This window comes from Neomonachus schauinslandi, chromosome 2 (genome assembly GCF_002201575.2).
Source record: "Neomonachus schauinslandi chromosome 2, ASM220157v2, whole genome shotgun sequence".
NCBI lineage: Eukaryota > Metazoa > Chordata > Mammalia > Carnivora > Phocidae > Neomonachus > Neomonachus schauinslandi.
The window spans coordinates 165,576,757-165,720,935 of NC_058404.1; the positions used below are offsets into that span (position 1 = coordinate 165,576,757).

Sequence of the window (144,179 nt, forward strand, 5' to 3'; positions counted from 1 at the left end):
ACACTATTTTTTGCTTTCTTTTAGATGGAAAGAACAATGCATTACAATGAAGGATCTCCACATTTCCTTTTGTCACGGCTCATCTTCAATAAAAATATTAAAATATGATAGTGTCAGCAGCAAGATTTGTATTTATACCAATAACGTGCTAAAATTCCAAAGTATATGTGGTTTTAAATATTTCCACCTGCCCTAAAAACATGGAAATAATCCAATCCATCAAGAATACTGATCATTATAGCTGTGTGAATAGTACCTGGGAAAAGTTCATTGAAGTTTCCATACTTACAAATGGTAGATCAGCACTTAATAGTGTGTATTAAATGCCAGATGGTGTGGAGAACACTGTCAATGCCTCAGTCCACCAAGTTTTTGCTCTTGTGACACAATATTTGTATTTGGATCTTATTCTCTCAAATTCTCATTCTCTATCTTCTTTCTTCCTCTTTCCCTTTCTCTCTCTCTCTTTCATCTTTATAAACAAACCCTGGATGGGAAAACTTTTTTATTTTTTAATACAGAGTATATTTTCAGCTGTGTGTGTGTATATATTATATATAGGATATGTTTGTTGCTATTTTGTTTCATTTAATGTACTATGTATGTATTTATTTTTTATAATGTAAACACATTAGCATTTTTATGTGTTTTCAAAATTTTTGTTATTTCTCAATGTAGACATCCATAATTTCTGTTAACTTTCATAGGTCAGTCCCAGGAGCTAACCACTTTAGTGGTTCTTAACCTCTAGATTGCCATTATCATGTTATCTCTCTTTGTGCTTAGTATTTGCTCATCCTTAGTGTTGGATCCTCCCCTCTGGTTTTAGGTCAATTTTTACTTCTGTTATGCTATGGGTTTGCCATATTGACCAGATCTGTGAAAGGAAGGCTATTTTTCCCTGTGTTCCATATTACCACTTTTTACTTAAACTATATTAACTATACATAATACTTCCTTGGAAATGTGCAAGAGATTTTCTATTTAGGAAAAAAAAGTGAATTCTGTTCGCTATACCTTTTTTTCTCTTTTATGCCCAGTTTTTAGTTTTTTCTAGCATATCTAGACTATCTAGCCCTTCCTCCACCCCAATGCCACTTCTACCCCACTATCTCTCTGGTCCACAAATGTTGTCTGCCATTGTTTCTCTCTTTCTTAAAATATTTTCTAAAAAAAATGTGCTGCTTAACCTTGATGCATGACATCTTGAAATAATTACCTGTAGGTTCCATGCTGGAACTTACTGGAACTGGAACTGCAAAGACTATTAACAAAGTTTCAAAAATTGTTGCCCATCTAAGTTGTGAAACATGATGCCCACTATTGTTTTAGTTTACATTGCCTACCTTTATTATTATCTTTCAATTTGAGAGTATTTCTATGTACTTACAAGCTAATTTTAGTAGTATTCACATCTTTATATTATAAAGATTTCCTATTCCAGAATATGAAGTATTCTAGTTTATTCCAGTTGTCTTATATGTCCTTCATTAGTGTCAGCAATGCCTTTATACGGACTCTACACATTTGTACGTTTTATTCCTAGGTTTTTCGTAAGTTTGTTGTTGTTTTTTTTTTTTCGTTTAATTTTTTCTATGTTGCATAGAAAAGTTATGAATGTTTATACATCATTATTTTACCTGGTCACTTTAACACTTATGTATTATGTACTGCTATATACAATGACATTTCTAGTTTCTGAGGACAAAATAGTCCTTGTTCTTATAGAGTTTACATATCAGCTTATATGATGAGCTTAATAACAGTTACAAATCTTCCTTTTCAAGAGATATAATGTGTGTATCTTATCAAAGTGCTTCCAAGTTCCCCTCAATTTTTCTGTGAATCTTAAACTGCTCTAAAAAATATAAAGTCAATTTAAAAAATACTTCTAAAATAGTACTGAATAAGAACATCATTCTTATCTAATCCTTGGCCATAATTGAAAATGTATCTAATTTTACAGCATTAAGTTTGAAGTTTTTGATAGATTTCAGATAGATATTAACTAAACAATTTACTCTTAAATCTAAAGTTGTTGCTATTTCTTTGTAATCACAAATGCATGTTAAATTTTCTCGAGTACTTTTTCAATATCTATCAAGATTAAATGGGATTTCTCAACTATATTCAGGAAGGATAATTAAATTAACCATCTTTTCTTTCCTGCAATTAACCATATTGTCATAATATATGATACTTTAATCAGTTTGAGATTTTATGTCATAATCATCAACCATTTTAAAATATGGACTGTGATTCATAGCTTAATTTCTTTCATTATGCTTAAGAAGTAATTTAGATTTTAAACACTGGTTTAACCATTTTACATTGTAGCTAATGTTTATTGTATTCTATATCTATCTCTTTATTTAAATTGCTTTGTAAAAATTTCTGCCTTACATTCTCATGGAATTCTTTTAAAACTCTTTAAATGACAAGCTGATGAACTAACAATTAATATTTGAAGAGTACTTTTTGACTGAAAATATGTTTCATCTTCCCAAGTTAAATTATTACTGGGAATACAGCTTTGAGTTGAAAATAAATTTCATCCAGAAATTTAAAGACATTATTCTATTTCTAGTATCTAGTGTTTAAAAAGAGAAATTTGATGCAAATTTTATTCTTATTCCTTTACAGTTAATATTTTCATTCCCTCTTAAGGCTTTTAAACTCTTCTTTCATCTTAAGATTTCCATAATTTTGCCAGTTTGTTAATAGGTCAGAGTTAAAGGAAAGAATGAAATAATTGTTTCTCAGCATTTGATAGATTCTTTCAATCTGAGGACTAGTTCTAGGGAAATTAACCCCTTAAAAAGTAAAACTAGGGCAACAGCAAACAAAAGCAACTATAAAAGCTACATACATTTCTCCTCTTCCATTTTCTTTATTCTCTTCTTAAGGAAAACACATTAGAGAGGCCTCTAAATATCTCCTTTGGACTGATGCTCTAGGTTCTGAAAAATTTCTGATTTTTCCTTTCAGGTAACAAATTTTATTTTTATCTAAATCCATCTTTACTTAACTATATTTTTAAATTATAAGTGTGTTATATTGGTTAATATTATCTCCTTTATCCCAGCAGCCTTTTTTCTCCTGGATTAATTTTTCCCAAAAACTGCTCGGAGGGGCACCTGGGTGGCTCAGTCAGTTAAGCTTCCGACTCTTGATGTTGGCTCAGGTCATGATCTCAGGGTGGTGAAATCACGCCCTGCTTGAGATTCTCTCTCTACCTCTTCCTCTGCCCCTCTCCCAAGCTCATCTGTGCATGTGTGTTCTCTAAATAGTAAATAAATAAATAAAATCTTTTTAAAAAACTTCTTTGAGAATTTCTAGTACTCAGGATCTTCTTTGACTTATTTTCTTTCTTCTGGGCTCAGTTATTTTGGTCATTCACTTTTGTCCTTCTCTTTAGGTCTATTAATTTCCTCAAAATTTTAGAAAATTTATTACATTAAGGAAGGAAAATGGAGACTTATATAGGTATTTAACGTAGGTTTCCATTCAAGTGATATAGGTTGATTTCCCGAACAAGTCTCATCCCAGAATTGGGGCAGGGAGAGGGAGGCTGTCTTCATATTCTGTATAAGTAGGTAAAGTGTTACCTGGCGGGTTTCACTTGAGACTATATGAGTGAAGCATAGAAAGCCTAGTTATGTGCCTTCCTAATTGCCAAAATAAAGAGAATTTTATCCTTGGGATATTGACTTTTTGAGGAGTCCCAAATTTCTAGGCTCTCTTATACTTTTTCTTTTAGTCACTCCCTACCTCTGACCCTTGTCAACACACTAATAAAACTCTTTAGGGGCACCTGGGTGGCTCAGTCGTTAAGTGTCTGCCTTCAGCTCAGATCAGGATCCCAGGGTCCTGGGCTGGAGCCTCACATCTGAGCCTGCTTCTCCCTCTGCCTGCTGCTTCCCCTGCTTGTGTTCTCTCTCTCTGACAAATAAATAAATAAAATCTTAAAAAAAAAAACAAAACAAAACTCTTTAGAGAGCTATGTTGCTGTAACAAATTTAACTTCAAGGAAAGTTATATTATTAATTAAATACTCTGAGAATTGACTAAGGAGTCCCTCTCCATCCCTTGTTTCTTTATGTTAATTTTGGAATATCATGGAATTACAATAACCTTTGCAGTAGCTTGCTTTGTATTTTACATTGTGGTGGGTTTGCTTTAGGATCATTATGATCCTAAAGATTATCTATCTCCTAAAAGTTTAAAAAATACATGGCCTATTTATGGTGTACTTTTGTTTTCCAGGGCTATTAAGGGTTTTCCTTTAACAAAAATAGCATTTATGCCAATTCATGATATATAGGCTTGGAGGAGATACATAGGTCTTCTTGATCCTCTGCCTTGATCCAATTTTTGAACCAAACAATCACAATTTGTAAAATAATGCACCATCTTAGCACACAAAGTAGTATTTGGGGTAGACTGGCCCACTTGAAACACTATTCCAACTTCCTTTAAGTGTGATGAAACTATCTTTCCCGGTTTCCTAGGAGTTAGGACCTTGGATCTGATTTAAATTTTGCTAACCAGATGAATTAGTGTGAGATTTGAATTTGGAAATGAGCTAAGCTAAGTGGGGTAAGAGGTGTCCAAAGCATTTTTTTTTTTCTGCTAGGAGATTTAGTGAAATGGCTCTGAATCCAACATTCTAGAGGGCCATTCTTAATTCCTGATTATAACTGCAAGTCAGTTGCTCTTGGAGCTGATAATTGCAGTTGCGGCTTTCTGATCTTAAAATTTCCTGGTCATGACAGAGGTTTAGGGAGTTCTTCCCAAGAGGTTTAGCCTTGAGTTTGCTACTAAATTCCTTTCGTTTAGTATCTTTAAAGGTATTAGAAAAGTGCCAGGCACAAGTTAAGCACACTCAAAAAAACTTTAGGTATTATTATTAATTGAATTTTTGTTTTCTGCTTACTATAGAGCTTCCATAAAAGCAAGGGCTGTGTTTACCTGAATCTTTTACACTAATGTACTCTTTTTTTTTTTTTTTTAAAGATTTTATTTATTTATTTGAGAGAGAGAATGAGATAGAGCATGAGAGGGGGAGGGTCAGAGGGAGAAGCAGGCTCCCTGCTGAGCAGGGAGCCCGATGCGGGACTCGATCCCGGGACTCCAGGATCATGACCTGAGCCGAAGGCAGTCGCTTAACCAACTGAGCCACCCAGGCGCCCTACACTAATGTACTCTTGCTGAATATATAAGTACAAAAGGAATATATGAAACTTATTCAAAATAATTTTTTTAATTCACAAATGTAAACTGTAAGACCTATGTTAGGTTTAAATTTTACATCTGAAACATACAACAGAGATTTTATTCTTTTTCCTTAGCAGTGAATAACTTCAGAAGAATGTTTATCCTCCATTTTCATAAAAGTCAAACAGTATTTTTAAGTGTATTCATCAGGATATACTATTAATATAAAGAATAATAATAGAAACTAAATATGTGTGATCATATTCAAGCCAAGATTACAAAGTAATTATCAAGTAAAACAAAACCTACACCATTTTTAAATAATGAAAAACCTGTAATAGCAATTTAAAAATTATTTTTCATTAATGTTTTAAAGATTTTTTGGAGAAAAGATTTACTATAGAACTGTACACTCATTAAATTCATGAGTATGGCAATGATTTAATTAAATTAAGAAAATTGTCTTACAAAGTAGTTGGAGAGTAAACTGTGGAATTCAAAATGAACCACACTTGAGAAAGAATCTTTAATATTGAATTAACTTTCTTGTTTTGTATACTTTAGCAGCTACAACTCGGTTAGACATTAAATAGAAGGCATATTAAAAGGGGTCACACAAAATTATAAGATTGAGAACAAATTTGTTTAAAAGTAAGTAGAGAGGGATGCCTGGGTGGCTCAGTCATTAAATGTCTGCCTTCAGCTCAGGTCATGATCCCAAGGTCCTGGGATAGAGCCCGGCATTGGGCTCCCTGCTCAGCGGGAAGCCTGCTTCTCCCTCTCCTTCTCCCTCTGCTTGTGTTCCCTCTCTTGCTGTATCTCTCTCTGTCAAATAAATAAATAAAATCGTTAAAAAAAAATAAAAGCAAGTAGAGAAATATTTCATTCCTAACACCTTACTGATTGTTTTAATGGTTTATATAGGAAATCCTGATAATTGCTCAATCATAGCAAGACAGGCATGCCAAGAACAGGGTAGGGAGATGGTATGTTATTTTAAGTATAAAAGCTATATTATTATATTTTATATATTTTATTTAGCTTTTATATTTATATTTTATTTATTTACATTTAATATGTTTTATGATTTATATACATCACATATTTTATTATTTACACACACATTTTATAAATACAGTATTTTTTATCTACCCATTGCTTAAAGATCATGTAGTAGAATGATGGTTTTCAACTAGACTCTTTGCAATTCTCATTTAAGAGATTAAGGATTATTGTTGAATGGTATGTGATAAGAACAAACAGCAATGGAAGAAGCAGGCAGGGCTCTGTTACCTGTGCCCTTGATTTATCCATTTCATCTCTGTCTTTACCTTTTTTGTGTATTGGGATTTGTGGTCAGTTTTCCTCTGAGAACAGGACTCTATAACTAAAAATAAACAAAAAATAAAAAATAAACCAAATGTTTAAAAACAACTGATCTAGTTCAAGCTCTACAATGTCAGATGAAGGAACTTAAAACTTGCTTACATTAATGCCAAAATCACAATCTAAGACCAATTCCTAATTCATGCTCCAATCCTATTTATGCAATGACATATTGCTTCTCTTTATGTTAGTCTTTATTCATTCTACTTAATTGCTTATTTCAATGAACCTATTATGCTACTCCTATATTCCATGCATATATTAAGCTCTAGAGATGTGAAGATGGAAAATACACGATTTCCACCCCTCCACAATCTCAGTTTATTTAAAAGACAAGCAGTGAATATAAATTTTTCAGAATACACAAGTAAATGCTATTGTGAGGGGCATCATACTCAAATAGAATTAAAGTTTTGTTATGGCAGAAATAATTGAAAAAGGGATTTTTTCCTGATTTTCTTCATTTTGGGAACAAAAATCTTAATTCTAACATTCAGAAAACATCCACATGGTTCATATATCTATATGAAACAGTATTGGGGTGTTTTCATGTTTGTTTTTACTCAGAAATATTTGAAGTTGACAAAAGGATTTACTAGGCATAACTAAGTCTACACTCATTTATGAAAACTATATGGGATTTACTATACCGTTATTATACAGTGAACTCTAAAGGAGAATGACTTTTTAAATTTATTTCCGGTTTCTCTGCATTAAGTAACAAATAACATTTACCCCCCCCTTTTTTTAATAAAAAAGAAGCTGTCGTCCAGTCTGTTTTTTTTTTTTTTTCTGGCATTCATCATGTTCTTTTCCACATCTTCCAGTCAATCCTGAAATGTTTATATTTCACTTCAAGACTCCTGTTACTGAAGTCTTTTCTCCTTGTCACTGTAATGACTGATCTCTATCTCTGATCTGAATAATTGTGTCTCTTGAGCCTCCATTGAATCCATGAGTTCCCAAAGGTATCAATGTTTTTCTGACTGGTAGTTAGAGATGGGTTATACTTTAAATCCCTTTGGCTACAAGAGTTCCTCTGTTCAACATAAAACAAGGCTCCCATTTGCACAGATGACATTCCCAGGGAATCATCGTCAACAATAGCTCAGGACCTGACTTTTTAATCGTGTACTAGTCAATATCACATGTAATGCATAAGGTGAAGCTCAGTGTAAGCTTAATTTATCAGAATTTTCTGCAGCCTTCATTAGAAAATGTCCTACAAGGAAATATCATAACCTGACAGAACTCTTCTCCTCTTTGAGTTATATATACAATACTAGCTTCCAATATCTTTGAGCTATTACCAAGCATCTATTTTATTACCAGACAGTGACTTAAAGATTCAGAGACCATGGCTCATATTGCTTATATGAATGATTTTTATTTTCTAGTATTTCTCTGTAGTCACCTTTACTGTTTGTACTTCTATACCTGATAAATTATGTTCACCTCTGTAACATTGTGATTATTTAATCTTGTCTTTGAGTAAACCTATGATCTCTTTAATGAGATGCTATGATAAAGACGCTTGAGCTGATGTTGTGAGACTGATTTTCTTCATTAGCAGATTCTGATATCCTGAGTTTAATTTGCAATCATAAAGTACTGTCAACGAACCCATGCATCTAATAAATTAGAGCTAGTGAACAAAGAAAAGATTGAGAAGATATCTTTAAATTTAGGTGGGAAACATTATGTTAGTTATTTTGGGTATTCGCGTGCCAAGTTTCTCTTATGATTAAAGAAACCAATGCTTTTTTACCATTGGTATCTAATTTGCAATTTCCTTCTTTGATGTTTTGCTGGCATCATGTTACTTAAATGAAGCAAATATGCTCTTAGCTTTAAGCAGCTACTTAAATCCTTTTGAAGTATGGTAGAAAACAGCAGGGCTCTGGAGTTAGGAAGATCTGAGATTTAAATACCAGCCTGCTATTAAGTAGCTGTGTAACTCTGGGCAAGTTATTTAACTTCTCTGAGTTTCCTTTATTTTGTCTATAAAATAAATATAATAATATTAAAGTGGAAGATTTCTTCTAGGGATTAAATTAAATGAAAAATCTATGCAAAGAGATACATACAAATCCTACTACAAAGTAATTGTTCCTTTAATGGCACATATTATTATTTTATATACTGACACAATTTTTAATTTTAATAGTTTACTTTGAGTATACAAATATTTTAGAATAATATCTCATTTCAGCTAATTTTTTCTTTCAAATATTCTAGAAGCTTTCAATTAGTTTTTCTGACATAGTTTTTTATTTCCCCCTGTGTCTCAATCTTTTTTCTCAATTGTGAAATCTACTCTTCATCTCCAGATGAAAGATATTTCAGTAGGAAGTCAAATCACTGAATGCTAAACCAGTGTCCGAAAACTACCACATGTTTGTCAAGGAAATATGCAGTGAAGACACTATAGCAAAGTCATTTTTTATTACAATAAAGTGTTTTGTAAAACATTCTATGGACTCTTTAAGCTGTGAGCTAATCTAAGAAAACAAACAAAACAAAACAACAAAATGAAGATGGAGATCTCATAGTTAATACTAAATATTAATAACCCTTCTTGGAAATTCATAAAATACATAAGCCTTTGAGAATCCCTACAAGATAGGAACCTCAAGTCTCTTGAATCCAGGATTTTCATTTTCATTTATTTGAATCAAATGCAGTTGACCCTGGAACAACATGTATTTGAACTGCATGGGTCCACTTATACATGAATGTTTTTCAATAAATGCAGTACAGTATTGTAAATGTATTTTCTTTTCTTTATGATTCTCTTAACATTTTCTTTTCTTGAACTTATTTTGTTGTAAGAATACAGTATATAATACATATAACATACAAAATATGTGTTAATTGACTACTTATGTTATCAGTAACATCAGCTTCTGGTTAACAATTGGTTATTAGTAATTAATTTTTTGTGGAGTCGAAAGGTCACATGGATTTTGACTTCACAGGGGTTGGTGGCTCTACCTCCCACATCTTTCAAGAGTCAACTATAACTATTTTTTGGAATAAATTTTTGGAAATAAATAAAACCCTTTAGAATTAGTGTTGTGTGAAAGCACTTTGGTAAATCCTGACACATGGCTTTGACACCACACCTTTACAGAGAACACTGAGCTCTGATCAGCAGGGTTGGACAATACATATTTGTATCGATAAGACTCTCTGTATTCCTTTTCTATGGTCTTCATTAAGTATACTGAGTTATATCCTTGGCTCTTTTCTTAGGGACTCACAAATTTCTATCTTAATTCTTAATATTTTAATGGCAAGAAGAATAAACTAATGACAAACTCAAAGAAAAGGAGACAAGCAGCACAAAGTATATTTCTGATCTGAGTATTAAATACCAGATTTATAGTTTTGGAGATGGAACATTTAGGTGCAGAAATAGTGATGAGTCTCTAAATTTGAGCAGAGGAAGAGATCAAGAATCTAAGAGACTAGATGATAGAATTGTTAAAATGCAAACACTTTATAAATTTATTGTAAATGGGATAATTTATGTAAAGTACATAAGAGTATGCCTAGCATATAGTAGGCATATACTAAATGATATATTCATTCATTGTTGGTATCCTCAATTTTTGGTAATGATGATAATCAACAATTTCAAAGCATGTCTTAAATTGAAAAATGCTTTTGCAAACCAATGTGTAAATTTGATATTTTTGTCTCCATTTTATAAATCTGCATATTGAACTCTGAGAGGTTAAGTAATTTGTTTACACTTACATATTTAGAAAAGTACAAGAACTGAGAATAAATAAATAAATAAAACACTTATCTCAAACTACATTTCTCTTTTTACTAATTTCTAGTAAAAGAATATTCACTTTTCTACTTATAAGTACCAGTTTTATTCTTCACAGGGAGCTACATCAAGATAGCTATCATATTTTGCCACTTAATTTGATTTCTCATTTGTCTCCTAAACAACCTGTTTCATACACTAATTCTTTAGTCTCCTAGATTGTTCTCAAATGTCATAACTTTTCATTTGTTAATGTTCCTCTTTATGTAGGACAACCAGAATTAAAACATACAAATGTAGTTTCATTACTTCAGCATTCAGTTTAAACTTTGTTTTCCTTGCTCTTTAAATAGACTTGTATTAATTTAAGTTTTGATATGTATGTACATAAAAGATGTGGTACTTTGACTTCTTTTTCACATGGATTATAGTCATTCCAATCCTTACTTTTTCTGTCATTGTATAATTATTTTTGTATAGCTAAGTGTAAACTTTCATTTCTGCTTAGGATGTAGGAAGCTGCAATAAATGTTCGTGCTACCCTAAAAACAAAAAAAAGATTAATAATCTACAAAGTCAATACTTTCTTTGATCCCATCAGATTGCTAAGGGGTAAAGGCAACTATGTAAACAAATTCCCAAAGAGGACAGAGGTGACACAGAACTGTTTCACTTTTGGCAAAGCTTAGAAGAAAGAGGAGATCACCATACAACTGAGTAAGAAGAAATTTAAAAAAAATAAGAATAATTAAAGGTAAATCAGGCTAACATACCAGTCTGGAATCACTGGGGGCCCCGGATAAAATGGGAGTCCATGTTAACTAGGAAGCTCTTCTTAACAGGACTTCCTCTTATTTTCACAAGAAAGGTTGAGGACAAGATAAAAACAAAACAAAACAAAACAAAACTGGAGAAAGTTGTACTTTGTGGTGCCGGTATACATGACGATAGGAAACCAGAGGGTGACATGGTGGTGACAGTCTCAAAGCCCTGCCTGCCTTCCTGGACCCTTCTTTCCAGCAAACTAAGAGACTTCACACCACTAGGAAAGAGGCAACAAACAGTTGCACATCAGGATGCAGAAAAAGACTTATTGCTTCTGGGGGAGGAGTGAAAGCAAAAATTTCTACCCCTTAAGAGAGGACTAGGAGACTGGGGCTCAAAATTCTATGTATAATGAAGCATACATTTGGTACCACTGGGAAAAAACAGGGGACGCTCCCCCAAGACTAACCATATATAGAAGGAAGAGTTTGGCTGTCACGAGGAGGAAGAGAATAAATGCCCAGAAAGCCCTACTCCAAAGTCTAGTAATACAGGGTTAGTCAAGACTGAGACTGCACCGGGGAAATAGCAAACCACCATCTGTGCACAGCACACAGTTCAAGTACCAAACGAGCATCAACGGTCTGGCACTTGAGAAAGGGCAAAAATGTGTAGAAAGATCCTACTTGGAGTGCAGGTGTGCAAAACTGGTTAAAGTTGAAAAGGGAGCAGAAACACTAAAAAAATGTCTAGCACTCTACTCCTTGCTTTATATACAAGGTAACAACAGCCCAGTTCTAGAGGAATTTGAAGACTGTGTGTCTATATTAGTCAGGGTTCTTCAGAGAAACCGAATTAATAAGATATATGTGTGTGTGTATATATATATATATGTGTGTGTGTGTGTGTGTGTGTGTGTGTGTGTGTAGGAAAAGATTTACTATGAGAAACTGTCTCATGCTATTATGGAGATTAAGAATTCCAATGATCTGCCATCTCCAAACTGGAGGCCCAAGCCGGTGGCGCAGTTTCAGTTCAAACCCAAAAGCCTGAAAACCAGGAGACCCAATGGCGTACATCCTAATCTGAGTCCAACGGCCCGAAGTCTCACATTCAGCCCAAAAGTTCAAGAATTAGAAGCATTGATGTCCTAGGACAGGAGAAGAGGGATGTCCCAGCTCAAGCAGAGAAAGCAGATGAATCTTGCCTTGCCTTATTCTGCCTTTTTGTTTTATTCAGGTCCTCAACAGATTAGATGATGCCTACCTGCATTGGTGATGGTCATCTTCTTTACTCAGTCTACCAGTTCAAACCCTAATCTCTTCTGGACCAGCCCTCACAGATGCACACCTGGGAAAAGTGTTTTACCAACTCTCTCTTAGCCCCGTCAAATTGACATATAACATTAACCATCATAGTATCCCTAAAGATAACCGTAACAAAACCCAAATTGTGTTCAGCTATGAACTAAATAAGCACATCCCCTACACTAAGAGCATGCCTATTTCCAATAATAAATATTATTTTTAGTCTTTATCATTGTATATACAATGCCTGATATTTACTTAAAAATTGAGACACACAAAGATGTAAGACAAAAAATTAAAATTATTGTCAAGAGATAAAGTAATCAATGAAACCAGACTCAGAAATGGCCTGATATTTGACTATGAGATAGGGACTTTTAAATAACTAAAATTAATATTACAGGAGATACTAGAAAAGGTAGATAATATATATGTATGAGGAAATTTAACAAAATGTAGGATAATTTAAGAAAGTAAAATAAAAATGCTAGAGTTTTTAAAAATACTATCAGAGATGAAGAATTCTTTTAATGGGTTTGTTATTAGATTGGACACAAAAGAAGAGAGAAAAGAAAAAAAAAGAGAGAATCCCAGAGCAGAGAAACAATAGGAAACAGGCAAGCATACATGTAATTGGGGGACCAGAAGGAGGAGAGAAAATTGGGGTACAGAGAAAATATTTGAAGATATAATGGCCAAGAAGAGCATAGAACCCCCATCAGCATATATACTAAGAAAACAAACCAAAACCCACCCACCTAGGCACATCTTATTCAAAATATGGGGAGAAAAGGAGAAAAAGAAAACCTTAAATGCAATCAAGAGAAAAAAAGGACACTTTATGTACCAAGAAAAATACAGAAATTGTCTTAAACTTATTGACTAGAAATGATGCAAGCCAAAAGGCAATTGATTTCCATCATCACACCACTGGAGGAAAAAAAATAAAAAAACGGAAAGCAGAATTGTACATAAAAATGTATCTTCCAGTATTGTTAAAATATCAATGAGCCCAAATTGATTTGTGGATTCAACACAATTTCAAACAAAATCCCAGCAGTGCTTCTTTTGAGGGGCGGGGGGATTGTTTGGTTTTGTTATAGATTGAAAAGTGTATTCTAAAATATTTATAGGCATGTAAAAAACCTAAAAGAGTCAAAGAATTTTTGAAAACAAAGAATAAAGTAAAAGAACTCCCAATACTTGATTTCAAGATTTAAATCTACAGTAATCCAGGTAATTTGATATTGGCATAAGGATAGACATGTAGATCACTGGACCAGAATAGAGAGTTCAGAAATAGGACTTCATATCTATTAGAAATTAATTTCCACCAGAAGATGGCGAAGTAATTCAATGGGAAAAGGATAGTCTTTCCAACAAATGGTGATGCTTTATTGGGTATCTACAGACAAAAAAGAAGATTTGATGCATAATTAGCAAAATAAAGAAAATTTAACACAAATTGAATCATAAAATTAAACACAAAACCTACAACTACATCTAGAGAAGTCATACGAGAAAATCTTTTTGACTTTGGAATAGGCAAAGTGTTTTTAGACAGGACACACACAGCAGAAACCATAAAAGAAAACTGAATTGACAACTCTTCTTCATCAACCTTAAAAATTTTTAGTCTTCAAAGAACTAAAGAAAATAAAAAGACAAATTACATACTTGGAGAAAATATTTACAAACCCTATACAGGCATACCTCAGAGATACTGCAAGTTGGTTCCAGACCACTGCACTAAAGTGAGTTAAATGAGTTTTTTGGTTTCCCACTGCATATAACAGTTATGTTTATACTATACTGTAGTCTATTAAGTGTGCAATATCATTATGTTTCAAAACACAAGGTACATACCTTAATTAAGAAATGCTATGTTCCTAAAAACCACTAACCATTATCTGAGCTTTCAGTGAGTTGTAACCTTTTTGCTGGTGGAGGGTCTTGTCTCGATGTTGACGGCTGCTGACATCAAGGTGGCGATTGCTGATGGTTGGGTGGCTGTGGCAATTTCTTAAAATAAGACAGCAATGAAAAAAAAAAGACAACAATGAAGGTTGCTATATCTATTGATTCTTTTGTGAACAATCTCTCTGTAGCATGCAATGCTGTTTGATAACACTTTACCCACAGTAGAACTTCTTTCAAAATTGGAGTCCTCTCAAATCCTGTCACTCTTATGTAATATTCTAAATGCTTTGTTGTCATTTTAACAGTCTTTGCAGATTTTCACCAGGAGGGAGAGAATCTCAAGCAGACTCCGTGCTGAACACAGACCCGGATGCAGGTCAGTCTCAGGACCCTGAGATCATGACCTGAGCCGAAATCAAGAGTTGGGCGCTTAACCAACTGAGCCACCCAGGCGCCCCAGAAGTAGATTCCATCTTAAGAAACCACTTTCTTTGCTTATCCCTAAGAAGGAACTCCTCACCCATTAAAGTTTTCTCATGAGATTGCAGCAGCTCAGTCCCATCTTCAAGCCCCACTTCTCATTCTAGTTCTCTTGTTACATCTACCACATCTGCAGCTACTTCCTCCACTGAGTCTTGAACCCCTCAAAGTCCTCCATGAGGATTGGAATCCACTTCTTCCAAACTCCTGGTCATGTTGATATTTTGACCTCTTCCCATGAATCACAAATATTCTTAATGGCATCTAGAATGGTGAATCCTTCCAGAAGATTTTCAGCTTACTCACCATCAGAGGAATCACTACCTAATGGCAACTATAGCCTTATAAAATGTATATTTCTTAAACAATAAGACTTTAAAGTTGAAATTATTCTTTGCTCCAAAATGGATGTTGTTTTAGCAGGCATGAAAACATTAATCTTGTTACACATCTTCATCAGAGCTCTGGGGTAACTAGGTTTACTGTCAACAAGCAGTAATATTGTTTTTTATTTTTTTTAAGATATCATTTTTTAAGTAATCTCCACACACAATGTGGGGCTTGTACTCACAACCCTGAGTCACATGTCCTATCAACTGAGCCATCCAGGCAGCCCTGAGCAGTAATATTTTGACATAAATCTTTTTTTCTGAGCAGCAGATCTCAACAGTGGGCTTAAAATATTCAGTAAACCATGTTGTAAACAGATGTGCTGTCATCCAGGCTTTGTTGTGTCATTTACAGAGCACAGGCAGAGCAGACTTAGCATAATTCTTAAGGGCCCTAGAATTTTCGGCGTGTTAATGAGTCTTGGTGTCAACTTGAAGTTACCAGCTGCATTAGGCCCCTAACAGGAGAGTCAGCCTATCTTTTGAAACTTTGAAGCCACCATTGACTTTTCCTCTCTAGCTCTAAAGGTCCGAGATGGCATCTTCTTCCAATACAAGGCTGTTTCATCTCTATTGAAAATCTGTTGTTTAGCGTAGCTACCTTCATTAACTATTTTAGCTAGATTTTCTGAATAACTTGCTGCAGCTTCTATATCAGCACTTGCACCTTTATGGCCTGGAGATGGCTTCTTTTCTTAAACCTCATGACTCAACCTCTGCTAGCTTCAACCTTTTCTTCGGCAGCTTCCTCACCTCCCTCAGCCTTTATAGAGTTGAGAAGAGTTAGGGCCATGCTCTGGATTAGCCTTTGGCTTAAGGGAATATTGTGATTCGTGGTCTATTCAAACCATTCCAACTTTCTCCACATCAGCAGTAAGGCTGTTTCTCTTTCTTACCATTCATGTGTTCACTGGAATAGAACTTCTCATTTCCTTCGAGAACTTTTCCTTTGCATTCACAGCTTGGCACAAGAAGCTTAGCTTTCCATCGATCTTGGCTTTCAACATGCCTTCCTCACTAAGTTTAATCATTTGTAGCTTTTGATTTAAAGTGAGAGACATGCAGCTCTTTCTTTCACATAAACACTTAGAGACCATTGTAAGGTCTAATTTTAATATTGCTGTATCTCAGGGAATAGGGAGTCATGAAGAGAGGAGAAAGGAGAGGGAATGGCCAGTTGGTGGAGCAGTCAGAACACACACAACATTTATCGATTAAATTTGCCGTCTTATATGGGCACGGTTTATGGAGTCCCAAAACAATTACAGTAGTAACATCACCATAACAAATATAATGATAATCAAAAAATTTGAAATATCACAAACATTACCAAAATGTGACACAGAGACATAAGGTGAACAAATGTTGTTGGAAAAATGGCACAAATGGACTGGCTGGATGCAGAGTTGTCACAAAACTTCAATTTGTAAAAAACACAGTATCTATGAAGCACAATATGCCTATATCCATTAAAAAGCTTGTATGAACTCTCACAATTCAATAATAATAATAACACTAATACATCCACTAAAAGTAGAAAAGAATTGAACAGACTCTTCCTTATAAAAGAGATATGGATGGCAAACAAACACATTCAAGAAGTTCAGTATCATTATTTATTGGGGAAATGCAAATGAAAACCCAAATGAGATTCATTACACACATATTAGCATGGCTAAAAAAATGGCAATGCCAAGTGATGACAAGGATGCAGAACCACTCTTATACATCACATTCAGGAAAGCACTCTGGAGAGCAATTTAGCACTTCATATATAATATATAAGATGCACGTATTATGTATGTAACATAATATAGATGTAATATGAAAATAATATAATATCGATAATATAATATAAATAATATAGTATAATAATATAATATGCAACCAGCAATCTCCCTCCCAGTGATCTAGCTAAGAGAATGAAGACATATATCCAGAAAAAGACATATATACAAATGTTTATAGTAGTAACTCTATGCATTAAGAAACATGCATGAAGGGCGCCTGGGTGGCTCAGTTGGTTAAGCAACTGCCTTCGGCTCAGGTCATGATCCTGGAGTCCCGGGATCGAGTCCCGCATCGGGCTCCCTGCTCAGCGAGGAGCCTGCTTCTCCCTCTGACCCTCCCCCCCTCTCATGTACTCTCTCTCATTCTCGTTCTCTCAAATAAATAAATAAAATCTTAAAAAAAAAAAAACATGCATCAACTGGTGAATAATAAATAAATCTTGATACAGTCACACAATTAAATATTGTTTAGCAATAAAGGAACATAATATCAATAACACCTAATAAAGTAGAATCTTAAATTTATTATGCAAAATGAAAGACACAGACACACAAGATTGCATACTTTATGGTTCTATTTATATTACATTCTGAAAAGGCAAAGTATAGAGGTAGAAATCAAGTCAATAATTTCCAGGGCTGGTTGTGACATGGACTAACTACAAAGGTGCATGGGGAAACTTTGTAGTAATGGGAATATTCTATATCTTCATAGCAACAGTGGTTACACAACTGTATCCATTTTTAAAAACCCATGTAATTTTTCACCTAAATAGAAAATTTTACCATTTGTAGATTATACTTCAATTACCATGATTTAAAATAACTTAAATGATGTTCTTTATATTCATTTCTGCATCAAGGTTTTTCAAAACTTAATTCTGTCATTTAGCATATTAGTAAACTTTCTCTCCTAGTTCGTGTATTTCACTGTCTTGCAAAAAAGTCTTTTAACCTCCCTTCAAGGTGACATTGATCAATTCAATCTATACTGTCCTTGTTTGGTTGACTAAACAACTTTAAACCCACAAAGACTGAAGCTACTAGACAGATTGAAGTAACATGGACTACAAGGACATCAAAGCTATGACCTTCCACCCTGTCAACAGAAAGTTCTTGCAATGCAGGTAACTAAACTCTAGAAGAGGGTTGAAGTTAATGAAATGATCTCAAAGTACCAATCTCTATCTTGAATTCCTTTATGGAAAAAAGACAAAAACAAAAACCCAAAACTTCTGTGGCTATTCCATGTGTAAATTAATGTGGATAAGTCTTATTGTCTGACTTTCTTTCTCGATCACACGTATCCTTTTTATTCTAAGGGTATATGAGTTCATGGTAATTGCACTATGCTTAAAATTTAAATGATGTTGGTGGTAGGCCTAGAGGAAAGATCAGCATACATGCAAATCAACAGCTGTATGAGTACTTTAGGCCAATAGCCCTTAACCTTTGAGGGAAGGAAATAAGGATCCCTGTAGGTAGTCACATATTTGCTGAATCAATGAGAATGAGATGGAACTTCTTCTGGGGCTGTGGGGGGTGGGGAAGCATGTATTTTATTTGTGTGAAAAGGAGTTCAAAGACTGTGAATCCCAACCGTCCTTTCATTATGAGGTCACCAAACCCTAAGAGAAGGATCACTATTATAATGGCTTATAAATACTTGCTAAGTTCTTGGAACTATTTTAACATTCTTAGGAAGGTGATAAATTTAGCAAAGCAGTAGTTTACTTGTATATTCACTGAACAAATATGTACCAAATGCACTTTGACATTGTATTTGGTGATTTTTATGCAGGTTCTCATATCCCTTACTTATGTATCTACTGAGAGATTTCTTACAAATTTCAGGATTTTACCTACTGAAACTCTGAATCAGATTGTACAGAATTTCTATTTTTAAGTGCTCCACTAGGTTCTCCTGTTAAATAGGCAGGTTTAGAAATATGGTTCAAAACTTAGTAAGTCCTGTGTTACTTTTCAATGTTTATAAAGGCATGAGATTATCTAAATGTTCTTTATGTTAAACTTCTTTTCAATGCAAAAAATTGCCAATGGTAAATTTATTTCTAAAGACCATGGCAGAAAATTCCATGCCTTCATAACCACTTTAAACATTCGTTCTGGGCAGAATAATTTATAGATGCCTTTAGCAATAAGGAAGAAACCATTACCAAGTGAAATACTGACTTTGGAGAACTAATAATATAATAATAAAATAAAATATAATTTTCAGAGAATAACACACAGATGTTCATAATTTTTTGATGGGAAAAGTATCACTGAAATTAATACTATAAAGACCTTTAAGAATCAGCACTAATCAAATATTCAGTATTAGAGAAATCCTTAAAATATTATGCATATATGTTTTGTAAATTTTTTCCTTCCCATCTACTCTACTTATAAAATATTTTAATATAAATTTGGTTCTATATTTATTGCCTCATAATTTGCTTCAGCAATTAATTGTCCATACTCCTGGTCTATACCACTACCCTGTATATCCAGACAAATATATTCCTCTTTTTTACCCATGGAATCTGACACAATTTCCCTGATAAACTTTCAAGTCTTGTTTTGATGAACAAAAATGCAGTATACACAATTCTGAAGGGCTCAACTTGCACCAAATCCTTGTACCATCTCTATTTCTGATGAGAAAACTCTCCTCATATTAACCTTTATATATCCCATCCTATGCACCCAAGTTTGTAACAAGTCTCCAATTCTTAATTATGTTTTTATGACTTAAATGTTGTTCTCATTTCTGTAGATATACATATTGACAGATAATTCAAAAATTCACTCTTTTTCATTCAACGGTTACAGTGTGCCCACTATAGCCAGATATTAGGAACATGAAGACAAAAACGAGAGTCTTTGCCATAGAGAGTTTACCATTTAGTGACAAACACCATAATATAAAATACAAACTGCTATAAATGGAATACAAATACAGCGTAGAATTACAGAAAAACAGATGTAGATATCAGATGATGATTGCTGTGTCATGTGAGATCTGTCCATAAAGACTTTAATGTAAAAATACTTCAATACTGTGACTCAACACATTAGACCTTGTTTATTTTCAAATACTCTTGGAGACTTTGTAATTTGGACCTTTTACTTTTGCAAAAAATGAGTCAGCCTTCTGTAGAATTTTGTGGGTAGGACCAAATAGCAATTGTGGAAGAAGTGAAAAGATAGAAAATGAAGAAAAATTGGAAACTGGGGTGTTTTTCACAACCCCCCATCCTGACAACTCAGCTAACTTGCAGAAGAAAATGGCATCCTTGGAAGGGTCCCATTTAATCAACTTATTCCCAGGCAGCTAGTTGATGTCCCTGGGGAATGGTACCATATTGGGAGCTAAGTATTAGTATCTGTTATTAAAAAGCTGGGAAATTGTTTGGGTGCCTGGTGGCCTGGGATCAATGGAGCCCTGCATCAGGCTCCCTACTCAGCAGGGAGTCTGCTTCTCCCTCTGCCCCTCCCTGAGCTGGTGTTCTCTCTCTCTTTCAAATAAATAAGTAAAATATTTTTAAAAAAACCTGGGAAATTGTAAGTCAGACTATATTTGTTGAATCTATGTTGTTGGTACTATGCATAACATTCATCCCTGCTGCCATGTCCACTTTATGTAAGAGACAGTCTGTAAGGACAAGGGTGGCTGGAGAAGGAGGCTGATAGTCATACAAGACATCATCTTGTTCATGTGATTATAAACATCTTATTCTGCTGAAACTACTCCTTGGTGAGCATTCACAGATGGATCAAAAAATATCTTGATATTCTGTGCTCATTCAGAGATATCTATCCAGATATCTCTTCCCATTTCTTCCTGTCACGATTCTTCCTATGTGTTCCTTCCAATCTCTGATCTTTAGTTACAACTTAGGAATCAGTGTGGATCCTGCCTCTGACCATCTCTCACTTCAGGAAAAAAAACCTTAACAAAATAGTTATACTACTCACAAGTTCTGCCTACTGGGAGGACTTTTCTTCCCCACTTTATTTGGAGGCATCATGGAGTGGAACTGTGGAGCTGCTGTTGTCTGCTTTGGGGTGGTTCTAGTCAATCCTACAGAGCTACTTGTAAATAAGGCCTGATTTTTCCTTCCTCAGTTACTAGTCATAGGAAACTCCTAATGGGATTCTAAGGATAATGATTGAGAGAGAGGGGTAATGGAGCTGGATTATGGGCCATAGGCATCTGAGCCATTTGCTCATGTGACTTAATCTATGCCTTCATGCTTCACTCAAGCCTGATCTCATGTGTGTTGCTTTCATTTGTTAATAGACTTCTGTCCATGCCCAATACCAACTGGTGAAGGGTAGCTCAGGTTGTATGGTAACTTGGTGGCTCATAGAAAGCATTCATTTTCTGCTATAGACCAGTAGCAAGCCAGAATCTATTTCTTAAAAGAAGAAAATAATCTGAAGATAATGGCATTGCTTTGCTCTAAAATCTTAAAAGTCTACTTTGTGGTTCACCAATAGGAATTTGTCCATCAGTGCCATAGAGTGTCCCTATCTGCTACCATCATTTCAAACATAATTGGATTTGCAGTATCCCGTAGCCCAAATGGTAGAGCAGCTTATGCAATAATCTAAACTTACCGAATTTTCTCTTTTCTGAGTCCTGATAAAAACAATAAAAGCACTAATAAAGAACAGACTTTAAGGTTACCTGGCAAATGGGTTGGAGTAATAAACCGGAATAAGGAATCTGTTGCCTCCAAAATCCAGAGACATTCTGTTCCTTCCTTAGTAATAGGAAGGATCTGATACAGCAAATTTCCTTTCACCTTCACAGAGATATCTGAACATGTGCAGGCCATTGAACCCCTAGAAATTTCATCAAGGTTGTAAGGCCCTGAATTTTTGTGGAATTCTTTACCACCTTCAGTTAGCATGTGTCTTATCAAGGTGTTTCGCATAGTTCCTTCTTCTTTTTTACCAGGTCCAAGCATTATGGTGTCATCAATGTGACAGAACAGTATGATGTCTTATACAATAGAAAGGCAACTGAAGTGCCTTTAGACTAGATGATGTCCTCAGGATGGATGTTAGATTTAGCCCTGAGGTAACTCAGCAACAGTGTATTGCTGACCCTTTCAGCTAAAAGTCAACTTCTAATGGTTTTCACCAATAAAATATCTGCTAAATACTATTTGTCAGGGGATTGTGGAAATTCCAGCAATGAAAACACATGATAACAACTCTAATTGGAATCATTACCTACTTAGATATTTTATAATCCACTGTTATTCTTTCATATCCATTTGCCTTCGGCATAAGCCCACTAGACAGGCTGAATATGTATGTCATAAGAAGCACTACTCCTTCACCTTTTAAGTCCTTGATGTGGCAGAAGTATGGTACTACATTTTGCCTATTTATTTTGGTAGATAAATGTAGTTCTGTGGCTTTTACCTGGGTTTTTCTCCACAAGTCAAGGAACAAATCTGGTTTTCTGTCAGTTGCTGAGTCTGTTTCTCACAACCATGCATTTTATGGCTGGGATAAAATCACATGATGAGTTTAGGTGCACACAGGCTTACTGTGGTAACCAAACCATATATCCAGTTATCTCTATAGACATCTACCATGGCTACTGGACTACAGTTGCATTTTGGATCTCCAGGTATTGCTTGTTAGTCAGAACCAGGGCCTTAGAGCCTCACAGTCTAGATATTCAACTTCTACAGTACACAGTCATTCTGATAAATGTTGGCAGGGTTTCTTAGAGGAAGGCCATCAAACTGGATTCCCAAAATCCAATGGGGATAATGGGATCCCAGGGATTCCCTATATTCAGTGGGTGTGATAAAACCCCAGGACCGCAGGAGCTGAGTGGCAGCACTTAATCACTAGAATTAAATTATCACCATTGGATTTGGGGAATCCAGTTTGATGGCACCATTTGCCACTGTCATCCTTGGCCTACAGGTAATAGCCACCCCAGAATTCTTCAAGGCTGCTGGAGCATCCCTGAGGAATACATTAAGGTTAAGGAAGTGTCCTTGGACAAATTTAGGTGCATAGATTAGAGTTGGTGAGTGGGACAAATCTCTGCTAATAACCATTTCTTCCTAAAACTTTGGATACCTACTTTTCGGTATCACAAATGTTTTAACTTCATTATTTCTTACCTTGGGGTAAAAGCTTTAATCAACCATTAAAGGAAACTGCTACAAATACTCTTAGCCCCTTGATTAAACATATTGAATCCAAAATCTTTGCTTAGTACATGTGCTCATTTAACACATTTTGAAAATCCAGCATTATAATCCTTCCACCATGATCCAACAAACTTAGAATTTATACTTATAAGGGCTCCCCAGATTTCTGTCAATAAAAATAATTCTTTTGGTGTTCATGGTACCTCGTCACACAGCTAAGAGGAGAGTTGAAGACCATACATGGCTTCCCAGTATTTACCTGTAGTTGCTGTGTTTTTTGCCTGACCAAGGGCTACATGGAGACAATAGAGGGGGGAAATAAACAAGTTGAAGGACCTCTGGATCTTAATGGCTATAGGAAACTATATTATTTTTTAGCTGCTAGCCAAAACCACACAAATAAACATATTGCGGGCTATAAACTAGATGTTAAGGGAGTTAGGTATTGGATAGGGCCCGTTCAAAGATGCTCTGGGGCTACTATTTCAATGCCAGTCCTGCCAGCCAGGCATTTTTTAAATAAAATATATTAGACTATATGAGTAATTGATATAATAAAGCTCCATCAAGACCTTTAGGTTTTTCATTAAATGTCAGGCTTTGATGAATCTCCAAGTGCTGGATCTCTCTCCTGTAAGTGTCTCATATCCTAAACAGGACTATATTCCTTTGAAACATGGCTGCTTAAGGGTCATTTTTTAAAACTCTTTCCCACCTTTGACATTTTTATGGGCTGGCCCTTTAAAATAAAATATGAAAGATTTTCACAATAATGATGCCCTAGTACATAGTCACTGAAATAACAGTGTTGGTTAACCTGAGAGGGGAAAGATGTCTTGGCAGACATATGGATGATTTCCTTTAAAGCTGAGATGACGACTTATTGGTCATCTAAAAGACAATATCATGTAGCAGGTCAGAAAATGGGCTCTGAAACCTGAATCCCTAGATTCAAATCCCAGCTCTACCACCTACTTGCTATGTGATGTGGGGAAGTAAATCTCTGCTGCTTAGTTTTGCCATCTGTAAAATAAAGGAATTATAATAGTAAATGTCTCCCGGGATTGTTACAGACTTTCAATAAATTAAGATATCTAAACAAATTAAGATATCCAATGTTTAGAAAACTGTAAGACTATGTCATTGTTAGTTCTTGATATTTTGTATTTCTTTGTCATGCCTTCTTTAATTACCATGATTTTGTATTGATCATCAAAAAATAATAATAATATCAACAATGAATATTTCTATATCATTTAATGATTTACAAAGAGTAATACTAAAGTTTTTTTTTAATCTTCATCTCTGTTTTGGTAGGAGTAATTTTCATCTCTATTTTCTAATTGAGAAACCTTAGGTTACTGAGATCATTGAGAGATATCATGGCTTGCTAAAAATCACAAAAATAATTAATGTAGACGGATTTAAATTTATGTGACCTAATTCTACATTTCATCTTTTTCCAAATATAACTTAATTATATGATTCATGGTGCTTACAAGGGTTTACTTATGTAATTCCAACTTTCTTGTACTTTCATTCCTTCAATCATTTATTCATTCAGGAAATGGCTCTGATGGGGCAGGATACCAGACACTGGGGACAGTGTGCAAAAAGAAGAAGAGATAAAGTCTTTTGTTATCAAGGAATAACAGCCTAAATAAGAGACAAAAATTAAACAAATGTTTATGGAAAATATGTTTAAGATTGAAGATATATGTAATTTATATCATAGAGAGCTCAATAAAATGCTAGCTCCATGAGAGTATGAAACTGTTTTGTTTATTATGGTATCTTTAGTATATAGAAGAATGCTTGAAACCCTAGTGCTTAGTGACTGTTTCTTAAATCAAATAAATCAGTGAATTATAAAATATAGCAAGTGGAAGGAAGGAAGAAAAAGTACTGAAGAAGGAAAGGAAAAGTACAGAGGGAGGAAAGGAAAGGAAGGAAAAGTACTGAGTGCTATTGGATGGCATAATGGAGGACTTAATTTAAATTGGGGAATTAGAGCTTGCTTGGAAATGTGCCTGTTAATCTGAGACTGAAAAGAGGACAATAGCCAGATGAAGGGGGAAGGGTGAATGGAGTGATCCAGGCATGGGGAAATCACTTGCAAACCCCAAAGGTATCAATGAGTCACAACAATGAAAAAACCAAAAGAGGCTCATTCTGGCTGGAATACTTTGAAAGAAGGAAAGAGGTGCTAAGATGGAGTAGGGGAGAAAGGGAAGGACCAGAAGCTAGAGGGTCTCAAAGGCCATAATAATAATATTACAGTTTTATCCTACAATAGGAAATCATTGAATGATTTGCACAGAACATAGTCAATTTTCTACCATCTGCTAGTTATATGAAAAATAAATCAGAGGTAAGTATGACTGGAAATGGAAGGTGTTGTAGTAGTCCAAGTAAAAGAGGATGGCTGCTTGGATTAATTGGCAGTAGAAATAGAAAGAAGTTGGAGAATGATAATAACAATAGCAATAATTAAGATTAACTGAGCGCTTACTATGTGCCAGACACTGTTCTAAGAGCTTTATATTCATTGACTAATTTCATTTTTACAGCAATAATATGGGAATTAAGGTATTAAAAATAAGTAAGCTTCTTATTCTTACACAATTAGTAGTAGACAATCTTAAGTTTGAACAAGGGCTGTCTTATTTATGAGACCATGGTCACTGCAATCTACACTGGATACATGGGAGATAAGATCTGGGAATATTGAAGAGTTCATGATAGATTAGATGATGTGTATATTGAGGAAAACTGTGAGGTTTCAGTTTGACTAGGCTGGTATTAGTTGGACATATGTGTCTGAAGTCCAGTAGAAATTCCAGACTTGCAATGTGATTTGAAAGGAATCATTTCCTTTTTAATTTTTTAAAAATATATTTATTTATTTATTTATTTATTTATTTTAGGTGGGGAGGGGCAGACAGAGAGGGAAAGAAAGAATCTCAAGCAGACTCCTTGTTGAACGCAGAGCCCGAAGTGGGGCTTGATCTCACAACCCCGAGATCATGACCTGAGCTGAAATCAAAAGTCAGATGTTTAACATAACTGAGCGATCCAAGTGCCTCTTTCCTTTTTTAAAAGTTACATATAGATATAGATATAGATGATATAGATAGAGAGCCTGGGAAATAGATGAGGTTGCTTAATATGAGAGTGTGATGCAAAAAGAAGTTGAACTGATATTTGAGCAGTTCCACAATGTTGGGGCCAGATAGAACAAACATGTAAAGAAGCTTAAAAAGAGTTAGCTAAAGATGCATGAGAAAAACCAGGAAAGCATGGTATCATGACATGTATGAGTGTTTTGAGAAAGGAAATTGTCAACTGGATCAAGTGCTGATGAAAGATCATAGAAAGTGACTAAGTGGAACATCTACAGGATTTAGCAACATAGAGGCATGGGTGTCATGCGGGCAGAAGGCAGACCATAGAGTTTGGTGAGTAATGAATGGGGAAGAAGTAGGGAAGGATGGCTATTAATGGGAGTAAGTGATAAGCATGGAAGACAGAGTGGGAAATGAGGTTAATATGTGTATATGCATATTTTAATGTTATACATGAGCATATTAGCATATTGGTGGGGAAATCAGATAGAATGGAAAATAGGGAATAAACAAGAAAAAGTAGAGAAAACCAGCAGCAGAAAGCTATATTAAGGAATTACAATACAGAACCAAAAAAAAAAAAAATGGGATGGACTTAGGGTTAAAAGCTATAGATCCATTGCTGTCTGCCACCAAGGATCAGTTCTGAACTCCCTCTCTTGGCTGCATTCTAGAGACCACATACAGGATTCAGGAGGTTGGACAGATTGACAAAGAGTATGCCTTCAGTCTTGAAATCTCTTTGTGTTGGCCCTCTCTTCGGTTTAAGTAATAACTTGATTATATAAATTAAGATGACGTGGTTTGTTAATTTTGATCATATTGACCTATATATAGGAAAAGTAATTAATTCCCATGGTCCCATGGAAGGAGTAAGTTAAGCAACACAATCTAGATTTTGTCTACTTGGCGATGGGCACTGAGACTTACGCTGTTGAAGAGAGATCCCTTAAGGGCTCCAGAAATATATAAAAGGATTAAAGCCATCAATGTGTTTATTCATTTGATTATACATTGAATACTTAATTATTCTGCAGATATGTATTGAGCATCTATTACTTGTTAGCCACTGCTTTGGACAAAGGGGGTGATGAAAATAAATGAAATCTCTGCCTTCATTGAGCTACACTCTAGGGAGAGAAAGGTAAAGATACACATATTATCGTAATATTAAATATACACATATTATAATATGAGGTCTGATAAGCACTATGACTCTTCAGTATAAAATTTAAAAACACAAAACTGACGGTTTGGGTAGCAATCCAGATTGTTTCCAAAAATGGTGATATATCCTATGATACAAATATGAAGTGGTTACTTTAAGTGAACAGAGGACTATATGCACCTGTAATTTAGAACTGATAAGTATAATGCCTGATGACACATAGTAAACATTCAGTAGGTTTTAACTATTATTATAGGACAGACTATACAACAGACTAGCATGGAGTGAATAAGCAATAAGGGCTTGGGGGGAAAATAAGCCCTAAACTTAACTAGGAAGGATGAAGAGAGCAGGCAAATGAAGAGGAGGAAAAGCTTCCTAAGCTGAGGGAGGAGCATCTGACAAGGCAAAACAAGTATGATACTGAGGGATGCATTTAGGAACCTGTTATTGTTTTGACTGAAGTACAGTTTGTGGCCATCTGAAGAAAAGTGCATTGGAAGAACCAGAACAGGACTCCAGTGTCTTCTAGCTCTGGAGAAGCCAGGAATCATGGTAATGTTGAGGGCGGGGTGAGAACAGCAGTGTCCCCTAATCCTCTCCACTCTCCCTATTAGACTGTAGCTACTAGAAATAACTACCTGGTGCTAGGTATTATACTTAGGGCTGGAGGAAATAAATTACATTTGAAACCTACTTTCAATGAGTTAACAACAACAACATTTTTTTGAGTAATTTCTACATACATGTACTGTTTAAAGTGATCCCCATATATTAATCCATTTAATCCTTAAAACAACTCTATCAGCTAAATAGAATTCTTATCTCCTTTTTATAAGTGAAGAAACTGAGGCACAAAGTTGCAAGTCTTGTTCACCATTGTATTCTTAAGGCCAGGCATACTGTCTGACATCAGAATTTTTCAATACATATTTTTAATGAATAAATTAATAATGACCAGATGAATCATGTCAAAAACTGGGTTTGTTGGGGCCAGGGTTGCATGTACATAATCAGGTCACTGTCTCCCTGGTTATATTGTGAGATGATTATAGGACAATGGTTCTCAAACTTTCTGATGCATGATTTCCAGAGGCTCTTGCTAAAAATCTTATTAGGTCTAGGTAGAAGCCCATGAATCTGCATTTTTAATAGGGATCTCAAACATTTTATTCTAAGATGATACCTGAACAAATTCTGGAAAACAGAAATTTGCTGTGCACCATGAGTTGATAGTCATTGGAGCTAGATACAAGATGAGTGATGGTGGTTGTGGCTCAGCCTATCAAAGAAAGGAGAAGGGGAATGGTGACTTCTAAGAAGTATAAGGAAATCATCAAGTGCAGTGGAATCTGGTTACCTATCTCCTTCATCCATATTGCAGGGGTTCTCAACTTCAGTTTATTGACAATTTGAACTTTTATAATTCTTTGTTGTAGGACAGCTTTCTTTTCAGTTATAGAATGTGTAGCAGCAACTCTGGACTCTAACCCTAGATGCCAGTAGCTTATGCCTCCCCCCCCCCGACCCCAGTTGTGACAACTGAAAATATCTTCAGATATTGATAAAGGTCTCATGGGGTCAAATGACTCGAGTTGGAAATGACTGCCACAATGGAAGACAGCGAGCTTTCTCCAGTCCCTTAGCGGTAGCAATTTCTGGCCTTCTAACCTAGAATCATGCATGACACCTTATCTGTTTTCTCTTGAGTATTACTCTGTGAGACACTATGCTTTTTTTTGACAAGTATAGTATACTTACTTGGCTTTTTCCAGGACTCACAATATGTGTCACCCCCCCCCCATCTGGTTTATTAAATCAAATGAGACAGACTCTCAGGGTCAAGACATGGCTGATATCCAAAATAATTATTCCTTCTTCGGGTTCTGGAGGGCTCAGATCCCTTTTACTCAGTTTACAGGGAATTATAATTAACTATGACAGCAAAATAGGATCAGTTTCCCAGAAGATATATGTTATAAAAAGGAAAAAAAAAAACAAAGAGATAGAAATAGTCAGATAAAATTGCTTGAAAGAAAGGAGTGAGATAAATTTGAAAATATTTCAGCATAAAATTGTCAAAAATCTAGAGTTTGGAAAATACAGGAAATTTCCCAGTCTGGAAATTACTCCAGTCCTTTATCTTCCATAAAAGTAAACTGGCAACATGTAATCACCCAAGGGTATATCCTTCACCTTTCCTCTCCATTAATTTCTCTTAACTGTTCTCGGCATCTTTCAGTTATATATGGGAACAGTAAGAGTGAAACCTTGTTAAGAATTTTTGATGGAATAACTATCAACTACTATTGTATAACACTATGCAGTATCATATCCCCAGTAATATATGCAAAAATCTTACCTAATCTTAGCATAACGCAAAGAGTAACCAGGCAAGTATTTGCTATTCACTACATACTTCTAGTGAATTAATTCCTAGTTCACTGGCTAATCAGATCAGTGAATTAGTGTGGGCATCCAATGAAACAGTTAAATAGTTATCCGAAGCACATTCTTAATTAAAGCAGAAAAAAAAAATCTACTCAGATTTATATTGACTTCAACTTTTAACTAAATTTATTCACCTCGGAATCTATTATAACAAACTTTATTGTTAAATAAGTTATTTGGTATGAGCTACCTTGACTAACATGCTTTGTTGAAGAGAATATTGCTGCCTAATTAACGTTTACTAGGAGAAGAAAAACAAGGAGGTCAATACTATTTTCAGAGGAGACCACAAAGATGGAGAATCAGTCAGAGAGAAGAGAAAAGCCCAGCACTGCACCATCTGTTATTCTGGGCCAGGAAATATCTGTAACCTTGTTACCCCCATCCAGTTCCTTTAAGTGATTTCAGAAGATAAGGTAGCAACAGTTACCTTATGCTCATGCACAAACACTGTTACTTCTGCCTTGAATTGTTTGCCCGGAGACAAATACTCTCAAGTAACTCCGTGGTTTTTACTTGCCGTTCACCCCTGAATCTGGTCAATTCCAGGTGGTTGTGGGGTGATCAGCGAGACAGCCAAAGACTCCAACTCCAGGTGGCTTCAGTGGGAAGCAGGGATTGAGGAAAGCATAAGGCAGAAGACGGCTGGGCAGAGAGTCTGCTTCTACCACCACCACCACCACCGTCTTCGCCTGTACAGTTGTTCAAGCTGCCAGAGGCTTCTGGTTGCCATGGCAACTGTTGGGCTCTGCTGCAAACTCAAAGCAGAGCCTCTGAAGTTAGGTACCAAACACGGAGCTCAACATACCGGAAGGCAACTGGGGAGGGAGCAGAGAGCAAGGATTGCCCATGTAATAGGTCTCCAACTCCTATGGCTAAAAGGACCGTTTTAAAATAGAATTTTTGTTTATGTTTCTGTAAAATGCGATAGTTCTTGCTGGGCATTATTCATGAGCATCCTTAGGTGCCCTGAGAGAGGAGACTGCCAATCCTTTCACTCGTAAAGGCAGCGAAAGGGGGGTTGGAAACGTGATTACCAGGAATGCACCGAGCCCGCTCATTCATTCATTCAATTAGATATTCAGCCTCTCCTGAGAGCTCATTTGTGCCGGGCGCTGTGCCAGGTGCTGGGACTGCAAAGCGAAATGAGACACCGCCCAACACTCAAAATTAACGATAATTAAACATTAGCAGAACCTTCGTGAGCCTGGGGAAAACCGATTAGGTATGTAAGCTTGCCACGGGTCTCTCTGGGAAGGCGGATTCAGAATTCAAACGCGGGAGAGAAAGAGGCAGTGGCCCCCGAAATAGTGTCAGGCAGGAGGGTAGGCCAGGGGGAAGAGGGAGGCTTCTTCCCCTAGGGAGGGATTCTGTCGAGGCCACTCAAACGTTTCTCCGAGGCTGAGAGAGAGAGAGAGAGAGAGAGAGAGAGAGAGAGAGAGAGAGAGAGGTTTGTTTTTCTTTTGGAAAGACGGAGCCCTTTCCCCCACTGGGCTCGATTTCTAGTAGGAGAAGCCCCGCCTCTTTGGGCCTTAGATTGGCCCAACTCTTTTTCAGATAATTTATGCCAGCATCCTCTGGGTCTGATTGGCTCCCCGGCTCAATTCCGCTGGGAGTCTCATCCTACCTGGTTGGGAGGTGTACTGCCTTGCCACTGTCCCCCGCCGTACTCTCCTGGCTGCTGCCGAGGTGCGAGAAAAAGTCCTAGCTTGGAGAACTGAGCGGAAAAAGCGATCCTGATGGGTTCTTGGAAAGCTTTTCTCTTCTCCCCTTTTCTTCTGTGGAGTCAAAGTAGAGTGGTGAGGCTGATGTTCTTGTTACTGACCCTGCATCTGGGAAACTGGTGAGTAAATTCAAGGACTTAAAACTATTCCTTGGGATCAACCCCCTTCCCCCTCATTTCTTTTCTTTTCTTTTCTTTTTTTTTGAAAACCATTCTAAGTTAAGTAAGTGGCATTTCTCTGGACACAAGCGCGGTATTTTACCATCATTTTATTTTCTGGTCAGATACACTTATTTTCAGATAGGATGAGACGAGCCTATGTATGAAAGCATGGAAGGCAGTTCAGTTTTGGATTTGTTTTGTTTTGTTTTGTTTTGGCTTGTTTGACTTGGCATAGTAGAAACTAGTAAAGGTTCAGTTCCTGGGAGATGGAGTAAAAATGATTTTGCTACTAAATTTAGCGAATGAATGTCACTGATGAACTTTCTGGATAATTCTGCATTTTAAAGAGAAAGTTATTTTAGAAACTTGTTACACAACATGGTATGTATGATGATTTTCTATAAACAAATATTGCTTTTTCTCTTACCTTTTTTTTTTTTTTTGCTATTTAGGAAAAACCCAAAGTTACATATGGAGAGAGATTATAAATATGGCTTAAAAATCAGGGTTGAGAGTGTGTTATATTTAAGTTAGAGATAACCATGTATATTTTATTGAGCTATCTGAATAATTTTTGTTTTAATTGGTTATCTACAAGGAGGTAAAAAATTGTATGGCTATGAATATGTGTGTGTGTGTGTGTGTGTGTGTGTGTGTGTGTGTAACAAAGAGAGAGAAAGAGAGAGACATCAGCAACCCCAAGCCTCCAATTTAACAGGAACAGGATTTGGGCTCCTTGGACTGTAATATCTTCCAATAAAACTTTGAAATCGTTCTGACAGAAAAATAAAATGCTCAGGTATTGTACTTGGATATAAGAGTAGTGGCTGAATGGAGTTAAAATATATTAAGACATAGACACTATTAAGGTCTTGGACATACTATTCATATCATGTAACTGTATTTTATATAAATGTATATTTAACATTATATTATTGTATTATGTGATCTTGTTTAGAACTCAAGTAAAATGCAATCACTATGCAGATGGAAACATGTCTTTATAACTACTTGCATCATTACTAAAAAAAAATGATGATGATGATTAATTTTACTATACAGCTAGAGTGAATATTTATGTCATTACCAGCAGATAGAACAACTATATTTTCTCTCCAAAAACAGAGAATAGATTAAGCTATGCTAAGCAATATTTGACTGGCCAGAAAATGTTTGACATATGATTTTTTTAAAAAGTATTATGGTTTTAGTTTATTTACCCTTTCCCCTTAGAAACTTAAATTTGTTCTGCATGGGCATGAACATACTACTGACTAATTATTTCCTGTATATAAGTTGTATCATAATCACTTATTTCTTTGAATATATTGTAAAATTATAGAAGATATTTTGGTCGATCATGTATCAGTGTTTTCATGCATCTTCATAATATTACAAATGAATCTGTATTCTCATAAGTAAAAACAGATTTACCCAGTGGTTTTCTGAAGTAACAACCTGTATGCTCCTTTGCCATTGTAAGTGCAAGTTTCCCTTGGAACCTAATAGACAAGCTGATTGATGAAATATCTAAAACAAAACATCTAAAGAGATAGTAAAGAAATCATATCTTTTGTTTTTGAGGCTATTTATATTACAATTATCATAATTGGTTCCAGAACTCTCTTCAAGTTGCTCAGAGTAAAAGAGTTATGTAGTACAGTGGACAGAGATGGGTTCTGGAAGTCTAGAGACATGATCTGTGTCAAGAGTCCTTACCCTCTTTGAACAGTTAATTCATCTAGGAAATGAAGGGCAGTAGGAGATCACTTATGCTTTCTACAAGTTTTCATATTCAGTATGTTTTAGATTTGAACTGAAACATAAAACAACTCAATCGTTGCTCTATTGGCTTTTGCAGTTTTCAAGAGTGAAATTCTAATTGGAATTCCATGTACTTTTTTTTTTTTTTTACCATATGTAAGAGTGAGTGAGAGAGAAGTGTTATGCAGTTAAAATAGATAAATAATTCATTTTATCATAATAGTATAGATGATTTGGATTATTCTGGCCAAACAATAAAAGAATATTAAAAAAATAAAGCTATATGTTGCTGTTATAATTAGCTGTCAGGGCCTCCATGATGAGAGTTTATGTCTTTAAAGTACCTACAGTTGTGGTGAAGTTTTCACCCTTTTAATATTTAGCTGGAGATAATGGGTGTCAACATGTATAAAACAGTTACATTCATATTTCCTTCTCCCTTTCTCCTTCTTTTGAGGGATGTTTCTTTTAAAACTAATCACAAATGGTTCTGTTTATAAGAATTCTGTTGTCATTGCTGGTTTCTAAAATAAATCTTCGAAGTCACCTATTTGGGGATTTGCCAAACTGGAAGTTGTTATTTCTTATATTTAATCAGAGACAATAGCTTGTTTCCTCATTAGTTTCCATCAAATGCATAAAGGAGAGACACTATTGATTTTTATATTGCTGAACTATGAAAGCCTATCCTACTGTTGTAACTAAAAGCTGTAGTCAAGGTTCCTGTGTTTCGTTCTCTGTGAAGCTCTATGGCATCTTGACAAGTTGGTTAAAATCTCCTAAGCTTGATTTGACTTATTTATAATGTTGAGAAAATCTAACTATAATCAGATTTTCAAGAAGCGTTGAAAAAAGTGCTTGGAGGTTTTAGTTATTCTAAAAAGTATTTATGATAAGCTTTGATTAAGAAGTTATATTTTGAGAGAGCCCAGGGAAAATAACATGTTTTTTTCCCCCAATTTCATGAGTCAATAATCATACAACTTAGCAGTCAGTTGCCAAAACGAAAATATTCAAATACACTTCCTTTATAAAATATATTATTTTCAAGTAATTTCAGTATTTTGTGGAGGTGGTAGTGATTGATTTTTCTTTAGGCATCTAATTTTTGACTTAATTTTCTAATAAAATACTGATGCAAACTTGAGGACAAAATTACCAAGTAATGATGTTCCATGATAACAGAATATTCAAAGAAGGACCGAGAGACAAAATGTTTTTGGAAACTAAAATGCAAATACTGTAATAGAGCAATCCCCTGTGTATAGAGTCTTATAGGTATATCCTTCTATTTTGTTCCATTATATACTATGGGACATACTTTTGCCTAAGCAACAAAAGGAAATGTTTGACTTTTCATTCAATCATTAAATAGGCTAATCTAATATTTTATAGTTATATAAAGGTGATTAAAATTTGTCTAAGAAAGTATTAATGAAGGCAGGGTCCCAAAGGAGAGGGGACAAGGCAGGGTGGAAAAGTGGGGGGAAAAAAGCTCTTGAGATATTATCAAAATATGATAAATGACTGCCATGAGGGAAAGAGGAAAGGTGTGCATAAATTAAATGTATGGGCCTCAGGGGAATAGTTCACATATACACAAGGTTCCAACTGAGAATCCTGGACTTGGCCATGAGAATGTAAATTCTAGTTTTAGCTCCACCATCTCCCACTAGGGTAATTTCAGGAAAATCTTTGAGGCAGAGAGTCCTCATTTGTGAAAATGGAAATGAAATTCTCCTTCCCAGCTTGTTTCAAGACCAAGAGAGAAAATTATTGCAAAATACATAACACTTAAAATTTTAACTGAAAAGATATAACAACAGATATTCTGAGAATTACAGTGATTCTAGTATTATTTATGCAGGTTAAAGTTGTCTCAAGTGCAGTAAAGTCCTTGAACCCTTATGCATTATTAGATATGTTTTGGATTCTGGAGAGATCATTCATTCTTTTATTCAACAAATATTTCTTGAAAGCCTGTTATGGGCCATACACAGTACAACATGCTGGGTTTACAGTGGCGGGCAGACTAGACCTGAGTGTTACCTGTATGCAGTTTATACTCACTGCTAAGGCCTAGATTTATGGTATTAATCAAAGCAAAACATCTTGTAGTCACAATAAAGAAACATACATTCAGAACTCCCAGGATGAACAGAACAGTCTGCTATTAGAACAGATCTCAATCAAGGAAAGAAAATTAGAGAGCCGTGAGATTTCTCATCACAGTACCAGAAGACTATGGGGGAAATGGCTCCAAGATTATAAAAACAAATGTTCAGCCTAGAACGTTACACTTAGCCAAGCAACCAATCAAGTATGAAGGGATAATACTGCTTAGATACTGTTCTTCTCCCCATTTTGCAGATGGGAAAACTGGGGCACAGCAATTTTTAGGAACTCGCTAAACATCTTCTTGCTGATAAATGCTGAATCCAAGACTCAAATCCATGTGTTCTATGCCCAGAGCCTGCATTCTTAACCACCACACTTCTCAGATTACAAATGCAATATAAGTCAAAGCAAATAACATGACTATGGATGAGTGGGGGAAAAAAGGATAAGAGGGATGGAAGGAATGAAGAAAGGAAAGAACAGACAATGCAATTGATAGAAACAGAGGAGGTATAAAAATCTACTGTGTACCTATCACATAATCTGGAATATTATGTGCAGTGCTAGATTAATTATTTTCGGAAAAACTTGAACAAAGTGAAGCCCTTGATCTAGAAAAAATATCATAGGATAAAGAGTTAAAAGCAAGAATTTGGAATTCAGATAAGTTTTTTTGAGGGCTCAAATAGGAACTTATTTCTAAGGATGCTATATAAAATCATGGTTGAATTTATTACACATAGGTATAGCGGGACAAATCATAACCAAGTAGTGAAAGCTACGTGAAGGCAGATTTTCTTTCAAAAGGCCTCTAACAGGGGCGCCTGGGTGGCTCAGTCATTAAGCGTCTGCCTGCAGCCCAGGTCATAATCCCAGGGTCCTGGGATCGAGCCCCGCATCGGGCTCCCTGCTCAGCTGGAAGCCTGCTTCTCCCTCTCCCACTCCCCCTGCTTGTGTTCTCTCTCTCGCTGTGTCTTTCTCTGTCAAATAAATAAATAAAATCTTTAAAAAAAACCCCAAAAACAAAAGGCCTCTAACAAAATAATGGATGCCTTATCACTAGACTTCTTCAAGTAGAAGCTTGTTAGAGTTCTTGTACTCTGTGGGAGGCAGATGAAATTTATGTCTCTTTCTATTTTTAAGTATCTCAGAATCTAATTCTATTTGTAGTAAAATAGTTTAACCAACTGAAGCCTCATGTTTCAGGAAATAGTCTTAGCTATTAATTCACTCAGTAAACGTTTATTGAGCATTAGCATTCATTCAACAAATATTTATTCAGTGCCTACTATGTGTTAAGCTGAGTTCTAGCAACTGGAGATGCAGTGGTAAGTCAGACAGAATCCTTGCCCTCATAGTGTTTGTATCCTGTATATAGGGCATGTATGTAACAGAAAAATGCTAGATGTGCAGGACAAAGAAGGCAGAGTCCCTGTCCCCAGTGACCCTGTACTCTAGTAGTTTACATTGATGATAAAATGCTGTATTTGCTATTCAGAATTTTAGATGAGCTATAATGGGGACACCAAGGAAACTGGTGTCAGTTGCAACTCTGGGGAAACACTGAATGTTCTCACTGTCATGGAACAGTATTAGTGAAGGAAAGAGAGAGAGAGAGATAACATTACTAGTCTGTGGCCAGTGGTATGGTTTAGTAGGCCTTTTGAAATTGAAAACTGTATTCCTATATCTTCTGGGAGATCCTTTACTCTGGTCATCTAACCTGTGGCATTAAAATAGCAACATCCTGTTATAACCTGTATCATTTAGTTTAATAGTGAACTTCTGAACTGTGGGAATCCTTTTCTCCCAGATACAATGTATTTGGAGATTTAAAATTTCTCCTTATTTTTAGACAAATACATTGAGTAACAGATACATTGAGTAACCCAGTAGTAGAGATCACGCTAAGCATTAAGGACAGAGAAGTAAAGTTGACAAAGACCCTCCACTCTAACCTGCAGCTACATGGGCATATCAGAAAGTCTATGATGAGAATATAGTTAGCCTAATATAAATAGTTTAATATTGGTGTGATTTGGTTCTCCAGGTAGCTTTAAGACTGCTAGAATCAAGGATTCTGTATAAGTTAATATTTGAGTAGAGTTAATATTTGAGTAGATTTCTAGGACTGTTACTTGTACAATTTGTGAATTGCTTAAATGCAGGGACATTACCTAACCTTTTATGCATCAGATATGTATAACTGGCAGAATAATCTTCCAACACTTGAAGAAGAGTGTTTTGAGTAAAGATTGCCTTTTCCACAAAATAGCCATATTGACTAGAACAAAGTAACCATATTGGCTAGATTAAATTTAAGTGTTACTCAGACATGTATGTTCTATAAACTAATCTGTGGTTCCATGCAGGTGGCTTATGAGTGTATGTTTGTGTTGTCATTTCCTTAGTAAGGGTTCTTTTTGAAAAACCTTCAAACTGTCACACCTGACAGTTTGAATGACTAGAAAGATAGTTTTGCTGCTTTTGTTCTATGCATCTGTATTCTCTCCTTTTTAAGTGAATGGGTCTGAAGGTATCCTTATGTCAATAAAAATATTTTAATCTCTCATTTTGTGATCCCAGGACTTAGGAAAAAAAGGTATATTTTTCTGCATTCAGAGGAACTAATTGCCATTTCTTTCTTTGGTTTAATTTTAAGATCTTTTAATATGTTTTCTAATTTAATAAACCTCCTCTTTGCAAAATTTTTAGCAGACTTCTAGAATTTATCTGATGCATAAGAGCACTGAAGACTTAGAGAATGTGAATGTCATAAAGAATTATATTGTTTCTAAGGCTAATTTATGTTCTGTCAGGATCTATGTATATAAGTTGGAACAATAGAGAATTTGGTTTTTATTTTAATATGCTTTCAAACCAATGGTCATTTTTAATAGACTTAATGAAAATTATGGTTTATTTTACCTCCTCTAAAAAATATGTTTTCTTTTTATTCTGGCAGGGCAAATTTCATCTAACAATTCTCTTGTTTAATGATTTCTTATAAACTCCCATATTGATTCTTCTAATTAGTTATGATGATTTTAACCTCTTACATCTGAATTATGGGATTCTGATTAAAACTTCATTAAATCTATAAGGTAATTTAGGGATAATATATTAACAATGTTGTTTTATAACCAAAATGTTTACTGTGCCTTTATTTTTTTTTTCTTTTTATATTCTTCATTTTTTTTTGTTTTTTCACATAAGACATATCTTCCTTATTACATTTCCTCTTAATAATTTTGTAAGTCATACTGTTATTATGAAAGAATTATTTTTGTTTTTATTTATGAGGGGTTAGTGCTAGTATCAGAAAGATACTTTGTTTTTTTAAATTAATTTTATATTACATTAGCTACAATAATAAATTCTCCTACTAAGGCAAATAGTTATAGTTTTTAGTTGTTTATTTTCTTGATTCACTGTAATTTTACCTGCAAATAGCAAGATGAGATCTAATATTCTTTCCATTTATTCAGTGAGTATTTTTATTGGACACCTACCATGTGTTAGGCATTGGGCTATGTGCCAATGATACCACATTGAAAACCTCAACCCTTACCTTCAATGAGCTTAGAGAAGGTCATAAATAAATAAGGTAGTTAATTAAGATGCAATGTGATCAATTTTATAGGAGAGTTAAGCCCTGGACATTTTGGAAACAAAGTGGAACACACTTACTTAATATTCTAGGTGAGGCTCCTTTCTCCTCCCTCAAATTTCCTAAGTATTCTTCTCTATGTGTGTTAAGTGATGGATCCTGTATTCCATTGTGCTAAAAAAAAAAAAAATGATCATCGAATTGAATGGACTATCATTTCACCTCTCTAAAACTCTGAAAGTTCAGATCTGTAACTGTAATGCTTTTACTTCTTTTGCTTCCCTACTAACTTTTACAAATAATAAAAATGATTCAGAGCTACAATTGTAGAAAGGAGCTTTGTACAAAAGAATTTAGCAGCTAGAATATAAAGGAAAAAAGAAAACAAGAAAATTCACATTTTTATTTTTTACTTTACTTTTCTTGTCTTAATTTCAGATCTAAAATCAATGGCTATATCTACTCTTTAAAAGCTAGCTCCCGTAGGCTTTGGCGTTAGGATATCTTCTACTCAGAAACATTAGAACAGGTATGTTTCTTTCCTGGAACTTGTCACTTAACTTATGCTTATAGAAACATATCTGATGTTTATAAACAAACACTAATCTGTAATGAGCAACAGCTCAGATGAGGCCTGGCTTTGGAGTTTCATCTCCATCGTCTAAACAGATTAACGGAAGAATTGTCCCCAGGTGTCAGAACCAGGACATTACAGTCACCTTTATATGAACTATATAAAGGGTGACTATATAATTTATCATCCAAATTAGGCCATTTTGTGAGTGAAAGAGGGTGCTATTATTATTCTAGGACAACAGGTGTAAACCAAAGCCATCCTGCGCAAACTCTGATGAATGTTTAGCCTTTTTATGAAAGACAGTTTCTATTAATTGATTGACTTGCTATAGGCTTATATTATTTTTCTCTAGCTATAAAGATGAATTCTCTTTATAATTGTATGGTATAACATATGTTGTTTTACTTAGCCTGTCTTAGTTATCACTAGTTCAAAACTTTTGCTTGTTTTATTAAGAACAGTAATACACTCATTAAAGCACTTTTTCACATGCAATAACTTATATAAACAGATTGATTTGTATCATGTCTTAAAATAGCTTAGACAAAAAAAGACAAACCGACACTGATGTACGTGACTCAAAATTTTTCGTTAGTAAATAATTAGCGCTGTCAATTAAAAAATGTGAGAAGCAGAAGCCTTGGAGATGCAGATGCCAAGATGAGATCAGACATGGAAGAGATTTTTGAGAGAAATGCCTGTGTGAGATAAAAGGAGAAGTGGAAGCAAGCTGAGGGGCCTCTGACATAATGGAGGTCTGACACCTCCATGGTGGTCGGTGGGGCAGGCCGGGGGGGGGGGGGGGGGGGGAAGACATTTGTGTCAAAAGAGTCTCAGACTGTCGAGCACTTCTAGTAAAGTTTCGACCAGGCCAGTGAGAGTTGTCTAACATGAGTTGCCCTTTAGAGGAGCCCCTCGTCCTGCAGGAATGGGTGTGTACTAGGACTGCCTCTATGTCCAGTTATTGCTGGAAGCAGCCCAGGGAAGTTTGGGTCTGGTGCAGATGTAGGTCTGGTCCGGAGGGCTGGCAGCTGGGGTGTCAGTCAACTCTGTTCCCGTGGAAGAGCCCGGCAGCAAATTTTCAGGGCTGCCATTGTTTTCTTGGCAGAGCATAAAGCTCTGCTTCTCTCTATAAAAGGCTCTGTTTAATTATTTGATTGTATGATTAGAAATTTATTTAAAAATTCTATCTGATTTATAGGAAAAGGCAGCTCATTTTTAGGTAGGCATTAATGACAAATGTATTTATATTACAAAATTCTACAGAAAGACTGTAGCATACTATTAATATACAAACAAAATTCAATTTTCTACAGCTCCGCTAGTGTAGAATACTTAGTGTACTCATTATGCCACTTTCCCATTAAACCTTCAGCCATTTTATACATAGGTTTTGGTAAAACAAATTGTTGTATGTTATTTTTCATATAACATTAGAATATGAAAGTAATTTTCTATTTTCGTAGGCTATTCACAAAATCAGTCAAATGGATACATCCATTACACCATAGGGTTACATAATTATTTACTTAAACATACTCAGTATTTAAAATTTGTGCTATCATAGATAATACTGTGATAAACATCTTTTCATATGATAGTCTTCTATATCATTTGTTTGAATAGTTTTCTCCTTTATTAGAAAATAAGATAATTTAGATCAGGAATACAACTTTGTCTTTGCATTTTCAGAAGTTAGCACACTTGCACTACATGATATTTCCTCTATAAATGAATTAAAGCATTGTATTGGAAGTTAAGCACACATGTTAGAAAGTCTTTTCATCGGAGCATGTGTGTGTGATTCCCTGAAATTATTATTCTAACCTTTTGGAATTCAAGGATGGAGATTAGCATCCTATCCATGCACAATCCAAATGTACTAATTATCTACCATAAGTGTTGCTGCATTCTTATGAATTAGAAAACTCACAGTCCAATCACACTGGATTTTTTAATAAAGATAAAATGAGATGATACTATGGAACCTTCCAAAAAAAAAAAAAAAGTGAGAGAAAATAGCCTTCAAATTAAGTTAATCTTCCTGGTTTTATTATTTAATAGGGTATGTCCTGGAAACTCTATAAATCTATTTTTTCTCATCTGTAAAGTAGAAATATTAATATTTATTTCATGAAATTACTCTGGATTAAATGACATAAGATGTGGAAAGAACGTAGCACACAATTCCTGAAACATGGTAAGAACTTAATGGTGCCTTCTAGGCACTCAGTTGTTGTTAGTAACAATAAAAACATCAATCTTTAAAATAACAGTTACTAAAGTTTTATACTCAGGGGTCTAAATGTATTTCCATTAATTATAAAATTATACTTATCCAAATTATTTAAAAGAAGTGCTTGAGCACGAGTCAAGAAAATCTCAGTGTTACCTAAGAAAATCATACTTCTTTCCCCCAAATGAATGGTCACTCAATGTATATAAACATTACAAAAATCCCCCAGCCTGTGAAAGATATTGAGACATCAGATAAACTATGTGAACTATTTTTTTAAATTATGACAAGTACTTTTTAATCACCCAAATAATATCAATAAGATCTTAATGTAATTAAAGAATATTCTGAAAGTAATTTAGAAAGCTTGGAGGGAAGATGTAGAAAAATCAACTATAATGAAATTTCCTTTCTGTTATTGCCAAAAATGAGGACAATTAGCTTTGTGATAGCACTGAGATTCTCATATTACCTCTGAGATAGCTGGGAAAATGGGAATATAAACCACTATGAACATGTGCTTTTGGATTATCAGGATGTTGCTACCGTTAAAAAATAGAAAAAGCTTTTTATTTATTTTTTTTTCCTGGAGACTTCCATTTAACTACAATCATGTTTCAAAGAAAGATCAACTGCTTATATGTGCAGTGGCCTGCCTCTAACCCCCAGATGTTTCATTCTATAAAACTGGGATTTAAAGTTAAATGGATGCTCTAAAATTTGGGTTGTTGCCAGTATCTTAGCAATTCTAATTAGATAAGATAACTTTCCTGGAGGACACACCAGCAGGGATTCTTAATACTTCAGGATTCTCAGTGCTTTAGTTTATGAATGAATGTGTGTGTGGGTCTGTATATATTTTATTGAAGGAAATAAGAAATTACATTAAATAAATCATGTAACTATATTTCCATAGTATATACTTTTTGAAGTTAAAGACAGCAGTACAATTAATATAAATAAGCTCTTCATTAAAAACCTGTTAACTAAATGTACCATAGGGGTTCACATATGAATTTAAGTTGTGTACTGTGGTGGTAAGCTACCCCCAAATCTCAGTGGCTTATGACACTAAATGTTGATTTCTCACTCAGGCTACATGGCCATTGTAGGTCAGCTGTGGCTTTGTCCATGTTGTCTTCACTCTGGGAATGAAGTAATGGTGTAGCCTCCAAGTATGGCTCATCTTTTGGTAGAAGGACAAGAGAGATATGGTGAACTGTGCACTGACATTAAATCTTCTGCTTGGTAGTGATGCATGTCACTTATATTCCATTAGCCAAAGCAAATCACAAGGCCACACCCGAGTTCAATAGATCAGGGAAGTATAATCCTCCTGTAAGGAAGGAACGTTTCAGGTCACACGACCAAGTTAGAAGTCAGTGGAGTGAAAAGTATAGTTCTCTGACAGGAAGGAGAGAAGAAATATTGAGAATAATAGCCCACCTTATTATCTGCTGATAATAACTATCAATAGAATTACTATGGAGAAGAAATGAGGTAGCAGATACTATAAAGGTGAAGTTTTAATTTATAATGTTAATTTGTACTCATTAAGGATAAAAAGGGTGGATGTTAATTAAACTTATGGTAATAATTTTGCTATAATATATCAAATCATTCTGTTACACATTTTAAATCTGTAGTATAATATATGTCAATTATATCTCAATAAAACTGGAAATCTTTTTAAAAGATTTATTTATTTTAGAGAGAGAGAGAGTGCATGTGAGTAGGAGGAGGGGCAGAAGGAGAGGGAGAAAATCCTTAAGCAGACTCCCCTCTAAGCTGGGAGCCTGAAGTAAGGCTCGATTTCAGGACCCTGAGATCATGACCTGAGCCAAAATCAAGAGTGGGCTGCTTAACTGACTGAGCTACCCAGGTGCCCCTGGAAAAAAATTTTTAAGAAGGATAAAGACGGTGAGGGCTGCATTAGCTAAGATGTTTTAAGTCCAAAGCAAAAGAAATCTAAAAGGATACCGTAGAAAAATCAACTCAAGATACTGAATTAAATTTGCATGTTTACTGCTAGAAGGAAGACTATCTCTGAAACATATGGAAATAACTCATGTATTTTGGATTTATCTGACACCAATGTCAGTGTTTAGTCTTTGGACCCTTTCTCACTGGAGGACTGAGATTTACTAGAGTAGGTGTTAAGTCTAAGAAGATCATACTCATTTGAAGGTGGCATTCTTTATGAGTAATAGAGAAGAGTAGTTTGTTACTTTTGATGAATTGTAGATGAATATCTATATTGCTGCATTTTCTACCATGGTGCAGAATTAAGCTGAATCCATGGGCTTGTTAAACACAGGGGTATAGTGAGAAGCATTAACTGGAGAGTTAGGACTTGATTCTCAGCTTTGCTAATAAGTGAGTTTGTGCATTGGCTAGTTCCCTACTGTCTTCAGTTTTCTCATTTATAAAATAAAGGCAGTGGTGTTATTTGATTTCTAAAGTCTGACTTCTAGTCATAAAACTTGATAGTCATGCCCCCCTCCAATATGTGGCAGGTGAGTCACCCATTCATGATTTGATGACAAGATATTCTCTGACAGGGCGCCTGGGTGGCTCAGTTGGTTAAGCGACTGCCTTCGGCTCAGGTCATGATCCTGGAGTCCCTGGATCGAGTCCCGCATCAGGCTCCCTGCTCGGCAGGGTGCCTGCTTCTCCCTCTGACCCTCCCCCCTCTCATGTGCTCTCTCTCTCTCATTCTCTCTGTCTCAAATAAATAAATAAAATCTTTAAAAAAAAAAAAAAAGATATTCTCTGACAAAGTTCTTGGAATATGATGTCTGTGTTCTTCTGAATTGAAAGGAAGAAACATAGATGTGTTCAATACTTTTCCCTTTAGTCTTCTTTTCTACACATGCATTTTTAAATATCTCACCAGTTATTACAAATTTTCCTGTATTTATTTACCTTTTATTTTGTATTTTTGGGTATGGTGGTTTAGAGTCACCACGTACAGTTGTGCAGAGTGTGTAGTGCACAAATCTACGACCACAGTTCACATTTTCAGTGCCTAATCTCTACAGCCTTTAATGACAGCTGTGGTGGCCAAGGTTTAATTTATTATTTCAATATTATGTGTTATGTTTCTTGTACTGAATTCTTAATTTTTGAGTATTATTATATCAGGATGGTTCATATGAGGAAAGCATTAGCCTTACTGAATGTAAAATATTATTAATGCTTTTTCCCCTCTTACTATTTCCTAACAAAATTATAAGAATTATGATTATCTTAAACTCTGTTTTTCAATACAGAATTTGGTTGAACTTTCTATCATTCAATTTTTTTTTTGAATTATTTAGTGTTGATAAAGTGGATGACGAAGATGATGAGGATTTAACAGTGAACAAAACCTGGGTCTTGGCACCAAAGATTCATGAAGGAGATATAACACAAATTCTCAACTCATTGCTTCAAGGTTATGACAATAAACTTCGCCCAGATATAGGAGGTAAGTTTGAGTTATCTGTTTGGGATTTTGGTGACTTTGGAAACCTTATTTATTGATGTTATTTTAATCATATAGCTCATATTCCTTGGGTATCTGCTGTATGTCAGAGACTGCTAGGTTTGATAATTATTAGTTAAATTGGCACTGTTGAGAAATTCACAGTCTGATGTGGGAAGAAAGGCATATAAATATTTTTGATGTAATTATTTTACAACTGCTACAATAAAGGGTACAATAGCAAAGTTTTGATAAATCTGCCTGAAAAGCTAAGAGGTATTTCATAAAAGAGAATATTTGAAAGGTAAGTAGGGTTCTAATTTTGTGCCAGTGCAGCACTGTCTTAATTAATTATAAGCCTGTAATAGTGTTGGTAATCCTACTTTGTTTTTCTTAGTCATTTGCATTTATGTATAAGTTTTATAATAATTAACTTCTAAGTCCCCCCCCAATGACTTATTAAAAACAAACAAAAATTATAAACCAGCCAACATTGTCATTGGGATTGCATTAAATCTATGGTCAGTATGGGGAAACTGAAATCATTACCATATTGAATTTTTACTATACTAAATTCATGAGCATCATGTATTTCTTTCTTCATATATATATATTTTTATTGTTGCCTATGAAGAAGTGTTGAATATATCTTACTAGATTTAATTCTATGTATTTGGAATTTTTGTTGCAAGTGTAAATAGATTTTTAAAAATTTATTTTCTAATTTTATATTAGCAGTATATAGAAAAAAAGTTATTTTGCATATTTATTTTGTCCACAGGAGCCTTGTGAAATTTTAATTACTTACTGTTATATTCTTCTAGATTTTCTACAAAGATAATGACTTACAAATAATGACTACATTGCAAATAGTATCTATTTGCAAATAATGAATATTTTACTTTATTTCCAAAATTATACTGTTTTCATGCCATGTTGCATTGGCTAAGACTAGAGTAAATTTTGGATAGTTTTGGGCTGTTCCTAATATCAGGGAGAGCAATTCATGTTTCACTATTAGGTATGATTGCTGTAGGCTTCTTTTTTTAAGACATTCTTTGTAAATCCTTTCTCTCCTTATTTTGCCAGAGTTCTTTTTTCCTCAATGTTTCAAATAATTTCTGTACATCTATTGAAATAATCATATGATTGTATATTGCCCTTTATTCTACTTACCATTTGTTCTATAAGTAACTGTCTGATTTTTAAACCTTAAACCAAATTTTCATTTCTGGAATAAATAGCACTTAGTTGTGATATGGTAACTTTAAAAAATATCACTAGATTCAGTTTTATATTTTGTTGTGGAATTTTACATCTATGTTCATAAAGGAATAGACATTTATTTTACTTCCTGTAATGTCTCTTTCAGTTTTGGAACCAAGATCATGCCAAGGTCTACAAATGAGTTCTGCTGTCCCTCACTTTTCGAGTTTATCTAAAATGGATGCTATTTCTTCCTTAAATATTTGGGAGAATTATTTGGTGAAGTCATGCTGGCCTAGAGTTTAATTTGGGAAAGAATTTTTTAACAATTCAATTACTTTAATAGTTTTAGTAAGTTGAACCTCTTAAGGAATATAAATTTTCAAATTTACTAGTGTTAAATTGTTTCATAATAACTTTTGTGATATTTTTAATGTTTCTAGGATCTGAGTTTTTTTCCCCTTTATCATTTCTGATATTAGTAATCTGTTCTTTTATTTATGAATCAATCTTGAAGGACTTTTTCAATTCTATTAGTATTGTCATAAAATCAAAATTTGGCTTTGTCAATTTCCTCTGTTGAAAAATTTACCTTTTTTTTAAGATTTATTTATTTGAGAGAGAAAGAGGGAAAGAGAAAGAAAGTGCGAACGTATGCGCAGGGGGAGGGATGGAGGGAGGGAGAGAGAGAGAATCCACAAGCTGACTAGGAGTGTGGGACCCTGGCAGGGAGGCTCAATCCCAAGACCCTAGGATCATGACCTGAGCGGAAACCAAGAATTGGTCACTTAACCGACTGAGCTGCCTGGGGGGTCTGAAAATTTTTCTTAAATTTCATTGTTTTACAACATTCGGCTTATTATGTTAATCTAATTTCCTCATATGCAATTTGATGTTTTCTCAGATTGCTTTAATTATTTAATTTTAAGGTAAAACTTAGACTTAATAAAATAGCATCCATACGTGGAATTTCCACAAACCCTTTAACCCTAATGTTAACATTTTATATAACCATAGAAATCCTAACCTAAGTCAAGAAAATAATATCAAGAATACCATTAACTACTCTACAAACCTTATTTAGATTATGGCATGTGCCTCACTAATGTCTTTTTATTTGTTTCGGAACTCCAACAAGGATCCCACAATGCATTTTGTTCTCATGTCTCTTTATTTTCCTCCAATCTGATATAATTTTTATTTTTCTGTATGTTTCATAAACTTGACAACCTTAAAGAGTACTGGCCAGTTGAATGTCTGTCAGTTTGTCTGATATTTTCATTATTCCACTGAGTTGATACATTTTTTGCTAAGGATAACACAGAAGTGATGTTGTGCCCTTTCAGTGTGTTCTATCAGGAGGTACATGATGTTAGTATATCTTATTGCTGGTGATATTAATTTTAACACTTGGTTTAGTATGGTTTCTTCTAGGTTTCTCCACTGTAAATTTATTATTTTTCCCCTTCTAGATTAATACATATGTTGTGAGGAGATACTGTCAGGAGGACAGCCAACTATGTAAAAATGTCTCAGCACATATTTGTCCATTAAGCTAGTATCCATCAATGATTCTTATCTGTAACAGTATTTATTACTGTGCTGTTTGCCAAATGGTGACTCATTATTATCATCACTCCTTCTATGCATATTATTTGTAATTCTACTATAAGGAAGAGCTGTGGCTTATCCTCCATTTATTTATCTACTCATTTATACTCAGTGTAGACTTATACATATGTTTTATTTTATAGCTTATAACCCATTATTATCATTATTTTGTTGCTAAAAATAAACTTGGCACTGGGACTTCCTATAGTTTGGCTTCTGTGTCCTTTCATATGTCCCCATCATTTTCTGATCACATCCTTACTTTTTAGTACATAAGATATTCCTGGCTTATCTTGATCCAAGCAATAAAATTCACCATTTCTCCAAGGTATTTAGAAATCAAGATCAGGGGCGCCTGGGTGGCTCAGTTGGTTAAGTGACTGCCTTCAGCTCAGGTCATGATCCTGGAGTCCCGGGATTGAGTCCCGCATCGGACTCCCTGCTCGGTGGGGAGTCTGCTTCTCCCTCTGATCCTCTTCCCTCTCGTGCTCTCTGTCTCTCATTCTCTCTCTCTCAAATAAAATCTTAAAAAAAAAAAAGAAATCAAAATCAGGGCAGTAGGTATATTCATTAATATTGGGTGTTATTGCTTCTTAACCATTTCAGTGAGCAGAAGTAGAAAATATATGTTCTACAAACACATTCATGGGCATCTATATTTCTATATCTGTCCTTTCTTACATGTATTATAAACCATGAGTTCATACTGATAGTTCTGCTTCCAAACTAAACACCATGGGGTTCATTCTAGTGTTTCCTCTTTCCTCATTTGTAATTCCTTTTTCCAACAGTGAGACATCTGGCTCTGATTTATCCATAGTATATTTTCTTATTTTTTCAATTCCAGTAAATACAAAATGTAGTTCTAAAATTTTAACATGTCATTTGTCTATGAAAACAAATTAACTAGAATAAAATACTCAAGTACAATTATTTTCATCTTTAGCTTTACAGAATGTAATTAAAATATTGTTCAACAAAGTTAACTTAGGTTCTTATCTTTCCTATTCCCTTCAATGGTTATTTTATTCATTTCTAATACAGTTTGGCTCAAGTATTACTGGCTATATTCCACTTTGAGTGGAATTCATCCATGTCTACTTTTAGTACTTGCATGGTTTTATTTGTTTATATTTAATTCCCTAGTCCATTAGGAGTTACTGTATGGTACAAAGTATGAATCTAATTTTTCTCTTTACTGAATGGCTTTTCTGTTGGCTAAACATCATTTATGAAAGAAATCAATCTTTGCTTCTGTTATTTGAGACACCCACTTTCTCATATTTTACATTTTCTTATGAACTTTGGTTATTTCTGATCTTCCATTCCCTCATTTGTTTTTCTATGTGTCACTACACTATAGTAATAGTAGAGACTCAACAGTATATTGAGGCTAAAACATTTTGTATTAATGTCTTATAAGGCTAATTCCATGTCATATTTTCATTTGTTTTGTTTTTCCTTTCAGTTTATCTGGCTTCTTTTTTTTTGAGAGGGAGAGGGGGGCTGGGAGGGGTGGAGAAAGGGAGAGAGAGAATCTTAAGCAGGCTCTACACCCAGGGCCGAGCCCCATTAGGGGCTCCATCTCATGACCCTGAGATCATCACCTGAGCCAGAGTCAAGAGTTGGTTGCTTAATTGACTGGGCCACCCAGGTGCCTTATTTTTGCATTTTTTTAATAATAATAAATTTAGCTCTATTAGAAAAAAAAAACCTCACAATACTTGTTTGTATGTTTATTGGGATCACGTTAAATTTGTAAATTAACTTTGGGAGAACTAACATCTTCATAACACTGAGTCAACTAATATGGGAACATGGGCTGTCTTTGAATTCTTCATATTTATTTTGCATCTTTCAGGAATATTTTAAAGATTTACTCATACAGATTTTTCACATTTTAAAAATTGAGTCCTAAGTATTTAATTTTTTCCCTGACGTAAAGGGTAGTTTCTCAACTATAATGTCCTCTACTGGTTATTAATTTTGTGTATCAATGTTATTGATTTATGAATGCTTATTTTATATCCTACTTCCCTCCTGCTGCTTTACTGACTTTTTTATGGTTTAAGCATTATCTGACTTTTCAAAATATGCTATCGTATCATATATAAAGATAATTTTATTTTTTCTTTACCAGTTCATATGCAACTAATTGATGATGTCTCTTATCTAATAGCATTTACTAATATCTCTAGTATAATATTGAGTAATAGTGGAGATTGTGAGTAACTTGACCCTTTTCTAGATCTTAGTGGAAATGACTAATGTTTTGTCGTACAAAGATTTACATTAAGAAATTATCCCTCAACTTTCTTGGTTTTGTTTTTATATTTTTTATTTTTATTTATTTATTTATTTATTTGAATGAAATCTTTTTTTTTTTTAAGATTTTATTTATTTATTTGACAGAGAGAGACACAGCGAGAGAGGGAACACAAGCAGGGGGAGGGGGAGAGGGAGAAGCGGGCTTCCCGCGGAGCAGGGAGCCCGATGAGGGGCTCGATCCCAGGACCCTGGGATCATGACCTGAGCCAAAGGCAGACGCTTAACGACTGAGCCACCCAGCCGCCCCTGAAATCTTTTTTTTTAAGATTTTATTTATTTATTTGTGTGTGTGGGAGAGAGAGAGCACAAGCAGGGGGAGCAGCAGGTGCAGAAAGAGAAGCAGACTCCCCACTGAGCAGGGAGCCTGATGCCGGGCTTGATCCCAGGACCCTGAGATCATGATCAAACCTAAGGCAGCCAATTAACCAACTTAGCCACCCAGGTGCCCCTTGATTTTGTTTTTAAATCAGGAAATTGGTATTAAAATTTGTCAAAGGCATTTTCTGTATTTCTGGAAATAATTATGAATATTTTCCTCCTTAGATCTATTAATATGATAAATAATATTAATTGAAACAATTTGCATCCTGGAGTAAAGCCTCCTTGGCCATGAGGTGTTGGATGAGGTGTTGGATTCCATTTGCCAATGTACTATTTAGTATTTTGCATTGGTATTCATGAATGATATTCATGTTTCATTTTATATTTGAGTACTGTCTTCATCTTTCTTAGATATCCTTTTTATATTTGTTTCATGATAGGGAGTTTTCATTTATTCTCAAAAGTCTAGCAATTTATTGAGCTTTAGTGACAACTGGTCTTTGGAGATTTTATAGAATCCATTGTAAAATCATCCAGGTCTCATGTTTTTTGGAAATAATCACCTTGTTTTCCTATGGAAATTGATCTTTTTATACTTTATACTCTGTCAGGATGAATTTTGGTAATCTGTATTTCCTTAAGAAAAATGTCCCTTTTATCTATGTTTTCAAGTTTATTTGCAATGAAGTCTTCAAAGTAGTGTCTTAGGATTTTAAAAAGTTTCTTCTGTTTCAAACTTTACTTTTGCTTTTGTAATTTCTTACTTTATATGTTGTATTATTACCCCCTTTTTCTGGCCAAGAAAATTAAAATACTATTTTCCTCTACTTTGTCAATGTCCTCCAAAGCTCAGGATCCCATTTATTAATGAGTTCTACCATTTTTGTCTTAACTTCCTCATAATTTCTACCTTGTCTTTATTACAACCTTCACTGTATTTTATTTTGTTTTACTTTTTTCTTGTTTTTTTAGTTTTTGACCTGGGAATTTAATGATTTCTTTTCACTCTAAGTTTTTGGCATGTTACTATCTGTCTTTCCTTGCTTCTTTTGTAGATTTTGCCTCATAAAAGTAGCTGCTTTGTTATTTGGTTTATAAATATCCTGTGTATTATCTTCACAATGACTTGTGGCTTTAAACATTAAAAAGGAGACCTTAATTGTCGTTTCTAAAGCTTTTTGACTTAATTTATGCTTAAATTATGCTTCTTTTTCTTCTGTTTCTTCAGTTCAGTCAATTCTCTGGTCATTTCTTCCTATTTGTTTTTTTTCATGTGTGGGACGGGGAGAGGACATTTCTTTACTTATTTTCTGAATTTCTGATTCAAGGGTTTTTTTTTTTTCTTACCCTCAAATAGTTGTTTGAATCCTTTTGACCGTTTAGAGTATTGTCTTACAACTTTTTTATTTTTTGGGTTAGTATTTTTTGAAGAGATTTTCCACAGTTGATTTGTCCTGGGTCTTGATTTCTTATTTCTGCAACAATTTTGTATGGATCTCTTCCCTTTTTCCCCTACTGTGTTTCTAATTTGCAAGTATTTTTTAAGATTCCTAATTCATCGACGTTCTTTTATGTCATTATAGCAAATCCAGATACTTTAAATGAATTTGTTTGTAGGTGGTGCATATTTGTTTCATGCTAGGGGAGGGATGGTATGATTTCCAATTCACTGGTTCTCTTTTCTTGTAGGAGCATGAAATCCCCCCCTTTGCTTCATTTCCTGCACCCAATTTTTAAAGCCCGCTTCTTTTTTCCCTTTTGACATTTTTTTTTCCACCCCAAAACTACTTATTTTGGAGACTGCTCTTTTACATCACATATATTGGTAGATCGCTTTCCTGTTAGTTCTTGTTCTGGCCATAGGACACATTTTAAACACTTTCAGATTTATGGCACGCTCATTCTCTCTACTTGTCCTCTTACATCTACTTTTGGTAAGTAACTCTCTTCTTTCTTCCTCTGTTTAGCTTAGTCTGCTTTGCTTACTACAAATTCTTGCATTAGAACAGATTTGAGAAAGAGCTTGAGAGATTTTTTGCCAGGATTTGGTGGTTTTTGTTTTTTTATTTTTCTTTTACAGTTGTTTTAGAATTTGGGCATTCTCTGTCTTCAAGTTATGCTGAGGCCATAGTTTTTGGGTACTTGTATTTTTCCCTTTTTTGTTGTTCTATATATTTTTGGAGGAAATGTTAAGAGATGAAGACATAAGAAATTTGTACAAATTTCCTCTAAACCTTTCTATAGCCTTTCACAGTTTATTCCTTTATAATTACTTCTTGGACACATTGGCTAGTTTAAGTGAATAATGCTTAATTTAAAAAACTAGGTTGTGTTGTGGGTATATTTTTGTTATTGATACCTAACAATTTGATTTTCTTCCAAGAACATACTCAAGTTCAGTTTATTATTCTTGTTGCTCAAATAATCTAGATAGCAACTTTTTTGTGTTATTTTTTATATTTTTGTATTAAAAATATCTAACTGAAACCATTAATTTTTCTATTTTTCTTAAGTCCATTCAGTTTTTGCTTAATATATAATGAAACTCTTTAGGTACATACAAATTTAGGATTCTTATGACTTTTTATTGAATAGAAGTTTTATATTTGGATTTTGTTTACTTTATTATTAAGTATTACAATCTTTTTCTTTTAAATAAAGTGGTTAGCGCAGATAAATTTAAGGTAAATATTGTATATATATATTTTAAATCTACTGCTATTATATTTGTTTTGTTTTTCTAATCTGCTTAATCTGCTCTACAAAGTTTTTTTTTCTCTATTCTTTCCCTCACTTGGATTCATCACATAGTTATAGTTTTATTTTCTCTTTATAGTATCTTATTAAATATAGAATTATTTATCATTTTTAGTGATTAAAATGTTTATTCTTACTTTATTAGATTTAATCATAAGCAAATAACTTTATTACAATTCAAGGACATTTCAAGCCATTTACCACAGAAACTCTAGTCCTTTTTTGATATTATATCTATGTATTTTTATGCTGTATTTTGAAATAACAAAATTATTTTAAAGTGTTTAAAAGCAATTAATGTTTACCAAGAAATTACTCCCTTTGGTATTCTTTCCTTTCTTCATACTGTGTTTCCATTTAGAAAAATATTCCTCTCAGTATTTCTTCTGGTGTAAATCTCATGGCAAAAAATTATTTCAGTTTTTATTGAAAATATTTTTATGTCACCTTCATTTGAATGATATTTTCTTTTTTTTTTTTAAGATTTTATTTATTTATTTATTTGAGAGAGAGAATGAGATAGAGAGAGAGCATGAGAGGGGGGAGGGTCAGAGGGAGAAGCAGACTCCCTGCTGAGCAGGGAGCCCGATGTGGGACTCGATCCTGGGACTCCAGGATCATGACCTGAGCTGAAGGCAGTCGCTTAACCAACTGAGCCACCCAGGCGCCCCTGAATGATATTTTCAATGAATATTTAAACTCAGGGTAGCTGCTGTTTCCAAACTTTATAAACCTCACTCCATTTTCTTCTCAATTCTATTATTTCCATTGAAAAAAATCACTTTTCAACAACAATGTTACTGTTTTAGAAATAAACTATTTTTTAAATCTCTGTTTGTAGGTTTTCTTTGTCTTTGTTTTCTGCAGTTTTATATAAGGTTCCCAGACTTTTTTGTTGTGTTTTTGGTATTTGGGAGAATTTGCAGGATTTCTTGAATCTATTTGTTGGAATTTCTGATTGCTTTTGGAAAATTCTTCGCCAATATTTCTTCAAATATTTTTTCTATCTCAATTTCTCTGTGGCTCCAATTGCTGATGTTTGACTCTTTCCCTATGTCCAGCATGTCTCATACACTTTTATATAATTTTCATTGTTTCTCTCCGTGTTTCATTCTTTTTTTATTATTGACCCCTTTTCTAGTTTCATAATTCTTACTTGCAGTATTTGCATATGATTTTTAAAGTATTTCAAGTATTTTATCAAATTTGCCATCTTTTCATCATTTTCTTATATATATTAACTGTAATTATTTTAAAGTCTGATAATCACAATATCTTGATCACTTGTGTGACTTTTTAAAAAATTTCTTTTTTGGGGCACCTGGGTGGCTCAGTCGGTTAAGTGTCTGCCTTTGGCTCAGGTCATGATCTCAGGGTTCTGGGATCGAGCCCTGCATCAGGCTCCCTGCTCAGCAGAGAGCCTGCTTCTCTCTCTCTCTCTCCCTCTGCTGCTCCCTCTGCTTGTGCTCTCTCTCTATCTGTCTCTCTTTGTGTCAGATAAATAAATAAATAAATCTTTTTCTTTTTCATTTTATCTCTTGGTTTAAGGTGATTGACCTCTGTTTCATTTATGGTATGTTAATTTTTTATTGAATGCCAGTAGAGTATATTAAAAATAATGGAGATTTAGATGATGTTATTTCTTTCCAGAGAGGATTTTAATTTTGGTAGTAGAGTCAAGAAAGGAAATTGCCTTCATTTGGCTCAAACCAGTATATTTCCTTTTGTAAAACTTTCCTTTTCCCCAGGGCATAACCATTTGAAGTCTCTCAACTGATAGCCTGAGGTTTGTACTAAGAAACCTTTTCCTTGGGGCGCCTGGGTGGCTCAGTTGGTTAAGCGACTGCCTTCGGCTCAGGTCATGATCCTGGAGTCCCGGGATCGAGTCCCGCATCAGGCTCCCTGCTCAGCAGGGAGTCTGCTTCTCCCACTGACCCTTCCCCTCTCATGCTCTCTGTCTCCCATTCTCTCTCTCAGATAAATAAATAAAACCTTTAAAAAAAAAAAAAGAAACCTTTTCCTTGATGGCCCCAGAGATGCCGGAAATAGCTGAAACCTCTCCATATTATTTTAGACGCCTAGCAGCTGATTTATATTTGGTTTCTTAACATCACACTGTGCATATGCACAATTTAGGAATTAGTAAAAACCTTGAGGGGGAATTTCATGTAGAATGCCTGATTGAATCCTCTCTTGTTCATTTAGTTGCAGGGAAGTCTTGGCTGTCTTGACAGCCCTGAACTCCAATTTTGTCTCTCTAGCCCAGTGAGACAGATACAAGTTCTAAGTCACTCTCCTTTTTTAATCACCATTTTTGTGCAGTAAAACAGCAAATGCACCGAAGGGGAAAAGTGGCCAGTATAATGCAGAGCTTACATCACTGCATTTACATTCTTTCCAGGAAATTGTTGCATCAAATCCTGATTTTGTTAGCTGCTGTGTGATTCTTTCAATAATTTTTTTTTAATTTTAAATAAATCATATAGTCATGTTCATTGAGATGGTTAATTTGATACCAATTATTTATCATAAGAAGCAGAAATCTGTACTTCCATTTTACTCCTCATACTTCACTATTATTAGTTGATACTCCCTTTTCTTCCTGTAAATAAGATCCCTGAAATAGATCATCACCATATCCCTGGTCGCTAAAACAATACCTGAAGCATAAATTTAAGGTTTCACTTACTGTTTGCTGAATGAGTATTTGCTGAATAGAAGCCAGTGTATATAATCTTTTTTATTCCATGTGTAGGTATTTTGACAGTTCTACCTCATCAATTTAGCATTTTAAGTACATTATTTCAGATCAAGATATGGACTTTCAAATTCCATGTACATCTGTGACATCGTCACTTAGTTTAATAGTGTAGCTTAAACATGTCCTAAGAACCGTGATAATCATACTGTGCATAGCAGCATTTTCTCTGTGCACCTCAGAGTATACATAATGAATGTCTTACTTGTTGAGGTGCTCTTTGCAGGCATTCCTTTCTGTCCAAAATTTCATTAGCATCTTTATTCTTCACTGATGTTATGAAAACTTATATAGTGAACTTACTGAAGACTTTTAAACTTAATGGCAAATTGACATTAAGGTTTTATAATTCTAGTAAAGGTTGTATAATTCTAGTAAATTTTCAACTACTGTATGTTGAATCCTTTTCATTTCTTAACAAGTTTTTGGGTAGAGTCTATGGCTTTCCAAGAAGTTTCAGTGATTCATATAGTTTGATCTAATCCAGGAATTAATATCTGAACAGAATTAATGCTATCACTCTCCCAGGACACAGGGTAGACGAGTGCCACCAGAGAGGGACTTGGTGGGGTGAGGAAGGGAGCAGATGTCATCTGCTCTTTTATTCAATCTGCTTTACTCTTCTAGGTTCTTAGTGATGGGAACATGCAGGAGATATGAAGCGGAATGGTCTTTGTGTTCATTTAATTGGGTGCAGTTGAAACCTTTGTCTTGTGAGTTTTCACTTCATTTCTGGCACACACCAACTGGCCCTTGATGTACTTTGAGAAGCAGTTGTATAAATAACAAGTTTTATGGGTAGGAGGGTAGGATTAATTTCTGTTGTTTGTTCATAGGCATTTTAACTGTTTATTTCCTTGACGTGGGAAATTGAGATGGTTCTCTCTTCCACCCGCCTTAGCTCCTTTCATCAACAAGATCATGCTCCTGGTGTACAACTTTCTTGTGTCAAAAAACTGGTGAGATCCCTCTAGCCTAGTCAGTTTCTTTCGATGTGAGTTATACTCACAAGAAATTACAATATCCTAGACACACTAAAGAGTAGGTATGCAGACACTCCACTTTAGATCCCATCAGTCCTTTCTAACTTTCTTCCCACCGCCCTATCCCCCCTGGATCAGATATAGGAGCAGGAGCAGGTTGCTAAGTCTGCTGTCTAAAGAAATGTTTAGCTATAGAAGGAGAAGCCCATCTTCTATTTTCCTAAGATGACATTTCCAATAATTAAATATATATATACTTGATTAAATATATGTATGAATTATATTACATTAAAATAGATTATTAAATATATATTAAAATTGTCATATGTATGTGTATTGAGTACTTGATACTGGTTATTGGCTACGGACTACTTGGAATATGGTTAATATGGCTAAGAGAATACATTTTTACTTTAATTTAATTAATTTCTATTTAAATTTAAGTAGGCATATGTACCTTGCATAGTAGCATTTTTAAAAAATTTTCTTATTGTTATGTTAATCCCCATACATTACATCGCATAGTAGCATTTTATCTGTTCATCTCAGAGCATACATAATAAATGACTTAACTATTGAAGAGCTCTTTGTAGGCATTTTTTTCTATCCAAAATTTGGGTTAGTATCGTTTCTGGCTTATTGTGTTGGTATCTATTGGCTAAAGTATTAGACTGCACTTAAGAACTTACTTATCCATATGTACCTTTTCATCCATACGTATCCATATGTAACCTGCAGAAGGAGATGGTGAGTGTTAGTTGACATTTCCTTGTTAGCAAGGCCTGGGAGGAAGTATCTGGACCCCTGGGATATCTTTGGATTGAGAAACCCCACTGTCTATTCTAGGGCAAGAAAAACATATTAGTTATGGTTTTTTCAAAGTCTGTGTATTTTAACGGTAACATATAAATCATTGGAGCTATTTCTTTTTTTTAATGCCTATTCTGTCACAACAGAAAAGACTGTTAAACTTATGTTCCAGGATTAGAGATTTTAATTGACCCGAGTTAATTTTTAATTAACCTTAATTAATTAATTAATCTGAATTAATATACAAAAGTGACCCAGAAGCTACACAATCTGCTAAAGATATCTTAGAGCCATTTGAATATATCATCTAAGAAAGCATGGTTAAAAACAATTATTAAGTATTTTTAAAATTTGTTTTATTTTATATCTTCTGATTAAAAACTGATTACCCATTTCTACAGTTGGCTGTTTTCCGTTTTGCCTTAGCTAAATGGAAGCTGAGTGTGGAAACTTCATTGATCCAACTGCTTTCTTCTTTTTAAATTCTTTTTTGCTTCTTCTTACTGTTCTCTGCATTTTCTTTAAGTTGCTCGGAATGTCCATTCTTTCTTATATTCATTCCCACTGAGAGTTTATCTTATATTCTGCTGAGATACTTAAAGCAAAGTACTTAGAATCACAACGCAGAAAGAGGCCTTGCAAAAATAATCCAGTGTCCTCTCTACCTGCCTTTCATCTATCAAAAATGTAATTTGCTAGGGTATTACGTTTCTTTCCGTCATTATTATGCTGTCACAAAAAAAGCGATCTTTCATCTCCATGTGCATTGAAGAATTAAACATAGTCTGTGCCCTCTTCCTAAAGATCGTTTAATGAGCCTAGAATGACAATTTCCTTTTAGTCTCCTTTTTTATTTTTGAATGGATATCTGATGTTTTCTTTTTTAAGTATCACTAAAATCCTCCAATTGAACAAACTTTTTACTGAGAAAATCATAGAGCTAAGAAAATGTACTTACTCTCCCAAGAAGCCTATATTTTAAGTGATTTCACCCACAAGTATTGTTCATAGTATGAATCGATAAAAGTGGTGATGAGTCATTATTAAGGAACAATGACAGTTTTCTGTTGTTTTCCTCTTTATATTTTGAAGCATATCATCTCTAGCTGGGGTTTTAAAATTAATCTGAAATATTTTAATTCCCTTTCAGACTTATTCTTTCTCATGTTTTGGGACTGACGTTTAAAGAACTAGATGAGGGGCGCCTGGGTGGCTTAGTCAGTTAAGAGTCTGCCTTCGACTCAGGTCATGATCCCTGGGTCCTGGGATCCAGCTCCGAGTCAGGCTTCTTGCTCAGTGGGGAGCCTACTTGTCCCTCTCCCTCTGCCTGCCGCTCTGCCTACTTGTGCTCTTTCTCTCTGCCAAATAAAAAAATTAAAAAAAAACAAAACATATAAAGAACTAGATGAAATACCAGCAGCCCCAAGTCATAAAATAGGGTACATAATAACTAAGGAAATACTCATAGTTTGCAAATATACATTTATTAAGTTACCTATTGAATATCTTCATCAATAGCAATGATCTACATTGGACTCACTAATGTGATTCTTCTTTTGTCTTATCTCAGATGAACGTGATTTCTGTTGCTCATGAAATATTTCAGTGTGGCTCATGCCCTAATGCAAAAGTTAATACTTTTCTAGTGTTATATATTTGTCTCATGATTGGTTAAGGAAATATTGATATCAGGAAACAAGGATAGAACACTCATATCTAAAACTTTCTATACTATATATGTGAAAAGTATGTCGTATAAATAAAAATGCCCCCAAGAATCATTTATTTCTCAGCATAGGCAATGTTCAGCCCTTATTATCATGTAATAAAGAGATGTTCAGTGTTCGTTGATTTATCAGATGAACTGAAAAAAATCTAATTAAATAAGTCTGGTACGTTGCACTTAATTGCTTATAACTGGCAATAAATATACTTACAAATGGAACTAATAAACGTATGTTTTTTTAAATTAATTGGCTTTCATAAAATCCATTCTGTAAATCTAGCTAAAACTAGCTTAATTGTATGATATTTATTGGCTTCAATTCATAGTCAAAAATAAATGGCAAACAATTAAAGCAAATCATCTCAGAAGTCATCAGCCTAAGTTAAATTATAAAGCCTTCTATAAATCATATGACCTACTTTTATTTAAGAAATCTAATTGTTGGCTAGCAGATTGAATTACATTACCATGTATTGTATAGGTCTAGAGACTTATACTTTTGCATACTAAAACTATTTTTAACAAATATGGTATATACCATGTAATAAAATCTTTACCTGAGGAAAACCAAACTATGTAAACATTATTATGTTTTTCTAAGTGTAGTGTGTTTTTTAATTACAAAGGATAAAATTAAATATTGTTTTAAAATTATATAATCACTGTTTTTCAAAATACCTCAAGTTTTCCATTGAATTCTTGCTAGCATGGCAAATCTGCCAAATTGGAAGTTTCCAAGACAGGGGGCTTGGGGCTGGATAGAGACTCCAGGCAGGCTTAGCTATGTGTTAGAAGGGGAGATGTGTCCTGCCAGGTCGAACATAGCATTTGATTGTAAGAATGATAAATATTAGGCCAAAAATGGGAAGTCAGATAAACTTTAGAAAGGAGAACTGAGTAAGTGTTACTAAACATGCCACTTTATTATAGAAACTTTCAATCTACAAGGAGGTTTTTCTGCTTTATTTTGTTTGCATCATCTCTATAAAAATCTCTGTGAGATATGATAGGTTTTCTTCTTGAAATGGTTTTCTTCTTCTTGTCTACATTGTGAACCCTTTACATTCACTCTTCAACAAGTATTTGCAAATTAGTAAATGAATTCTTTATATTTTATTTGGTGGGACAGGGGAAATAAAGTAAACCATGTGAAAATACTTTTCATAGCAAACTAAAAACCATAATCCAATATTATTGCAGGTATTCATTAATCATGTCATTTGATAAACACTTAAAAGGCTGGATCTGCACTACACATTTTGATAGACTATAAAAATACTGATATACAATACATAGCACTTAAGACTAACTGGGAAAACACAAATGGTTATGTACAAAACATAATAGATGAAATCCACAGTGACATCTCTACAATACACTCTGTGAAATTTAGACAAAAATACACTTAATTCTGGAGCCAGCATAAACAACCTAAAGGAATGTTGTTAACAGGGAAGAAAGAAGCAAGAACAAATATTTATGAAGCTCCTCATAAGAATCAGACCTGAAGGTGGATGCTTTACAGACATTATCTCCTTCAATCCTCATACCCATGCTTCAAGTCCCATTGTGTGCTAGAACATCCTTTTGCTGGCTCACAATAGCTATTTATTAGATACTGTCCCAACTCTGCATTCAGTGACTTCACGTTTGTATCCTTAAATCAACCATTGTGGGAATATTTACCCATGGGTATCGGCAAAATCTACAAATCAGGGCTTCCCCACTATGGGAACAAGGCTGTTAAACAGTTACCAACACACCACTGATAGGCATTAAGTAGGATTGCGTAATATTTAGGTTCTAATATCCATTCGAATTCTAAAACCCTATCATGTAGCAAAGAGTAAATTATCTAGTAAATTTTATTGAATTTACTTCCTTAATTTTAATGAAGGATTTAGATATTTATAACTTTTTTAGGTTGTACATTAAAGTGCTTTTAGGGGTGCCTGGGTGACTCAGTTGGTTAAGCTCCAACTCTTGATTTCAGCTCAGGTCATGATCTTAGGGTCTGGGATCAAGCCCTGAGTCAGGCTCCACATTCAGCATGGATTCTGCTTGGAATTCTCCCTCTCCCTCTCCTTCTGCCCCTCCCCTTGCTCATGCTCTCTCTCTCTCTCTCCCTCTAAAATAAAATAAAAAAATACTTAATGTTTTTAGTTAAAAATGTTAACTTTTACGTACATAATTGATTTTTTAACTGAAAAGATATTTGTGTTTTTGTAATGGGCAATGTTTCTTAATTTCCCAATGAGGAATATTTTATTATTTAAATGGTAAATGTTATTTATGAAGATTTATTTAAAGCTAAGATTTATTTAACACAACCTCTAATCTTATCTTTGACCATTCTTCGTGTTGGTATTTTGCAGTGAGGCCCACAGTAATTGAAACTGACGTTTATGTAAACAGCATTGGACCAGTTGATCCCATAAATATGGTGAGTGATGAATATTAAAAATAATTGTCTGCCATAGAGTTCTTGAGTATATACCCCAATAAAAGAATGGATATGTGATGAATTCTGATAGCTTATCCTGGAAGAGTTCAGAGCAACTGTGAAATGACTGTGCGCCATGTTCAGGGACTAGCGCTAAAATATCCCATATCTAAGAATGTGTAACCTCTTACTCCAATGTGCTGTGTTGGTAGGAACTATGCTAGGGCATGAAAAATTATCACCTCATCCATCACGAGTAGATCCCTGAAGAAATCTGGAGAGAGATAACCAGAAGGACTGAGGGGAAAATAGAGAAGGAAAAGGACTTACTGGCAGAGTGGGAGCATGCACAAGATGATGGAGGAATGCAACAACCTGATAAGATCAGGGGAACTTCCAGGGGTTTGATAACACTGGAACATAAAGTGCAAGTAGGGAAGTGAGGCTGACAGAATGTCTATGGTCCTTATTAAGGAGAGTCTTCTCAGCCATAATAGGAAGTGTGTGTTATATGAATTGTATTCCCTTAGATCAGAGAAATGATGGAAACTTTTCATCAGGAGGGTATCATAGGTGATAAATCACTTTCCAACAGTGTGGAAGATGGACAAGACCATTAAGAGGGTTAGAGACACCAGTTAAGAGGTTGCTGTAGTCTGGTCAATAGATCTTCTATTCTGAGGTAATCCCAAATTCATATTCTGAGATACTGGAGTTTAGGGCTTCGATATATGAATTTTAGGGGGACACTAGTCAGCCCATAATACCATCCAAAGATAATTCTTAAAACTTTGCTGATTTTCTCTCTTACCTCATTTATTCATTAGTACAATAGTCAAATCATCCCTTTCTTATAGACCTTAACCCCTTTTTTATCTTAATGGCCATCATGCCTAACAGTTGCCTGTGTCTGATGATTACTGTCAGCCCCGTTTTTTCTCTTACTTAATATAACATTCACATGATTGTCATTAACTTTCACAGCTGCCTGCATTGACTACTGTACTGACAACATTTGGGCCACACCATAGCTGAAATCTTTGTCTCCCTATTGCAAAGGAATAGGAATTGGCTGTGGAAATAAGTTGAATTTGAGAATCTGAAATGAGGAGCTCTCAGGAGAAAGTTAGAGCTGGAGCAAATATTTGTCAGAAATTAGCTAAACCTCTTAGAGATGGGAACAACAGTCTTAAAGTAAAGAGAAGAAAAAAGGAATAAATATCAGACCTTAAGGAACACATACATTTAAGGACCTGAGAGATGAAGCTGAGATGGTAAAAGAATCAGCAAGGTTGGCAAGAAAATGGAGGCAAAACAGTGGCAAAGAAACTAAGGCGAAGGAAAGTTCCAATACGTTTTCGAGTATTGGCTCTGTCCCAATTGACTTCCTAAACAAACCCCTGTTTTTTGTAAAGCTAAAGCATTCTCTATGCCTGTGTGTATTAATTTAACACTATGCAAATATGAAATTTTATAAAGTAATAGATTATTAAAATGCTAATTTTCTTCTTAGGAGAATCTTACAATGTTTAGTTTCCAATTAACCAATGCTTAAAGAAGACAGGCCCATTAGAGCTTATGGGCGTCTACATTTTCTGAATTGTATATGTTTAGTCTTGGGTTCTTGTTTTTAATTTGAATGAATTGATTTTAAAAAAATGTGGTCATTAAAATAAAGAGAAATAGGATTCAAGGCTGTATTCATATTCCAGAGATACTTTGACAAGAATGAATACTGAGGGGTGCCTGGGTGGCTCAGATGGTTAAGCGTCTGCCTTCGGCTCAGGTCGTGATCCCAGGGTCCTGGGATCGAGTCCCGTGCCGGGCTCCCTGCTCCTTGGCAGCCTGCTTCTCCCTCTGTCTCTCTCTCTCTCTCTCTGTCTCTCATGAATAAATAAATAAAATCTTAAAAAAAAAAAATGGCTACTGAGAAACTTCTATGATGATCTTCCTATATAAAAGTTTCATGGTATTAAAGATTTAGTTTTCCCAGGAGGGCGAACTACATACTTATAACCTTGGCCAGTGATAGTTTTTTAAAAAGCTAATTAAATGAAATTGCTATTAAAACTGGTGATACTAAAGCACATACAAGAAAAGAAGACATAGAATACTTGCTAGTGTTTATTAAAAGAGAAACATTGTCATACTGGGGATTAATAAGGAGCAGTTTACATAGAAGACTGTTTTAACTAAACAATGCAGGAAAATTAGAATTCAGTTTTCATAAAATGAACAACATTGTTTTGCATATGAGTGTAATCAAGCAAGCAGATTTGAGTGTAATTAAGCAACCAAGAGGATAGGTTTCCCCTTCCCCCCTTAACAACTCATACAATTTAAGTTACTGGTAAGGAACAAAATTAATGTATTAGCTTAATGGTTTTATTTTTTTTTAATTAGCCAATATTTGGCTTCATGAAAAATGGTTATTTATTTTTAAGACTGGCTATAATAAATAATATCTCTTTAGATTACTGGTAAGACCTAAAACATTATTCTATAATAAGATATGCTTTTCCTTACCTTTTTTCAGGGTTAGATTAATGACTTCAATCGTGGTATCACTATCAAAAAAGTAGGATATTCAATAATTGAACATTGAACAAATGTATAATTTAGTCAATAAATAGATTAATTCTATAGCTTACATTTTGAGAATTTAAATTCAAAATGAGTAACAGATGCACTAATGAGGACTGAACAAGAATAAAATAATTTGGATAGAGGCTGTTCAACTATGTGTGCTGTAATTAAAACTCTGAGTTATGTATGAGCACTGAGAACTGTATAGAATTGCTGAATCACTATATTATACACCTGAAACTAATATAACACTGTATCTTAACTATACTGGAATTAAAATTTTTAAAAAGTTAATAATAAAAACCAATCTTAAATATAAACAGAACAAAAATATACAATCAGAACTGAAGGCAAAAAAAATGTTAATAGAGGTTATTAGCCTTGATTTAAATGTTTTTTAACTTCTTAATTTTGGGGGCTTTGGAGAAATTATGTGATTTTATTCTTTCGGGTAAGTGTCTTAGGATAATAAAACAATAGCAGCTTTTCCTCTGACTAGCTAATACAGCGTTCAAAGGGCATAGCAATTCTCTGAATCAAGTCAAAATCAATAAGACATCTAGGGAATCCAAGATGAAATTATGGGTAACTAAGGAGGCTAAACACAAGGGGAATAAGGGGGCACCTGGGTGGCTCAGTCGGTTAAGTCTGATTTCAGCTCAGGTCATGATCTTGGGATCCTGGGATCGAGCCCTAAGGCAGGCTTCCTGATAGGCGGGGAATCTGCTTGTCCCTCTCTCTCTGCCCTACCCCCCAGCAATGTGCTCACTCTCTCTGTCCCTCTGTCTCTCCCAAATAAATAAATAAAAATCTTTATATATAAAAAACACAAGGAGAATAAGTACAGAAACAGTGATAGATGAAAATTCCTGGTATAGCTTGGAGGGAAAGGCCAAGCAGGCTCTGCATGAGGTGATAGAAATACCACCAGGCCATTGGGTAGGCATACACCATGACCTCCCTGGAAGACACACTGACCATTGTCACTGTGGACCACTCCCATGTCTTCATCTTTGGCAGGTACACCCCCCTGGCAACTCTATCTTTGGCCCCCATGGTAAGCAATACAGACAAGAAGTCCTTCACTGCCATCCTGTATGGCAATGGGCCTGGCTACAAGTGGTAGGCCATGAGTGAGAGAATGTCTCCATGGTGGACTATGCTCACAGCAATTACCAGGTGCAGTCTCCCATGCCTGTGTACCCTGAGACCTATGACAGGGAGGACGTAGCCATCTTTGCCAAGGGTTCCATGGCACACCTGCTGCACGGCATCCAGAGCAGAACTACATTCCCCCATGTGATGGCTTACATGGCCTATATCAGTGCCAACCATGACCACTGTGCCTTGGCCAGCTTAGCAGGCGGCGCGTCCCCAGGCCCCCTGCTTGTTCAGCTAGCCCTGCTCCCCTTGGGCATCCTATTCTGAGGGTCCAGGGCCTGGGCACCCACCAACCTATGACAGATGGCCAGCCTTCCTCTTTTAGCACTGCCCACAGCCTGGGAGCCCACATCTCAATGGCCAGGTGGGTGGGGGTTTTCATAGTCTCTACAGCTGCCAGGAGGAGGACCCAGGAAACCAAAGATGGCTGCCTGCCTCACTCTTCTCTGGAATCTTCCACTGAGGCCAGACCAGTGCCTGGCCTCCAACCTCTGCTCCCTCCCTGCTGTTCTTTTGGCCAAGACAGTAGGTTTCTCATGGGTAGGTGGAGAACACAGACTGCAGAAATTCCCAAAGCATCTTATTTTTCTAGCAAACATATTTTCCAGACCTGGAGGCCCTGGAGCTTCCATGGAACATTCCATATCTAACCTTTCCACTCCCTTCTCCTCTGGAACCACCAGGCCCCACATGCTCATGTCCCTACCTGCAGAAGAGACCAAGTCCTTCTCTGCAGGATGGGAGTTTGCTCCCTCACTCATTCCAAGGCCTTCCAGGGCTCCCATAAAGTGAACTCCTTGGACTGGCCATCCAACCCCAGGGTGGCAGGGCTGGGAAGAGCAGCCTGGAGAGACAGACACTTCCCAGCTCTCAATATGCATGCCCACTCCTCTCTGAAGTGAGACTCCTGTTTGGAAGGGCAAATTTCTTTTTCTCTTTTTGTTGTTGGTTAAAAGGGAACACAAAACATTTAAATAGAACTTCCCCCGCCAAAAAAAACCCCTTTCTGAATATTTCTGGCAATAAAAAATAAGAAAATTACAGGTATGATTTGGACATGGGTTTACTTATAGAAACTGGTACACCCTTATTTAGTCCAATAATAAGAGATTACTGATATGAGCACTTGGAAAGCATGGGCCCAGAGAGAGAAGCAAACTCAATGACATAGATGCATCTAGAGGGTGTTATGCTAAGCAAAATAAGTCAGTCAGAGAAAGATAAATACCATGTGATTTCACTCATATGTGGAATTGAAGAAACAAAACCAATGAGCAAAGGGGGAAAAAAAGGAGAGGAAGAGCGTGAGAGGCAAACCAAGACACAGACTCTTAGCTGTAGAGAACAAACTGATGGTTATCAGAGAGGAGGGGGAGGGAGGATGGGTGAAATAGGTGACCGGCACCAGGTGTTGTATGGAAATGATGAATCACTCTGCTGTACACTTGAAACAAATATTACACTGTATGTTAACTAGCTGGAATTTAAATCAAAACTTAAAAAAAGAATGAGGTCCCAGTTGATGTCTGAAGAACTCACTTTATATCATTCTAGCTGCCGGAGTGATACATCACACAGTCCTAGAGTATGGAGCTGAAGCTGACTAGATCCTTCCTGCATTAAACTGCGATTGGTCTTGGTAATGGAGGCAGAGCAGAGGAACCAGGGCACGAGTTATGGGGGGCACAACTTAGAAAGTAGCTGGGGCACCAGCTGGGCTGGACTCCAAAATCACCACTGGCTGGAGATATGTACAAGACGGTCAGCAGGACACAAACCCTTAAATAAACTTAGCAAAAACCAGGATGCTTTCTTCATGGCTAGTGTAGGCATATTTAAAAATAATCCCCCTTTTCAGACTCCTTTTACCAGAAGAGGAAAATCCAAATCTTCCCTATAAAAGAAAAACAAAACACTCTTTAAAAAAAAAAAAAAATTTATTTGAGAGAGAGAGAGCGCATGCGTGCAGATGCGCGCGCACAAGCCGGGGGAGGGGCAGACAGAAGGAGAAGCAGGCTCCCCGCTGAGCAAGGAGCCCCATGTGGGGCTGATCCCAGGGTCCTGGGACCATATTTTGAGCTGAAGTCAGATGCTTAATGACTGAGCCACCGAAACGTCCCAAAACAAAACAGTCTTTTTTTTTTTTTAATCCCCAAAACAAAACACTCTTAAACAAAAGTGTATGTAGCATTACAAAAGTCATAAACATGATTCATTATGGAGTGGAAATAAAGGATTTTCCCAGCAAATTTTGTTCCATTCATTTAAGTGGATCAGCCAAGTATCAAATGTGTGTGTGTGGGGAGGGTGATGGTGAGGGGGGTATAGTTAATAATGTGCATGCAAATGGTGAGGGCTGACTTTTCTTTTTTTTACTTTATCTTATCACTCATTTTTGATAATAAACTCTCCAGACATATAACTTGTGTTTAAACATTCTAGGTATATTGAGAAAGCTGGTGCCCACACAGAGATTTTTCTTCAAGAATTTCTTACACTGCAAGGAAGTTTCAGTGTTTCATGCAATTGGTGCTAATGGTCAACTGGTTTCTCTACCTCCCTCTCTCTGTCGTTCTCTCTCTTTTTTGCCCCTGCTGCTTCTAGATTCAAGGAGGTAATGCATTAGGCATAGCTTCTACATATCAAAAAAACCCTGTTTATTCCTTTTACTATATTAACAGGAATTAGTTGCTCCTTGCCAAGTACATTAAGTTGAGGAATTATGAAACAGCAAAAATATAGAATATATATATGTGTATGTATATATATATATATATATATATATATATACACACTTTTGTATCTGGATAATTGACCTGAATATGCTAATGGAGGGAAGACAAAGGGTTTTTGTTTTCTTGGCTGTGATAAATTAAAGTACTTGAAGAAATGCATTTATATTTAACGATTTTAAGTTTATTTGCTTGGTTTGTACAATATTTTAAGGCTTGTTTCCATGGATTTAATTTTTTTTATTTCTGCATTATGTTAATTTTTTTGGCATTAGATACTCTAAAATCTATTTCTTTTCACAAGCTTCATCTTAAAACAACATAAAATTTATGTACTTTTTGATTCAACACTAGCAGAGATAAAATTAAAATTTATAAACGAATGAGTGTTATTTTCATCTCTATGCTTCTTTGATCCAGTATGCTCATTTGCCCCATAAATAGGAAGTTAAAGTTCTAAAATTAAGGAAATTAAATTAACCTCTGAATCTCCAAAACTTATTAAAATAATTTTATTATTTCTTGATGTACACAAATTCATTTTAATTTTTATTTTGTGGTTTTGTTTGTCTTATATTTATTCACTACCTGTATTGTGACAGTTGGTGTATTGGCTGCTAAGTTATAAAAGCTATGACCTCCTTCCTTCAGAGAGGCATAAAACCTAATGGGGAAGATGGCTAAAAAATGCAGATCATATCAAAACAGAAGGGGAAGTGCCAGGAAGAATGCAGTGTATGAGCCCATACTTATTTTAAGTTACAAATGGTGACCCTATGATTTTTTTCTTAAAAAAAAAAAAAAACAACAATAAAAATTGTTTTTTTTTTTCTTCTTATAAAAGAAATACATGTCCAATATGGGAAAATTAGAAATTCCACTTAGGCCAAAGGAAAAAAATTTAGATTATAACTATCCAGTGTAACTATTGTTACTATCATTTTAATATCTTTATGTACATAGTTTTACCAAATGCTGTAATATTACACATATTGTTTTATAACTTTGTAACTTTCCACTTATTATATCATGACTGTTATTCCACTTAATTACTTTTTAAAAAATGTCATTAAATATCACATAATATTAGGGGATGTATTTGTACCATAATATATTAATAATCCATTATTTAACAATTGGAATGTTTCCAATTTGTTGTGATTAAAAGTAATGTTATCAAAATCCATTGGCCACCCATAATTATTTCCTTAGAATATGCGTATAAACACCTCTGAGATCTCTGATACAGCTTGGTCAGATTTTGGAGGTATCTATTTTGAATTCTTTTCTAATGATATGCCTCAAGGTAGAGAGTCCCGGGTTAGTTCCAATTTGAGTCCTTTATGAATTAGTAAATATAGAATATTGTAGAATGAGCCCATACTACTTGGTAGATCTGGCCTCAGGCTAGGCATAAAAGGGAAAGTTCTGGCAGAATGAGGGTCTAGATAGCTGTTTCACCTTGTGACTTTCATACATGTGATTAATAGCTGGTTTTAGCCTTGTTTTCTTCCCAGCTGCTCCAAGTCACTATTTCATTTATTATAGTTGACTCAGACATACCTCTTGATTCCCCTTCTTTTACCCCTTTGTTTGAAATTGAATTATTTGGGTTATATGGTACCTACCAAGGACTTTCAATACTGAACCCAAAGTTAATAGGCAACAACTTAAATTGTTTTGTATCTCAATATAAAATTTATTTATAGAAGCAGAGTGACAAGTGCTAATGCTTTGCTAGTAATATAAAAACATAACAAAACAATAAATGTCTAAGAAAAGGCAGTTTTGCACATGTGGTGGTACTTCGACATGGCCTAAGGTAACTTCAAAGGGTTAATATTTCATGCTTTTAGAAGGCTACATTCTAAAATTGTGTAGAGGTACATATTTGAGTTGAATGTTAAAAAACAAACTTCTCTTAGTTACACACACACACACACACACAAGTTCTCATATGCTGATTAATAAAGGGAGCTTATATTTAGAGAGATGGCAGCCTACATGGTTCATTTTGAGGAAATGCTACATAAATTTTCCCATCTGTAGATACTGACTGCAAAAGGTGTTTGAATGCCCTAAGGCTCACAGTTAGAGATCTATTATTCTGTACAGCAAGGATCTCTCTCTCTCTCTTTTACTTTCTTCTTTTTTTCTTTTTTCTTTTTCTTTTTGTTTTTTTGCTGTGCCGAAAACTAGTGGATATAGTATATAAATGGATTGAGGAAAGGATAGACTCTTGTCAAAAACTTCCCAGCCTTTATAACCCAAACTATATATAAGAAAATAATATTTTTTTTCTTTTTTCTTTTTTTTTTTAAAGATTTTATTTATTTATTTGACAGAGAGAGACACAGCGAGAGAGGGAACACAAGCAGGGGGAGGGGGAGAGGGAGAAGCAGGTTCCCCGCAGAGCAGGGAGCCCGATGTGGGACTCGATCCCGGGACTCCAGGATCATGACCTGAGCTGAAGGCAGTCGCTTAACCGACTGAGCCACCCAGGCGCCCCAATATTTTTTTTCTTAATAAGAAAAATCCAAATTCTCAGTCATCACTCCAGGAGATTCTGATTCAGTAATTCATGACAGGGATCTGGAATCATAATGTTGAGATGCTCTTCAAAGATTTCTAGTCAACCAAGTTTGGCGGCCATTGCCTGAAGCCATTTTCAACAATCAATTTAGCGGAAATTAAGTGGGATTAAATGAAAGTAACAAAAACACATATATCTCAAAGTAATTTTATGGGGAAGGGTCATTGAAAAACATCATGTTCATTTTAGCCTTTATCCTTGTTTATGTTTAAAACATTTGTTTTTAAGATTTTTTTATTTATTTGACAGAGAGAGACACAACGAGAGAGGGAACACAAGCAGGGGGAGTGGGAGAGGGAGAAGCAGGCTTTCCGCGGAGCAGGAAGCCCAATGAGGGGCTTGATCCCAGGACCCTGGGATCATGACCTGAGCTGAAGGCAGACACTTAATGACTGAGCCACCCGGGCGCCCCATGTTTAAAACATTTTTAAAATTAATTTCTAACATTTTATAACATTCTCATGATCAATAATGTTTTCATGATCACCAGGCTTTAGAGCTCAAGATGATCATAATAACGATCTTGCCTCTTGCCCTCATTTTTCCAGAGAGACAGAGTAAGTGACTTAGTCAGCATTATATTCTAGAAAGTCACAGATTTGGAACTATGGTATGATTTCCTGATTCCAACCAACCAGTGTTCTTTACACTACATCACAACTTCTCACTACAATACCCTCTTTTGAGGTATCCAGACTCATTTTGTTGATTATCTGACATGTACTTAAAATTGTGCATATAATTAAAAGACAATGCCTTATCTCTTATTCAATATGTTATTTTTATATTTTTTAGTGGAAATGATTTTAATAAAATACTAAAGTTTTAGGCCTAGATTGGCAGTGAATCTGAACAAACATCATTTGCTCTGCAATTTAATTAAAATGTGAAGGAGAAAGAACTTGTTTAAATGTCTTGACATTTGATGTTTTGCTATTATGGAAATTATGACAAATTTCTATAATGGAAATTCTGCAAATTGTGTGCTAAACCTTGGATTTTCTCATAAGAACACTCAGCTTTCTGATATGCACATTATATTCAAACTACTGAGGTAAACACTGGCAATCAGTTCTTCTAAAGCAGTACAAACAATGCCATTCTAGCAGCAGACTGACAGTGTCAGAAAATTCATTTTCTGCATTAAGAATATGGACAATGGAAAGAATCTATAAAGTGGTAATTAATATAAATAATTTAAAACCTGAGACATGCAGATTCTCTCTAAATATATCATTTCCAAATATAATGTTCCATCTTGCTTAGATAGGAAGACTAATTTTAACAGCAAGAAAATCTTTTTCAGCTTTATTGATGTACCATTGACAAATAAAAATTGTATATATTTAAGGTGTACCACTTGATGTTTTGATATACATACACCTTGTGAAGTGATCACCATAATCGAGCTAATTAACATATCCATCACCTCACATAGTTACCTTTTTTTTCTTTTTCTTTGTGTGTGTGTGTGTGTGTGTGTGTTTGTGGTGAGACCTCTTGAGATTTTTCCTTTTTTTTTTTAAGATTTTATTTATTTATTTGAGAGAGAGAGACTGAGCAGGAGAGAGAAAGAGAGAGAGAATCTGAAGCAGGTTCCACTCTGAGTAAGGAGCCCAATGTGGAGCCCGATCCCACAACTGCAAGAACATGACCTGAGCTGAAACCAAGAGTCAGATGCTTAACTGACTGAGCCACCCAGGCATCCCGAGATCTATCCTCTTAATAAATTTCAATATACAAGTATAGAGGAATATATTTTTAATACAGTGTAACTACAGATGCAGGAATACTTGTCACACTCAGACCACAGAGCAAAGAATCTAGCTATCTAGCATTGAACCAATCAATGGTAAATATTGCCCATGTAGATGGAACACAGATGGTTCATTGGTGATAGGGCTTCTCTAGGAAGCAGAGTCCTTCCTAGAATATCAATCATCTGTTGCAGAGAATTCCTTACCATGTTTTTAATAGTAACCATGAAGATGATTTCTTTCCAGATGTCATGCTGTGTATTTATACGTTCCCCCTTTAGAATGTAACATTCTCTCACATGTTGCAGAGGTAACAGTATTTGTATAACTCCAGTTTAGATCATAGACCTGTAACTATGAATTTAGTTTAGATCATAGACCTATGTAACTATGAACTCAGGCATGAATTTATGAGATTTTGGCCTAATTCTTGAAGATTAAGTCAAATGCATTACAGACAGCAGGCATTAAAATATATGTATCATCCATTTATCCCATAAACAACTATTTATTGTCTTTTATATGCCAGACACTATTTTAAGAGTTGAGGTTACAGGTCTGATTCTGCTTTTCATTTGTTTATTCTTTGTTTTGTTTTTTAGATTCCACAAATAAGTGAAATCATATGGTATTTGTCTTTCTCTGTCTGGCTTATTTCACTTAGCATACCTTCTAGATCCATCCATATTGTCACAAATGGCAAGATTTCATCCTTTTTATGACTGAGTAATATTCCATAGTGTGTATATATACACATATCTCACATCTCCTTTATCCATTCATCTATCAGTGGATACTTGAGCTGCTTCTATATCTTGGCTATCGTAAATAATGCTGCAATAAGCATAGGGGTGTATATATCTTTTCAAATTAGTGTTTTTATTATTTTTGAGTAAATACCCAGTAGTGGAATTATTGGATCATATTGTATTTCTATTTTTAATTTTTGAGGAATCTCCATATTGTTTCTACAGTGGTTGTACCAAGTTACATTCCCACCAAGAGTGCACAAGGCTTGCCAGAGGGGAGGGATGTAGAGGTTGGGCAAAATGGGTAAGGGGGAAGCAATGGGAAATATTGTCTTCCAGTTATGAAATGAATAAGACATCGGAATGAATAAAAAGTACAGCATAGGGAATATAGTCAATGGTATTGTAATAGCATTGCATGGTGACAGAAAGTAGCTACACTTGCAGTGATCTGAGTATGTTAACACATGGAGTTGTTGAATCACTATGTTATATGCTTGAAACTAATGTAACATCATGTGTCAATTATACTCAAATAAAAAAGCAAAAAATAAATAAAAGAATGCTTGATTTAAAAAAGGAGTTCAAATTATAGTATTGAATAATCAAATACCCTTTGCCCTCATGGAGCTTACATTCTAGTTGGGAGGCACTATAAAATAAGTAAATATAAAACATATGAAGTGGTAATGAATGAATAAAGAGAAATGAGGCAAAACACTTGATAGGAAGAAGGGTCAGGATGGTGGTGAAGTTCTAGTGCATGTAGTAGCCAAAGGAAGTGTCACCCACTAGGTGACATTTAAATAGAAATCAACAGTGTTAAAGAAGAAAGTCAAGCAGATACCTGGAGAGTGCTTTGCCAGAGGGAAGAGCAGGAGCAAAGGCTCTGAGATAAGAATGTGCATGGAACAAAAGGAGAACAGTTTGTAGTAAAATTAACAAGGGTTAAAAGAGGTAGGAAAAGTTGGTGTATTAGGTTTCAGATCATCTGGAGTCCTTAATACATTGAAAGGATATTGGATTTTGTTTTTGTTTTTGTTTTTGTTTTTTGTCTGACTGAATATGGGAATGTGATAGAAAGTGTTGATTGATCAGAGGAGTGATATGACTTAATATTTTCCATGAGACCATTATCCTTCTGAGTGAAGAATAAACTATAGGAAGCTAATTGTGGAAGCAGGGAAACTAGTTACCAATAATTGCAATGATCAAGGAAAAAGTTGATGATGGTGAAACAAATGAGAATTTATCAGAATCTGTAAATAACTTGAAAATGGGGACACCAAGGTATTTTGAAAACCAGATGTGGAATTGTAGAGAAAAAGGGGCATGAAGAATGAGTCCAAGATTTTTTCACTGAAAACTTGGAAGAATAAAGTTGTCTTTTAATGAAATGGAGGAGAGACAAGAGGGTTTTTTTTGTTGTTTTTTTGGTTTTTTTTTTATTGTTGTTGTTTTGGTTTTTTTTTTTTTTTGGAAGATATTGAAGATCGAGAGTTCTATTTTGAAATTTTAAGATTGAGGTGTCTATTAGCTATCCAAATAAAAACATTAAGGAGGCAGTTATATGCATGTTGGGATTTCAAGGGAAGTATTTGCACTTGGAATATAGCCTTTGTATTCTTCAGACTATATACGTGATACTTAGTCATGAGATTGGATGAGATTATCTTGGGAGTGAAGAGAAGGGAACTGAGTATTATTAAACTGGAGCACTGCATTGCTTAGGCATATGAAAGATGCAGGGGAACTAGCAAAAGGGACTGAGAAGGAGTGGCCACTGAGGTAGGAGAAAAACAAGACTCAGTTGGTGCCCCAAGTTTTGAGTGGGCCAAATATTTCATGAAACAAAAACTGACTAGGTGATTCAAATTCTGCAGATGAGCTAATAATATGAATATTTATAGCTTTCCAGAAGCTAGAGAATTTTTATGACTTAGAATCTTGGTATTGGAACTGGCTGTCTCTATACATGAAGAAATCTCCTCAAAAATAAAACTATTTCTATAAAATGTTCATGTCTTCCAGAGGAGGCATTACATGGCTGTGTCTTATAATCTTTGTAAATTGGAATGTTTGCAAAGGCCCTGTTGCCCCCTTTTTAAAATGATATGACGTCTTTCCTTCATTATTATGACCGTAATATTATAGAATACTTATTATGTGTGAAATCATTGTTTTAAGTAATTTACATTAAATATTAGCAAGAACCTTATGTATTATAGACAGCAGGGATTCGAGAGAAGGAAGTGAGCCATAACAAGCTGGGAAATTTACTCAAGGTCAACTGAAAATTGTTATATTCAGAATTCAAACCCCAGAAGACTTCCCAATGGTAGCATTCATCCTTAATCACTACACTAAACTGCCCCCCTCTAGATGCAGTCTCACCTCATGAATTCAGAATAGTCCAACTATCCACACTGAAAAGAATTTGGATTTCTCTTGATTATATGTTAGGTTTTTCACTTGGGTGCTTTTTCTCCAGCCGTTTAAGTTTCGGTCTTTGTGACTGATGCAGTGCTATGGTGAATCTAGAAAGCCTTTCTTTTTGCCTTCCAGATTGTCTTTGTTTCTCACTTCAGCTCCCTGTGTTGCAGATGACACACACTTCATGTGCATATCCTTTCCTCTTTTATATCCATCTCAGAAAAGCCGGATGACCGTAAACAACCTTTTGATGCCCATGCATTGGGGAAGTTCCTTGAATTTTTTCAAGAAATTGTCCTTTCGTGTGATATTTGGTATCAGTAGGTCATAACTTTGATGAAACTTCTCAGGGCATGCATAACTGTGGAAGGTTAAATTCACAAATTTATAAATGCTTAGAGGATCTTATTGTTTAAAATTTCAAGATCTGAAGTAATGGATTTCTCATGATAGACTGATAGAGATATTATTGACATGTCCAAGACTTTTCTCATCCTAGCAGTAGATGTCTGGTAAGAGGACAGCCACACCTCTTATTCTCCTATGAATGGTACAGGGAATAGGCAATATTGTATGTTTGATCTCATGCAGCAATCTTAAGGCAGATAACATTTTGGAATTACTTTGCAAAACATATGACATAAATAAATATAAATCGTATGACTTAATTTGGGAATCCTATAGTTGAAAAACAGAATTCCAAATTTTATTACCTTTATGCAATGCCAAAATTGAATCTGAGAACTTCTTAACAAGTGGATATCTGTATGGAAAAAAAGTGGTAATCTATATGTTCTGGAGCATATTTGGTGTTTGAAAGGACCAAAAAATCTATTTTTATCCCTCTGCACAGATTCTAAATCCACTGACAAATAGGCGTATAAGACAGGCAAACAAACCTTTTTTTTTTTTTTTTTTTAAGATTTTATTTATTTATTTGAGACAGAGAGAATGAGAGAGACAGAGAGCACATGAGAGCGGGAAGGGTCAGAGGGAGAAGCAGGCACCCTGCCGAGCAGGGAGCCCGATGCGGGACTCGATCCCGGGACTCCAGGATCATGACCTGAGCCGAAGGCAGTCGCTTAACCAACTGAGCCACCCAGGCGCCCCGCAAACAAACCTTTCTAATTAGTGATTGAAGTGGGGATGTAGAATAGGGTTAGGGATCTGGACTCATGGTTTTGTCAGCACTCCTGTGCACCCACTGACTCTAACTTTCCATTGAGATTTGGAGAGAGTTTTTTCAGATCAAATTTGGAGTTCAAAGAATGAAAAAGAGACAAAAATTTATTAAGAAATGATTTTTTTATATATTACATTTAGCCAATTGAGCAATATGGAACAGACTTCTCTGAGAGGTAGAGTGAGTAAGAGATGGGAAAAAATGAAGAGTGTAGATTTACACAGAAACATGAGCTGGGGAAATATGATTCTTCCTGCCACAAAAATTAGTCATTTTAGGGGCGCCTGGGTGGCTCAGTTGGTTAAGCGACTGCCTTTAGCTCAGGTCATGATCCCAGGGTCCTGGGATCGAGTCCCGCATCGGGCTCCCTGCTCTGCGGGGAGCCTGCTTCTCCCTCTCCCACTCCCCCTGCTTGTGTTCCCTCTCTCGCTGTGTCTCTCTCTGTCAAATAAATAAATAAAATCTTTAAAAAAAAAAAATTAGTCATTTTAATCTGTCTAGCAAATACACACATGCATAATTTTTTAAGGCTTCCTGAATCGATGAATGTCCATTCCTAATGTTATAACTCTGTGATGGTCTATTTTATGTGTCCACTCTGTGATTGTCTATTTTATGTGTCCACTCTGTGATGGTCTATTTTATGTGTCCATTTTATGTGTACCCAGATATTTGTCTAGATGTTGCTGTGAAGACAGTTTTTAGATGTGAGAATCAGTAGACTTTGAGTAAATCAGCTCATCCTTTATAATGTGGATGGGTTTCATTCAATCAGATAAGGCTTTATGAAAAAAGACTGAGGTCCCTCGAGGAGGAAGAGATTCTACCACCAGACTGGTCTCTTGACTTAAGACTGAAACATCGACTCTTCTCTGTTCTTCGGTCTGCTGGCCTGCCCTGCAAGTTTTTGCCTTTGAAGTCCCCACAATTTCTTGAGTCAAAACCTTAAGATAAATCTATCTGTTTTATCTGTCTCTGTCCGTCCATCCATCAACCTATCCATCCATTCCATCCATCTTATGGCTTCTGTTTCTCTGGAGAACCCTGACTGAAACAGGTTCATAAGGATTGTTCCCACCCCAGATTTTACGTGACTTATTATATAAATCTAGAATCTAACTCTATCTTCTCTAGTATACTATAAACTTTTTAAGGCCTGGGAATTTTTTTTTTTAAATTTGTAAATCCTTTGTAAAGTTTAGCTGTCTGTGATTATTTGTTTGATGTTTTATTCTTAGAAATTGTATATTGGGGGCGCCTGGGTGGCTCAGTCATTAAGCGTCTGCCTTCGGCTCAGGTCATGATCCCAGAGTCCTGGGATCGAGTCCCGCATCAGGCTCCCTGCTCCATGGGAAGCCTGCTTCCCCCTCACCCACTCCCCCTGCTTATGTTCCTACTCTTGCTGTGTATCGCTCTGTCAAATAAATAAATAAAATCTTTAAAAAAAAGAAATTGTATATTGACTATTATAGAAGAAATATCTAATAGGAAATGTATTATTAAGTATGGTGCATAAAATTAACACGTGAAGTATTAGGACTCTCAGTTCATAATACTCAGTTCAGCAATACATGGGGATGGATCTGTGTCTAGGTTCCAGAGTCAATTATTGGTAATTGGTAATTTTAGGTAATTGTTTTCAAAAACTCTTCCAGATATAGAATTTTCTGTATATCTGAGGAATGCACATTCCCTGATGGACAGAAAATGCACCACTTTTTCATTATATATGACTTACATTCTTTTTTCCCCATTATGCCCTACATTTTACTACTTTTACTTCCTCCCCACTTTTATTATTTGACCCCAGCATGTATCTGAATTTCATATATCCTTCAGGGTTCAGGCTAAATACAACTTCTGTCATAACGTCTTCCTTAAGTTTCCTCTACTGTTTCCATTTCTCTTTAACTATACCTTTCCTAAGTTTTATTAATTTCTGATTTTTATTTTATATATAGTATATTCGTAACAGGTAGGATCCATTTTCATCTTTGTAAACCCAGAACAACATAAAAGTAACTTAAACACTGAAAAATATTTGTTAAAAAGTTAATTGATGAGTGCACATGATGTTATATTCTTTTGGTAATTTACATTTAGAGACATAAAAGTAAGAGCCTAAAAGTTTGGTAACTGAACCCAGAATTCATGTCTACTTTTTAAATATCTCTCAGTGTTTTTCTGGATGAATTCAGGTTTATCCTGACATATCATCTTTGTTCCTTATCTCTTTTTCTATTTGAAAACTAGAATAATACCAAGATTTTACTTACCATATTGTGATAGTATCAAGAATCGGACTTTTATAATAACTGAGCAAAGTGGAGCAGCTATCTATGAACTTTTACCACTAAAGCTATTTGTACTGTGGATTAGCTGTGCCTGTACCCTTCCTTTACATGTCCATAGCCTCAGTATCTAATGTACTGTAAACCATTATTTGGCCCAGCATGCTATTTTGGCCACAGTAATAGCTAGTTTAGGGAGAGATTAATGCCAGGGTGTGAAGACCAGATGAGGATCAAACAAACTTCATGATGAAATTATGCACCTATATTAATTACTTAGGCAGGTCTGCATTTTGTGTGAAGTTTCTTCCATTAGTAGAAAGACAATAATATTGAATTAACTAGTTCTATTAAATGTGAGACATGTGCATAATTGCAAGTCTGACCACGTAATAAGAAGACTATAGGACACACACTTTCATCAACTATGTTTTGATTTGACTGAGTCAGAAATCAAGATGACTCACTTCTTCACCTTTATTCACTAATGCTGTTTTCTCAGCTAACTTGGAAGAAAACAAAGTGTCATAATGTACATTGGATCTCGAATGTTAAATGCACTGTTCCTTACTGCAAAATGCTTATACTAGAAGCTACTGGACTTGTTGTCCTGAGTGAATGGACATTCCTTTTCATGTTTCTTTTGCTTCTTTCTTATGCAGATAATTATAACCTCTAAATAAGGACACGAAGAACAATAGCACGCTTTGATCATTTTCCAGAAGTTATACTAATACAATGGGTAAATGAAATTGGATTTTTCGATTACATAAAAATAGCACAGACTTTAATGACCTTCTTATCTCAGTGAAGCACTTATTAAGGATTAGCAATTTAAAAGAGCTTGGAGGTATTAGCATCTGCAAAGGGTTTAAGAAAGTTGGATTATCAAGACACATGCTCTATATCTTTCTCTTCTTGGTCCTAGACTGAGGGAATAATTATGGGTAGAAAAATTTTCCCATTTCCCCCAAGACTCTCTGCTCGGAGTTTACTCTTTAGAAATCATAACTCTTTCAATGGAGATTAGCACTTTATCAACAGGTATTCTAAAAAGGATCCCGTCAGTTGCTAAGCAGGATTCACAGCTGCTTGCTAAATCCCACCCCTACACATGTTAGTTCCCTCCCAAGTGCAGCCATTAATGCCCTATGAGTTAGAAACACTGCAGCCAAGTATACCTATCAGGTAGCATGATGTTCCCTTTACCAAACAATGTTGGATCTTTGCCAACCTATAATCCTATCAGGTAAGCCTCATCCTTTATCTTAAGCAGTTTCTACTGTTGGATTCCATACAAAAGCACAAAGTAATTCTGCCACATAATGTTATTAAATACTCTTTTAGGATCCACCATAGAATGAGTATAAGGCTTCCTTCTATTTGCATTTACTGTTAAAACCAGAAGCCATGGCATTAACACAGGTTACACTGCTAGACCCTGAATGGCTAAGTTGAAGTGGTTGTTTAGATAAGTCATAATTTATTCCAAAGAAAAGATATCTGGCCTGAGAAGCAGGCGGTCAGAGTAAGAGTTAAAGGTAACTGTTGTAAAGCTGTCCAAGTATTTTCCACAAGATTCAGGGAGAAAGTACACCAGTGACATCTTATATGAAGGCTCATTGGCCCCCTAAATGCATGTTCAATCCATTAATGTTACTAAATAATATGATTAAGCATCTACAGAATAAATATACTTCATTATTATGTATTATGAGATATGTTTTGCATTATGACTCCGCTTGAGTTATGGAATGGACATCAGCAAGCTGGTGGCTATGGAATGTATAGGGCTTACCTGGTTGCAAAAGCACCTTCAACCTTTATGCCACAGCACAACTTGATTCGGTGCCATTCCATACCAAGTTGGAAAAAACGAAATTTTCGTCATCTCTCTCTCTAAATCATTCTGGCAACCTCATGGCAATCAAGACTCTGTCAGGAGGGGATTATGGTGCAAGTGTTTTTGTGCTTAAGGACTTTATGTCTTTACATCCGTGCAAAACAATGACACACAATAGAGGCTAAGTATATGGATAGATTACTGAATGATCACATGTTACATTATAATATGGACAAATTATTCATAGTAGGGGTGCCTGGGTGGCTCAGTCATTAAGCGTCTGCCTTCGGCTCAGGTCATGATCCCAGGGTCCTGGGATCGAGCCCCGCAATGGTCTCCCTGCTCAGCGGGAGGCCTGCTTCTCCCTCTTCCTCTGCCTTCCACTCCCCTTGCTTGTGCTCTCTCTCTTTCTGTCTCTCTGTCAAATAAATAAATAAATGAAATCTTTAAAAAATATATTTTATAAAAAAATTATTCATAGTAGATTATCTATATTGCTTAACCTCTTTATAAAGCACATCTCATACTCAAATGCATAATGTCTAGGGCTTTGTTGGATTTTAAATAATTACTAATATGTATGTGCTTTTCCCAAATTGCAACACTGTTCATCCAAAATAGATAAGATGATGGTGTTTAAGGATACAAACTTGTAATAAGTAAATAAGCCATAGAGATCTAATGCACAGTATAATGAATATAGACAGTAATGTACCATAATTATGTAATGTAATAAATATTGCTACAATGGCAATCCGATTACAGTATATAAATGTATCAAAGTAACTTTATGTATGCTGTATGCTGTACACCTGAAAATTACATAATGTTACATGTCAAATTTATTCAATAAATAAATAAAAAGAAAAAACCAAAATACATAAAAGAAGGTTTTCCTTTCTAGTCTATATTCTTTCTCTATTCTATTTCCTCACATTCTAGTCACGTAAATTACAATTATAAATATTCTGCCTGGAAATTAGGATTTGATGCAACTTCCCTATTAACAAGTTTGACTCCAGTCAAATCTTCATTCATTTGTCAAACTCTCAATTAAACTTCCATTTCTTATACTAAATATGTCCACCCAGGTAAATTGGCCAATTGCTGGCATTATATCAGGAGAGATCAACCAATCTGCCTCACCACCAGTAACTCATATAATACTTCATATTTTTCAATTTACTCTTTTATTTCTCTCTTAATATCAAAGTTATACACACACATGCATATAATCACTTTTCTCAATAGCGTTGATAATTACTGCATTCTTATTCATTAATTTTATCAAATCAATTTTAATGCTTATAATATGGCAGGCATTTTGTCAGGATGCAAAGGTAGATAATACCTAATCACTCCCTCGAAGGTTCTCTCGTAACCATGCAATTTCCTGTTTACAGTCACTTGCTGATAATGGGCATAGCCTGTGCTCTAATCCTGGCCCCATCAGGCTCCACTAGGACCACCAATATATGTGGTTGTTGTGGATGTGGATTTGGGATTCAGCCTGGTGTGACTCAGTCTCCTTATTATCTGCTTATTTACCTCTGTGATGTGGGGAGAATTATTTTACTTCTGTATTGCTCAATAAATGTGATTTAAAAATAAAAATTATAGCAGTACTTATTTCACAGGTTTGCAGTGAGGCTTTAATGACAGGATATGTACTAAACTCAACATAGTGCTTGGCATGTTATACCCACTTAATAGGGGTGTGTGCATTGTGTGATAGTTTTGAAACTTTTGAAAACAATGGATCTACATAATTGTAATTAATTTTTTTTGGACAAAAGACAATATAAGATCTTTTAGATAATTTAGTGAGTATTTGCATCTTGATTTTGTACTTATTTGTGATTTTTTTTAACTTCAGCTCCATGTAAATATCACAAAAATTAATATAATTGTTAACATTAAGATAATTTGCTTTTATATTAACATTAAGATAATTTGCTTTTATATTTTATGTAATGATATAAAATATTTTATATTTTATATATAGCCCACATATTATAAAATCTTGAGTAAAATTTATAAAACAATTATAAAGCCACGATGGGAAGCAGTTATTACTAGAAATTTTGGATTTTATTTTATATGACTCAGGTAAACAATTAAAGAGGAAGGTTAAGATAATGACATAGAAAGGACTGAGTTTAAGAGCTATTTACTTATGGAAACTTTATAATGTAAAAATTTAAACATCTGAAGAAAACATCTAAAATAGTGACTTACTATTATAGGTTGTTACCCTTCTTTTTATCTTTCAGGAATACACAATAGATATAATTTTTGCCCAAACCTGGTTTGACAGTCGTTTAAAATTCAACAGTACCATGAAAGTGCTTATGCTTAACAGTAATATGGTAGGGAAAATTTGGATTCCTGACACGTTCTTCAGAAACTCAAGAAAATCTGATGCACATTGGATAACAACTCCTAATCGTCTGCTTCGAATTTGGAATGATGGACGAGTTCTATATACTCTAAGGTAATACTATTTAAAAAAATGTAGTTGTTCTAATTCATTTTCCATACTAATACTTGATCAACTCGCAAATTTTCCTTTTTCAGTTTTACAAAGAAAGAAATATGGAGTTCCTTTCATACACTAAAATTTAAAGTGGTGGAATATTTTGGAAACTTTCTTTTTTTAAGCTCAGAGTAACTGGTATATGAAAGGGACTAAAAGCAAAGAAAAAAAACCTCTTGATATCCCCCCCTCCTGAAACATAAGAAGGTGTGGTGTGACCATTATGTGTTTTAACCCATAATACAAATGGTTGACTGAGATTTTCTCTAGGAGTCAATCCTGCTATAAAATTCAATAATATAATAAAACATTCTTAAGAAGGGATTAAATGAAGATTCAAGTTTAATTCATTGTCTCGAACATATCTTAACATATCTTACCAAGAATCATCCCAATCTTATTAAGAATCATCCTTAATGGAAAGAAGTTCATGAAAATTTAAGAGAAAACAATCACCATGCTTAACCATGTATACTCTGTTAATTGTGTGTGTGTGTTTGTTGTGATCCTGAAGTATAAATTTTTAACTGTAAACAGAAATTATACTGAAATATATACAGTGGCAGCTTAGTTGGCTGGAGAGGAAAATGTTAGAATTTTCTTACTCATTTGTGAATGCTATAATATCACCACTTAAAACTTTGAGACATTACAATTATTATTATTTTCTAATATATCACAGTCTGTTAATGTAGGCCAAAATCATTCTTGAAAATTAGACAAAGGATTTTTAATGCTTGAAATTATTTCTTATATTTAATATTTATTTTTTCATTTAAATAGATTGACAATCAATGCAGAATGTTATCTTCAGCTTCATAACTTTCCTATGGATGAACATTCTTGCCCACTAGAATTTTCAAGCTGTAAGTGACAAAATATGTTATAATTTCATAGAATTTTAGCCTCAGACTCTGTTTATTTAAATGTGTAAAATAAAATGAGATAAAATATATAATTTTCAGAAGTGTGGATTATGTTCGTCTCTCAGATAAAATAGTTACAAATGACGTATTTTTCTTGCTTTTAAATTAAAAAGTGACAATAAATGCATAGTAAGTGTATATATTTAATTATACCTTTGCTTACAAATTTTGGTTTTATCCAGTGTCTTTTTCCTATTTTGATTAAATAAAGTAGTCCTGAAGATAGGTTTGTGTTCAAGTGTTTTAACACTGCCATGAATAAAATATTGTTTCAAATTTTATTCATCTCCTGAGGCAAGATTTAATTTTATTTTAAAATATGTTTCAAAGATTGGTTTGGTGAATAATATTTACTACATGAATAGCAAATCTTTGAGAAGACTTTAATGAACTGGAAAAACCAAGGTAGAAATAAGGTTATTTTATTCAAAAGAAAGATTGAAACACAGAGAAATGACTAGAGCTAAATAATTTTAATATAAAAAGTATTTTGTTCCGAGAAAATAATTATCTTTGTATATGAATATCAATTTTATTTCATATTTATTAATGTTTACATATATTTTTATAAAAATGTTTTTCTAGATAATATATAATTGAACAAGTCTTAAAAACATGTAAAATGAGTTTAAAAAATGTTATTGCTTATATACACAAATTGTCTGCTATTTTCCTTCTATTGAAACTTGACCTTTTTATATATCACATTCTAAAGTTTATTCACTGTAGATTTTATGTATTCACAAGTATTATCCTGCTTCTTCACTTACAAAATTCCCAAATATCTCTTGTTGTTTTTATTAATGATTTTCTTGACTTTTCTTAAAGATTTTTGTCTCATTAAAATGTTCTTTTAAATTTATAATCTATCTCACTGCTTTAATTTTCTAACATCAACTTCTCAATGAATAAAACAGCCAAATCATAACAAAGACTTGATTAATCCAAGCACTCAAGGAATAGTTGGAATGCAAATATTTGAAAATCTAGCAATTATTGTACTTGCCTCCTAGACACCATGACTAAATTCTTGGTGTGATATCTCTTTGGCTTTGATTGTCATTGCTAGAAATTAATAATCTGTCCCTGTGAATGCATTTGGTTATCACTGACATAAATATAATAATCATAGCTAACTTTTCAGGTATTCTACATGGATCCAGCAGAGAATTAAGGTTTCTATACCTAATTTCACAACAAATATATTCAAAAATTTCAATACATCCCTATTTAAAAAGTCAATATCATGAAATTTAGAATAGTTAAGTAACAAGCTCACTATTTTTATTAGTGCACACACTCATATACTATGACTATATTCTATTGCATTGATAATGATAATTAAAAAAAAATACAAATTATGGAAAAGCAGAAAGGTTAGAGCCTGATAGAACAAGAAAGAAGACATGAAAAAAGAAAAGAGAGAACAGATTTTTAACAGGTTAGTGGAAAGATGAGCTATTTCATTGAATGGCTGATGAGGATATCCTGGTACAAAGTGATACAATGTTTTGAAAATTTTTAAAGTTGATAGTGAATTCTGTTCCTATAATGTAGTAGACCAATTCTTCTGTTGAAAACAATTTAAAACCTTATATTATTAAAAATCTTCTCAAAAACATGTAAGTGAAATCACCAGGAAGGAATTGAAGCATAAAAAATTAAGCCAGAAACGTTTATAGGGACTTTTGACCCAAGGACATTTGCCAAACAAGGTAAATCTGAGCTTTGACTTTGACAGCTTTGTGGATTAGAGTTCTAATAGAACATAATTCCTACATACAGCTGGGTTACAAAGGCTGGATGCTTAAGGTAACATGAAGAAGCAACACATACATGTGTATGTATGTACAAACATACTAAAGTCTAAAAGAAAAGTTGCCTCTGCAATCAGCATACTAGGGTGAAGTAATTCCTTGAGAGGATATAATTACAAACCCACCTTCACATGAATTTGTAGCCCCAATTTCCTTCACTTGATTACTCCGAAAAGTCCCTGTGGATTTTTCTGACATGTGGCAGAAAGAAAAAATTTTTTTTGAAAAAATACACCTCCATGCTAAGCAACTTCCAAGATGAAAAAGACATTTTCAACACAAATTACTAACAAAGATCTAGTATTCAGGCTATCTAACTAATTCAGACCAAAAAGAGAAAGAGAGAAAGAGAGAGGGAAAACCCAATAAAGGAATAGGTGATTCAACAAGCAATTCTCCAAAGAAGAAACCTAAGAATCTAATAAACATATGAAAAAATGACCAAGTTTCATTCATAATCAGGAAAATGTGAAATAAAATTAGCTTACAGACCAGTAAAAATAGACTGTCCACATCAAGTTAAATGAGAATATGGATCCAAGTATACTTTCATACTCTGGCTGGTGAGAGAATTTATTGGTATACTCTTTATGAAAAGAAGATTGGCACTGTCTCATAAAGTAGAAATTATATGCAATCTGTGACCCCAGCTATTCCATACCTATATATATCCCAGAGAAACTTGCATATATGTATTTTGTGAGGCATGTATAGTAATGTTACTAGTAGCAATGTTATTATTGACCAAAAGGAAACATTATAGGTGTCTACGACAGTAAAATAGATAAATTTCAGTACATCTTTATGATGGAACAAATTTACTAAAGCTACATACATTAGCATGGATGACTATTACAAATATCATATCAAGAGAAGTAAAATATAAAGTAATGCATCTAGTATGGCAACAATCAAGTAGAATTCAAAAATAACCTAAAATAAGCTATATTGTTTCAGAATGCATATCAGAAAATCTATAAAAACACAAGGGAAGGATTATCACAGAAATCAAGTTAGTGGTTACCTCTATTTACAAGAGGGACTACTATATTGGGGTGGACACATGAGTTTTCCGAGACACTAGCATGATTCTATTTTTTTATTTAAGTAGAGTTACACGGATTATCATTATTTAATCATTATATGATTTTTAAACTATACACATATATTTTATGCCATGTTTTCTATATTTGACATACCTATAATACAAACATGAATTACAAAGAACTTGCCTTGGAATGATGTTGGTATTGAAACAGTAACAGACTTAAATCTTGCTAATCTATATATTTTTATTTTAATTTTTATCTAGATGGGTACCCTAAAAATGAAATTGAGTATAAGTGGAAAAAACCTTCTGTAGAAGTGGCTGATCCTAAATACTGGAGATTATATCAGTTTGCATTTGTAGGGTTACGGAACTCAACTGAAATTTCTCACACAATCTCTGGTAAGTAGGAAACACCAATCACTGAATGATGCTAGCATCAAATGACTATATATTTAAATCATAGGTTGGAATCTATACTTTTATATATTTTAATAGCAAAAATAAAACTGTTTTTTTCTTCCAGGGGATTATATTATCATGACAATTTTTTTTGACCTGAGCAGACGAATGGGATATTTCACTATTCAAACCTACATTCCATGTATCCTGACAGTTGTTCTTTCCTGGGTGTCTTTTTGGATCAATAAAGATGCAGTACCTGCAAGAACATCACTTGGTATGATATGATTATTATGCTATAGTATCATGAGACTGTTAAAATATTTTAATGTGAAGAAAGTTTATAGTTGAATATATTAGAATATTCCTCTACAATACAATCAAGCAAAAATTTACAAGTACTCTAGTGCTTTATAAAATGTTGAAATGAATATATGACAAACAAGTAGGAAATAGAATCACAAAGAATTTAAAATTTCAGAATTTAAAAAATTTTTCCTGCTAGTGGAGTTCAAAGGAAACATAAATACTCAGCAGGAATTAATAAACAAAAACCACACATAATCTCAATTTGGTCTATATTTTTAATCACTCTTCATCAAGATTTTATTTTATTTTTTAGCTGACCCACTGATAGCCAGCATTTATTAACCGATGTGTGTTTAGAAGGCTTTGAAATCCCCTGCTCTTACAATGGTGCTAATCAACAGTGAACTTTTCTAAAGGGCAAGTCACTGAAAGGGACAAGAAACTTCTGGGCTTCTGTAATCTATAAAATGTGTAATTAGTCTATGAATATTTTGAGAGATGCCCGTACAATAACACTGATTAAAAGGGTAATTTGTAATTCATATATGAAAAAATAGACTTTTGGTTTCTTTCTTTAGCAATCAATTGCAATAATCAAAATCATATAAAAATGTGTCTAATTACTATACGTTTGTTTAAAAGAAAATAGCATCCATTTATGTATTGATATACAAAGACAACTTATTGATCAATTTCATTCCCAAGATCAATGCAAGACATGAATCACACTACTGATAATTGTGTCTTAAAAAATATAAAGTTGGGACAGTCTGTTTTCAACAATAAGGAGGTTTTCATGTGGTTTCTATGATAGCTGGTGAATAATTCCATTTAATAAATACAGTAAAATGAAAATCACATAAAAGTGGCAAGATAAAGCCTGAGGCACCCAGCTCTAAACTTGGAAAATACAGTCCCCTTGGGAGTCCAAAGAGAAATGTACATATAGCCAGTGAATAAAATGTACTTAATACCTGCTTTTTGTTTCCTATTTAAACTATTATTATTATTTCAAATTATTTTATGTTTAGAACATACTTTAGAGTAAATAAATTATTTCAGATTCTTTGGATGCTACCATACAAAGAATATGACTTAAATATTACATTTTTGTTTTTAAACATTATTCTCATATTTTTTCCCAAAGAAAATTTGAATGGATTATTTCTTTCTTTTTTCTTTTTTTAATGTTTATAGCAGCTTTATTCACAATAGCCCCAAACAAGAAATAACCAAATGTCTGTCAATGGGTGAATGAATAAGTAAATTGTAAATTATGGCCAATGGAATACGCCTCTGTAATAAAAAGGAGCATACTACTGATACACAACACAGAGCTACAATATGGATGAATCTCAAAAATAGGATGCTGAGTCAAATAAGCAAGACACGAAAGCATACATACTATAATAAGCTCATTTATATGAAGTTCTTTTTTAAAATATTTTATTTATTTATTTGATAGGGAGAGACACAGCGAGAGAGGGAACCCAAGCAAGGGGAGTGGGAGAGGGAGAAGCAGGCTTCCTGCTGAGCAGGGAGCCCAATGCGGGACTGGATCCCAGGACCCTGGGATGATGACCTGAGTCGAAGGCAGACGCTTAACGACTGAGCCACCCAGGAGCCCCCATTTATATGAAGTTCTAAAACAGCAAAACTAACCTATGGTGTTAGAAATCAGATCAGCAGTTGTCTTTTTTTTAAAAAATATTATTATGTTATGTTACTCACCATACATTACATCGTTAGTTTTTTATGTAGTGTTCCATGATTCATTGTTTGTGTATAACACCCAGTGCTCCATTCAATACATGCCCTCTTTAATACCCATCACCAAGCTAACACATTCCCCCACCCCCTCCCCTCTAGAACCCTCAGTTTGTTTCTCAGAGTCCATAGTCTCCCATGGTTCGTCTCCCCCTCCGATTTTCCCCCCTTCATTTTTCCCTTCTTACTATCCTCTTTTCTTTTTTTTTTAACATATAATGTATTGTTTGTTTCAGAGGTACAGGTATGTGATTCAACAGTCTTACACAATTCACAGTGCTCACCATAGCACATACCCTCCCCAGTGTCTATCACCCAGCCACCCCATCCCTCCCACCCCCCACCACTCCAGCAACCTTCAGTTTGGTTCCTGAGATTAAGAATTCCTCATATTCGTGACATCATATGATACATGTCTTTCTCTGATTGACTTATTTAGCTTAGGATAATACCCTCTAGTTCTATCCACGTGGTTGCAAATGGCAAGATTTCGTAGTGTTTTTTTTGATGGCTGCATAATATTCCATTGTATATATACCACATCTTCTTTATCTATTCATCTGTTGATGGACATCTTGGCTCTTTCCATAGTTTGGCTATTGTGGACATTGCTGCTATAAACATTGGGATGCACGTACCCCTTCGGATCCCTACATTTGTATCTTTAGGATAAATACCCAGTAGTGCAATTGCTGGGTCGTATGGTAGCTCTATTTTCAACTTTTTGAGGAACCTCCATACTGCTTCACAGAGTGGCTGCACCAGCTTACATTCCCACCAACAGTGTAGGAGGGTTCCCCTTTCTCCGCATCCTCGCCAACATCTGTCATTTCCTGACTTGTTAATTTTAGCCATTCTGATTGGTGTGAGGTGATATCTCATTGAGGTTTTGATTTGGATTTCCCTGATGCCGAGCGATGTTGAACACTTTTTCATGTGTCTGTTGGCCATTTGGATGTCTTCTTTGGAAAAATGTCTGTTCATGTCTTCTGCTCATTTCTTGATTGGATCATTTGTTCTTTGGGTGTTGAGTTTGATAAGTTCTTTATAGATTTTGGATACTAGCCCTTTATCTGATATGTCATTTGCAAATATCTTCTCCCATTCTGCTGGTTGTCTTTTGGTTTTGTTGGCTATTCCCTTTGATGACACTATGGCATTTTTTTTGGCTTCATACAAATATCATGGAAGAAGCAAGGGCAAAAATGAACTACTGGGACTTCATCAAGATAAAAAGCTTTTGCACAGCAAAGGGAATAGTCAATTGTGGAATTGTGTTGTTATATGAATTCATATTTTTTAATATCAGCATTTTGACTATAAAGATAAGCCATAGCCAGATCTAACTTGAAGAATATCTCTTATAATTGTGAGCCGTATGTATTTGGAGCTCAAGATTTTTTTTTAAAACAAGTATAGGCACATACATACATACATATATATGTCACTGAAGTACAATTTCCTGAGCTTATTTATTCCACGTTGTGTTTTAGCAAACATTTACCAAATGCTTTTTTATGAAACAGGCAGTGTTCTAAGTGCTTCAGTGTTAACAGTGAACAGTAGCTGTAAAATCCCCATGTTCACGGCATTCATGTTTTAGTGGGGTGTGCAGGTAAGGAACAAATATGAAGAGCATATAACATCAGTGAGTAATAAAGGCTACGAAGAGAAACCAAAATAAATGGCAAGAAAATGGCAGGGGATGTGCGTAAATATGATATTTGCTATTTTATCCTGTGGAGTCAGGCTACACCTCTTTGAGGAGGTAGCAGAGACCGAGTGAAGCATGGGAGCTAGCCTGGTGGATATGTGATAGAAAGAAAGGCCAGACAGGGACAACCACCAGGTCCTAAAGTGGGATCTTCCTTGCCATCATGATTGAAGGTCAGAAAAAAGACAACTATGGCTAGAACTGACTGAAAAGTAGTAGAAAATGAGATTGGAGATATGGCTAATTGTTAGATCATATAGGTTTAATAGGTCACATTATGGACTTTAGATTTTATTCTCAATGTGACTTGTAGGATTTTGAGCAGGAAATATCAATGAATCTGCTTAATAACCCAAATATCTTCTTATTATCATGGATTCAAAGATATTTTAATAGGAAATCCACTTATTTTTAAGCTAACCATGGTGAAAATAATTACTAAATTAAATAAATGTCTGAAAGCTAAATTCTGCTGTAGGTTTCATTCTTTATGAATAGAAATGTAGTAGTATTTTAATAAAGTGAAATTTAATGCAGTCATTAATATTGAAATCAAAACACACATTGTCTTTAAGGGTTTTTTTTTAGTAAATTGGGACATAAGTATGGAATCCAGGAATACATTTGGAAATCTACCTTTGTCTGAGCGTGGCGATGTTATGATTTAGTCAGTTACCAGAAAAAAACCCATAAGGGGAGGAAGAAGAAAGACTTGTTTATTCATGGAAATCAGCACTTACCATATGCCTAGTTTATAGTTTTGGTTTAAAAATAATTGAAGCAAAAATTGTCAGGAATAATAGGAGAAAAAAAGAAATCTGTAATTATATTTGGATATTTTAACATCCTTTCTCACTCATTGATAGAACAAGTACATGGAAGAAAATCAGTGAAAATGTAGAAAATCTGAATGAAATTATCAACTACTTGACCTGATTGGTATTTACAGAAGACTACATCTAACTACAGAATATACCATATTTTCAAGTGCATATGGAGCATTAACCCAGATCTCAATAAAATTTAAAAGAACAAAATTTTCCAGAGTATATTTTCTGACTAAAATGGAAGTAAATTAAGAATTAATATAAATAGGGGCACCTGGGTGGTTCAGTCAGTTGAATGCCCTACTATTGATTTTGGCTTAGGTCACAATCTCAGGATTGTGGGACTCAGCCCCAAGTTGGGCTCCATGCTGGGGGCATGGAGCCTGCTTGGGATTTTCCCTGTCTCTCTCTCTCTCTCTCATTCCCTCCACCTTTCTAAAATTTTTTTTTAAAAAAAGAATTAATATAAATAATATAGATAATAATGACTATCTATTTGGAAATTTAAAAATGACCTTTTATATAACCCTTGGGTCAAAATGGAAACTGGAAACTATTTCAAGCTAAATTTTAATTAGAATTTCACATATAAATATTTGTGAGATGCAACTAAAGCTTTGCTTAGAGGGGAAATTGTAGCTTTGCAATGCTAATATTAGAAAGGTAGATATAAAATCAATATTCTAAGTATCCACCTTAAGAACTGATAAATAAAATAAATACCTTATGTATAAATGTATTGTAAGTACTAAGCAAGATATTGCTGTGTCAGTTCTTTAGATGAAAGGTATAGAGGAGTTAAGAAACTTCCTTAAGGTCACAGAGCTAATAGATAGAAAAGTCAGAATTTGAACCTAGATTTGCCACCATGACTCCCAATCCATCATACTCCTGTCTTTACTTTTTTTTTTTTCAATCCTAAGTGATGATAAAAGTAAAAAGACAGGTGTGTAAGAGAAATTATTAGGACATGTTTCAAAGGAGACGAGGGATAAAGCTGGTATTGCCTTTACTATATCAAAGAGACCCTTTCTATTTTTTTCTTCATCACAGATGTTGCCACTGTATAAATAATTGGCCAAATTAAGAAGAGTTTGACATTACATTAAGTACTCTTTGGAGAGTACATAATTCCACTCATGGGGCCATATTTTGGTGGACAGAGAATGAGAATTATAGCAGTTTAGGTAAGGAGAGATACAGCATGTACAGCTGTGAGTTAGGGGTGCCAAGATTAGCCGTGGTAAGAACCACAAGAAAGCCACGACTGAAGAGAAACAGAGACATACCCAGAGATACAGACACAAGACTGAGGCCCAGGGAGATACCCAATTTTATATGCCGAATTCTTTAAAATACGAAGATTTTCTCTCTGCTTTTTAAGTATTCCATTGACGTAATCTTGCTTGTATTTTTTGCTTGAACTTTGAGATTAAAAAAATAGCTTTAGTTCAAGTTATTGTATAAGAAAACACTGTATTAGTTTGGATTAATTTTAACTGTATGTGGCAGAAAACCTCAAATCACTGTAGCTTAAATTAGGTAGAAGAGTATTTGTTGTTCATGTGAGAAGCCCAGAGGTATGTAGTCAAAGGATGATTTCAGGGTGAGGGGCACAGATTCCCTCTAGTTTTCTGCTATGTTGTGGATGATTTTAATTCTCATGATTATGTAATGTTCTAAGATGGCTGTTGATGCTCTGGCCATTCCATTCCAGCAGAAAGCTATGAGGAAGAAAGAAAGATGGGCATTTTCTGTCTCTTTAATGCCATCTTTTATTTTTATTGAAATACAGTTGACATTATATTAGTTCTAGGAGTACAGCATAATGATTCAATATTTATATCTGTTGCAAAATGATCACCCCATAAGTCTAGTTAACATACATAGTCACAGAATTTATTTTCTTATGATGAGAACTTTGGAGATCTACTCTCAGCAACTTTTGAATATACAACACAGCCTTATTAACTATAATCACCATGCTTTTTGCATTATATCCCCATGACTTACCTATTTCACAATTGGAAATCTGAAAATTTTGACTCCCTTTTTGCATTTTTAATGCCATCTGTTGGACACTGTTTACACCCTTGACTTGATTCTCCTTGGCTAGATCTCAGCCTGTGTCCACACATAGCTGAGCCAAGGTGGCAAAGAAGTTCTTCCATGCAACCTCATGCCAGCTAAAAATTGGACAGTCTTTTGCTGTGGAGGAATGGAAGGATGGGTGTGGGGAGTCAGCTATTTGTAGTCCACAAATTTAGATGATTAAAACTCATTGCAGATGCAAAGAGCACATCGAACGTAACGTAGCTATGGTTACCGGTCATTTTTTCTGTAAATCATGAGTAATCATTTCCTTTTGTTTCTCTTGCTTCTTTCTGCTCCCAACATTGCCAAATCAGGTGGAAAAATAAAAATCGGGTGCTATTTTTTATCTTGTATTTTCCCCTCCCTCCACAGGTATCACTACAGTTCTGACTATGACAACTCTGAGCACAATCGCCAGGAAGTCCTTACCTAAGGTTTCTTATGTGACTGCGATGGATCTCTTTGTTTCTGTTTGTTTCATTTTTGTTTTTGCAGCCTTGATGGAATATGGCACCTTGCATTATTTTACCAGCAACAAAAAAGTAAAGACTACTAGAGACAGAAAGCTAAAGAATAAAAGCTCGGTATGTTAAAAATCTCTATTTTCATAAACAGCAACTTACTGTTAGAGATATTTTGAACACTCATGTTACACTTGCTTAGACTAATAGGGATTCTTGAGGTACTCCAACAAAAGCCAAATCCCATTAAGATGAAACTGGAGGTTTCAATGACTGTTAGGTCATTGCCCACCAGGAAAAGTACATACAGTTCCCCTTAGAAAAGACTTTTGGATCCCCCTTGTAAAGAATGGTTTCTTATGCTGTGAATTTTCCTCAAGTGCTAGATTCTTTGTACCTAAAAAATTATTTAAGATCTCTCTTTGATTCTATTTTTTTGGTTAGGATTTGGGCGCTAACAACAGGCGGCCCACAAAATTATTTCATTTTTAAAGATAAAGAACCCTCTTTAGGGGCGCCTGGGTGGCTCAGTCGGTTAAGCGTCTGCCTTCGGCTCAGGTAATGATCCCAGGGTCCTGGGATCGAGCCCCGCATCGGGCTCCCTGCTCCGCGGGAAGCCTGCTTCTCCCTCTCCCACTCCCCCTGCTTGTGTTCCCTCTCTCGCTGTGTCTCTCTCTGTCAAATAAATAAATAAAATCTTAAAAAAAAAAAATTAAAAAAAAAAGAACCCTCTTTAATGTTAGTATTCAGCTGTGTTTGGAAGTCATATCTATAAAGTGTTTTTGGTTTGTGTATAATTGCGTGCTCTTACTCCCCCTTCCCTATCATGTATCTACCTCAACACGTATAACATCAAATTGATATATTAGGATTCGTTCTATTAATTCCAAGTGTTGGATGATTGACTATGAATTCTTATTAGAATGGCAATTACAACAACCTTAAAATAATATCTAACACTTTCACTGAATATGCCAGGTGTTTTATGTGCATGATTTCATTTATGCTCCTATGAGTACAAGTTCAGTAATTTGCACAAGGACAGCCTAAGGAAGTGAAAAATCCAAGACTCATACCCAGGTCTTTTTTGGTGCCAGAGTTGAAGCTTGTAATCCTTCCTTTATATTTCCTGTTCTCATAGGACTCAGAAAAGCAAACATCTGTTTCTCTAATATTGACCAAAAAGGCACTTTATTGCTGATTCCAGTAAATGTTTTCAAAGCAGATTTGTTCCCAAATACCTAAATAAATGAGAACTATATACAACAGCTACGCTTGAGTGGCAAGCTTGAAAGCCTACCATAGAGCCTATATAATGAGGCATGGAGTTTTACATATTATCTCCTAACTTCGTAAGTTCTAGGATGCAATGCTTTTCATCCCTCCTCCCATTTTTCATTAATTTCTTTATAAAACTTTGACATATTTTTAAATTATATTTTACTTTTCATGTTATATTCCAAGGACCAAACCCTATGTAGATTTGCTTTTGGTTTCCCAGAGTATTCCAGGAGAGCAGAGCACATGGCTGGCAGTACACATTTGATAACTTACATTGCAGAATTAGCCTGTGTCTTTCTCAATTTGACTTATTTTAGCTTATCCATGGGACATATTGTAGCCCCTGAAGGGACAAACCATCAGAGGGCAATGATGTCAACTTTAATATCTGTTTGCTGAATTTTTAGGTAAAGAAAAATGCAGGTTTTCTACTATTTTCCCTTTTTTTAAAAAAGATTTTATTTATTTATTTGAGAGAGAGAGAATGAGAGAGAGCACATGAGAGGGGGGAGGGTCAGAGGGAGAAGCAGACTCCCTGCCGAGCAGGGAGCCTGATGCGGGACTTGATCCCGGGACTCCAGGATCATGACCTGAGCCGAAGGCAGTCGCTTAACCAACTGAGCCACCCAGGCGCCCTGTTTTCCCTTAATAAAAGCAAATTATCCTCTCTGGATATTCCATTTTATTTTTTACTCACCCATAGCTATGTTCAGTTACTACTCTGAAAATTTTACTTCTGGAAATTGTGAATAAAATCAGGAAATGTACAATCTCACATAGATTCTCTAATTTCATTCTAAGAATATATAATGTACATACTATTATTATATTATCAAAGACACTCAACCAAGTGTCTACTCTGGGACTATAGCTAATCAGTTTGTCACATTTACTCAGTAAACTTAACCATTGGAGTGCAAACCTTAAAATTATGATGTTTTTTTAATCTTCCATTCACCAAATATTTATTAAGGAAACCCATGTCTTAAGCAATGTTCTAGAATAGTTATTTAAGAAAAAAAAATCTATATTGAGTATTTAAAATTTAACATCAAGCCCAGGAAGCAAATAGTAAAGATGAAAAAATATGCAATAAAAATTAAATAAGAGCTTTGAAACACTAAATTTCAAACATCAAAATTTAAGTTTATATATATAACTGACTACCTGGGTACAAAAATATTTTCCTTGGAGCCAAAATAAAGTTCTGTAGTCTTTCCTTTCTGTTCAGTTATGTGATTTATGAGTTCTTTTAATACTAAATGACATTTTGATTGAAAAACTGGGATCAGTAATCAAATCTGACTCCCTGCTTGGTTCAGTGTTCAGCCATCTGGTCTTGCTAATCAAGTAAATCAGAATGCACTTTTATGAAGAATAAACAGCTCTGCTTGTTGTTGCAAGTGCTCTATTTAATGGTTTGGTGGAGTCTGCTTTTACTTCTGCCAGCCAGGACAATCAAACACACAACCTAGACCCAGAAATCTTGCAGCGTCTTGCTTTTACACCTTTTCAAATGTTTCTTTGTTGTCGTTGTTCTTCTTCTTTCTGTTCTTCTTCCTCTTCCCCTTCTTTCTTCTCTTAACCCCTCCCCTTCCCTCCTCCTCCTCCTTCTTCTTCCTCTTCTCCTCCTTCTCTCTCTTTTTCTTCCTTCCATATCCACACTTTCTTCCATAAGTTCAAAATTCTGAGTAATTTAAAATCTAGCATTTCCTCCTTTTGTTCTCTAGATGACTTATGGTAATAGGTCAGAACCAAAGACCTTGACTAGAGTCATTGAAAGATCAACGTGTCTGTTATTAAGCAAAACCAAAATCACCTTCTTGAGGTCTGACTGCTTAACTGAGAACCCAGAATACTCTAATTTATTTTAAAAAGAGATAATATTTAGATGTGTCCAAATTTAGATTTTTAGCTTCCATGAATCCTCTTAAAAAACATAAATTAATAAAAATGCTTTTTACCTTACTCTACATGTGAAATATTAGGCCCTTTCTCTCCCTCTCTCCCTCACTCTCTCTATCTCCCCCCTTAACTCCCACCTTCCTTTCTTCCTTTGTTCTTTCTGCCTTTTCTCTCCCTCTCTCCCTCACTCTCTCTGTCTCCCCCCTTAATTCCCACCTTCCTTCCGTCCTTCCTTCGTTCCTTCTTTCCATATCTTTCTTTCCTCTTTATATTTTTATTGTGAATATCAATGACATTTTAATTTGGTCCACATTTCCATCCCATCTAATACATAATATTGTGTTTTTATTTATACTCATTAAGAATATGATTCAGTTGTGTTTATGTAATTATCTATTTTTTAAAAAAATCTAAGTTAAGAATGTTGGAACATGGAATTAAGACTCTATGAAACAGATAAAGGTCATAGAAATGTAATTGTGGTAAGCCACAAGAGTAGTCATGTTAAAACTAGAATATTCCTCCCATAGATGATTAGGAATCTCAGAAAACCATGTTATATATACCTATATCAGGGTCCTGTTTTACCCATTTGAGGACAGACTGACTTATTCGTAACCTCTCAATTTGGTTAAAATGTACAATGATGGAAATTTATTTCACCAACCATGGACAAGGCACTCTGGAGAGAAAAAAAACAATAGCATATGTTTTTTGCTTTCATTAATCTTTAAATCTAGTTATGGAAAAATATACCATACATAAAGTACAATACAAATTAAAAATTAAAAGTAAACAAAGATCCTATAGGGGAATTAGCTCAATTAGATGACAGATTTCAAGTACTTTTTCAGAAGCAAATATTTTCTACAATGAATATAAATTAAAAAAAAATTTAGGGGTGCCTGGGTGGTTCAGTCAGTTAAGCGTCTACCTTCAGCTCAGGTCACGATCCCAGAGTCCTGGGATCAAGCCCCGCATCAGGCTCCCTGCTCTGCGGGGAGTCTGCTTCTCCCTCTGCCTGCCGCTCCCCTGCTTGTGCTCTCTCTCTCTCAAATAAATAAAATCTTAAAAAAAAATGTGTTTTTTTTTCACTTTCTTTAAAGACATTTATCTGAGAGATAGAGAGAAAGAGAGCGAGAGAGAGAAAGCATGGGGGGAGGGACAGAGGGACACAGAGAAGGGAAGCAGACTCCCTGCTGAGCATGGAGCCTGACACAGGGCTCAGTCTCAGGATCCTGAGATCATGAACCAAGAGTCAGATGCTTAACCAACAGAGCCACCCAGGTCCTCCAATAAAAAACATTTTTAAAGGAGATGTTCATATTGAAATAGAGATAGGTACCACAAAGCCTGAGCTATGTGTTCTATCCTTTGCACTGAGGAAACCTCCAGATACCATATGATGCAGTCTGTGAAACATTGACTTAAGCATATAACACTGAAAAGAGGCTATGTCAATGTGAGCCACAGTGGATGGCTCCCTTTCATTTCCAGTGTAAATAATTCATTCAAAAAGCTGTAAACCAATTCTTCCAAAGGGGATTTGACAGAGAAAATTACATAAATCATTGAAGTAGTTCTTTGAAGAATAAGTTGCAAATTTCAGGAGAAAAAATTAGGAAGAGCATTTAAGACAGAAAGAACCACATGAGCCAAGTTGAGTCTTCCATATGAGAATAAAATATAGACTGTTATGTGTTCCAAGCTGTATTGTCCAATGCAGTAGCCATTAGCCATTTATGGCTAGGTTGATTTAAATTAATTGAAATTAACCAAAATTTAAAATTCAGTATCTTAGTATCATTAGTCCACAATTCAAGTGCTCAATAGCTGCATGTGACTAGTGGCTACCATATTGGACTGTGCAGATCTAGAACATTTTTATCATCACAGAAAGTTGTATTGGAGAGTGCTGGCCTAGAAAATAGGAATCTTCAGAAAGAAAATAACCTAGGTTGAGGATAGAAAAGTGTTTATGGCCAAGTTGTGGAAAGTCTCCAGTACTGTGGTAAAAATTTTACATTCTGTACTGTCAGCACTATTAAGCCAGGCATGTTTTTAAAAACAAGATGGCATATTCATATCTATGTTTCTGAAGGATAATTAGGAGCAGAATAGAATACACACTTGAATGGCAGAAGAGGCAGGGAGATAAATTTGGAAACTATTGCAATAGTTCAAGAAGTAATATATTCCTGAAGCAGGAACGATGGTATTAGAGTGAAGATAATGTGTGGGAAAGTTTTTGTTTTGCCCACAATCCCCAACCTGCAGCCCCTTCTCGGCAAAGAAAAGATCTTATTTTCAGTTAGTGCATATCTATGTGCATAAACATTTGTCTACCTTTCAGAATGCTAAAATAATGAAAAGCCACACAGTTTCACAAATTATACATCTTATTTCCTGTAATGATACTTGGCAAAGTTTCCAGAAGGGATCATTTGATATTGATGAGATGTGAAAAACAGGGTTATTTAAATAATTGTAAAGAGTCGGTGGATGTGGGATGTTTTCAATGGGTAGAATAGCCATTTAATATCAATTGTGACAATGGTCATATAATGCTCTTCTAGAGGTATATAAATACCACCACCACCAACTCCTTGTTTTTTTAACCTTGATTTCCAAATAACACTCCTTGATATTTCTCTTCCTACTATTGCAGCTGAAGTGTACCAGATTAATCACAAGTAAAAAATCTCATTTAAAAAATTAAATTAAAAAAAATAATACATGCATGGTTGAAACACATGAACAAATCAAGCAATGCAAAATGTATAAGTGAAGAATAAAATTCTTTGCCTTGAACCCTTGCTCCCAGTCTTCAGAATTAACCACATTTTAACCATTTTTGCCCTTACTTTCCTGTGATGATTATTTCCATTATACTTCTGATTCTTGAGGTACCAGATTTCAAAATAGTCACAATTCTTTGGTGTAAAAGAAAAATATAGCTTTCCCACTGTCTCCTTATTCTTTCCTTCAATATTTTATCTTACCTTTAATAATTATTGGTTAATTTTCAAATTTTAAATAATACACCTAAATAGCTACTTCTTAATTCATTATTTCCATAATTATAATGCCAATCTGATTATTATTTCTTTTTCAGTAAAGCTTTTTCTTTTCCTACCTGAAAATGTTCATCTTCATCTCTTTCTCCACGGGGTTAAAATTTCTTAAGAATCAGTACACTTTCTGGTTTTTTTTTTTGACCTTAATCATTTCCTCATTGTTTAATATTCCTATCTTTCATTTCTGAGAATTTTCTTGATTCTTTATTTCAATTTACTTCTTTTTTCTCCTCTAAAGTTCTTATTAGATAGATTTTAGACCTCTTTGGTTAATTATCCACGTATTCCAGATTTTTTTATCATATTTTTTATTAAGGTATTTTTGTCTATGTGTTGGGGGCAACTTCCCTCCTCAAGATTTTATTTTATAATGCGTTAGGTTTTTTTCTAAATTTACAATAACTTCTTGAATTTCTGAGAGCTCCCATTTTCTAACTGCTCTCCCACCTGTGTTCCTTAAGTGGACACAACATCTCTTCAAGTATTTCTGAGTGAACTAATTCAAAAGTTTAATATTCCTTTATATTTCCTAAATTACTAGAATCAGTAATTCAGAATCAGTTTGTCTTCATGTTTTTCCTTTATACTGTTAGTTGACCTTGAAAGTTCTTGGTGATTTTTCTCCAGTAGGCCCGGCAAGCTTGACCTGTATGTAACTGTTGAGTGTGCAACCGTCACATTTCATTATCATGTGTGTGGAAGGGGAGCATGACATCTTACTGCTTCCATACATACACACATACACTCTAAAAGTTGATGAGGGTATCACTAGAACATTCCAATAACAACTTCATGAGCCCTAGTCCTTCCTAGAGTGGCATGAATTTATCTGTTTATTTATTTTTAGAAGTTACTGGGGCGCCTGGGTGGCTCAGTTGGTTAAGCAACTGCCTTCGGCTCAGGTCATGATCCTGGAGTCCCTGGATCGAGTCCCGCATCGGGCTCCCTGCTCGGCAAGGAACCTGCTTCTCCCTCTGACCCTCCCCCCTCTCATGTGCTCTCTCTCTCGTTCTCTCTGTCTCAAATAAATAAAAAAATAAATTAAAAAATATTTTTAGAAGTTACAGAGTTCTACACATGAGCAGACACCAACCTGTCAGCATCTCTACTTTTCTATATGCACAGATGAACAGTGGTTCAAACAGCTGTAGCTATTCTGGAAATGGACATTTAACTACCGCCATGTGTTCCATCCTGCTTATTGTTTCCATTTGTCCTGCATTAGAGTGTTTCTGAAGTGTCTTGGGTGGGAACAATAGCTCCCACACCCAGGTTTCCATTTTCTGAGCCTCTTCTGAAATGGGGCTTCCTTTGGTCTACCTTATCTGTTGGTCTATTTTCACCTGTTGATTGTCTTTCAAGAACTTAGTATGAATTCTGACATGCTGATTGGCTGCTCCGCATCACCAAGATCCACTTCATGACTGTTTTTAACACTGATGTGGATTTTGTAGTTTTTGAAATCCTGCTTGATACTTCAATGGGCTTTTATAAAAGTGGAGTGGAGAAAACCTGTGCTCAGGCTTGCATTCTCACATGCAAAGTTTTAAATGGGAAATTAATAACAGTAATATTAGTCAGTATTTCATAATATCAGTAACATGACCTAATAATATTTGATGTTCATATTACTAATATTTAATAAAATTGATATTAGTATATGATACAAATAATAATTATAATATATAAGCACATACATAAATATAATTTGCACATAAATATTTACTACTTAATATTTCTTTGGCATTAGTGTATCTTGGTGCTTGAAATATATTTTGTATACTTAACTCTATCACTAACATATAAATAATGTAATATTTATTTTCTCTCTCAAATAATAAATAAATAAATCTTTAAAAAATATAGGGGGGAGCACCTGGGTGGCTTAGTTGATTTAGTCTCTGACTCAGTTTCTGCACAGGTCATGATCTTGAGTCATGAGACTGAGCCTCATGTTGGGCTCTGCGCTGTTGAGGGAATCTGCTTGAGACTCTCTCTCTTTCTCTGTCTCCCTCTGCTCTGAGGCCCCCCCCCAAATAATAAATAAATCTTTAATATATAAATAATGTAGTATTTAATATATAAGCAGACAAACATATCTTTAATAATGAGAATGGGATTAATTTCTCATAATGTTAAATTCAGCTATATTCTTAGTGACTTTTTCAAATAACAACAAAATGGTATATTCTCAAAATTATATTATTTAAAGTAAAAGAAAATCTTAGTATGTAGTTTCTTTTTATATTACTTAAACTGATTTATTTTTTATTTTTTCAATACTTGCTATTTTGGTATAAAATAGGAGTTTTACTTGAGAAATTATAAGATGGGTAAAACAAAACAGCGGCACTTCAGATAAATAAGGTTTGGAATGTGTATATTCTTCTGATTACTCTTTTAGTGGTTTCCAGGTCACAATCTATGTGTCAAAATATTTTATTTTATTGCTACTGTGTCAGCTCTTGGGATAGTTTTCTCAGCATCTATAAAGTCTATTTCTATTCACATCCATCATTCATTAAAGTGTAGCTTCTTTTACTATATGAGCTTGTGGTGTTTTGAGGGGGTAGCAGGAAACTGGATGTCAATTGAAAGTGTCACTGCTGTAGAAGCTCTCCATGATTTTGACCACCAGAAATTAGTCCAGTTTTAAAATGAACCACTTGCAGTTTTTCTCCACTTTTGGACACTTTAATGTTTAATCATCCCCCTCATGCACAATTGGTATCTTCCAACAAACACATCGTCTTCCTATTTATGGCAGTGCTGAGTGATATATGGAATGTATTTTGTGCCATATAACCTTGAAATTGCCAACTAACAAACTTGTATTTTAATCACTTCATTCTGATTAGCATTTGAACATATGCTATTTAAGTATTAAGTGACAAGGAAATGAATACCAATTTGCCTCATTTTGTACATAATTTTACTGTTCCACTAAAATTTCGGAGTCTAGTCAAGTATCCCCAAGTGTCATGCTCAAAAGATATGTCATTAACATTTAATAATATACTGCTTCTGCTCTTTAGGATACATCCAGACAAGTGGAGTCATGAATTTATTTGTGTTTAGGGCATTGCTCCTTATCTTCAGGCTGCACATTTTGTTTCTAGTATTATGACTTGTGTGATGCACTTATCTTTTAAAATATCACTAAATATGGTTATTTGCTACTTTTACATCTACTGAATTTTAATATTTAATAGCTTGGATTCGAAACAAAATGGATTTGAACATAGGTCCAAATATTTAAAAATTCTTTTTTGTGTTTTTAAAAACTTTTCCATACAATGTTTAATTTGCATGGCTTTGAATGTTCTCTATTTCAAAATGCAGGATGAAAAAACTGTTGTAAACATTTTCATCAGGAAGAATTTAAGATCAGGTTAAAATAATTTTTATAATCTCAGCATTATATTTAGTGTTTAGATAATAAAGCCACCAATTATAACAAGTTGTTAAGATTTACATTTTAATATAACCCCTAAAATATGCAGAAATTCTGAAGGGAGAGTTACTAAAACTGTAGTTTTCATTAATGTTTTAATTGCCATTTTATTCAAGAGTTCATTAAGTATTTTTTCCAGTAGCATTTTTTTATGAGGTCCATATTGTTGTTGTTATTGTTGCTTGTTTTAGCATGTATTTTATACCAAATGGTGGTATTTCTTCTTCAAGCATCACCACTAGCAATGACAATGACAACAATAATATTACCTATGCTGAATACTTGCTCTGTTTCAAATGTTTTGCTTTGTGCTTTATGTACATCATCTCATTTAATTATCAAATGGATCTATGTATTATTGTGACTTTTGTATAGGAGAGGACACAGAGGTAGAAAGAAGAGCACTAACATTTTCTGTTCAGAGTGATGTAACTCTCCTGGGCAGAGCTGGAATTTCTGTCCAAGCCTGTCTGACTCCAGAGTGATTGCTTTAGTGTTTCATGGTACCCTAGACTTGCTTGATTTTTAAATATTTTTTTAAAAAATCTTTTTATTATAAAAGTATTAGTCAGAACCTGGCATCATAAAAAGTTAATTTGATATGTGTTTCAAATAATCCTGATAATAATAACTATTATAACTGGACAAGATGGGGCACTCATCATTTAAATAAGACATGAAACTTACTCATCAAAGCCATCATAAAGATTAGGTGCTAATATAATTCCAGCTGTGAGGATAGCTATATTGGTAGAATGAGTCAAATTTTGGGCACAGGTGTTCTCAAACCTGAGTTTGTTTTTTTTTTAAAGACTTTTATTTAGTTATTTGACAGAGAATGACACAGCGAGAGAGGGAACACAAGTAGGGGGAGCGGGAGAGGGAGAAGCAGGCTTCCCGCCGAGCAGGGAGCCCAATGCGGGCTTGATCCCAGGATCATGACCTGAGCTGAAGGCAGATGCTTAGCCACCGAGCCACCCAGGCGCCCCATCAAACCTGAGTTTTTAACTCCTGCATATTCTGTCTCCAAAATATGATGCCTTATCCACTGCTATAAACCCAACTCATGTCTTTTTTATTCATTCACAGCTCCTCAAAGCTTTTCTGCATTATCAAAATGTCATCTTTGCTCTTTGTTCTTATTATAACTAAAATAAATAAATTACATAATATAATAATAGCAAGCAGATACTTATAGCATTGTGAATGTTTTAGTTTAAAATAGAGAAATACAGAGTTTATTTTTGTTTTAGAATTAGATTCATGTTTAACAATATTTTGGTAGGTTGATTTTCTAAAGCTATAAAATATATTGCATATTTGAGGGTTTTTTCCTGCATGGTCTTTGAAATGGAAAATAATATTAAGTTATGTCTTACAAAGTAAATTATAATCTAAAAACGCATTAGGATTGAACACCTCTTTGATTTCTGTAGACTAAGATTATTTTTATTGCATATCAGTCTTTTAGAGTTCGCCTTGAGGAGACAAATTGATCTTTCTTTATGATATTTTTTCTCAAAAGCTCATTTATTATTTTACTCAGGTGTCCCCTGGACTCCATCCTGGATCCACTCTGATTCCAATGAATAGCATTTCTCTGCCACATGGAGAAGAGGATTATGGGTATCAGTGTTTGGAGGGCAAAGACTGTACCAGCTTCTTCTGTTGCTTTGAAGACTGCAGAACAGGGTCATGGAGGGAAGGAAGGATACACATACGCATTGCTAAAATTGACTCCTATTCTCGAATATTTTTCCCAACAGCTTTTGCCCTGTTCAATCTGGTTTATTGGGTTGGCTATCTTTACTTATAAGTTCTATTTACCAGGCAAAAATCATAAGAAGTTTAGCTGAATCCAATATAATCTATTGCACTTAAGTAATATGAAGTTTAAATTTAAAATGCAGACAAACCAATGGTTAAAATGTAAAAGCATTGTAACTATTCTACAGATTCATAGATAAAGTAGCAGCTTTCATGTTAATTACTTCACTGTATGTAAAAGAGATTAGTTGCAAAATTCAGTATAGTAAAATACTATTATATATTTTTACTTTAATCTTATTTATTTTACTTGTATCCCATTAGGATTTTGAATTTCTAAGTTCTGTGATTCATATTTTAAAGATGGAATATTTTAATAACTTTAATAATATTTTATTTAAATATAATCTATCATTGTTTGTAATGGGAGCCTAATCTCATGCCTAATGTTTATGTAGTAGTTTTTTGCTTGGAAAATATTGTTATTTTGATTTTTTCCCCTTACTTTTTATTTGTATGCCCTGTTTGGAATAGAGCTAGTTAAAACCATAAAGCCATGATTTCCTGGCATTTATATCCAGATGTTTCACTCCCAAGAACAAACTAAATCAGAAAAAAAGACCAATTTTTACCTTATTAAAAGGACAATTTTTATCTGTATTTTAATCAAGTCCATTTCCTGACACAATATTAAATAGAACTGTAGTTACTTTAGTTTTGGTGATTTACAAACTAGGATGGAAACCACCAAAGTAATTTCTTTTAAATACAGGTGAAAAAAGTTACATTTAACCATTTTATTCTCTGCCTCACAGCATTTATGAAGTATGAAGTTAACACTGAAATGTTTAGATCTACCAACACTGAAATTAAATACAGAAAGAATTGATTTTTTCTTTATGCTCTACAAAAGTGTTAACGTTCCCTAAGTGGATGAAAAACATTGATGAACAGTGCTTGTATTCACTCATTGTGGGAAAAGAATTATTATCTAGCAAATTGAGTAATGGTTCATATTGAAGATATGGTCTTAAATATGTACTATTAATAATTGCCAGACTAAAAACATCCTAGAAATATAGTTTTAGGTGCGTGTCGTATATTGTCTTTGCCAGGTTCTATGCTTGGACACTGTCAGTGTTATATCTTTGTTGTAAATTGTTATGATGTTCTCTTTTTTAAAAAAATGAGAGGAGGTTCAAAGATGATGGTAAAAGTGGAGTTCTATTAGAGGAACCTCTAAGGAACACGAGTGTTGGAGTTCTCTAGATTCTTAGAGATAGGAGCTGAGAAAACCACACTAGAGTGTAAGGCCTGTTGGTTGATAGTTTCCCACATACCTCTCTCATTAAGAGGAGAATAAATTTAGGCTTTGGTCATTACATTCCTGTAAATAGTTTGGCATAGCCGTCGATTATAAGGACTTCACATGCATTCACCACCACCTAATTTTTTGGGAAATCACCAAAGTGATCTTGGAGATAAGCTTTAAAAATTGTTTCCATTGCCAAGAGCAAGCATGAGGATCAGGAGTTTTGTGATCAAAGCTTATCCTAGGGTATGTGGGGGGAGCTAGGGCCTGTGCATTTGATACTAGTTTTTTTTTTTGTTTTGTTTTGTTTTGTTTTTTAATACAGTAATTCTCCCCATATGGTTAGAGAATACATGAGTGAGGCTCTGGCATGGTTATGCTTATCTTTATAGAATATATAGTTGTTTTTTAATCTAAATACATTTCATTGTGCATTCCTCAGCTAAATCAGAGTTTTTTCCTTTGATTATAAACCTCTGAAACAATGCAATCATGAATTGAGTGATAATGCCCAATATCCACCGACACTACTTTTTTCGAATGGAGAGCCAAATTAAACTTTGGCCATGTATATATTCACTTACAAATTATTCACGCATTCATTTTTATAGCTGAGTATTGATGGATATTTTTAATGTGAACATTCATTTATGGATAAATGGAAAATAAAGTATCCATGAAGGATAAAACACTTCACTAAAATGTATTATGGCTATTTCCATGTTCTCAGCTATAACCTGTTCATTTTCATGAAGGCAATTTTAATTCTGGGATTCTTCAACTCTATCTGAGCATGACTGTATTTTAAAATACTTTAAAATGCTTAATATAAATAGCTTTGATTTTCTCATCGGTGTTCCATTAACTTGGCTTTAAATGTTAGCAATATTAACAAGTGGAAATAAAATTAATAAAAATATGAAAGATGCTTTACTATACACATTCATTGTTTAGATCATTAAAACAAACACTTTGTTTCAAAGCAAGTGGAATTTTGAGCGGCTTTATTTAAATATGTAGATCAGAAAGAGAGGTGTGTAAATCTTAGTATTTATAATAATGAGAATAAAAGTTGCAATAAATCGAACTTATTTTTAAAGGGAATGCAGTCTAATTCCTGTCCCTCTCTTCTTTCAAGAAGTTTTATCATCTTGAGATACAGGTTTCTAAAAAATCCTCCTTTCAGAGTTATATCTGAATTTATTGGGCTCCCTGGAGTTTGTGCTTCCTGGCTGCTTTAAATGGTTGTAACACTAATATAGACCAAAGAAGTGGATGTAGAGGATAGGAAGGATAAATGGAGCAGAATCATTTGGGAAAACTTTAATTCATATAGACCCATCCTTTAAATATATGACCAGGATCTACAAGTTCTGAGAAGGGAAACTGTGACTGGCACAATTTTATTCTCTTGAATTTACAATTTCATAATATTTTATTTATTCTTAATTACATAGAAAAACTTAGGCTCACTTGAAATTAATTCCTAAAATGCCAAGTAGTTTCTGAGGGGAAAAAAGACAGAAAGAAAGAAGGAAAGCAAGAGAAAAGAAAAGAAAAAAAGACAGCCTCCCTGAGAATCTGGTAGGGAGAGGGCAAAATTCCTCAGTAAATCCAACCAAGTATAAAGTTTTAATGTAAATAGAAATCGGACAATTTATTGGATGTTTTTTAAGTTAAAGACATAGATTTCATTAGGGACCTATTAAAACTGATCAACTATAGGTTAAAACACAGTAAATGTGTGTAGCTATGAAATCACCAGGTTGTTTTTTCCTTTAGTGTTCCCATATCTGACATTAATATACTGTCATAGAATATGCTGCAATTTTGCTTAATAGCAAGGCCAAAGTGGAGGGCTGCATGCTTGTCAATGATCTAGCATCAAAAAGAATGATTGATAGTACTCTCAAATCAAGGGGCCCATAATTGTAAAATGGGAAATTGTATTCCAAGTCAGTATGTTGTGTTTTGTTTTGTTTTTAAAAGATTCTCTGTATTTATTTGAGAGAGAGAGCAAGCAAGAGAGAGCATGCACACAAGCAGGGGGAGGGGCAGAGGGAGAGGGAGAAGCAGACTAGCCACTGAGCAGGGTCGCCGAAACAGGGCTTAATCCTGGGACTTCAGGTCAGGCCCTGAGCTGAAGGCAGATGCTTAAGGCACCCCCCAAGTGAATATGTTGTAACAAAATGCATCTTGTACTTTGATTACACAAAAGGAGATTTAGATAGGATCATTTGCTCAAGTAAAATTTAAATTAATAACCAATAATTGAATAAGCACCTAATAAATGGATAAGTACATATATAAAATTATCAAACTTCTATGCCAGGGCCATTTTCACTTGGAAAATTTCCTGTAGCAAGATACCACATTCTCGATTATTTCATTGATCTTACTTAGCACTGGAATTGAAGTGATTCAGTGGACATTTAATGAGTTAGCATTTGTCCCACCAAAAACATTTTTGGAAATAATTTCTGACCAAGCTGTTATTCTTTACATCATCAAATTTACTTAACTGCTCAATGTCTTGCCATATGGAGTACAGACGTACTTGGTCTCATGTTTCTGTTGTTATATGAAGCCCTTGACAAGCCACTGTAAAGTCACAGAAACCATTACCAAATCACTGTCAAAAACACTCCAAATGGGGGCGCCTTGGTGGCATAGTGGGTTAAGCATCCTACTCTTGGCTTCAGCTCGGGTTGTGATCTTGGGATCGTAGGATCAGGCCCTGCGTGGTGCTCCACACTCAGCGTGGAGTCTGCTTGGAATTCTCTCTCTCTCTCTGCCCCCCCATTCTCCTCTTTCTAAAAATGGATAAATAAATTTTTTTAAAAAAATATTCCAAATGGAGTTTCCAAACACTATTGACCATATTGCTCTAGTAAATATAAGGTCAGTTCTGCCTTTTTTTGTCTTTGCATTTTGGAAGAGACATAACCTAATGCAAAATATTTATGCAGAAATTTCTTTTTTTTTTTTTTTAAAGATTTTATTTATTCATTTGACAGAGAGATAGACAGAAGACAACAAGCAGAGGGAGTGGCAGAGGGAGAGGGAGAAGCAGGCTCTGCACTGAGCAGGGAACCCGATGCGGGACTCGATCCCAGGACCCTGAGATCATGACCTGAGCCGAAGGCAGACGCTTAACCATCTGAGCCACCCAGGCGCCCTACGCAGCAATATCTATGCATAAGGTACAATAGGGGATATATAAAGATGAAATCTCAAGAAACATATAGTGAGAGGATTAGTTATGCAATTTAAGGAGGGAAGATAACTCTGGGAAAGTTTCCACAGAGGGGAGCTTGAGAATTCAATATGTCACTAGGTGAGGTTAACTAGAGATCACACTTCCAGTTGAGTAAACAGCTTGACTAAAGAAACAGAAGCATGGGCACAAATGAAAGTTCCATTTTAATTGAAAGTTAAGATGCATATAGAGACGATTAAAGATGAGACAAACAAGGATAGGTTAGGCCCTGTGGTAAAGACGCAAAAATACAAACCGCAGTGGGCTGGGTGATAGTCTATATTCATGGAGAGTTCACAAAGATACTTAAGTAGAAAAGAATCATTGCTAATACTGCAGAACCTTCCTCTTATTGGTGTGTGATGTTTGGAGTAAGAAAAGCCAAAGCCAGTGGGGAAGCAACTATAAAACAGGAGGTGAGGGAGGAAGAAGGTTAGTACTACAGTGCCACAACTTCAGTGGAGGAGAGGGAAAGCTAACCCCTGAATGAGACGGGAAAATGGAGATGGAACTGTGATTAACAGGCAGCATTAACGGAGTGACGTGGTGTGCGTGAGGAGAGCAGGGGTCCTGTAGCGAACAGTACGGACATGTGTGTAACTAGACACGAAAACACTACAAGGAAGTTATGGAGGCATTACAGTCTTGTTTGCCGTTACTTTGAACATTTTAATCGAATGCTTATTTTTTTCTATTGATCTATGTTTTTCCCACATTAGGGATGAGGAAAAAGAATAATCCCCTGAAGTACAAATCATAAGGCAGGTCTGTCCAGATTATTATTTAAATCTATTTCGTATTAAAAGGGCTTTCTTTTCAAATAATTTTCTCTTCTTTCTTTCTGAGAAAGAAAAAAATAATGTATTTGGACAAAGAAGAGAGGAAAACTGGCGGTAGGAAACAGGTTGCTGTGGGACGAGACAAATCCAAGAAGTTGATTTGTATTCTCAATTTCTGAAATGTTTACCTCAAAATAAATAAATAAATTTTTACTGTTGGACCATGAAAAGTACCTGGACCATGAATAGTCTGAATCTTTGAATGGATAGGATAAGCCTGCGAAAACTGTAAGGCAGTTAAGCACAAAGGGCTAATTAACAGACTTTAAAGACATGACTGACCTAAATGGAAATAGTTTGGATCTCGGTAAATCACTGTAATAACAGCTATTTGCATCCATTAAGTGTAGCCGGTCACTTCATATAATAAAGTTTTATGGCTTGTGATTGTAATGGCTTCTGTTGTCTACTTCTGCCTTATCATTTTGGGGAGCATTTTGTGAGTGTGTGGCAAAGGTATTTCAACTTTTCTAAGTATTCTGTACTTTGATGATTCTAGGTGCAAAATAAAGTCGGTAACTTTGGAATGAGAAACAGTGTACGTTCTCTTAAAATGTGTTTTTCCGAATAGTTTTCCTACAGATATGTCCCTTTATTGTTTTGTAGTATATAATCATGACTTTAGTGCTTAAATTAGTTTCTGATCAATGTTGTTCTACGTTTTTCCAATGAAAAACATAAACGTAAGGTTTTCTCTTTGATAGAGAGCTCTGAAAATGAACTATAAAAAGGTAGGTAAGGATAGTTCATCTTTATGCATGATTTTCACTACAAAGACTATGAATTTCTGGATTATTCTAACAACCTGTGATTTCATCCTAATACGAACTGTGAGATATTCTTCCCCAGGTGAGTCAGTGAGAGCAATATATATTACATGGATTAGTACCCAGGCCATTCCAAATACTCCATGTCATGAAAATGTCTTATTTCATTTGAGGAAATAGTGACGGAAAATTAAAAGCCAGAAAATCACCAAAGAGGGTATTTTCTGCTTCACCCTTGCAGTTCTCTGTTCTCTGCCACCATGGCAGAGTACTTAAAGAAGAAAAGAATTTATGAGTTTTCCTCCAGGTCCAATGCTGTTTCCATAAAATACTGAAGAAGATGGAGGAGGATTTAATGTTTATTGAGCACCTGCCATTGTCCGGAACTTTAAGCATTCTACATTAATAATGTAGTATTCAGAGCAAAGAGCTCTATTTAACAGATGGGAAAACCAAGGCTCAGTATATTAGATTCATTCTCCAAGCTCATATGCCTGTAACCTGAAATTAAATTTAGAGACCCTTATCTTCCAATTACCTGGAACTACTCTAATGACAAAATGATTGTTCATATTCTAACACTAGAAGAGATTTCCTTCACAAAAGAGAAATTTAGACCTAAAATTCAACCTACTCAGTTCTGTTTAAAGCACAAAAATATTCTATTATTTAGTAAGAGCATGATCTTTACCAGCTTATTTGTTATTTCCAATGTGGACTTCATTTTAGCTGAAATGTTTTAAATATGTACTAAAAGTGTTCTGAAAAATTCTCCTGCCATCCAATCAAATATAATACAGACTGTTGACTTTCTAGAAGAGGAATTGGCAAACTATGGCTACAACACTGGTGATTTGAACACAGCCACTCTGTTCATGTATGTATTGTCTATGGTTTCTTTTGCACTGCAATAGCACTGTTGAGTAGGTGCAACAAAAATCAAGTGGCCCATAAGGGCTAAATATTTTTCTCTGGCACTTTAGAGAGAAAGTTTGCCAACTTATATTTTGGAATAACTTTACTTGTGACATTTAAAAAGGTACCACATTTTAAAAAATTCATTTTCTTAATTTTTTATTTTAATTTTTTAAAAAGATTTTATATATTTATTTGAGAGGGAGAGAGAGAGACAGAGAGAGAGAGAGAACATGGGCTGGGGGAGGGGCAGAGGGAGAAACAGACTCCCCGCTGAGCAGGGAGCCCGATGTGGGGCTCGATTCCAGGACCCCAGGATCATGACCTGAGCCGAAGGCAGACACTTAACTGACTGAGCCACCGAAGCCCCCCTTTTTTATCTTAATTTAAAAGAAAAAGATCTTAGTTAAAAAGAGTTTTATGTGAAATAATGCACTTAATTGCTTTCCACTGTATTTTATAGTTTTAGCCCCTCTCAAATAGACATTAATTGAGGCTATGTTTTCTTGTTTAGAATTTGTAAAAAAAATTATTGTAAATCTGTTTTATTAATGAAAATACATGCTTCCTCATAATTATTTCAATGTTGTTTGAAGTAGATAAAGTAGATTAATCTAGAGAGAAGATTGCTATTGCCACCAAAATTGACACAAGATGCTTTAAGTAAAAGAAAAGTGATAAATGCAAATATTAAAGTAATTTTAATATTTTCCCCCTTGAGAAAACATGAAGTATGTTTTCTCATTAAAATTGTTTGTGTCAAAATAAAATCTTGCTTTTAACATTTTCACGGTATTAAAATCTAAGCAGCCCTTTCTGAATAATTTCACTGGAATAAATATTTAATTTACTGTGCATATTACTCATGTACTTTCCTTCTGCATTTCAGGATGTGCATGTCAATTATTAAAATTTACATTTCAAATAGTCACCAAAAGTAGTTTGTTAAAAATTGTACACTGTGAATAAAATAGGAATGCTTCTTTCAGATAATTCTATATAAGAAGTAACTTAGTAATGACAGACTCAACATTTAGCATAAATCAAATTTCTGAATATTGATTCAAGTATATTACTAAAATTTTCTTATATTCAAACTAAGATTTAGATTTTTAATTATTTTTAACTTCTAACCTTCAAATAATTGTGCTAACATTTCAATTCTTCATTCTGACTTGTCTTTTTAAAAGATTACACTCATAATAAAAATTTTGAAAACCTCATTTTGCGTTATTATAAATAATTAATATTAGCATACTGTTTTACTACACAAGTATCTTTATATTAATGATCTCAGCTGACCATTAGCAAAGTCTATGGGAAACGAGGGACCAATAGTAAGTAAGCACTCCATTTGGCAAACAAGACAACTGTAAACCAGAGAGTGTGGGAGACCTAGTGAACATCCCACATCAAGCTCACGCCTTTTTCTTATAAATTCTGTGTTTACAATGTAAACTCTGGATTTTAAGGCATGTTAAAAAAGAATTTGAATGATTTGTACAGCATGCATAATCTCTCCCATCTTCCCTAACTCTGTCTCCCTTTTTGTAAGAAAATGTACTTTCACCTCAGTGTTTTTGATGTGTTTTTCAGTCACGATCCCAGAAAAAGAATGATGGGATATTTGAATTGTATAATTTGAGAAGGGTTTAATAAAAGGACACTTTATGAAAGTACAGATAAGAGTTAGAAAAGCCCCCAAGCATCTTCTAGAATCCTGAAACTAATTACAGAAGGAGTAGTGAGTGCTAAAGGACCAAGGGGAAGAGAATAGGCAGGAAGCTAGAAGGAAAGAGCTGTAGTCAAAAGGACATTTGAGAGGTGCCTAGGTGGCTCAGTCCGTTAAGTGGCTGCCTTCAGCTCAGGTCATGATCCCAAGGTCCTGGGATTGAGTCCCGCGTTGGGCTCCCTGCTCAGCAGAGAGCCAGTTCTCCCTCTCCCTCTGCCTGCTGCTCTGCCTATCTGTGCTCTCTCTCCATCTCTCTGTCAAATAAATAAATAAAATCTTTTTTTAAAAAAGAACATTTGACAGGCACTGTGACCTTTAACTGAAGGACACTGGCATCTCATGGCAACTCTGCTGGAGGGAACCTGTAGAATAAATATCTCACTGACATCTCTTCCCTTCTTCCCTTTGATTTTCTGCTAGTGCTCATCATTGGCAAACCCAACTGAAAGCCAGAGGTCAAGGGGGACTTTAATCTAATCCTTACAGTCAGTTTTCTGGGACACAGAGCAGAGAGCAGAAGGCTAGAGGAATTTGGAGGGGAAATGGAACATACTCAGAATAATGTTTGAGGACAATACTGGAAGATTCAGAAATGATTACAGTTAATACACCTTAAGGTCATATATTTATTTTCTCTCTACCTGGAAAATAAGAGTTAGAAGCACTCCAGGCAATTCTGAGTTCTGTGCTTCCTACTGCAGGGTCAATAGCCATGACTGGGCCAAGACGCCTTGGCAAGCTTGACTTATGCATCAAGGAAGCTTCTCCGTCTCTCCAGCTCCATTTTCTCTGATATTGGCAGGTAAAATTTTGACACACTGGTGCAATAAATTTCTAAGTATATATTTGCTCTAAGAGCCAAGGACTACCTTGCTAGATTTTTTTTTAAAGTGACATTTGTTGCCAAAGTTCTGGTTAGTATTAGTGATTTTCTTTTCTTTTTCTTTCTTTTTTTTTTGGTCTCCATGGTAAATTTTTTTTTTTTTTCTTGCCAGTTTGAATGGAGGAAGAGAAGCTGGACCAAGAAAGGCAAGATCTGAATCTTCCTAGTGCTTCCTTTCTTGCTAAGGTTACAATGAATATGACATACTTTCTGAGTTTGATAATTGTTATAAAGCATAATAGTATACACTGAGCTTTTACTATGTGTCCAGAATTATTTACAAAAATTCAATATGAATGAGGGTGTGACTTTAAAACATATCGGTAGTATTGGCTGGCCCCACAATTGAACATTTATGGTTCAACATAAACACACCATAGTCCAATTCTAATTTAACCACCTTCGACAAATAATATAGGAAATCACGGGTGACATGTTGAATAACTATCATGGGACTAAGAACCATGTTTTTCTATGAGGACTTGTAGGACAGAATGGCTTCTGAGAATGAAAAAGGAGTGGGCAATAACAAATAATATGACAATAAGAAAAGTAATTATAGCCAGCACATAATATTCACTTGATATTGTCCTAAGAGCTTTATTCATATTAACCAGCTTAATCCTTATAATAGCCTAAGAAGTAGTTAGTATTATTATCCCCAATTTACATAAACGGAAGCTGAGGCACAGAGTGGTTGAGATACTTGCCCAAGGACACAGAGAAAATGAGTGGTACAACTGGGATTAAACCCAGGCATGCCAGCCTGGAGCCTGTCCTCTATATCACACTACAAAACTGCCTCTCTGGGCATCTAAGCTCCACATACCCAGTCTAAGCCCTAAATTAATTAAATGTATTTCTTTTGTATTCATTGACATTGAAGGACAGAATTAGCAGGACATGCATGTCCAGAATGGGATTAAAAGCAGAAGATTTCATTAAGGGTCTAACAATCTGGATAAACAAGATTATTTGTATAGCTCTATATAACTGGAGAGTCAAAGGCCACAGGTTAATTGTTCTAACATAAAACTGCAAGGATGCAGGGGTAGATAAAAAGGGCAATCTCCAAATGAAATCTACAGATTTAATGTTTTAAATTATTTTATTAACTAAAATTACTTCTATAATGATCCAGCAATACTATCCATATCCAAAAGAATTGAAAACAGGATCTTTGTACACCCATGTTCATTGTAGCTTTATTCACAATAGCTAAAAGGTGGAAGCAACCCAATGACCATGGACAGATGAATGAAGAAAATGTAGTATATACATACAATGGAATCTGATTCAGCTTTTTTTTTTTTTTAAAGATTTTATTTATTTATTTGACAGAGAGAGAGACAGCGAGAGCAGGAACACAAGCAGGGGGAGTGGGGGAGGGAGAAGCAGGCTTCCCGCCGAGCAGGGAGCCTGATGTGGGACTCGATCCCAGGACCCTGGGATCATGACCTGAGCCGAAGGCAGACGCTTAATGACTGAGCCACCCAGGCGCCCCTGATTCAGCTTTTAAAAAGAAATAAATTATGTGACATACTACAACATGGATGAAACTTGAAGACAATATGCTAAGTGAAATAAGCCAGTCACCAGAAGATAAATACTGTAAATTCTATTAATATGAGGTATCTGAGGTGGTCAAATTCACAGAAACAAAAAATTGAATTGTAGTTGCCATGGGATGTTGGAAATGGGGAGTTGTTTAATAGGCATAGAGTTTCAGTTTTGCAAGCTGAAAAAGTTTTAAAGATATGGTGCAAAATAATGTAAATATAATTAACACATCTGAACTGTACACTTAAAAATGGTTAAACTGATAAACTTTATATTCTGAGTTTTTAACCATAATTAAATATGTATCTGTTAGTAGATAGGTAGATGATAGATTGATAGATGATGGATAGATAGATAGATAGATAAATGATAGATAAATTACCTCTAAAATCTTCTTTGCAGAGTGGATATAAGTGGGTGGCATCTGGAACAGTCATTATATTTAGGAAAATTACAACCCTTGTTGTGTAGTAAAAAACAAAAACAAAAACAAAACGGCTTTGAAATTATGTGGAATTAGAACCAAATCCTAGCCCTCCCTTATTTTTGTATGACCATAGACAAATTTCTTAAACCTGTAAGCCTTACTGTTTTGTTTTAATTGATTTAGTAAAGATAACTTTTATAGAAACTTTTGGCATCTTTCAGATGATCCAAAATTATTAATATCTGCTCTGATGATTATGTGAGGGGAAAGAGTTATGAAAAAGAGATTTCTTGAAATAATGACTTTCTGATCCAGGTGGTAATAGGAAGATGCATTGTACAGCAGTTGAAAATGTTAGATGCCCAGTTTGTAGCCCAGCTCCATTAGTTACTGACTATATGACACTGGGGAAACTACTTCACCCCGCCAACCACCCTCATCTCAACTGTAAAACAAGGATGACAATAAATGTAATGACTCCATAGGATGTGCAGTAGATAACGTGAAGTGAGTGCCAGAAAAGATTATTCACAGCTCCTTCTTTCCCCCAGCCTTTCTCTTCTATAGAGGCAAAAGAAGCAAATAAATATTTGTCTCCTTGTACTTTTTTTTTTATAATCTAAAGGTGACCATGTGATCCAATCCCCATTAATTAGATGTAAGAAAGTACCTGAGTCTTCCTTCCAGCAAACTTTTCTTTTTCTTGTTAAGAATTATACAAGGCTGGTGGCTACATTCAGTCCTTAGATCTGTCAGCTTTTGGCTTTTCCCTTCTTCCTCCCTCAAATTTAGACACAAGACCTGAAGGTGTAAAAGTTGATGTATAGAAAGAACAGGGATCATATCCCTGCTGAGTTGCTAAATAAGCCTGAGACTGTTTATCCCAAGATTTCTTGTCTTTATGAGTTAAAAAATAAGCCTCTATTTTTTAAAGACACTGTACAGGCATATTGCAAGCCTTACAAGAAGCAAAGGAAAGAAAGCACTTACTTGCCTGCAGCAAGTTATTATTGACAGACATGGGTGCCAAGTTGCATATGCATCTCATGACCCTTCTACTTCATATTCTATGATGCAGAATATATGCTAGAAGAAGAATGCATTAGTATCAATCTCCATGTAAGCCATAATTCAATATTTTTATCACTTCCTTAACTTTTGCCAATAAATACATAATTGTAAGAGACCAAATATATTACGAGTTTCCTCAGTTTTTTCACGGGGCTGTTGTCCAATATATCTTGACTGATTAGTTGAACAGTAAGGAAGGTAGACATTCAAGAACGCATGTGAATAAATTGTGAGAACTTTCAAAGCGTTTGCAAAAAAATCATTTTTGGTAAGGATTTCACATTTGCATTAAAAAAATTGGATGTGCATCTGGTTTGGACCATTTTAATGAGCTTAAAATATCTTGGGGGGAGTAGAGTGTGTATACCATATGCTGAAGCCTTAGTTCATTGATTAGTTTATTGAGCGGTGCTGACTTCCTAGTATAAAGCTGATTCATTTCGTGATTCATCATAGGAAAGCTAATAAGTTGAAATGCTTCTTTGACTATTCTGAAAAATGTGTTTCCTAATGGTCTTTAAATGGTGTGGTTTTCAACCATGACCTGCTTTCCTTAAAACTATCAAGATGAAAATTAAAATAACATTTAAACTAAGATGAAACATGCAATGAAGTAATGATGTGGCTGGCTCTTTGCAAGTACTATATAAAGCAAATTATACTTCCAGAGTTCCATTATTTACTGTATCAGTTGCACGGTAGTCTGTGTTTTTCAGAAATGGTGGCAACAGCATTGCCGAATGCACATGTTCTTTTTACAATGTGATTTTGACCTTCCTCTAATTAAGAGGTAGGATTTATGTTATTTCTTTATAATCTGGAAAGGCTTGTAATTCTAGTGGAAGTAATGATACAAGCATTCCAATGTTAGATCATAAAAAATAATACAACTTTTACCTAGTTCTCTTGGGGTACTCGGTCCTACAACCTACCTAGTATACTGTGAGGAAGCCCAAAATAGCCTACACGGAGAAATCACATGGAGAAATAATATGTAGGTGTTCTTAGCCGTTAGGCCAACTAAGGTCCCAGCTGACAGTATCAAACTACTCAACAAGTGATTGAAGATGTCCCCATATTAATTCCAGTCCTCAGGCACTGAATTGCCTCTACCCATTTAATCTTCCCTGAGGCCCCAGACATAGTGGAATCAGGACAAATCATTCCCATTGTGCCATATCTGAGTTCTTAATCTATAAAAACCAAGAGCATATCAACAGGAGTGTTTCATGCAGTAAGTTTTGAGGTATTTTAGGCAGTAATAGTAACTACTGCAACTTTTCTTCTTTAGAAATGAAGGAGCTGTGAGTGATGGAACCTAGGATTCTTTAGTGATAGTAATGCTATAACCTATATATTTATTCTATATCATCTCTCCAATTCTGAATAAATGTGAGCCTCATGAATGCAGGGATATATATGTATTTCTTAATTTAAATGCCTTCTAGGCCAGGTGGGTTATTTAAATATACAATTTCTGAAGCAGCCTACCCAAGACTGGTATGAGTAGATAGAGTAGCAAACTGAAAAGCATATATACTAAGTAAGGCACTTAAATTAATATTTGTTTCAATATTCCGGAAAAACACATACATACTACATACTACATACCTGTTGTTCCTACTTTTGTGATTTATTTGTCTCTAGTTCCACTGTGAGCTCATAAACACAATCTTCATTATCCCCTGAACTCCTAAATTGGCTCAATATTCTCATGTTTCTCCTTCCACCCTTATTCATTGCAATCTAATCTCCACACACTTTGAAGTTTGTTTGTTTGTTAATATAAATTCATTCAGTTACTCATTACTAGAAAGTCATGTAACATTTGGCCTTGCCAACATCTACGAGATTGTCTAGTGTCATTTCAAAGCCCCTGGGGTGCTAATAACTAAGAACTTTGTTATAATTTATCATTTTTGCTTAGACTACTCTTTCCCCTATAGTTTGCTTTGTTGTCCCTTTCTTATATTTTATATCTAAGCTTAATTGTAATCTAAAAGAGGCATCCTGGGGCGCCTGGGTGGCTCAGTTGGTTAAGCGACTGCCTTCGGCTCAGGTCATGATCCTGGAGTCCCTGGATCGAGTCCCGCATCGGGCTCCCTGCTCGGCGGGGAGTCTGCTTCTCCCTCTGACCCTCCTCCCTCTCATGCTCTCTGTATCTCATTCTCTCTGTATCTCATTCTCTCTGTCTCAAATAAATAAATAAAAAAATCTTAAAAAAAAAAATAAAGGAGGCATCCTCTGATTATTCTATAAATGTGGGACCCTACAATTATTCTCTGTTCTCCATATCCGACTGATCTGAGTCCCATTTATTCACTTTGAAGCACTTATAATAAACAGTAACTTTTATAAATATTTACACAAATATTGATCTATTGGTTAATTGATTGTCTATTTTCTATGTTGTAAACTTTAGAAAGTCAGGGTCCAAAATAGCTGCCACATAAGAGGAAATTAATAACTATTATTTGAAAAAAATATTGAAATAATGGTTCAAAGACAGAAAAGCTATAATTATACCCTGATTATAAGACAACAAATGTGTGAAAAATTTCTTTTAAAAAGTATGGAACAAGATATAGTCTATCAAGCAAATGGACGGTATTTAATGTATCATTATCAACAAGAAAACAAGAAAATGGATTGAATAAAAATTCAATCAAATAATATAACAAATGCAAGAAAAACCAAAAAAGAGGAAAATGACAAAGACAGAAAATTGTGAAGTGATAAACATGATGTGAATTGAATGGATTAACACAGGCAAGCAATTAAAAAGTCAAGAAAAAGCACTGATAAAACAAGTGAGATAATTCATGTAATCAATGTTGGAAATGTAAGCAAGATAAAACATCAGATAAAGAAAGACTTGAGACATCTTAAAGTACTTTGTATAATTACACAATAGTAACAAGTCAATAAGAACTACCCAAGATTGACATAGAAGTATTAACTATCGCAGTAACACTGTGAATCAAGAAGGAAAGGCACTGCAGCCAGAGAAATGTAACAAGGAATTATTTTACATTTCAAGGAATAGACTAGAAATAAATTTTTTAAATTTCTCAATTTGACTTTCCACAAAACTTATTTAAAATCTGGAAAAAAAGGAGGAACTAAGAAAACTATAGGCCTGTTGCATAGGTATTGGTAATACATTTAATATGAAATTCCAGCAAACAAAATTCAGCAACTATAATTCCATGACTGACAGAATATTACTGGCAACATATCACCCAGATCTTCTGAGGTTATAATCCAAGAGGGTTTTGATCACCAATACCTCACAGAAATCATGAAGACATGAATTAAATACATTATGATACATTCTTTATATATTCTTATTATAGAGATGTGTGTGTGTGTATATATGTATATACACACACATATATATTATACATTATTTCATTTAATTTCTAGAGTTTCCCTATGTTATTTTTTAAATTTTATTTATTTATTTGTCAGAGAGCAGGGGGAGCAGCAGACAGAGGGAGAAGCAGGCTCTTGCTGAACAGGGAGCTCAATGCGGGACTGGATCCCAGGATCCTGGAATCACGACCTGAGCCGAAGGCAGACGCTTAACGGACTGAGCCACGCAGGCATCCCTTCCCTATGTTATTTTAAAATGAGGTAGTGAAGGGGCACCTGGGTGGCACAGTCTGTTAAACATCCAACTCTTGATTTCATCTCAGGTCATGATCTCTGTCAGGGTCCTGAGATGGAGCCCCGGGTTAGGCTCCTCCCTCAGCAAGATTCTCTCTCTCTCTCCCTCTCCTCCTTCTCTCTCAAATAAATAAAGTCTTTTTAAAAAATTTAAAAAAATAAAATGATGTAGTGAAGGTTTTGGTAGTAGAATTATCTGTTCAGGTCATGTTGTTGGTAAATGGCAGAGTAAGATTTGAAGTTAGATTACCCTGACTAATTACAATGTGTGTTTGTGTGTGTGTTTCTTTTTTTCACAGTTGGATATAGAGAAAAATAAATGTGGTTACCTCTATAAAAAGCAAAATAAATTAACAATTAAGTCACAGGAACATTAGGAACAGTGGCTCTCAATGTGAAATATTATAAACATCATGGATTATTTTCTCAAATGATACTGTTTTAGAATAATATTTTATTTCCAAATTGCTGAAACACCACAAATACAAACATATTCTCATTTCAAAAGTGCATTAATAAGTGATAAAAGTGAAGTGAAAGTAATAAAGTGAAGACAAATTGCCCTCAGGATTGATGAGAGCACCTATTAATGAAATTAGACTTTTAAAGGCCATAAAAATGATAAATAAAAAACTTAAACTTTCATAGTAAATTGTAAAAAATGGAATAATCAGCCTGTTTGTGATAATCACAAAGTGCTCGAGGAATCTTGCTATTGTTTTAATGCCTATTAAAATTAATTGGAATCTAAATATGATTTCTTTCAGTGGTCACAGGCTACCCCAAACAAACAAAAACCCTGGACTCAGCTTTCTGAGTCCTTCAACTTCTGCCTCCATCAACTTTTCCATGAGTCACTTTTAATTTTCAATTCTACTAAATACAGAAATTCTTCATTAAATATTCAACATTGAATTTTGCGGGACATTTACCCAAGAGTATGTAGACAACTTTCAAGTTTGAAATATTTTCTGTTATGTTTGTTTTGTGAAACGCTGACTATGCTTCTGATGGTAATCATTTGACATATATTACACCTAGTGCTTTCATATACACTGGGAAAATGTGCAATTAGAGTCAAACAGACCACTCTCCATCTACTACTATCCAATCACATTAAAAAAAACCACTTGAGTTTTCCATTTACTAGTTCCAGAACAATTAGATACCATCCAAGTGTTTTGAATCTCATCTTTAACATCTGAATCAAAAGTCCTTCCAATCTACGAAAAACCATTTGTTATTTATTTCTGTTTCAGAAACTTCTTCCAGACACAGCATGGTATCTATTGGTCTTGAGAATTAGTATAGAAACACTTGGAGTCATAAGACCTAACCTTAGAAATTAAGAACCATCAAGCAATTTCAAATACAGTTGATGTTATTAAGAGTAACACGATAGCCTCATCTCACCAGAGTCCAATAATTTTTATTCCTATTACTGGTTCTAAACTACAGGAATATTTTATCTAATTTTTTTTAATGTGACCTTTTTGAAGTCATGTGTGTGACGTGGTGGGGTGGCACATGTAAACTTATGGAGGGATCATTGGGTTCTCCAGGAAGGAGAAAGTCATGATGGGATAAGGTATGCAAGAGATTTATTGGAGGAGATGCCAGAGGATTTACCATTACCATCTTTACCTTGCATGATTTTTTAAAAAATAAAACTTGGATATATTGTAATTAAGTGGTATATTTCTATACCTAGGTTGTCAGGTTTTTTAAGGATATCAGTTTTTTAATATGTAAATGATACCCAAAGCACCTTCTTGACTAAATGTATCTTGTTCCTAGGCAGTGTTCTATGCCATTCCTTTCATTTCAACAATAGAGAATAGATCTTATATCTGGAAGGCCTCTGTTAAACACTCAAACACCTCTTCATAATGATGGAAGTTTTTCAGAGACTTGTCACTGTCTTTCTTCCACTGGCATTGATATGTTTATCTGAACTGTAATATCTACTTGCTTTTTACATGTTTTACTGTTTACAAGGCACCTTACAGGGAACCTTATTTCATTAGCTCTTCAAATGTGAAGAGTAGCTAAAGACTACCACTAACTCCACTGCACTTTTAAGGAAACAAGAACTAGTAATTTTCTTAAAGTTAGAAAAGTAGTCACTGAAGACCAAATATTTGAGCCTTCTTAGGGCTAATTCCAGAATTCTTTCTACCACAACACCATTCCTTCCTGATTAGTGACCTTGCACTTTGGCCAGCCCAGATAATTTAGATGTGAGGAAGGAGACAGAGGGTTCTGTCTGAGAGAAGGGACTGGGCCCACAGGAGCAAATATTCTTTGGATAAATAACTATCTGAGATCATTCGGCCTGGTGGGCAATAAGGAATCAAGGTGGAGAAGAGCTGAAGGCATTGAGAAGTGGAAAAGGAAGACTACAAACTTGCCTAGGTACGGTCGACCTCTTGCCACGTAAGAGATTCAATACATTTCACCAAGAAACTCTACAAATCTAATATCGTAATAAAAATACTGAAGGGTTGAGTAGTCATAATACATGTCATTTTAAACTATACCAACTAATTTGATTCCTGAAATAAAACAATGTTTTGACATTTAATTTTCAAGCTAAGAAAATTGGAATTCAGAGAGGTTTGGTGACTTCGATAGAACTCCTCAGCTACCAAGTTCCAGAGTTGAAAACAGAACCAGTTTTTACACCTATACCCATTTAATTTTCTCTACATAAATCTCACTGAACTGTACTTGTCATGTGTAAGACATTTTGGTCCTTTGAGTCCTAACGACAACATTAAAAATAGAATTAAGAATAATATTTAAATAATGTTATAATTCCTATGAAACATAAAGTAGTGGGTAAAAGCTAAGTAATCTTAATAGACACATTTCACCTTTCATAATGATGCATAAGTAATCTTTTTTCCTACATATCTAGAATCAAAATGGAATTGGCTTTGACTGAATTTTAGTATATTGTCTTTTCAAGAGAATCTTAGGACATGTTATCTGTTCAATAATGACAGATTTTCATGTAGATTAAATTTTGTTTATAAATTATAGTACTAAACAAGAAATACAAATAAGTCTGGGAAAATTGATTAATTGTAGTTATACTCAAGTAATTTGTATAAAACCAAGTTTGTGGCTTACCATTAATTCATTGGGGGTATAATTATTTAACAAGGCTGTTAGAAAGAATTAGCAGGAGAAAGAGCCTAGAGAGTAAAATATGATTTGTTTATTAATTTTTTTGCCAAGGCATCAGTGGGAATATACAAGCATTAACATAAAGCCAGAGCAGTATTTGCCTACAAAAATAGTGCTTATAGGATTTTTGGAATAATTACCTGAACATCAAGAAATGTTGAAATCAAAATCTATTTCAAATGTAGAAAAATACCTTGATAAAATTTAATCTACACAATGTTAGTAAAATATATTGAATTTGTTCTGATAAAATAATGTAAACAGATGACTGACACTGTCAAGAGCTCAGCTGAACTGAGAAAGAGAACAGACACTGGTGTTGGAGTAGCCCATTCAAGCAACAAACCAAAAATAAAAGTGTTAAGCCTTTAATTACTTCTATAATTTAAACAAGAGTCTGAAACTGGAAAAAGTGTCAATCCCCCATTCCATTTCCCCACCCCAAACAACACACCAGTCCAGTGTCAGGTGAGCGGACAAAGACAAAGACATAACGGTTAGGTTGGCTCACTGTTGAGGAAGCCCTGAACAAAAGGCATTGGCAATTTTAAGGACTTTGGGGTTGGGAGGAGACAAAAGAGAAAGGTTAGGGGCAGAAAAGTATTGGGTCAACCTGAGTAAGAGTGCCTCTAGGTTTTCTTCCTCCTTCCGCTATAAGGAGGTCTCAGCAGAGGCACCTTTGCACAAGATCTCAAGATATAGGCATAAGGAAAGTAGGTTCTATAGTTAGGAATGCAAATATGAGAAGAGCATGACCAGCAAGTGGGGCCCTGAACTCTTGACTTCAACTCCCGCCAGAAGCTGCAATGCAGTTGTTGTGCCCCAAATCTGGTATGGAGACAGCAGCTTTCCCCATAAGGCCAGACATGGAAAGCCTTTGTAATTGCCCATGGTTGGGCCTGAAAAAAAATCACACTTAGGTTTGTAAACAGAAGCCAAACTCCTCACACATAGTTCTCTCTTTCTCTCTGTGGAGGCAAGATCTAGTCCATTTCTTTTTAATTCTAAAAAAATAAAATAAATGACAATTCATAATGAGTGCAATCAACCAATGATTCCCTTATTTTCAAGACATATCTTTATTTTTCAATTGTTGCAAGTGTGGGACTTGATAGGTCTGATGAAGGAATTTTAATCTTGTGTTCTGTTTTTAGGGTATAGGAATTTGTACTTAGATCTTAACTGTTAGACTATTTTCTTTACTAAATCACTCTCTTCCTAAGTGATTTCATCCAGGAAACACTGCCGAAATGCTAATGGCTCCCCAATTCATAGCTCTTCCTTGAACTCTATACTCAGCTGCTAAATTATCATCTTTCCTTGGTTCTCCAACAGACATCATAATCCTGCCCCAATTTCTTGATTTTCATCTCCTTAAACATGTTCCTCCTTTAGTCTTCTCCATGTTCATAAAAGATAACTGCATCCTTCTGGTTAGTTGCTCAGGCTAAATACCTTGGGTTTGTGACTGACCAAACACTTAGCTTAAGCACAAATCTTGCTGGTTCTTTCTAAATATTTGCCAAGTTTATGGCTACTGTTCTTCCCAAGCTCTCTCCATGGTGACAAGTCACCATCATATCTTGCCTGGCTTGAATGGACTCTTCATTTGCATCCTCTGTTCTCCACACCACAGTCAGAGTGATCCTTTTGACATGTAAGTAAATCAGATCATTCCAGTCCTCTGCTTGAAATGTTTTAATGGCTTCCCATCTCTTTCAAGTAAAAATCCAAAATCCCTAAAATGAGCTACAAAGTTACATGGACTGACCTGGGACTACATTCCAGACTTCTCCTTCCACTCCCTCTCTCATTCCTTCCACCTCAGCTGCACTAGTTTTCTTACAATTTGCTCAAATACAACACCCATACTCCCAGCCACAATTCGTACTTGATGTTCCTTCTGCCTAAAAAGTCCTCCTTCTGATATCTTCATAATTAGCCTCCTCACATTCTTCAGCTCATTGTTCAAATATCACCTGATCAAAGAGGCCTTCCCTAACCTACATAAAATAACAACCTCTTTTCCCCCTCTCAACTGCAGTTGATAATGCCTCACTCTGCTTGATTTTTCTCCATGACTTTTCATGACAATTGTGGATTAAATCAAATGATTATTCCCTGATTGTTTTTTTTCTTAAATATTCTATTTATGTATTACCAAGGTTAAGTATTTTTTACATAGGATTTTTAATGGATGAAACTATGGTGTTACAAAACGGAACTGGTGTTCAACAAATCCTTTTGATTTTTTGTTCTTTCAGTATTCATTTTAAGTAAAATGAAGCCCTTTCTAATTTTCTTAACAGTCAATATATGGGGCTAAACTTTACCATTATCTAAAAAAAAAAGATTTATTATAGGGGAAAAAGTAATTTGTGAAATATTTTGTTCAATTGAAACAAACTCCTCAAACATTGTCATTCATTTTGCCATTCACTTAACCATTTATATAGGCAGAAACTTTCACTTTGTTCCTTCTATATACATCAGGCTCTAGGTTAACCTTTCTATATGCAAAGAAAAATAAAGCTTAGCTCTTGCTTTTATCTTTCTCCAAATGTGAAATGTTCAATTTAATCATAATTGTGATCTAATCAATAATGCATGTCCTGATAAACTATCCTTATGTGTCAATACCATTTAAAATGACTTCATATTTTATGATCTTTGTAGAAGCTGATTGTCTTTAATTTTCCAAAGATTCTGATTTTTCAGCAATTCAGATAGCATTTCCTAATTCCACATCAGTGAAATTTGATATTAACCTTTATATTTCTCTTTTGCAAGAAACTGCTTTAAGGCCATTTAAAAGAAGACTAATTTGTTCTTTTAACATCTTGCCAAGATAATTGACATAATTTTTTCTACCTACATCTTCTGCAAGATGGATACATTCATATTTCAAGAAACTAAACTTATACAGTATCTGCTGTAATTCTTAAATCATGAAGAACAAAACTACTTACACTGTTGTTGTTTTTTTTTCCCCAAGGAGGACGAAATTCATATCCAGTTGACTTTGGATACACATACACTAATAGAAAATGTTTGTATTTTCTTCATTAATCAGATTTTCCATTCTTTAAAGCAATGATGAGTCCTAACAACTATTATCACATGATATTAGTTACTATGATCCACAAGAATATGAAGTTAGATGTTAGAACATGTAGGTTAGCTGTTTTTTATAACACATGTTCTAGTTATAGTTATAGAGATCTATTTTTAAATACCTTGATGTCTGACTTCCCAACTCCAGGAAAGACAAGGAAATCTGGTAAATCAAGGAAAGATCTAGCAATTTTAATAAACCATCCATACTGAAATAATTTTTTCCTACTTGTCAGTTTATGACTGTAGCATCGAAAGATATCTCAAATTAGATTTTTAAGTAGTGATGAAACAAATCTTCGTTATGACAGGATACCTGCCTACACCAAAGTTTGAATCATATCAAAAAATTACCAAATGACTTTCTGTTTCTATAACTAACCTTTAGTTTTTAATCTCAAATCAAAATTATCTCCTAGGCTCGTGGTGCATACTTGCATTTTCCCAGAAACTAAGAAGGAAACGAGATATAAAAAAAATGAAACGATGCCCCTTAATTATAAAAACTTACAGTCTTGTTGTTATTATGACAAAGTCAGCTGACATATCATTAATTACTTTAGAATGTGAAAATTAAGTGGTGTTTTTAGTCAGTATTATAAAAATATCAACTTGGGAAAAGTAACTGATAAATTCAGAAAGCTGTTATGAATTTTTCTTATAAGATTAACATTATTTCTGATAGATTTCCTTTATTGCTTCCTTGTCATTCACCAACTTAGCAAATATAACCAATTAAAAAAAAAAATTAAAGCAGAGGAAAAGTACTATACATCAGGTGGTCAGGAAGGAAATATCTATACAAAACAACTATTAAAAAAGAAAAGAAATAGAATCTATAGGTAAAATACCCAATATCATACTTTAATGTTAGTGGTAGTTTGCTGAAATGATACAAAAATAAAAATTGAGGAAGAACATATGGTACATCAGAATTCATCAAGAAAAGAGTTAATGATTCTGAAGATTAGAGACAGAAGTGGAGAATAAGCTATTCATTTTAGATAATTGGTCAAAATATTGCTAAGAATTCTAAATCACACCATGAAATTCAGAATAGTTTTTGGAAAAAAGAAAGCCATCAGCACTGCATCCAGACTTTTAATATATCTTTTCTATAAAACCTCTTTCTTTTATATTTGTGTGGACTACACTTGGCCATTATCTCTCATAGTTTCACTTATAAAGAATTAAGCCAAAGGTAATGTAGAAAAACGCTGTATGAAAAATCATCCTGACCTGAATTTATTTTTTTTTTCTTTGAAAAAGAGAGAGAGAGAGCACAAGCTGGGAGGGGCAGAGAGGAGAGAAAATCTTAAGCAGGCTCTTTGCCCAGCACAGAGCCTGATGCTGGGCCTGATCTCACAACCATGAGTCAGATGCTTACCTGACTGAGCCACCCAGGTGCCCTCCTGAATTTATTCTTACTTTATTGGTTGCAAAATAGTGATTTTTCTGACTATATCATCTTTTTGGCAATTATTAATTAGCACTGTACTGTAAAGAAGAGCATTCCGTTCTCCCTGAATTTATTTGTTTGCTTGATCTTTAGTGTTAATATGTGATCCATGAAATTTTTGTGCTTGTTGTGTCCTTTTCTTTTCATTGACCAAATCTCTTCTCATTTATTTTCATAGCATCCACGGGTAGTAGCAAACTAATTATTTAGAAAACTATAAAGGAGTGAGACACTTACTCAAAATATTTAGCATACAGTATATAACAGCAAATGTAATTCTTCTGTTATTTTTAATTTTATAAGAAAATACTCCCCGTGTAACTTGAGTATCTGACCCCTTAACAGCACAGAGATTAGGGGTGACAATGCCCTGTGAACTCAAAAATCTGCATAAACTTTTGACTAACCAAAACTACCTACTAATAGCCTGCTGTTGACCTGAAGCTTTGCTGATAACAAGGTTAATTAACACATATTTTGTATGTTATATGCATTGGTACAAGATTGTAAGCTAGAGAAATGAAAATGTTTTTCATTTTATGAAACTGTTTTATGATTTATGAAAATCATAAAAAGAGAGAATATATTCAAATGACAAAAATTATCCCTTTATGCTGATAATGCCAAATAAATACAGTAAGGTTTTTCTTTCCCCGTTCTGTATTTATTTGTCTTCTCTTCCATAATAAGAACGCTGGCTCCCAACAATATCAATGTATTTACTCATTTGCTCAGTCCTACAATACACATGGCATAATTCCTGTTTCTATATTCTTTTTCTTTTTTAAAGTAGGCTCCACGCCCAACATGGGGCTTGAACTCATGACCCTGAGATCAAGAGTCAGAGGCTCTATGGACTGAGCCAGCCGGGCACCCCTCCTGTTCCTATGCTCTGAAAGGGTACAGAAGCAATGGAATTACAGTCACAGTGAGTGCACTGCACAGCTTGCTTTCTAAATAAGTACTGTACTGTATTTATATTTATAAAAATCTGTATATAAGTGCACTGCCCAGGTCAAACCCATGTTGTTCAAGGGTCAACTGTATGTATGTGTGTGTGTGTGTAAAATATATATAATGTATATATATCTTGTCGTCCTGTACATCTCTGGTCTCTGCAATACTTGTTAAAAATACTCATTGTGTTTTAATCCATAACTGTCATTATTTATTTTGAAGATTTCCTTTCCCAGCTTTGGTCAGTGGGAAATTTGTCAAGTTGGTTCTTGTGTCATTTGTACATGACCCCTCATTTTTGAGTGATTGCATAGTTCCTGGCTCAGTAAGATATTCCAGAATCATCTTGTAATCAACCATTACCCTAAGCACTCCTGTTTTGCATTTAATGAGGAAGAGTATTTACAAGACAAGCTGTGAGGTGTGCTCACTGTGACTGTAGTTCCATTGCTACTATATTCCTTTGGAATATAGAAACAGGAATTAAACCGTGTAGTACAAGACTGAGCAAATGAGCAAACACAATGGTATTGTTGGGAGCCAGGAATCTTACTATGGAAGAAAAGACAAATACAGAACAGAGAAAGAAAAAAATCTTACTGTATTTGGTTGGCATTATTGCATAAAATGATAATTTTTTTGTCATTTGAATGTATTATATTTTTCTAAAGAAGCCTTTAACTTTTGAACTCATTTCAGTTTTCTCAACTAATGGACTATTGTTCTTTTCACTTCCATTCCCATTGACATGAATACAATTTTTGCAAGTGTTTTTAACAGAACATTATTCCCACAATATGTGTTAGAGTTGAATAAAGATTTTGTAGTCATTAATTTTGGAAAACACTGTGTTCTCTCTCTCCTTTCTTGAGATAGATAATGCATAACAGAATTTTAAACTCCTAAGAAATCCATCAGCAAAGGAACCTGTCTAATCAGTTTTCCTAAACTATTTGATCACAGAATTCTTTTCCCCTTTTGAAAAGGGAAAAACTAACCAAACTAGTATTGCATAGAATACATTTTAAGAATGTTCTTCTAGATAATTTCTATAGAAAGACATTTCCCAGTTTGTCAATGCGGCCCTTAAGCAGCAGGGGCAAAGCTAGAGGAAACATATTATTTTCACATGTGCAAACTGTACAGAAGGATGCTTTATTGCCTTGAGAAAGGAGATATTCAAGGATAAATTCTTCTGGCAAGATCCAAAGGCAAATTCAGCCAGAGTCTGCTGATGAGGCTCTAGACTGCCTCCAGATTACAACTTGTAGGTGATGGTTCAATATGTATTAGGCAGTCCTAGTCAGTGACTTAATGATCATTTATACAAAGCCTCTTTTTAACACCAAATCCAGGAAACAAATAAATTGCTGCCTCCTCAGTCTTCAAGAATTTGTCTTTCTTATGTAACAGCAATGATTTAAGCATAAGAAGACTTGGAATTACAATATGAGAAATGTTACTATATGTGTGAGAGCTGCAGTTACTACACATCTACCTCCACTGTTGAAAAATTTATGTCAGCCTTGAATGAATAAAGAGTAGTTAGAAATGTAGAAATTGAAGTTAGTTTATGTAATACAATTTTTGCTAAAGACTATGCTCATGATTATCTTATACAAATTAAAGCTCAAAGAAACTCTTTGCAGACCCTAGATAGATATATAATTTCTTTTGGTAGAAATTATGAACCAGTTCAAGCCACTAATTCTTAAAACTTCATAATACTTTCAATAAATGAGAGAATTACACAATTCAAATGATTAGCTTCTTTTACTATTTTTCTCCTGGTGTTATAGGAAGAAATTGGAAGCATGTAAAAGTAGCATAAATTCATTTTTCAAATTTCTCTCATGCCTCAATAAGCACCAAAGCTCTAAAGTTAAGATATCTTAAATGAAATTCATTGACATATGTATTTTTGCATGATTTTTATACTGCCTTTATTTAATATAGGTGATACTGTCTCTTCAGTTCAAAACCAAATTTTTTACTCACTGCAAATATTCACTCAGCCGTATTTGCCGGATACAATTTTAGAGGTTTAAAGAATACAAAAATGAAGAATACATGTCTTCTGCCATCAAGATGCTCACAGTTTAGGAAGAAGACAGGCATGTAATGAGTGATATGAGTGAACAGTGCCAGAGGAACCCTAAAAAAATGATGAATGAAAAAAATATATAATGAATAAAACTTTATAGGATGTAGGGAATAGATCAACTACCTCTAATGTTTATAAACACTAATGCTTTTCTGAATTTTCTTTTTTCTCTTTTTTTTAAATTTTATTATGTTATGTTAGTCACCATACAGTACATCATTAGTTTTTGATGTCGTGTTCCATGATTCACTGTTTGCATGTAACACCCAGTGCTCCATGCTGTACGTGTCCTCCTTAATTTTCATTAAAAGCTTCACCTTAACCACCAGGGTAAAATTATGTGAAGATAGGGGCAGAATGAATTCTAACATTCAGGAAAAACACTAATATGTTAATTAGAAAATTTTGGAAACAGAAATACCATTTTATTTCCTTGTATTAAATTCAGAACGATGGCAAAGAGGATGCCTTCTTGGTAATAGAAGGAAAGAGCCTTAATCAGTATTGTGACTCGGCAAGTAGCGCCCTTTCCCTATTTATTCAGTCCTGGTTGAGAACAGGGTTGAGAAGGCAGAGGATGCCATAGACTTCCAACTCAGTTGTTATAGCAGTAAGATGAAGCTGTTGGATCATCTGATTCTTAAAGGGTCTTTGAAGTTTACGATTTTATATATCTAGTGGTAACAGATTACGTAGGAACAGGGCAGAATGCAAAAAGGCACATCAGAGCTGGAGGTGGGCACAGTAGATCACCAGACCGAAGAAATTATGACAACGAGGTGGAAAGAAAAGTGTATGGACCCCTTGTGGGGAAAGGCCATAAATGATAAGGAAGGTAGCAACAGAGTTGGGGGAGTGTTGTGTAAGAATGAGAAGGCTAGGTGAGCACTTTTATCCAGTTCATTCTCCATTCCCACCATGAATGGCAGGAATCTGGTTCTCCTTTCAGGTATTATTAAAAAATGCTTGCTCTGATTTTCCATGCAGTAACACAGAGAAGCCAAATACCTCATCAACATCTCCACTCCTTGTTACACTGCAAACACACAGAGCAGAGAGTTGGACAACCAATCTGGAGCGAGCACTCTCTCTGGACACGTTAACAGGTCTCTCTTTTTTGTTTAGATGAAAGGTTCCTGGGCTAAGGGGAAAACATTCCCCAAATCTGAATGAATTCGCTTTGGTGTGACATTTATGCATAATCTGGAAGGAGGCTGTTTTCATGTCGTTTGGGGTTTTCTGATAAAAATTTCACACTGTTCTAGTTTGTTGGTTTCCCCTAGGAATCTTCACAAATGAGCCTGTGTGAAGCAGTTCCCAGCAGACATTCCACTTTATTAACTTTCTTCTTTCTCTTGTGGCTGCTTTTTTTTTTTTCCTCTTTCAAACTCTTACAGCCTAGACCCTCATTGTTATGTGGTAAGTCAAATTTTCATTGCACCACTCTCTGAATGCCCCTGGTGGGGATGAGATGCTCCTTTCATTGTAGTACATGAACTGAGCACTCTGGGGTGAATTTTTCCGTTGGAAAGCTAATGGGAGTCCATCCAACCCAACATTTCTATTTGCTAGAAGACGAACCTGAGGCCCAGGAAGATTAAGTGAAATTGGCTTCTGTACTTCTATGACCCTAGTGACTTGAAACTGCCACTATGTCTTCCCTTCTTCACTACAACACCTAGTTAAGTGATATCATTGCCTTTAGATTTGCCTTTTTCAATGCACTCTCCACACTGATAAATGAGTGATCATTCAAAAATATGTTCTTCACAGTGATGTCATAAAATCTCTAAGGTTTACCATTGCCTTAAAATAACCTCTAATTCCATTACAAGTCTGTGATTCGTCTGACCCCTTCTGATTTTCTGCTTGAACTCTTCTCATCTCTCTTTCTCAAGGGCTATTCACTACCCATACTGACCTCAGCATGCTCTTGCATGCCTCTGGGCTTTGTAAATGCTACTCTTTTGCTCTAAATGGACTTCTACCTTCCCCTTGAATCTAACTCCTACAGATTAGAGGTCAGAATGTGAATGTCACTAATATCTCCTGCATACTGCCTTAGTTCCCTGCACACACCTACCGCTTCCCAGATACCACTTAACAACTATAATATATATTGTAAATATTTTTAAAAATGTATGTTTATCCACTAGGCTATGAACTCCATTGGGGCAGGGTTTTTATTTGTTCTTGCTAATTGCCATAAGCTCTGCAAGTAGTAGAGTGTCTAGCACATAAAAGACTCACAATAATTGCTTATAAAAGAAAGGCAATACTGGAAACAAATTTTTCTCCTTTTCAGTCTAATGTTCTTTTCACTACTCCATATATTTTAATCTCACTTGAATCACCTATTATCCCACAATGAGCTTATGTCCCAGCTTTATGTACTACCTCTTTAGTCCACTGTAGTTGCATCTTAGAGGATGGCCTACTGTTCCTCTAAAGTCCCACCTGATTTGAGACTTTGTTCCTCTACTTCCTCTTCAATCTGGTGAAATCCTTTCATAGATCACCACTTCTATGAAGCCTTCCCTGACTCCCCAGGTTGACATTCTTATGCATCTACTATATTTTCATTGTAGTTGGCACACACCTCCATGGTGGCATTTCCTATACGTGTTTGGCACATACTTCGAAGATGACATTTTCTATATTTTTATATGCTTGTCACCATAAAAACTTCAACATTCATGTATTCAGGATTATGATTTACTTTTTAATGTCAATATTTATCACATGGTCTGATGCGTTATACTCAATGAATACTTGTTGAATAAATAACAAAATGGGTATAATATTTTACCTGTTCCTTTTCCCTTTAATTCTTACAAATAAGAGAGGAGAAGCACCCACATAGTATAAAGCAAGACACATACATTTAGTATCAGAATACCCCAGGGCTCCAGTTTTACCATTTATGTGCTCAAGTTACCTGAGGACACTCATCTTACTTTTCTGAATTTTCAACTTCCTGATTAATAAAATGGGTTGAAAATAAATAATTGAATAAATAAATAAAGTTCAAAATTAAGATATTAACAGGGACTCCATAGAGACCATTACGAAAACAAATACAATTTTTTAACCAGTGACATTATATTCAGATGTCATTATTAGAAATATACAGATGAAAAATGAGATTTGAAGGAGAAGCTAAGCTGGTGGCTTAATAGGAGGACCCTAGGCTTGCCTTGCTCCTCGAACACAGCTAGATACATATCAAATCATTCTGAATACTCAAGAAATAGACCTGAAGACTGATAGAACAAACTGCACAACTAGAGGGAGAGAAAAAGCCACATAGAGGAAGATAGGAATTGTGGAGACATGGTTTGGAGGAGAAACAGATCATGGATGCTGCAGAGAAGAGGGAACCCTGGTCCTAGAGAAAGGCGAGAGAGTATAGCACATGGGAATATGCACAAGGAGAAGACTTCCTTAAAGCCATTGGGAAGCTGGGAAAATGAGAGGGGCTAATTTCCATGAATTTTTGCAACCAGTAGGACTCAAAGACTGGAGTTTTAGAGGTCCCTGGGCTTGGTTGGGATGGAGACCTGAGGGCGCCACCCTATTCCTGGGGAGAAATCACACAAGCAACCCTGGGCAGATGGTGAGATCTGAGGATTGCTTAAGGCACATGTCTGGAGACTTTACTTTTCTTGGAGGGCATCTGTGAGAGGTAACATTGCCTCTCCGGGGACAAAGGAGCTGGCAGGCACCATTTCCCTCTCCCGCCCCTCAGTATGGGTACAGAAACACTTACTGAGTGTGGCTAACCTGGAAACTGGCTGTTTAGCTTGCTTTGCTCCAAATCCCATGCCCCTGCACTCTGGCACAACTGCCCTTCTGGGTCAAACCTGCATCAGTCCCAGCATGATGAGATCCTTCACCAGAGGACAAGCACAGGTCCCCGCCACACCAGATCCCTAAAGTTTGGGGTTTTAAAAGTCTGCTGGCTTGGCTGGACTGAGCCCAAAGTTCACTGCACTGCTCCAGGCAGGCAAGCAACCTGGAGACAGAGAGTGAAAGCAGTGATCTGACAAATGCCTAGGTTGCATGGGAGAAAATTATTCACTTTTCTGAGGGAGCTTTCCTGAGAGGAGCAAGCATGGACTATCCTGTCCAGGGACAAAGATGCTGCTGACACCATTTCCCTCCCCCACCCCTGGCATGAACCAAGTTCAGTAAACAGCACAGCACCAACAGTGGTGGCCTCACATCCTTACACCAAGCCACCTCCCCGGTGCTCTGCTGGTACTGCTTTTCTTGGGCAAGTGTATCTAAGGACCAGCACAAAGGGCTCTGATCCCAGAAGACAAGAACAAACCCCCAGATGCACCATGTCTACTGACCATAGAGTTCTGCAAAGCTTCAGTTCTAGTGGAAATAGCTTCAAGTCTCACTTAACAAGCAGACCGGGGGCGCCTGGGTGGCTCAGTCAGTTAAGCATCTGCCTTCAGCTCAGGTCATGATCCCAGAGTCCTGGGATCGAGGCCCACATCGGGCTCCAGCCCCACATCAGGGTCCCTTCTCAGTGGGGAGCCTGCTTCTCCCTCTCAGTATGCCCCTCCCCACCCCCCCACCCCTGCTCGTGCATGCACTCTCTATCTAGAAAAAAAACAAAAAACAAAACAAAACAAAACAAAAACAAAAACAAAAAAAAACAGACAGCCCGGAGCACACCTAGTTAAAACTCACCACACTGCAGCCAAGGTCCAAATACGGCCCACTGCAAGTAAGGAGAACCTCTGCAGATGACTGACCTGGGGGATTGAGCAGCCAAAACACAGCAGCAGAGTGCACATAGCACACATCAGAGACACTTCCTGAAACCCCAGACCCTGAACATTATATGACCTCTTCTTCATAAAGCCATTACTCTCAGGAGCAGAAAACGTACAAGGATTTTCTAACACAGAGAACAAGACAGAGACCTAGACAAAATACCAAGATGGAAGAATTCATCCTAAAAGAAAGAACAAGAAAAGTTCATGGCCAGCGATCTAATAGCAACAGATATAAGAAATATGCCTGATGCAGAATTTAAAGAAATAATCATAAGGATACTTGCCGGGCTTGAGAAAAGCATGGAAGACTTCAGGAAGGCCCTTACCGCAGAGATAAAAGAGCTAAAAAACAATCAGGCAGAAACGGAAAATGCAATAACTAAGATTTGAAACTGACTGGATGTAATGACCAAAAGGATGGAAGACGTCCAGGAATGAATAAGTAATACAGAAAACAGAATTATGGAAAATAATGAAGCTGAACAAAAGAGATAAAGAAAAATTGTGGATTATGAGAGTAGACTTAGGGAACTCAGTGACTCCATGAAATGCAATAACATTTGTATCATAGGAGTCCCAGAAGAAGATGAGAGAGAAAAGGGGACAGAACATTTATTTGAGGATATAATAGCTAAAAACTTCCCTAATCTGGGGAAGGAAACAGATACCCAAATCCAGGAGGCACAGAGAACTCCCATCAAAATCAACAAAAGAAGGCCAAAAGCACAACCTATTGTAGTTAAATTTGCAAAATATAGTGATAAAGAAAAATCCTAAAAGCAGCAAGACGATAGAAGTCCCTAACATATAAAAAAATTAAAAAAAAAAAAAGAAGTCCCTAACTTACAAGGGAAGACCCGTATGTCTAATAGCAGATATATCCACAGAAGCTTGGCAAGCCAGAAGAGAGTGGCATAATATATCAATGTGCTGAATAGGAAAAATATGCAGCCAAGAATACTCTATCCAGCAAGTCTGTCATTCAGAATAGGAAGAGAGATAAAGAGTTTCCCACACAAACAAAAACTATAGGAGTTCACAACCATTATACCAACCCTGTAAGAAATATTAAAGGGGGCTCTTTGAGTGAGAAGGAAAAACCAAAGTGACAAAAACTAGAAAGGAACAGAGAAAATCTCCAGAAACAATGACAAAACAAGTAATAAAATGGCAGTAAATACATACCTATCAATAATTGCTCTGAATGTAATGGACTAAATGTTCCAATCAGAAGACTTAGTGTGCCAGGATGGATAAAAAACAAACAAACAGAAAAACAATCTATATGCTGCCTATAGAAGACTCATGTTACACATAAAGACATGTGCAGATTGAAAGTGAGGGAATGGAGAATATTTACTGTGCAAATAGACGTCAAAAGAAAGCTGGGGTAGCAATCCTTATATCAGACAAACTAGATTTTAAACCAAAGACTCTAACAAGAGATGAAGAAGGGCACTATATCATAATAAAAGGGTCTATCCAACAAGAAGATCTAGCAATTGTAAATACTTATGCCCCCAACTTGGGAGCACCTAAATATATAAAATAATTAATAACAAACATGAAGGAACTCATTGAATAATACAATAATAGTGGGAAACTTTAACACCCCTACTTACATCAGTGGACAGATCATCTAAGTAGAAAATCAACAAGGAAACAGTGGCTTTAATTGACACACTGGATCAGAAAACTTAACAGATATATTCAGAATATTTCATCGTAAAGCAGCAGAATACACATTCTTTTCAAGTATACATGGGACATTCTCCAGAATAGGTGAAATACTGGGTCACAGATCAGGCCTCAACAAGTACAAAAAGATTGAAATTGTGCCATACATCTTTTCTGATTACAGCACTATGACACTTTAGCTCATCACCAGAAAAATTTTGGAGAGACCACAAATACACGTAGGTTAAAGAACATCCTACTAAAGAATGAATGGGTCAACCAGGAAATTAAAGAAGAAATTTCAAAAAATACATGGAAACAAATGGAAAGAAAAACACCATGGCCCAAAACCTTGGGATGCAGCCAAAGTGGTCATAAGAGGGAAGGATATAGCAATACAGATCTACCTCAAGAAAAAAGAAAAATCTCAAATAAACAACCTAACTTTACAGCTAAAGGAGCTAGAAAAGGAATAACAAAACAAACTTAAAGCCAACAGAAGAAGGGAAATAATAAAGATTAGAGCAGAAATAAATGGTATGGAAACTAAAAACAAAACAAAACAAAAACAAAAAAACCCAGCAAAACAGATCAATGAAACCAGGAACTGGTTCTTTGAAAATATTCATAAAAATGATAAACCCCTGGCAAGACTTACCAAAAAGAAAAGAGAAAGGACCCAAATAAATAAAACCACAAATGAGAGAGGAGAAATAACAACCAACACTATGGAAATATAAACATATAAGAAATCATATGAAAATTATATGAAATTATATGAAAAAGTATATAACAACAAGTTGGACAATCTGGAAGAAAAGAATAAATTCCTAGAACCATAAACTACCAAAACTGAAATAAGAATAAATAGAAAACTTGAACTAACTGATAACCAGCAAAGAATTTGAATCAGTAATCAAAAATCTCCCAACAAACAGAAGTCCTGGGCCAGATGGTTTCACAGGGGAAGTCTACCAAACATTTAAAGATGAGTTAATATCTATTCTTCTCAAACTATTTTGAAAATAGAAATGGACGGGAAACTCACTCAATGAGGCCAGCATTACCTTGATTCTAAAATCAAAGTCTCCACTAAAAAACAGAACTACTGGCCAATATTCCTGATGAACATGGATGCAAAAATTCTCAATAGAATACTAGCACATTGAATCCAGTAATACCATAAAAGAATCATTCACCACAATCAAGTGGGATATACACCTGGGTTGCAAGGGTGGTTCACTATTTGCAAATCAATTAACGTGATACACCACTCTAATAAAAAAAGGATTAAAAATTATACGATCCTTTCAATAGAATCAGGAAAAGCATTTGACAGAGTACAACATCCATTCATGATAAAAACCCTCAACAAAGTAGGTTTAGAGGGAACATACCTCAACATAATAAAGGACATATATGAAAAACCCACGCTAATATCATTCTCAATGGGGAAAAACTGAGAGCTTTTCCTGTATGGTCAGGAACAAGACAAGGATGTCCACTCTCACCACTGTTATTTACCATAGTACTGGGTGTCCTAGCCATTCTTGTGCAAAAATGTTTTTAAGTGTAAACTTCCTGCATAATGTATTCTTATATTTTCCTATATCTATGTTACTTCAGAAGACAAAAAAAATATTTTATTGTTTTCAATATATATTTCTTTGCTTACCAGTGAGGTTTGTATTTCCCATAATCAATACATGTTCTTTTCTTTGTTATCTATTAATAGATTTGCGAGAAAAATTAGTATAACCAATTATCATCATATTTATTGAAACATTTATTCTACTTTGTTCTTCATGTTGACTTATGATATTAAAAATTATTTTGAGTGCTTATTGTATATTATCACTCTTAACATGTGCTTTATATGAACAACCCATGCAATTAGGCACTGTTATTATTCTTACTTTAGATATCAGGAATCTAATGCACAGAGAAATTAAATAATCTTCCAATTTTAGTATATGTGCTGCCGAAACGACAACGAAATTAAATATCTGCAGTGATAAGTTAGAATTCTCATCAGGTGGTGTGGCCTCAAAACCTATATTGTTTGGCAGTGTGTCACCCTGTCTCAAGACCCAAATTAAAAAAAAACAAAAACAAAATGTGGGTGCCTGGGTGGCTCAGTTGGTTAAGTGTCTGCCTTCGGCTCAGGTCATGATCCCAGGGTCCTGGGATCGAGCCCCACATCTGGCTCCCTGCTCCGCAGGGAGTCTGCTTCTCCCTCTCCCTCGGTCCCTCTCCCTACTCATTCTTTCTCTCTTTCTCTCATAAATAAATAAATCTTTAAAAAAATGTGATTATTTAAAAAAAGTTATTTCATCTTACAATTTGCTACCATTCCTGATGTTAGTCAGAAAATGGTTAATTTTTTTTTGAGTAGTATACTATGTGGTTCCACCAATTTGGGTTGTTATATGTTGATATATAACATAAAAAATATTTAAATTTAAATTCCAAATGCTGAACTCTATTAGTCCCAGATGTTCATATGAAACTGCTAAGAATTCACATGCCTCTAATCACTTAAAAGACTGTAGAAAAGCAAAAATTTTCATCAGATTTGGGGAATATGAAAAAAGAATCTCTTCTAAATTCACCATGCACTCCAACTTGATATATAGATCTGGCTTTGGTAAAGTGAAACTGTACATGCTCAAAACAACCTGCTGAAATCTTGTTTGACTTTTATTTTCTCAGGAGTGGAATTCAAAAATATCAACTATGTATTTTTTGAAATATCATTATTCATAAATATTGGATTTACTATTTCATAGAGATTTTCTGACTTTCCATGAGTTGCCTGAGAAATTATTTGTGGTCTTGAGATAGCAAGTACTATTTAAACATCAAACAATTTGATTTATTAGATAATATAGTGGCAGAATAATTTACAATGCACATTAAATAAACAAGTGAGTGCATAAAATAAACCTTGCAGCTTGAATTTTTGTACATGAAACAAAGGCTATATAATCACATCAGTGTAAGTGATACTATTTACAGCTCTCTAACTGAAAAAGAAAAAAAAACACAAAATTCATCCTGATTACTGAAAATTCTAACCTTGGTTTTTAATAAAAAGGACAAACTGCATTAAGCAAAACAACATGGAAAAGAATCTGCCATGTTATTTTCCTTCATAGCATGAGGAG

At 35.0% G+C, this 144,179-nt stretch overlaps 1 protein-coding gene across 1 annotated transcript; it reads left to right on the plus strand.

Moving 5' to 3' along the window:
- The first annotated feature begins 31,547 nt into the window (after positions 1-31,547).
- Positions 31,548-107,516, plus strand: GABRG1 (gamma-aminobutyric acid type A receptor subunit gamma1). Its single transcript, XM_021701659.1, has 9 exons — positions 31,548-31,813; positions 45,481-45,629; positions 62,502-62,569; positions 84,171-84,391; positions 85,217-85,299; positions 88,489-88,626; positions 88,751-88,903; positions 95,710-95,921; positions 107,062-107,516. Exons 1-9 carry the CDS (start codon positions 31,710-31,712, stop codon positions 107,329-107,331), a joined length of 1,398 nt encoding a protein of 465 aa, XP_021557334.1. The 5' UTR covers positions 31,548-31,709; the 3' UTR covers positions 107,332-107,516.
- The last annotated feature ends 36,663 nt before the right edge of the window (positions 107,517-144,179 follow it).

Excerpts from the sequence above, each read along its gene's own strand:
- GABRG1 (XM_021701659.1), top strand. The coding sequence starts at position 31,710 with ATGGGTTCTTGGAAAGCTTTTCTCTTCTCCCCTTTTCTTCTGTGGAGT. Across the intron at positions 31,814-45,480 it reads ACCCTGCATCTGGGAAACTG|TGTTGATAAAGTGGATGACG; the intron begins GTGAGTAAATTC and ends TGAATTATTTAG. Across the intron at positions 88,627-88,750 it reads AATTTCTCACACAATCTCTG|GGGATTATATTATCATGACA; the intron begins GTAAGTAGGAAA and ends TTTTTCTTCCAG.